Source organism: Myotis yumanensis, unplaced genomic scaffold, assembly GCF_028538775.1.
Source record: "Myotis yumanensis isolate MYYU_CA2020_CCGP unplaced genomic scaffold, mMyoYum1.0.hap1 SCAF_1, whole genome shotgun sequence".
Classification (NCBI taxonomy): domain Eukaryota; kingdom Metazoa; phylum Chordata; class Mammalia; order Chiroptera; family Vespertilionidae; genus Myotis; species Myotis yumanensis.
Window position 1 is genome coordinate 197,616,383 of NW_027223752.1, and position 144,179 is coordinate 197,760,561.

The window sequence follows — 144,179 nt, forward strand, 5'->3', positions numbered from 1 at the left end:
CACAGCGGGGCTTGATGGGAGACCTGAGGCTGCACCCCTTGCCTGGTGGGGATTGATGGGAGTAGGGCCAACTGGGTCTGGGTCTCATGTGATTTTGAGGTGCACACGAGTGGGAAGGGACTTGAATATGGATCCCATGGCATGCCCAAGACTCTGACAGGGGTAAGATTTTCTTATACATTTTACTAATTTTCTTTCATCTCTGACATGTCTATTATAGAGAAAGGGCAAATAGCAACATTAAAATATTTCCTCTAATTAATTCCCTTTTGATGTGCATGAATTTCATGCACTGGGCCACTAGTTAAACAGTAAAACTTAACATTTAATGAGTTCTTATTATGTGTCAGGAACAATTCTAATAACTTTACAAGTCTTATCCCAGTTAATCCTTATGTTCTATGAACTATACCACTATTATAGTTTGGATGAAGACATTGAGACATAGATTTTAACAACCTTGGCCAAGGATGCAAAATAACATTTATCCTACATCATTCTTCCTTTTAGTCCATCACAGAAGTCCATGATAAGGAAGGGACTTTGACCTGAAGTGTGAACAGTTCACATTTCTTTCTTTGTTGAGGTTGTTTTGTTTGTTTGCATATTCTGAAAAGAGTAAAACCCTTTATAGTATTGGTTAGTGCCTAACACTAGTACAAAGTTCACAATGGGAAATGATACCAGTAGACTTTCACAAAACCGTTTATATTTGTGGAGTATTTTATATATCTCGCTTGATCCTATATAAAAATGCGTTCTGAATCTTGACCTGGTGAATTTGGTTCCCACTGCCGGCCTGAGCCTGGGCCCTTGGCAGCTGCTGTGGCTTTGTCTGGAAGGGTGTTCGGAAGGTCGTCCGGAAGATGTCTGCCCTAATTAGCATATTACCCTTTTATTGGTAAAGATTTGGCTTTTGACAATGTCCTCAGTTGATGGCAGGTTCTGTAAATGATTTTTCTACAAAACCAATATCTAGATCCATTTATGTTTTTTACTGGGCTTTTTTGGGAATCTTATCTTTTTAGTTTATAGTTGCTCATTTTTTTTTCTGTAATCATTCTCAGCTACAAGACTTTCCATATGCCTCTCTAGAACTGCTCATATATTGCTGACTTTGTTACAATTTTTGGCTTACTCATTTTATCAAAAAGTGTTTAAGAAACAAAAACAAAAGCAACAACAACAAAAATACCCTTGAATTTGTGGCATGCTTTCTTTTTTAAAAAAGCTACTCTCCTGGGAAAGAAGATGACCTGAGCCCTCAGCATCCTCTGAAGAAAGTCTTGTGAAGGCTGAGATGGATATTTTTATTGTTGCCCATATTCAGCTGGGCTTTCATTCATTTTTCCCCCTTGATTTTATTTTCCCAACTCTCCTATTTCATGTGGCTATGTAATTTCTTTTACAAATGAGCCTGCTCAGACAGTTTCAAAATAATAGTTGACTTTTTACAGCACTAAGTTAGCCTCTTAGTAATTTGCTTCAACTAAAAATCTACATGCTTTTCTCATGGATTGATGAAACAGGTTGACAGGGTCCTTCCATCACTCTCTATAGTTTCTGGGGTGGGTATCAGGGTGGGAGGCAGTTCCCTTTATACTCGATCACAGCCATCTTAGCCCGATCCTGCTTATTCTGATTTGGGATCTGCAGCATTCTCGTGTAGCCCCCATTCTGACCTTGGTACCGAGGGACCAGCACTTGAAATAGCTTTGGGATCAAGTCCTTCTCTGTGAGCCAGAAGTCAGCCATGTGCAGGGCTCTTTCATTGGCGTCTGCCAGCTTCCCATAGTCGATGAGCTTCTCAGTATAACCCTTCAAGATATCTCGTCCATGCACGCTCAGGACGCCTTGATGTTTGGATCGCACCAGTCCTGTAAGCAAGTTCCACAACAGGTGGATGAGGGACTCGGGACCAAGGCGCAGGCGCAGGCGCAGGCGCAGAATACGTGGCCATGGGAGATGGTGGCAGGGACTGACAGCCGAATGTTCCCTGCTACTCCCCAAACACCTGGAGCTGGAACTGGAAACCCAGAATTTATTCTTGTATTATATTTATATTTATTATTACTATTATTAATCTACTTTTACCCACCCCTGTACAGGAAATACTAGTAGACAAAGCAAAACAGGACCAAGTTGGGAAGTGTGCTTTCTGTAAGCTTTCTCAGAAGGTAAGGTCACATAAAGATGGACTAATTGCCCAAGAATGGTCTTGGAAGGCACACTAGAGCAGTAGTGTAAAGCGTGGACATTGGAGTCATCAGACCTGTCCTGGAATCCCTGCCATTGCTCAGGTGTATAAACTTAGGCAAGTATCTTAACTCCCAAGTGTCCATGTCCTTGTCTGCAAAGTAGGAATGATAACAGTATCAAGGCTATGTAACGTAATGAATATAAAGCATTTAATACAGTGCCTAGCACATAGTAACCCTCCTCCCCCCTCACCCTACCCAGATGATCTGTTGTTACAAAAGCTAGGTCTTCATGAGAAGGGATAATTTGGGCAGGTAGAGAGTGTGGGAAAAGGCTGGCATTTCAGGTGAGGGGAATAATGAACTTGAACAAAGCAATGAACATGGTACATGTGAACTCACTGAGAGAAGTGCACATGAAGGACAGGACTGGGCATATGGGGTTGATCTGGAGGAGTGGTTCTCAGCTTTGGAGTCCTAAGAGAAGGAGTGGAATGTGTAGTTATCAGAAGGAATGTTCACATCTATTAGTGCTCCAAGCAATACTTTAAACTGAATATATATTACCTACCGCTTTTAAGTACATATAGTTGTAGTTGAAATTAATACAACACAATTTAATTTAATGAGCCATTAAATTAATAAATACTTGTCAATATATCAAATAATTCTGTTCTTCATGTCTCAACTTAAATCTCACATCCTCAGAGAGATACTTCCTCCTTTCACTACTTAACATAGTCCCCATGCCCACTTTACTCGCTAGTCCTTAATCTGCTTTAACTTGTTTCATAGCACCAAACACAACCTGGAGTTATGTTATCTATTTGTTTATTCTCTCTCCTCTCTTTGATTATAAACTATCGTGATGGAAAGGACTTTGTGGTATTCAACTACCATCACTCCAGCATCTAGACCAGTATCTCTACATGATGGGCCTTCAGTAAATATTTGCTTGAATAAGTAAACACATCTACAAAGTAGTAGTGTCATGTGCAAACAACAGGGCAAATGAATTGATTATGCTACATACAGCCATTTTCATTTTCCAATGAATAATTTAAATTATAATAGAATCAGAAGACCCTTCACATCCTCTTCATAGTCATCATTAGCTCTTTGTTGAAATGAGAATTTCTTATTAATAAAAGAGGTGCCACAGAAGAGTTGTCCAATTATGAGACACATAAGAGAAAAAAATGAGTCATTGTTCTAAAAGGTTGTAGCTTAAACCTCTGGGAGAACATTGCTGTTGAGATATAAGTACATGACATAGCTATTCATTTCAGTGCACAAATGATAAAGTCATTAATTAGAGCTTCCCTTAAACCCAGACAGGTTAAACCGCTAACATATTATCCAAAATTAGGTAATGTGTGTCATCACTTGGATACCTAGTCATCCAAGTGACAATACATTTTGAACTCCCACAACCTCAGCCACCATAAGACAAAGAACACGTGTCTTGAGATTGCCCAAAGGTGTAACAAGATTGCTTTAAAAAGCAGGATCTGGCAACAGCATGGATGGAACTGGAGAGCATTATGCTAAGCGAAAGATAAATATCACATAATTTCACTCATTTGTGGAACATAATGAACAACATAAACTGATGAACAAAAATAGATCCAGAGACAGAAAAGCATCAATCAGATGCTCAAACCTCAGAGGGAAGGTAGGGAAGGGTGGGGTTAATGGGGCGAGATCAACCAAAGGACTTGTATGCATACAAATAAGCCTAACCAATGGAAACAGACACCAGGGGGGGTGAGGGCATGATTGGGGGGGGGGGTAATGAGGGTATAAGGACACATATGTAATACCTTAATCAATAAAGGAAAAAAAAATTTAAAAAGAGACAAGTTCTGTGATTATATATTAAGCAAGCAGGTCATCAATGGGAAAACTGAACATTTGTTGAGAAACTTGATGTGATCCAAAGTACTTAATATATAGCATTATGTCGAGACATCTGAATTTTTAATATCAATGTCACATTATTTGATCCCCTGTCTTTATTTTTTATTTTAATTCTGACATTTGCAGACACATATCAATCAAATGATTACTAATTATAGGACAAAAGTTAATAGCTCCACTAAAGTATTTTATGTGTCTGAATTTCTGTCTCCCAAGAGTTGTCTTCACTTCATTTTCTTCCTATGAGAGAAATGGAAGTAGTGGTCATGCTGTGCCCTCTTCTTCTCTCAAGTCAAGCTGTTATTTTTTAAAACATAATACATTTGCTCTGGATATTTGTCCACAAATACTATGCATTAATATAAATCATGATAGTAAACAATTACACATGGGATAACCTGTTTATCCATGTACTCACCTATTACTACATCAGAATTATTTCTGATATGTCTGCACCTAAAAAAATCCTAAACCCCACCTCTTGCAAATCAAGCAAGATATTTTCAGAGCTAGTGACTTGAATAGTTGCATGTATAACTCCCTTCCACCCACCATATCACCTGTTCCCTAAGAAGCACAGGAGTTAGGCAGGAAATATGTCATGGTTCTCCTACTGGGACAACCTAATCTACATTCTTGGAGCCAGGAAATATGATTCTTCTGTTTATCTTTTGTCTCTCAATCAAGTAACTATAAGCAGGTCCACAGAGACTCTGTCTCTACAATTTAAAGCTGTTGCTGATCTTTTTAAATGAGGTGAATAGGTTTTGACTTTAGGAAGGGAGGCTAATGGTAGGGGATTTTAGGATCACCAACTATCTTAGTCTGGATTTTTGAGAAAACAGAGCCTGAAGCACAACCTCACTTTTGAGGGTATGCTATTCTGGAGAAGGAGTTAGGTCCAATAGAACAGGAAAGGATGGAGAGCAAAGGCAAGGGGTAGATTACAAAACTGGCTGGAGCTTTATATCAAGCTAGTGGGATATTTCCAGATGTCTGTATGAGGTATTGTGTTTCTGAATAGTCAGATCAAGAAGAGAAAGGAAGACTATCCTACCCTCTCCTATCTGTCAGTGAACAAAATTCAACCTATGGTGAATCAACAGTAACATGCTTTTAGGTTTTATCACCTGGTCTTTCTAGTAGCCCTGGTGATGACTAGATCCAAAGGCAGCAGTGACAGCATCCACAGCAGCAGCAGTCACACTGCTTGGGATGAGCTAGTGAACAGAAGCAAGTCAGTGATACTTCCCATTTGCGCACATATAGACTTCAGTATTACAGAACCAGCTGGGCAGGTTGGTGCACCTCTAGTGTGTCTCAGAGGCAAATGGAGAGCTCAGGTGGGGAGCAAGAGGGGCAGAATAAAGAGTGAGACAATATATTGTCAGGTCTTGCTTAAGGTCCCATAAGGGACTGGGAGCGGCCACCTCAGTGGGATGGGCTAGCCAAGCAGGTGGAGTACCATGAAAACATGGTCCCCACTGTGAAGATGTCAGCAAGCTTTCCTCCAATGAAGCCTGAAATTCCTACTCTATGGTCTATGCTTAAATGGTCGGTGCCAGAAAAATCTTCTGGAGGATTATCAGGAGCATCCTGCAGAAAATTACAGTCCAGAATCCAAGGGATGAACAACAACAAAAAAACTGGGACCAGTCATGAATCAGCAAAGCTGGAAGGGAGTGAGATCCTAATAGAATGCAATCATTGTTAAAGACGAACACCTATTTATGAAAATTCAGCTCGTAAAAGAAGTAGGGAAATAAGCCATTCTTAATTATTACCTGTTCAAACTAGGTTCACTAAAGATATCCAACCATTCTGCATTCACCAAAGTGAGGAAATCTTAACCAAAGCTAATAGTGCCTGCACCATAGGAATGTGAGACACTGTGAGGTAATGAAAAGAAAACTACTTGGAAATAAGAAAATCTGGATTCCAATTCAAATTCTGCTACTTATATTGTGATTGAGAAGTTTATTCAACCTACCTGATATCTCAGTTTTCTTTCCAGTTTAATGGGAATTATAGTGTACACTTTACAGCATTGTGAGGATTATAGGAAACAGCTGAAAATGCTCAGGACAGAAAATCAGCAATTCTTGGTTAAATTAGAAAATACTTCTGAACTATATTTTGTTATGCCTTTTTTTCTTCTCAAATATTTAATTTCACTTGAAAATATGTGTGCCATCTTTCTGCACAACTAGCACATAACACCATTGGTTGGATTCTAACCTAATTTTACTAGGCACTAACAATAACTTTAAAAGAAAATCCTCACTGAGACTGTTTTTATTGATTTTTGAGAGAGAGAGAGAGAGAGAGAGAGAGAAAGAGAGAGAGAGAGAGAGAGAGAGGAAGGGGAAGAGGGAGAGAAAGAGAGAGACAAACAGAGAGAGAGAAGAGAAACAGAGAAAGAGAGACAGAGACAGAGAGAAACATTGATCAGTTGACCACCTTACCACATGCCCTGAAGGGGATAGAACCAGCAACCTAGGTATGTGCCCTGCCTGGGAATCAAACCTGAAACCTTTGCGTGTATAGGATGACATTCCAATCAACAGCCACCTGGCCAGGGCTACTCTTGCATTTATTTATTTATTTATTTATTTATTTATTTATTATTTATTTATTTATTTTTACTCTTGCCATTTTTAGATAAGCAATCTTGGCATCCAGAATTTTAACTGCCATTGTTAAATGAGTTTATTTGTTTTAGATATTTATCAACAGCAATACCTGGAGGTGTGCTTTAACTACAGAATTTTAAAAGATGACAAAAACACTAAGTGAGACTATTTAAGAATATTATTATAATAAAATAATTTTTAAAATATACAGTGAATTATATGTAGTGTATTAAAAGTTACCTAGTACAAATAAGCAGTGGCCAGACCACATATAAAAATGGAACTTTGACCCATTACCTTTAGCGACCAGTCCAGAAAGGCTACTCTGTCTGCAACAATCAGTTCAAGAGGCCAAACAAAAAGCAATCGGCCCCAATTGACTATGACTTGATTAATAACTTGATTGATGACTGATACTTCTCTATTAGTTTCCCCTGATTCCAATTTAGGACCAGAGAAAGCTAAATATGCACCCTCCAAATCAAGTAGTATGCCATAGTTTTAGCTAGCCCTCCTACAGTTTTCCCATGTGGATAGCTTCCAATCAGGGCATACCTGAAGCCCCCCCTCCCTTTTTTTTACTATATAGCTTTCTCCCTGCTCTGCCAACCACCTTGCTAAAGCAAACTGTGAATAAATAGCCTTTACTTATTCTCATTTTGTTTGTGTTTATTTATTACTATAATACATATGGAAATTTTATAAATATCTTGTAGTTTAGTTCCAGCATTAAATTCCAGTGGTTTATTATTAAGGAATTGTGTAAACTTTGGTCACCAGATATAGCTAGTAAAACTGTCTCAAAAATTAGACTTTATGTATAATGTTTATGTCAAAGTCCTTATGAATAATTGATTAATTCATTATTTAAAAATATTTACAACTGTTGTACATACTAGAGATGCAACAATCCATTGCTATAAATGCTAAAAAGAAGCTATATGTAAATATTAAGAAAAGGAAATAAGCAGAGGTTGAGGATAGAGAGTGATGGGATCAGTACTTTAGACAACATGGTCAGAGAGGCCTCTTTGATGAGGTAACATCTGAGCAGAGATGTGAAAGAAATGAAGGAGCAAGACTTGAAAGTATCTGCAGAAAACTTTAAAGGAGAGAGCACAGAAGTTACAAAGACTGAGGACAACACTGCTGTAACTGAGAAGAGGTGAGGTTGGAAAGAGCAGAGAAGTAATAGGGCAAGGTTATATATGATCTTGTATGCCACAATAAGACTGAATTTTATTCTGTGTTGAAAGGCACTGAGGATTTTATCCAAGACAGCAACATTATCTGACTAATCTATACTAATAAAAGGATAATATGCTAATTAGACTGGGTTGACCAGACATCTGACTTCTTTCCAGACAAAGCCATGGTGGTGGGGGGCAGAGGCAGAGGTGGTTAGAGGCAATCAGGATGGCAGGGCACCAGTTAGGGCATGACCAGGCCGGCAAGCACAGGCAGTTAAGGGCAATCAGGCTGGTAGGCAGAGTGGTTAGGGGTGATCAAGCAGGCAGGCAGGCAGGCCAGCGGTTAGGAGCCAGAGGTCCTGGATTGCAAGAGGGATGTCCGCCTACCAATTTAGGCCCCATCCTGCAGGTATCAGGCCAAAATTGGCAGTTGGACATCCCCCAAGGGGTCCCAGATTGGAGAGGGTGCAGGCCCAGCTGAGGGAACCCCCCATCCCCATGCACAAATTCCATGCACCGGGCTTCTAGTATTTCAATAAGATCTCTCTGACTTGTATAAAGAATAGACTTGAATGGGGTCAATCACAGAAGCGGTGATGCCATTTAGGAGGCAATACAGTATTTCAAGTGCTTGTTGATCAGATCATTGATTAGGATGGTATTGGTGAAGATGACAATAAGTGGTCAGATCTGAATATGCATTTTAAAGATAGAAACTCTAGAATTTCCTAATGGAGTGAATGTAGAGGGGAGTCTAGGATTACTGCAGGATTTTCATCATGGCCAAATTGGTGAAAAATGGTGCCACTTACTGAGTTTGAAGAACAGAAAGAAGCAGTTACAAGGAGTAGGAAGAAAGAATTGTTAAGTTTGGCCTATCTTAAATACAAGTGAGTATGTTGGATAGAGAGTTAGATATGCATGTCTGGAGTTCAGAGAAGAGCTCAGGACTGGAAGTATAAGTTTAAGAATCATGAACATATAAGTAGTATATTTGAAAAAAGGAAGTGGGTGAGAGAGAATAAATGTGATAGAGAAGATATCCGAAGGCTGAGTCCTGATAATTTGCAAGTTTTAGTGCTTGGAAAGAGGTTGAGAATTCAGCAAACAGTTTCTGAGTTGTCCTGTAATGAGCAGTTTTTAGGGAGTCATGTAATTTTTTCTTGATTTTAGCTATTAGACACAGTACTGCCAGAGGCACACTAAGAGCATAGTGTATACTAGCCTGAACATATCTCCTTGGTTAATTTGCAATAAATTAAAGGCAAAAATGTAGCTACAAATTACTGTCTTGGGGGTATTTGCTCAATAATCTTCAAAACCTTTGATTAAATCTGTTTAGTCAAACACTAAAGGTACTGTGAATAATTTAATTTATAAAATAAAAATGTCTGTTCAATCCTTCAAAAGCTTAGTGCCTGGAAGTGTTTCTTGTAGCAGTCAGAACTGCATAAATAGTAATTCCATGCTGTAATGTTTCATTGGGAAGGTACTTAATAGTCACAAAGCAATTTTATGTAGCAAAGAGCACTCTAAAAATTATTACTTTAGGGGATATTTCCCATTCATTTTCTTTAGCAACATAAAGAAACATCAATGAGAAAAAAAGGTATTTCTTAAAATCAAGAACCCATATTCAATTCTTTCACCAATATTTTTCACTTCTGACTTACTCTGAGGCTTTAGTCAAAGTGCATAACCTTTGTATAGAGTGAGTATAATGTGTGCTGCCCTCAGAGCTCTCTGGAAGACAGCCAAGGATAATGATAATGGAGATTATAGGCGTGTTAGAAAATGCCTCTTTGACCAGCTGTTGTTTTTAGAATGGCCCTATGATTGGATAAAGAAAGATGGCATGTGACTAACTTCATATTAGCAAGAACACTTGTGAAACCACGTCCCGTGCCTGACACAAATGTAAAGGGTTAAGTCCCGGGAGAAGGAGGTTAACACTCATTGTCTTTCATATGTTTTTGGATCTCAGAAAAAAGAGTCCAAAATTTCATTCTAGGACCATTTCCAACGGCTGCCAGCTAAAGAGGTAGATGCTATCTAATGACAGAACCACTTCCAGACTATAAACTACAAGGTATGGAAAACAGTGGTTAAAGGGATTCATGCATATTTTAAAATCCTTTTGTTTTCTTTCTTATGCCCTTTTATAATTTCCTATGATGTGATTTTTTTAGTTTACTTCTTATGCTTAATGTTAAATCTGTCCTGTTCAAATTCTATTCTCTCTCCTGAATCTTCAGTGAATGATTAGGCATTTCAATTAATTGCTTAGAAATGTACTTCTAATCAATTTAAAAACATCTTGGGATGTTTGTAAAGACATTTGTTTAGTTTGAAAAATGTAACTCAGTTATTTTCAAAGTGTGTACTATAGTCTCCTATGGAGCCCTGAGTTGTCATGGGCTGCTGACATTCAAACTAAGGTCTCATTTGCAGTTTCACTGTGTTGATATGTGTACTGATGGAGCAAAAGCAATATGGTCAGAACTGCTGGCGCCTTAGTGTGAATCAAGACAGCGGCATCGAACTGTACTATAGTCATTATGTGTGTGCTTTCAAATACTCCAGAAAAAAAAAGAATTCCAGTTTCACTTAAGAATATTCTTGATGAAGCAGTAAAAAAAGTATTAATTAGATTAAATCTTGATTGTTAGGTACAGATCTTCTTAAATGTGCTAGCCAACAAAATGAAAAGAATGCACAAACACTGCTGCATGCTAAGTACAATGATTGCCTTGAGGAAAGTTCTCAGATATTTGAGTTGAAAGCTGTAATAGCTACTCCTTAACATATATCACCATTTTTACTTGACAGAGCAACTGATAGACCAATCATGATTATTTAGACTTGGTTCTTTGGCAGATAGTTGTGTTGTTTTTTTTTAAAATATATCTTTATTGATTTCAGAGAGGAAGGAAGAGGGGAGACAGATAGAAACATCAGTGATGAGAGAGAATCATTGATTGGCTGCCTCCTGCACACCCCATACGGAACTGAGCCCGAAACCCAGGCATGTGCCCTTGACTGGAATCGAACCCAGGACTCTTCAGTCCACAGGCTGACGCTCTATCCACTGAGCCAACCCAGCTAGGGCTGGCAGATAGTTTATTTAAAATTAATGAAATGAGCCTGTCACTTTAAGGAAAACAATAATTTATTGTTTGTGATAAAATTCAAACTCACAAGTGAAAATTACAATTTTGAAAACTTGCTTAATTTCCTGTAAATTTGTCAACTTTGCAATACTTAAAGACTTTTTATAATGAGATTGGTGTTGATACTATGGAATATTAAATTTTGATACTGTATAATGAAATGTGTAACTTAATTTTTACACTATCCTGTTATACATAATTATTAATAATGAACTACAACATTCTCTAATGACTGATTACTATAATCGTGTTGCATTCATTTCCCTTACGCACCTTATGCACAGGTGCACCATTTCTCTCCACTAATACTAGCAGTGAATATTTTAGCAGCCCATTGCCATGTCATTAGTCTTGGACTGACTCGTTTGGTGTGCACAACAGGAAATATTTCACTTTCAGAGAACAAGAAAAATAGATTCATTTGTGTTACGCTTATTAATTTGTGCAGTTATTCAGTGTCTGGTAAGTTAATGTTTAAGAAAAAAACATTACTTTTTATTAAAATGATCTATTATTTTACTTTAACGATTACTCATTTATTTCAGCCCTTTGTATTCAGCATGTCTATCAAAATAAACCTACGTTTCTATGAAAATTGAAGCTTTTATTTTTCTTGTGGCCCACATAAACGTAAACCTTGTTTATTTAGCCCGTGTTAAGCCTTTGAGTTTGACATGCTTGGTATAGAGTCAAAGGATATACCCAATTATTTGAAGAGGCTATCAAAATACTCCTTTTCAACTATATCTCTCTGTGAGACACAATTTTCCTAAAATATTTTCATTAAACAGCACAATGCAATATAGCGAGTTCCAAAAGCAGATAGGCATAAAATGAGTTTCATAATTTTTTAAAAATATAGTTCTTAAAAATAAAAATGTTATTTTAAGTGGTTTGTTACTGTTATTTTAAATAAATAAATATTAAAATGTTTATTTTAAATTTCTAATAAAATAAATATCAGTATATAACTTATATAAACCATAGCTGTTTAGGCTCCTCAACAATTTTTAAGGGTATGAAGTGGTCCTGAAACCAAAATGCCCCCTCTGATTTTTTTTATAAGGGAGAAATCAGTCATAACAGAACTATAAATTTATAAGGTGTTAATTTATTAGCCTTGAAACTGTATTTTAAAAATATATAAGCCCACAAAAGGTTATTTGTTTTTTTTATCATTCAGTTACTCAGCCCATCACATATTTAACGAAGTGCTAATGCATCTAATGACTGTGCAGATCAGAAGCTTAAAAAAGTATAATGTCAGTGCTTCAGATGTTTTTGTGTGTGTTTTAAAGCTTATCTCCTAACCCCAGGCATTTAACACAATTATTTCCACAATCATACTGAGGATCTCTAACAATATATATATTTTGATGATCAGAACTTTATTTTACCCTACTTCAAACAGTCTTAGGTTGGTCATAGTCGTGTTATTAAAATCCTGGAAGTATAATTATTTTAGAGGAGAAAAAGAAATGATGTACCTTAGAAATGATGTAGTTCAAGCTTTCTTTTGTCGGAGACAGAAATAGAAACCCAGAGAGGAGTAGATAACATACACAATTAGAATGTGACTAACTCTAGAATTAAATCTGGCTTCTTAGTCAAATACTCTTTTCAGTATACTGCTATTTATTCTCTACTGATCTCTACCTCTGATAATGTGAAATCTTTGTTTTTGAGTGCAAAATATTGAATTACAATGTTATAGCAATTCCATAGACCTAAGCCAGTGCTCTTTGTAACTTTCACCTAGTCCTTCACTCCACTAGGAGGGCTCGATTTTATTAAGTCAGTGTTTTGAGGTATTAAATTAGAGGCAAAAAGATTGAATACTGTGAATTAAATTTGGAACTTTAACTTAATATTCTAGTTAGTACTATCCTAGTTGCTGCTATCATATCTGTTTTATAAAAAATAATTTTTTATTGTGATTATTCAATAAGATTGCTAAACTGGAGCCTCTGGGTGATATAGATGTTAACATAAGAAACATTTAAGTCTGTGAAAAATTTTTGTGAGTTTATTTGAGCCAAAACTTTCGACAATTGCCAAGAAGCAAAATCTCAACAGATGTGTCTCTTTTGTAATATTTTATGCATATTTTTACAGTATTTTTCCTCTTTTTAAAATATATATAGCTTTCTCTACATGGTTTTAAAGCTGTCTCTAGTTATAATGTGCAATTTTTGCTCTTGTGAAACAAATAATTATATTATTTGCAGTTGGATAATACTAATAAAGTTTGGTATATTAATACTATTGTTTGGCATACTTACTTTTTGAAACAAGTCACTTTGAAATCTTTTTTTTTTTATTGCTTAAAGTATTACAAAGGGTATTACATATGTGTCCTTTTGAAATCTTTTATTAGTTTAGCAGTTTTCCCCTTAATTAGGTTGGATTTTCTATGTAAAAATAGTATTTTTACCTACCAGTCTTTCAAAAGTTAAATGTCCTCTTACAGTTTCCTGCCATATCAGGAGCATACAGAAAACTGTTAAATAATATTTAAATCTCTCATTTCAACAATGAGAAAAACCACAGCTCAGAGGAAATAACTTATATTAATACTAGCTAGTTTAAAAAATATACATATTAATCTGTAACCGATATCTTCTATCCCTATTTAAAGAAGATTACGGTCATCTTCTCATTTGATATAAAGTAACTGAATGATTATTAATGTAGAACAAGAATAAGTCATCCTTTTAAAACTTTAAGAGAATTTGATGAGATTTTATTTCTATATAATAAATTTCTGGAAATTATATAGTAATGATTAAATCTCTGTTTACAACTGATCTCTATCCTATACCAAAAAGTAGATAGGGGAGAATAACTTGTAATATTTGAGATGTATCATTAAACTGAAATTTCTCATCTTACTGCTAATTAGGCATCTAACTATAGCTTTCACGAGGAAATCCTGACCAGCCAACATTGCATCATGGCTGATATCATTCATGAATTATAGGAATAAAGAACTCCTCCAGTGAGAAGTACTTGAATTATGCATAGATAATGAGAGAGATAAACGCAAAATTAGTACACTCATTCTAGATAAACGAAACAAAACACGAGGTTTAAAAAGGGATGGAGATTGATAAACTTCAGTGTTAAGTAAATTTGGAATGGAATAAGAAATCAAGCTGTATTACAAAGCCACTCTTCTCAAACTGGCCTGGTACTGGCAAAAGAACAGACATATAGACCAATGGAATAGAATAGAGAACCCAGAAATTGACCCAAACCACTATGCTCAATTAATATTCGGCAAAGGAGGCACGAATATACAATGGAGTAAGACAGTCTCTTCAATAAATGGTGTTGGGAAAATTGGACAGATACATGCAAAAAACTGAAACTAGACCACCAACTTACACCATACACAAGAATAAGCTCAAAATGGATAAAGGACTTAAACATAAGATGGGAAACCATAAAAATATTAGAGGAATCTACAGGCAGCGAAATCTCAGACATATACCAAAGCAATTTCTTCACTGATACTGCTCCTAGGTCAATGGAAACTAAAGAGAAAATAAACAAATGGGACTATATCAAAATAAAAAGCTTTTGCACAGCAAAGGAAACCATCAACAAAACAACAAGAAAGCCCACTGCATGGGAGAACATATTTGCCAATCTTTTCACCAATAAGGGTTTAATCTCCAACATTTACAGGGAACTCATACAACTTAACAAAAGGAAGATAAACAATCCAATCAAAATATGGGCAATGAACCTAAATAGATATTTTTTGAAGGAGGACATAAAGAAGGCCAAGAGACATATGAAAACATGCTCAAAGTCACTAATCATCTGAGAGATGCAAATCAAAATGACCATGCGGTACCATCTCACACCTGTCAGAATGGCTATCATCAACAACTCAACAAACGACAAGTTTTGGCAAGGATGCCGAGAAAAAGGAACCCTCGTGCACTGCTGGTGGGAATGCAGACTGCTGCAGCCACTGTGGAGTTTCCTCAAAAAACTAAAATTGGAACTCCCATTTGACACAGTGATCCCACTTCTAGGAATATATCCCAGGAAATTAGAAACACCAATTAGAAAGGATATATGCACCCCTATGTTCATAGCAGCACAATTTACCATAGCTAAGATTTGGAAACCGCATAAGTACCCATCAGCAGATGAGTGGATTAAAAAACTGTGGTACATCTACACAATGGAATACTATGGTGCTGTAAAAAGGAAGGAACTCCTACCATTTGCAACAGCATGGTTGGACCTGGAGAACATTATGCTAAGCGAAATAAGTCAGTCAGAGAAAGATAAATATCATTTATGGACTATAATGAACAACATAAACTGATGAACAAAAACAGATCCAGAGACAGAGAAGCATTGATCAGACTGTCAAACCTCAGAGGGAAGGTAGGGGAGGGTGAAGGGAAGGGGGAGAGATCAACCAAAGGACTTGTATGCATGCATATAAGCATAACCAATGGACACAGACACCAGGGGGGTGAGGGCATGAGTGGGGAGGCAAGGGGAGATAAGGACACATATGTAATACCTTAATCAATAAAGAGAATAAAAAAAAGAGATTTGTCAGAATTCAATGAGAATAATAAGTACATTTTTAGATGAGGCATATGGTTGGGAGAGAAGAGAGATGGAGCTCAGATCAGGGCCAGACTTGAGAAGAGAAATTCCAAAAAGTAAATGTGGGGCGTCTTTGGGTGACACCTACCCCTCAGCCCGGGTATTGGCTTTGAGATACTTTTTCTATCTCTGTTGTCTATACCTACTAGTGGAAAGGCCAAAGAAAGTAAATCAGCTCCTCAATTTCTATTTCCCCCCTTCAATATCAGAAGACCAGTTTAGTTCCACTTTTTAAATTGTAGTTATTTCATAGGATCCCAGGGGAGCTACTTAATATATTTTAGAACAGTTTCTTGGTAGTTCTAATTTGAGTGGCTAAGGATCAAATTAGAGAGATATTTTTCAAAATTAGTGCCATTACCTCTTGGTATTAAAGATGGCTGTTATCCCTAGTATTCGCCAGGAAAAATGTAATGCCTGCAAGGATAACTTTAGAGCATAATCTAAGTAGGAGGGTGTAAGTGGGGCATTGATGGGAATAGTCCACCCTCAACAGGGAGGAATATTTTACCACTGATGTTGTTTAGAATTGCTGGTGCATGGTTACAATAATAACTACACTAACTTTAATTAGATTCCTTTTGCTTTTAAAATCTTTACAATGTGCCCCCCTTATTTCTTGCATGCAGAATAGACTACTTATACAACCCCTGATTCCAATCTTAGTATTCCATTGCTTTAGAATAGTAGTAGTGGTACCAAGTTATTACATATCAAAGTCTCTTTTGTCATTATCAATAAAGAGAATAAGCCAGTATGAATAAAATATAAGCCACTGCAAAACTTAGAACAGTCACAAATAAAGAAAGAAAAGTGTTTAGAGGAAATGGCTATCCTGATTTTTTTTCTTAAGTGTAATTCATTAGAAGGTTCCTTTTTCATAGCAACTAAAGCAGACAAAGAGTCCTGGAAAGCTAACAATATAATTGTTATGCATAGAAAAAAATTACTTCTAAAGTGAAAGTAAAAGGAGTGAAAAAATCATAGTTTTCACTTTTAGAAGTTACGTATAGGGTAAAAATGAATTATAGTTTAGAATCTAAAAAATATCAATCAATAAATGTTAATTAGCCAGCTATAGCAGACACTAAAAGACATTTCAGCAGCAAAAGATCCAGTTTTTTATTTTAAAATTTAAATAAAGTTGAAGAGATGAAACTAGAATATGTAAGGCAATAGCAATGAACGTAAAATTACATATCAGTAAGGGATAAATTATGTGTCATAGATTCTAAGTGTTAGAGAGGTCTATCAGAACAGAAGCTAGAGTTCTGGAGTGAATTGCCATTACTGCTATGCCACTGATGAGGATATGAGGATGATGTAATGTTTATTGAAATGTTTATTGAGTGATTACTCTTGTTAGATACTTTCCCAAGTCATCTACATTCATTTTTTTCCATTTGCTACTCACTACTACTATGAATGATAGATGTGATTTTCACCTTTTTTTTTTTTTTAAAAAAAAGAGATGAATAAATTGAGGTACAGAATTAAGTGACTTATTTAAAGTCACAAAGTTAGTGGCAGAGCAAAAACTTGAATCAAAGCAGTCAGTACCTAGCTACTGCATTTTAAACTGCTATCTTAAACAGTCAAGGGTTTCATTAAGGAAGTGGTAACTGAGTTGGGCTTTTACCAAGTGTCATATTTAAATGAGAGAATGGGGACAACAACCCAGTGGGAAGGAGGCTGTGATAATAGGATAGAATTTACAAAGGCAGAATGAATATTAGATGTTTTAGGGATGAGAGGCTGATTAGACTTAAAGTTCATGATGTGATGTATCATGGGAAATAAAGTTGGAATACATATTCTTAGAGTGTTTTGAATTTCATTGAACACATTTTTGATGAAGTATAAAATAGAAAGCCATTCAAAAATTTTTAAAAATAGTCACATAATGAAGGCCATGCTTTTGGGCTATTAGTCTTTAATGAAGATGATGATGAATTTGAAGAAAAAGAAAACAAGTCAGTGAGTTCAGATGAAAAGCTGTTATAATAGTCTAAGCTAGGTTAGGAAGAGAAAGGAATATATGAATCAAAAAGACAATATGAAGAAATAATTATTAAGGAATGAAATTGAGGACTGAGTCAAGGATACCTTTCAAATTTTGAGTGTAGGTGTTTGGGACATTGGGTGGTGCTACTGATAAAGGCAGAGAAGGTTGGAGGCACAAAGAGTTGTTGGTTGTGAGATACCTAGCTAGACTGTAAAATTCTTTGAGAGCAGGGTAGTGTCATATTTACCATTTTAGACTTAGCAATGTGATAGGCATAGTGACTGGCAAATAGATGGTCAATAAGACACTTTTAAAAATATATGATTGCATGTGGTCATGACACAAAATGTTAGTAGGCATCAATAGGACTACAACTTCAGTGAGGAGTAAAGTGACGATACAGATTTAGGAGTTGTCTGGATAGAAGAGAGCTCTATAAAGTCATGAGAATGGATTAATTCATGAAAGAAAAATTTGTTTTGGAAAAAAAAACCCCAGAGTGAACCTAGTATAGGAACCATTTATTTGAGGTCTTAAAGGACTTCCTTCAATTTAAAAATTATGAAAAAAGAAATAAAATATTATTTAGTGTTTGTGTCACAAAAAATCTTTTTGGATTACATCCTGCCCGAGGAGCTTTGGTAAGTTGATCAGTTTGGGCACATTTTTTTTTCTTTCAGTCAAAGCCAATGAGATATAGCTAATATACAATAATGTAAAGTGTGTTACTCAGATACAATATCATTTGATAAAGATGACAGTATCTTAATCCACTTGACTCTAAATGAGAATAACCTAATGATTTTTTGAAAGTGTACACTGAAAAATGTTAGATCATATTCATAGCGTGTGCTTTCTCATTTAGAAATGGTGTACACAAAAATGGTGGCAGTGGTTAATTCTGAGTGATATGGAGAGATAGAAGAGACTAGAAGAGTGGGTATTAATCTAAGTAGTAATTAAAATTTAATTATATTTTAAAAGGAGGCTGAATGTATTATAATATTTAAAGGTAGAGAAAGAAAAGTCTGTACTTTTTCTCATGCTCCTCTGAAAGAGGTAATGCTTCCCAATAGGTCAAACTTCTGTTTATTTATTACTTATACTCAATCCTTTCTATTTTGTGAAGAGAGTATAACTAAAACCAGATAATTTTATTCATAAATAATGCACCAAAACAAGTGAACATAAGTTGCAATGCAACTAGATAGGATGAAAGCAAACCAACAAATATCAGTGTCATTGTCTATTGAATTCTTAGTCTTTCCTTAGGGTATCTGGGATGCCATATGTAACATACAATCTGAGTTCCAAGACTGAATGAAGATTCCAATGTTAATCAAGGTATTAAACATTAGTAATGCTTCTTTATTAATATTCTTTACATTAAAAAATACATGTACAGTAAGTTCTAGTATTTTCCTACCATACCTCTGCTGATGACCTTGTGCCTCACCCCCTCATGGAGTGTAAGCCCTTCTCTTTGAAGACTATATCAAAATAGTCTAGATTCACTCTAAAGGTTAATAATAGAAGCTAAATTGGCAAAAATAAAAATTTGCTCTTGGGAGTGGTTCTTTAAAATTGTGGCAGCAGAAAATACCCTGGCTGGTATGGCTTAGTTGGTTGGTTTATTCCTGGTCAGGGCACACACCCAGGTTGCTGGTTTGATCCCTGGTAAGGGGCATGCAAGAGGAGCCAAACAATGTTACATTCTCACATCGATCTGTCTCTCTTCTCCCTTCCTCTCTCTCTCTCTAAAAATCAGTAAACTCTTCTTTGAAAACAATCCTTAAAAAAACACACACAACTCTAGGATCTATGAATTGAAATTTTTTTTAAAAAAATGCATGTATATTATTTGTTGATTACTTCAATTCCATAACTTAATGAGCACATGTAAATGACCTATGGAAATGAGTTAATCTTACAGGGAATGTCCCAGTTTTTGTTACTTTTATTTTCTGGGCAAATAATATCTGTTAATTCTTATAATATATTAGTGAAAGACCACCTAATTTGGTCTCCTTTTCTTTAGGCCAATGATACATCCATTTTAATCCACAGGACTCATTTTCTCCCTCAAGAGCTGCCACTTTTCTGTGTTATCACCCTTTTAGCAGTGCTCACATGAGTGAAGATGTGATCCGTCATTAAACCCTCTTAGGCTCTTTCTTCAATGGAAAAGATAGTACACTAATTGCCCGAGTAAGTGCAAAGCAGAACATAAGGTCAATCCTCAAAACTTAGGCTATTAGTAAGTATGAGATTAAATTATTTTTTTGCTGATGACTATTTAATTAAGTTCATAAACTTAATTAATTATTATCATCTGCAATTACAGGGAAATGTACACAATCCCTTTATAAACTCTGGTTATCTTTTTCTATTCCTTTCTTTTATTTTGGATGCTGAAGAAATGCAATCAATTTGGGAGCATCTTAACTTTCTCCTTAATGTCCTGGTATAATGTCATCTTATCGCTGACTTTTCCTCATTGACATTTTGCATCATCCACTCATTGTCTTTGACTGATAATCATTCACTCAACAATGCAGCAGTATGCCGAAACCGGTTTGGCTCAGTGGATAGAGCGTCGGCCTGCGGACTGAAAGGTCCCAGGTTCGATTCCAATGGTCAAGGGCATGTACCTGGGTTGCGGGCACATCCCCAGTAGGAGATGTGCAGGAGGCAGCTGATCGATGTTTCTCTCTCATCGATGTTTCTAACTCTCTCTCTCCCTTTCTCTCTGTAAAAAGTCAATAAAAAATATATTTAAAAAAAAACAAACAAACAATGCAGCAGTAGAAACCACTATGGTGCCTGCCCACATCCGACTGAGGATGCTGAGAACCAATGCAATAAAATTCACATGTAGTGATTTCATTACCATAGTACAAATTACTAATGCCTACTAACCCTCAGAATTAGCTGATCATTTTTCAGCCTTATAAAGAAGATTAATTTAAAAATCTTCATACGTTACATTAATTAGAACATAATACATCAATGTCTTTATCACAAGTAAAGCAAAGGACTAGAGACAATGAGTTGTGGAAAAGAGAGAGAAGAGTAAGAAAAATATCACCTTTGAAGTCTACTGAAAACAATTAGCAATACGGTGAATCCTGGAAGGAGGGAGGGAGTGAGAGTAGGGAGAGAATAAAATACCTAAATTTTTGAGGGCTTTACTATGGACCAGGAACTATTTTAAGTCTCATTTAAACTAGACACAAGTATTATCCTCATTTTACAGTGGGAGAAACTGAAATGTAAACAGTTAAGAACATTCTCAAGTTCACAGTTAACGATAACACCTGGAACTGAGCCCAGGAGCAGGTGTATTCCGCCATCCCACTCCACCACAGAGAATAAAAATAAGTTATCCCACATATTCACTGAAAGTAAAAGTAGGGGAGAAAGCTAAAAACAAACATAGAAATAGAACCTTTAAAACCAAATTGAAGATAATTTGAAAGAATGGCATAGCAGGAAAAGTTCCTGTGGGAGGCAGTTGAACATCTATTTTTGAGGTTTTTAAAAATAAAATAGTTTCTACTGTGATATTTTACTAGTTAAATATTACTGTACCTCTGGATGCCTCCACCCTAGTCTTCTGATGTAATATGAAAATGCTGACTTTCTCAACTAGGAGAAGAAATTGTACATACTATATCTCATTCCAGAAGCCTCAAATCTGGTTCTTGTTCTTACTTTGGACATGTTTAGCATAATTTTATTCACGTAAGTCACCTAGTATATTTTCTACTGTATTATTATTTACTAATATAAAGAACTGAGAATATTTTTATGAATTTTAACAAATAAAATGAGAATATTTGGTTATGAATGAGAAACATTTGAATGTAACTACTCAAACCATGTTAAAAGCATATTTGCACAATACTAATTTGAAGTTAGCACAAGTACTACTATATAAAAATCAAAATAATAATAGGTCATAATCATAAACTAATAACTTTTTCATACTTTTTTGTTAGATTTTTATAAGTTTTTACTCTTGAGAAAAATCAAACACCCAAAGAACAAAGTTGCTTTTGCTAAAGTAAGTTATAATTTTCAATTTAATTAAGTGATCTGTTAAGTTTTGTGAAATATTTATTCAGAAATTTATTTTTCGTCTCAAAATGTATGAACAACACAATGTGCGTTTATAGCTTTATTCCCCTTTAACATGTCCTGGCTCAGAGACTTTAAAAGTAGCTCTTAAAATGATCTATTCTGCATGGTTGGCTTGGCTCAGTGGTTGAGCATCGACCTATGAAGTAGGAGGTCACAGTTTGATTCCCGGTCAGGGCATATACCCAGGTTGGGGCTCCATTCTTAGGGCAGGCCATGCAGAAGGCAGCCGATCAATACTTCTCTCTCATCGCTGATGTTTCTATCTCTCTCCCCGTCTCCCTTCCTCTCTGAAGTCAATAAAAATATATTTTTAAAAAAATTATCTATCCTACAACTTTACTGATCTTCATTGTACGTTCGTGTATTGAGACTAAAAGTCTGTGGATGAATATAATTATCTAAAGTGAATATGTATAAATAATGGGATATTCACATACACTAAGACTACAATATTTATTATTGTGGGAAAGAAAAAAATATTTTTTTGCCTTTTTGGGGGTATATTACAATAAAATCTGTTTTATTTAGAGCTAAAATGGACAGTGCTAGAAAAAGCTTATATGTCCCTGCCATTCTACTTTGTGAGGAAAATAAGTCCCAAGGAGCTAAGCAGCTCTCCCATGGTCACACCATCAAGGTGGCAAAAACAAGCATCCTGGCCTGTAGCCCAGGTCTTTCCTGCACCACCATCACTTATGGTTCCCTCAAAGGAAAGAGACATACAATTTTAATGAAGAAGTGTCACCAATATACTCTAATATTTTGTTGTTGTTTTCTTGAAAACAAATTGGGGCCACACCTCAGTGCCGATCATACCTCCCCAACTGGAAGAGTGTGGCCTTCATGAATCACCCGCAGTTGCACCTTGTGGCCTTCACTGCTTGGAGCTTCTCTGTGGAACCGGCTGTCACAACATCGATCATGTTCTTATCAGATTCTGTCTTGGTCGCTGAACCTGTCAGACTCGTTTCTTTTCTTGTTACCAATGACTGTCATTATTTTCCAGGCTCCCAGCCCTGACCTGGCTGATATAGATCAGATGGTGTCTGGATAGAAGCTGCCCCAGTTCTGGGTCCATGATGTATGCGTAAGTACACATGAAGCTTGCTTTTCTCAGTCGGGTTATCAACAGGGAGAGAGGTTTCCACCTCCTGGGTCAGAAAGGACAGGTGATGGCTGGTGGAGAGAGCTTTAGAAATAAGAGTTTTTCTTGTGTTATTGTTTTTTTGTGTTAAAGTTTTATTCTGTTGTTTTTAAATGTAGGAGTTGTTCCTTTGTTTTTAAAAAACAAAGGAACCAATGTAGTCCTTTCTAAATAATAGAAATAGAAATATATGCAGTAATAAATTAACTATGTTATATTTAAACATTTAGAAGAAACTATGCTTCAAAGAGTAAAGTTTTTAATATAGTTCATGTAACTTAGTATGATCAAATAGCTTTGTATAAATTTTTGTCTTATGTTGCCTATAGAAGTATACTCTGGGAAAACTAAAAATAAATGTAAGAGGGGAGTCTATTAGGATTTTTATTTCTCTAACTAAACAACAGAAAGTATGGTAGCAACATATGAATGAAATGATGAAAATTAAAATATTGGTATTTAAAAATTATTGAGTTAACAAAATCTAGACTCTATCTGACATTTGTCATAATTGAACTCCAAAATAATTGATTAATTAATGAATTTAAGGCAAATAATTTGTATATGTTTATATTTAGGCAATTTCAGGCTATTGCTTTACAGATTGAATAACTGATATTTGATCAGAGTGATTTCATTTAAACTCCTGCTTAGTCTAACTTGACTTCTCACAGAGCTTCTTGATTTCTCTACCAACACCAGTTTCCTACATATTCTGCACTGACTGTGTCAAGTGTATTCATGATTTTGTGATAATTATAAGTGTTCAGTTATTTGATTTTCTCTTTAATGAAATATAATAATTTAGGCTTGTAGGCTCTGACATTATCTGATGACTGTTCTTGCTCTCTCAAATAACAGCATGAGTCATGCACATGGGGCCCCATAGACCCTTTCATGTTAGCATGACGTAGCATATTCTCTGAAGTTCTTATTAAAGACAAGGAAGTGTATTTCTTATTTACTAAGATAAGAACAGAGTAAGAAAAAATGTGCAGTGGAAAAAGCTTACGATTATGTTTAACAAATATTCCTACAAATATGAAAAGCTAATGATTTTAGTTTTAAAAAAGTAATGAGCAGAGAACTTGAAGTTCTGTTCTTACTTTTTCCAGAATTGTGTGTATGGCTTTTCTATTAACCTGGTTTTCCTCTTCCCAATTTATTATGTCATCTCTACTCACTCATTTTTCCACTCTGAAAAATGACATGAAATTTCCTTGCAGACATGAAATTTCTATATTGAGCCTTACCAGTTTTAATTCAGAGTTTATAGTTCTGAGGATTTTAAGTATTCTTTCTAATTGCATTCCAGGATGAGTATCATTTTTAACATCCATATTGTCAAAATCTATGGATTGTGCCATTGATATAAGACAAGATGATTACTAATGGAATTCATTAGTAAAGGTATTTTGCCCAAGATATAGGGTGTCAAAGAACAGATGAGCTAGATATGCAAAGCTTCTTAGCAGAAGTTACCTCTTTTTCATTGTGGCATAGTGGGAGGAGTAGTGGCATGAGATTTAGATGTATCTAGATTCAGTTTTGCACTTATTTGCCTGGACAAGTCATCTCTCAAGACTTCACTTTTTTAGTTATAAACTGTGGAGAAAGTTTACAGTAAAATAAATAGGGAGGAGGTTGTCACTATTAATGGGACTTGAAATCATTGTTGTGAATAAGAACAAAACTATTTTTGTTTTATTGGTTTATTACTTGTTTTATTTTGGTACTATTTAATTTAATTTGCGTGTTTTTTGTATTAAATAATGATGAACTACTATCCAATATTAATTTTATTATATTTTAATATATCCTAAGTAGTAAATTAGTAAGTCTAAGTATTATATTGTGAAACTGTTGTTTATGTGTGTGCCCCATACTGTGATGTAGAACATTTCTTATTGTGGGTCATGGTAAAAAATATGTTTAAAAACATTGCATTAGATAGCATTAAAGTTCTTTGGGATACTTAAGTTTTATGATTTCTAAAGAGTTAATAGCTAGTTAATAATGAGATCATTAACTTTCTTAAGGTACTAGAGAATCATTTAAATTACCCCAGAGTTTACTTTTTTTTTTTTTTTTTTACTAGTCCCCATATCTGGTACTCTCCACAGTGAGGTAGAGATTAGAGATATGGTTACCAGTAGTAGAGACCTCAGAGGCAAGTAGAGACCACATGATGGCACACTCTGATAAGTATAAAAATAAAGTAGTATAAACAAGATGCTAGATCAATGCCCACTCAATCTTATAAAAGCTTCTCTGAATATACAATGATTGAGTTTAGTCTCATAAAGCAAGTAGGAATTATTAGAAGATAGCCCTTGCAAAGGTCAAGAGACTTGAGATATATTTACAAATAGCTATTGGACATTATCAGATAAAAATGAAGTGAACAGTCAGACTACAAAAGGCTTTTTGTACCAGATTAAAGTCTCTGAACTACATTAGGAGAGTTGAGTGAAAATTAAACAAGAGGAAGGAATGATGAAATTTTCAATTTAGAACTGTTAGGGTAGAACGAAGCAGTTTGATGGTTCATTTGTCTTCTGGGTAGAGTTGCAGAGCTAAATAAAGGGAGTGGCAGGGAGACCACCTATGTACACTTTTCTTCTGTCTTCAAGAGTTGTCATATTCTTGAATTATATAATCACTATATGCCTCCAATTAATGTTCCTTCCCACCTTTGGTGAGACACTATAGTCTTCCTTCAAGATTCTAATCAAAGTTACTGTAAAATATTTCTCCTACCCTCACATCACGCATCTTAATTATTCCTGAAGCACAGCCTTCCTATCAAACTTGCATAAGACCCTGTTTATATTTCTGTTGGCACTTCTCTGTGTGATTATTTGTTTTCAATTATATCTCCTCAGTTAAGCAGAGAGCTTTTTGCATTCCCAGTGCCAAACACATTGCCTGGTCCATCATAGACTGTCAACATTCATGGGTTGACTTACAATAAAATACGCCTAGAGCCAAAGAACAGATGCTTAGAAAGAGGAAAGGTTAGGAATAAATGAAAATTTCAAACTTACCTTTTTTTTTACATACCTATTCAAAAAGGTGTATGCAATATTTGAGTTACAGTAATTCAGAAGGCAAATAAAAAGCTGAGCAGTGGAGAGAATTCATCTCAAGTAAACATATGTTGTTTACTTGAGCATTTATTACAGAAGAGATAAAAGCATCAGATAAATGCTTATAGACTAGATTTTAAAGTTTCATTAGCTCATTAATTCAACAAATGCTTATTACCAGTAGCACACAATACACACATAATATATGTATATACCTACATACATTATACATGCACAGGGTGCGTTATGTGTATATAGTACATGTGTACACATACACATATCACATACACATAAACAAATACACATACAGACACACATAAATAAAACATATTCTCTACTTTTATGGTTACAATCTAAAGGAGGAGACATAATAAACAACTAAACAAACAAATGGATGTGAATTATAAATATAACTATGAGGTAAGGATTTGTACTTTTCCCAAAAACATTTTTCTAATTCACTTCATTTATTTTATAATATCTGGATTTGATGATAATGCTGGTAGTGATAACTGATGTCTTTTATTTACAAGAAATTTTTAGTTTACATGATAACATGCTACAGTCTACTTTTGTTTATCTACATGATAAATTTGTGAAATATATTTTTGAAACATTAAGTACTGAAAAAGTTTTCTACTGTGCTTAATGAAGCTTTGTGAAGATCTAAATAGGACCTCTTAACACTATTCAACAAATGTAGGAAGACTGCATGGAAACCAGTATTTGACTAAGAAGATAAATCTGTGTTGCTTTAAGCAAGTATTTGTAGTAGTCTTTTTAAAAAGGATATTGTGTATTGGAGTACTGTGTACTGGTGAATGGATATTTAGGGACAAATAGCAAGAAAGTTTTCATACTCTTGAATCATATAATCACTACTAGAAGCCCAGTGAATGAAATTTATGCACTGGGCGGGGGGCAGGTGTCCCTCAGCCCAGCCTGCACCCTCTCCAATCTGGGATCCCTCTCACAATTCGGGACTGCTGGCTCCCAACCGCTCGCCTGCCTGCCAGCCTGGTCACCCCCTAACCATTCCCCTGCCATCCTGATCGATGCCTATCTGATCCCCTGCCAGCCTGATTGCCCCCAACTGCCCTCCCCTGTCAGCCATCTTGTGGTGGCCATCTTTGACCACATGGGGCAGACATCTTGTGCAAGGGTGTGATGGTCAATTTGCATATTACCTCTTTATTATATAGGATATGGCTTCCTTATTTATTATGAAGCATTTGAACCCTTAGCATTTTCTTTTTTTTTTTTAAATATATTTTATTGATTTTTTACAGAGAGGAAGGGAGAGAGACAGAGAGTTAGAAACATCGATGAGAGAGAAACATCGATCAGCTGTCTCCTGCACACCCCCCACCGGGGATGTGCCCGCAACCCAGGTACATGCCCTTGACCAGAATCGAACCTGGGACCTTTCAGTCCGCAGGCCGACGCTCTATCCACTGAGCCAAACCGGTTTCGGCCCTTAGCATTTTCAAGAACATTTATATTCAAACTACAGAAATTTATTACAGAAGAGATAAAAGCATCAGCTAAGTGCTTATAGACTAGACAAATTCAAAGGCAAACCAGAAATGTTTGCATTGGATTCTGTACATTATATTTTCTTCCAATAATGTGTATGAGTAAATTTTAACTCTTACTTGATTCTTTTCAGCTGCCAGTATTTATAGTATATTGACTTGTTTTTAAATAATTTTGCAAAGTTATTGTTTTTATAATTGCTTGCTTATTTCTGCTCAAAATTTGAAAGCAGGCTGCTTTGAGGCATGGGACAATTTATATATAACATTATCATTGGGAGAAGAGAGCAACCCATACATTGAGTATTTTATATAAAACAAAAATGAATTAATTTAAAACATAACTATAGAAAATATACAGTAGCATGATATACTAGTGGAGACCATATGAAATTGATGCTTATTGGGTTAAAAATAACTGAATATCAGAAATTTTATATGGTTCAAACTTATCAAGTCTCCTTCAGATCTTGTTTTATTTACTCTAGAATATAATATATGGAATGACTAATGCAACTTTAAAATTACAGAATTTAAAAAACTATCAAGGTAACATTTGAAAAATTTTTTGTACTATCTAAAATATACTGGCTTAAATACTAGAATGACAGCCAATCTTCAACACACATCCCAAAAGGTGAAATATAATAAAGCAAGTTGGCAAGAATTAACTCCTAAAAATAGAATAAAAAAGTCCAGTGCAAAACAGAGTATAGGGTGTGTGTAGACACTACCGAAAGAAAAAATGGGGGAAAAATCCAGTTAATTGTTTGATCTACAAGGTATCAAACAACTGCCTTAAGTATTTTATCTGCTCCCTTAGGCCCATTGAGAGATTCTTGTATAAACAGACAAATAAACTTGAACAGGCACAAGACCTAAAATGAATGAGGCCTTTGGTGTGATATTGTAGTGTCAAATTTTAAGAGAAGTGATACAAAGTAAGAATCTACAGTTTCATCTTGATAACATTTTATAAAAATAGATTAAAAATCAGGTCAGTACTGTTACTCCCGTCGTTCACATTGATATCATGATTTTGGTCATGCGTGTAGACCTGAACAAGTTGTAGAGACCTGTTAGAGACTGGATTTGACAATTAGCATGAACACTGCCTCGAAACTGCATCAATGGTATCATCTCAGCTCTCTGCTCTACTAAGTCTGTGAGGCATTTCCTGTCCCATTAATTTCCTACTACTTACCCTCCACTCCCACTTATCATTCATCCTTTCATAATCATCTTTCCCCTTGATGGTTACTAGTGACTGATTATGGCTTCATTTCCAATCTCAAACTTTGGTTGCTTTAGGTGGTACTGGCCACTACTTTGCTATTGATAAGGTAGAGGAAAGATCAATTCATTTTTTTCATTGCTTATACTAGTGTATCATGTCACTTTTAAGAATATATTAACTCATAGATATTATGATTGGGTACTTGGGATATTATCAGATAAGATGGTTGAGACAAGTACCTTTACTTTTTTACATTTTTAAAAAAATATATATGTTTTTATTTATTTCAGAGAAGAATGGAGAGAGATAGAAACATCAATAATGAGAGAGAATCATTGATCAGCTGCCTCCTGGGGATTGAGCCCGCATGTGCCCTTGACCATAATCGTACCTGTGACCCTTCAGTCCACAGGAAGACACTCTATCCATTGAGCCAAACCAGCTAGGGCCACCTTTTCACATTTTGTATGATATTTTTATTCACGACAAGTCAATGATAAGACAACTCAGCCTCTGAGGGGAAAAATTCCAAGAATGAGGAACTCTTAAACTTCTTTGTATGCAGCACTCTAACCTACTCATTACTTCTTTCACACAGGGCCTATCAGAAATGTGACAAAGATTCTGGGACATGTTAATTTTGCTTATTTAATATGCAGATTACATCAATTGTAAATGAGAATATTGTTAATCTCTTTCATCTAGGGCATTTATATCTTAATCATAGCTCCTCCCTTTTAACTGGATTGCAAAATACCACTCAAATATAAAACTTTAATATCAATCAATCATACAGGAAGCTAAGAGCAAAATATTGGCTGCTTATTGAAAGCAACGTTGTTTTAAAATACATATTTATGCATTTCACTATTTAGTTTGCCAGAAATTGTATAGTAATAGCACATTCCTTTTGGCATCTGTCATACATAGAGTGGGGCAAAAGTAGGTTTACAGTTTTGAGTATGTGAAACAGTTTATTCTTGTATTATTATTTATTAATTTGTATTATTTTTCCATACAAACAATTGTAAACCTACTTTTGCCCCACCTTGTATATATAAAATAGAGCTATTATTTATGGCAAATTCAAATTTATTGTAATTAATAGCACTTTGTATCACTATTTGGTCTTTAAATCGTAGACAAAATATTAAATATTTTTTTGTGGCTGTCATACTAAAAATGTTCAACAAAAATACAAAATATTTGTCAGGAGAATATGTGCTTAACAGTTTATGAATTCCTTTTTCAGGCACTAAGTCTATTTCAAATCTGCTTTTGCCCCCTAAGATATTCTCTCAAACTCAGTCTGGAGTAGCAAAATGGGTTTCTCAAGAAACATTTATGCTGTGCTGGATGAGATGGTTAAAATTATTTTAGTTGTCAGAAATGGACTTGAGTTAAAAAGAGAATTTAGTCAGAAGCCATTGGGCTATCTCATAACACTAAAAACAAACAAACAAAACAGAAAGAAAGAATTGACATAGGAGGCATGGATCCAGTCTGGATCCAGTCAGCTAGGTGTATTAAACAGAAAAGGAATAATTTACCATTTTTCTTTTTAATTTACCTTAAGCCAATATTTGAAAAGAGAATTCCTGGCTCATTTTTTTTGAGGAAAAAAGTAAATGTCCTGCCTGTTACCTAGTCTGAAGTACTAATACCTCGTGGAAAATCTCATTTTTTGATTTACTGTTAGATGGGATATGCTACTATTTGTCTATAAAATAATAACCTCAGATCAGAGATTCTTGATTTGATTCTGGAAAGGTATGTTTTTTAAAATTATTTTGCAAACATTGGTTTATGTCCTCTTTGTCTTGGGAAATGCTGGCAAGTTGTGAATCTTGGGTACATTGTGATTCACTTTTATAGTTGAAATTTTCCATGTCAACAAGGTTTTCTAACTGCTATGCAAGGACACTTTGGAAATATAAAAATAAGCAGAAGACAAACCTCTGCTCTTTGGGAGCTTACAATCTTGGAGAAGTAAACTTTTATCTTTAGGGGCATTCTGGCTCTCTGGGTAGTCAGCTAAACCTGAGGCTACAGTCACAGAGAATTAAACCGAGAGCCCAAATTTTCCCAGATGCCTTTACTGCTGGAGCCATATTAAATTTCTAAAGTGAGTTCCCCTACAGGTGCGCACATTTCATTTTGGTGATATCTTTCTCTTTTTTATTATTGCAAAACCTGTGCAAAATTTCAAGTTTCCTTGATTCACTACCATGTTAGGTGATGAATATGAAAAGACGTTTGGCTGTTCAGTCTGTGAACATGATCTGAATACTATGTACAGTAATTCTTTTCCCTTGAGAGAGTAACTTCTTTCCATTTGATACTCAAGAAAAATAAAGATTCCTAATCACAAACTTCTAGCCTTCATTTGGGAAAGTGATAGGTTTCCTTTACTCTCTAAAACAGACGTTTCAAAGGAATAGGCATTGAAAAGTTCTCATGCCATAGTACAAGATTTAAGTCATGTATATTTTCCTGAGTTTTCTCTCTGTCATAATTAAGTCTGTGGAAATGGAATGGCCTAAGCCTTGTTGAACTGTTCAGCTAGAGATAGTCTTACTATTGCCGAGATTCAAAGGTTCCTTTGGCCTCCAAAATTACATTTAAAATGAATGTTGTATTTGTTGTCTGTTGCTACTTGTCTCCCTTGGCATGTGTGCGTCACTACGTGTGTGGTTGTTTTTAGGAAAGTTGTTAACCTCAGTTAACCCGTGTAATTAAGAAAATATGATTAATCATCAGCATTCCCAGAAATGAAGGCTTTTTGGCAAGAGTAGAGAGAACTATGCCCAAACTGAATATCTAAAGTGTACCTGTCCTTCAAGTTGAATACAAATATGTTAAGACATGTGTAAGACATAAAAAGAATTCCCTTCAGGCCTACTTCCTGGAGAACACCCGATTAGCACATAAATATTTATGCTATACATAGAGCTCATTTACCTTAAGCGTGGTTATTTACTTTTCTTTAGTAACAAGGATAATCAAGTATTTAAATTCTCATCTTGATGAATTCACTTCACCCATTTCAAATGAATTGTACAGGGTTTCCTTGTAACATTTTAATGACTTTGAGAATAAGCACAGAAATATCCCCCATGAGGAAGTCATGTGAGAGTAAACAAAAATATTTGAATAATATTGGTCACAATTATTAAAAGATGTTTATAGAGTACTCACAACATAACTTTTCTTTTTTACTATAAACTCTTGGCCAACTCATCCTCCTTTTCTTTGTGTTGCTGAGTCAAAATAATGAATAACTTTATTAAACATAAACTCTTGACTTTCTGCTTCTAATTTTGAGAGGCATCACTGTTGACTGATTTTAAAACAAAGCCATAACCTTACATCCTGAGTGGAAGAAAAAGCAGACTTAAAGCCATAGCTTTACATTCTGAGTGAAAAAAAGTATTTCTTAGGGAGATGGGTTGTCATCATTTCTATTCACCTGCTATGTAATTCCTCTTAATATTATTCAATTCTTGGAAGATGTATAAGAAATGCTTTCTTAATATGTCCCTGACTGTATGGGGATTTTACTAACTGGTGGAAGGATCTGGAAATGTTCACCTGATTCTAATTTATATGACAACAGGTACGTAGGTTTGTTCATCAGGGAATATACAGTGCCTATAATGGTGCTGGGCACACAGTACATGCTCAATAAAACTTGCTGAATGAATTAAATGTGACAGAAGGGTTAGATTCATGTTGTATGATCCTAAAGAAATATAAGTAGTATAATGGATGTAAACTTTAGGAATGCATTCTTAAAAACTATTGACAGGTTATTACAAGATGAGAGAAGTTTCCTCAGGAATTTAGGAAGGGGAGGTTTTAAGAATAGGATGGCCAACATTATAGTAGTGACATAATGAATAGGATTTTACCATTGGTGATTGAAGGGCATTAATTATGTTTAACTAGGAATTCTGAGATTCAATATGGGTTTCTGGGAAAAATCAAGAAAGGAGTCTTCAAATTTCTATCTTCATGCTTACAAATACATTTGTATCTGCAACCAATCTCAGAGAGAAAAGTTTCCTTTGTCAAAGACTATCTTCTCTAGATTTCAGTCTTTCTTACCTATCTGAGGATCTGGGAGAGAGAGAGGGAATAAATGGCTTATGCCTATATCCACCATCTGCCTGCTAGTTCCTTACTCACAGGTTGAAGTGTGTCAGGAGTTTCCTATGTAGATAAGACTTTATGGAGGTGATAGTTGAAAGATGAAAACGTGCTCTTTGGGTACATGGCGGGTAAAGGCTGGAGGATGGAATGTGAGGGAGAGCAGTGGAGGCTGTATGGCAGGCCAGGCTGCTGAGGGCCACGCCGAGAATGATTTTGGGGGGAGAGGGGGAAAGAAGTATCTTGGGATTATGGTAAAATTCAGCGTTAATTCTTGCAAATGTGACTCAGAGGAGTGATTACACGCTGGCAGATTTCCACACACCCTCTCACCCCAGATCAGCTCTGATTAAATTGGTGCCATACGGTAAAGTTCCATATAAGCACTAATTTGAGGAAAGGGTCTCACCACCTCAAAATGTTTCTTTCCCTTGATCTGACTAAACACCTTAGAATCCTCCTTACTTCTTCTCTTTCTCACATCACATTCTGCAACCAATTCATCAGCAACATCTGTTAGTTCTGCTTTCAAAATATATTCTGAATTCAATTATATATCCTAATGTGGACTGTTACCTCCTAGTCCAAGCTACCATCTTATCTCACCTGTACTATTATCGTAATGGTCCCCTAATCAGTTTCCCTGCCTCTACTACCCTTCATGTTACCCTCACCCCTCACCACAGTGTATTCTCCACAGAGTGAGCTTTTTAATAGGACCATATCATTCCACTAATCAGAACTCTATAATGGTTCCCCTTTTCACAGAGAATAACATAAAAGCCCTGGCCAGTGTGACTCAGTGGTTTGAGTGTCGGCCCATGCACCAAAGGGTCACGGGTTTGATTCCTTGTCAAGGGCATGTACCTGGGTTCAGGTTTGATTCTGTCCACTGTCGGGACACATTTGTGAGGCAACCCATCGATGTGTCTCTCTCACATCGATGTTTCTCTCTCTCTCTCTCCCTCCTCCTTCTATCCCTTCCTCCCATTCTCACTAATAATCAATGGAAGAAATATCTTCCAGTGAGGATTAACAAAACAAACAAACAAAAAATAACATAAAAAGGTCCTTATTGTGACATGCTAGGTACTGTTCCCTTTGCTTGTAATTCTTTGCCCTCAGATATTTGCATGATTCCAGCTTTCACAGTGTTCACTTCTCTGCTTAGATTTCACCTTTGCAGAGAGGCCTCCCCTGATTACGTTAACCTGACTACACCCCCACTTGTTCTCTGCCCCCTTACTCGATACTTTAAATTTATGTATAGATTTAGTGCTCAGTGTTTTCTCAATCAGAAGATGTAATGTCAGAAAATATATAATCAGTCCTGCTACCTAAAATAGTGCTTGAAACAAGTAGATGTTCAATGAACATATATTAAATGAATAAAATTAAAGGTGTCATGCTTGGAAGTTATGGTAACAACATGACTTGAGGCAGAAGATTTTGAAGAGCCTGGTACATTGTGTGTGTGTGTTTTACTATTTTACATTTTACTAGTAGCCCTGTGCACAAATCTGTGCACCAGTAGCTCGCCAGTAGCTCGCTGCCACCCTCCTGTAGCTCTCCACCCTCTGCCCTGCCCTCCTGTAGCTCCCTCTGCCCCCCGCCCCCCCTCATAGCTTGCTGCTCTACCCCCTCCTGTAGCTCTCCGCTGCCCGCTTGTAGCTCGCTGCCCCAGCCTCCTGCTGATTCGTGATCTGGTCATTACAAGGTCGGTTGTTACGCTTCACAGCGTAACGACCATTTGCATATTACATCTTTATTATATAGGATAATTTATTTATTAAAAATGTTTTTCAATTAGAGTTTATATTCAATATTATTTTGTATTAGTTTCAGGTGTACAGCATAGTGGTTAGAAAATACTTTACGAAGTGTTCCCCCTGATATTTCCTTACCCAACTGGCACCATACATAGTTACAATGTTATTGACCATATTCCCTATGCTGTACTTTACAACCACATAGCTATTTTGTAACTATGAATCTGTGCTTTTGAATCCCTTCACCTTTTTCACCTAGTCCCCCAACCTCCTTCCCTCTGGCAACCATCAGTGTGTTCTTTGTATCTATGAATCTGTTTCTGTTTTGTCCTTTAGATTCCACATATAAGTGAAATCATATGGTATTTGTCTTTCTCTGACTGACTTACTTCACTTAGCATAATACCCACTAGGTCCAACCATGCTGTTGCAAATAGTAAGATTTAGTTCTTTCTTATGACTCAATGATATTCTATTGTTTATATGTACCACTGCTTTTCTATCCACTCATCTATTGATGGGAACTTGGGTTGCTCTCAGAACTTGTCTATTATAAATGACTAGAGGCCTGGTGAACGAAATTAGTGCAAGGTGGGAGGGGGAGGTCCCTCAGCCCGGCCTGCACCCTCTCACAATTTGGGACCCTTCAGAGGATGTCTGACTGCCGGGAACATCCCTCTCGCAATCCAGGACCGCTGGCTCCTAACCGCTCACCTGCCTGCCTGCCTGACCGACCCTAACCACTTGCCTGCCTGCCTGATCACCCCTAACCACTCTGCCTGCCTGCCTGATTGCCCCTAACCCCTCTGCCTGCCTGCCTGATCGCCCCTAACCACTCTGCCTGCCTGCCTGATTGCCCCTAACCCCTCTGCCTGCCTGCCTGATCGCCCCTAACCACTCTGCCTGCCTGCCTGATTGCCCCTAACCCCTCTGCCTGCCTGCCTGATCGCCCCTAACCACTCTGCCTGCCTGCCTGATCGCCCCTAACCACTCTGCCTGCCTGCCTGATCACCCCTAACCACTCTGCCTGCCTGCCTGATTGCCCCTAACCCCTCTGCCTGCCTGCCTGATCACCCCTAACCACTCTACCTGCCTGCCTGATCACCCCTAACCACTCTGCCTGCCTGATCGCCCCTAACCGCCTCTGCCTTGGCCCCCATCTCTGTGGCTTTTTCTGGAAGGATGTCTGGAATGATGTCCGGAAGGTCGTTTGGCTGTCTGGTCTAATTAGCATATTATGCTTTTATTATTATAGATGCTACAATGAACATAGGGGTGCATATATTCTTTTGAATTAGTATTTCCAACTTCTTTGGGTATCCACCCAGAAGTGGAATTTCTGGGTTGTAATGAAGTTCCATTTTTAATTTAGGGGGGAAACTCCATACTGTTTTCCCTAGTGGTTATACCAATCTGAGGGCATAACACCCTCTAGGTCCATCTATTCCCACCAATAGTGCATGAGAGTTATCTTTTCTCCACATCCTGGATAACACTTGATGTTTGTTGATTTAGTGAAGATAGCCATTCTGACAGATGTGAAGTGATATCTCATTGTGGTTTTAATTTACATTTCTCTAGTGATTAGTGATGTTGAACATCTTATCATAATCATGTGTTTATTGGCCATCTGTATGTGCTCTTTGGAGAAGTGTCTATTCAAGTCTTTTGCCTATTTTTTAATTGGATTGTGTTTTTGTTTTTTGGTGTTGAGTTGTATGAGTTCTTTACAAATTTTGGATATTATCTCTTTATCAGCTGTATCACTGGTGAATATGTTCACCCTTTCAGTGGACTGTCTTTTCATTTTGTTGGTGGTTTCCTTAGCTGTGCAAAACCTTTTTAGTTTGAGGTAGTCCCGTTTATTTCTTATTGTTTCCCTTGACCTGGGAGATATATAAGAAAAAAATATTGCTAAGAGAAATGTCTGAGATCTTACTATGTTTACTTCTAGGATTTTTATACTTTCAAGCTTTACATTAAAGTCTTTAATTTATTTTGTGTTTATTCTTGTGTATGGTGTGAGAAAGTGGTTGAATTTTATTATTTTTGCATGTATCTGTCCAATTTTTCTAGCACACTTATTGAATAGACTGTCTTTACCCTGTGTATGTTCTTGACTCTTTTGTAAAATATTAATTGACCTTATAGGTGTGAGTTTATTTCTAGGCTCTTTTTTCTGTTCCATTGATCTACATGTCTGTTCTTATGTCAATAACATGATATTTTGATTTCTATGGCCTTGTAGTATAGTTTGATATCAGGTAGCATGATTTCTTCAACTTTGTTCTTCTTTCTCAAGATTGCTGTGACTAATTGGGGTCTTTTGTGGTTCCATATAAATTTTTGGATTATTTGTTCAAGTTTATGAAATACATCATTGGCATTTTAATAGTAATTGCATTGAATCTAGATTGCTTTGGGCAGTATGGATATTTTAATGATGCAAATTCTTCCTATTCATGAACATAATACATGCTGCCACTTATTGTATCTTCTTCAATTTCTTTTTTTCAGTCTCTTATAATTTTCTAAGTATAGTCTTTTACAACCTTGGTTAAATTTATTCCTAGTTTTGTTTGTTTGTTTGTTTTTTATACCATTGTATGAGTCTGGTGCATTTTTAAGAAAATGGGGAAACTGTAAAAATATTACTCCTATTTGTAAGAATTAAATTAAATGACTAAATATTGTTGGTTGTGTAGCTGTTTTCAGAGGTGGAGCTTACCTTGCTGATATTATAGCGTGGGACGAGGTTGCTTCTGGATGCCTACAAGATGGCAATCATGATTTTAAAGGTCAGCTATAAAGAGAGATAGATCTTGTGCTGGATATAGAACTCATAGGTCTAAAAATATTTTTTGAAGGAATTTTTGGAAAACATGAAAATTTTATCACCTATATCCTGACATGTCCTATATGCCTTTTACTATTATGTTCCACTACTTAAATAGGATTTAATAGGAATAACACCCCCCATTATATAAAGAGCTATTACACATTCCATTAAAGGAGCAGAATGTTATGCAATTTCTGCCCACACTCTACAACTTTGCTCTTCTCCCTTGCCTGCCAAGCCAGTCATGTCTAGCTGATAGGGAAGCTAATTTTGATGACTAACTCATATTTTAAATTCCCCTAGTTTCTCACCACTTTGAAAGTTCTTTACTCTTTTGTGGTCACATGTGGTCATTTTTAGACTATGCCCTGAGATATCTTTTGGACAAAAACAAGGATATTTCTTGCCAGAGTCGTTTGATTTGTGTTCTTAGTTTTTAAAATTCTTATCAAGTCCTAAGCAAATTCACCCTATCATGAAAATACCAGTGTCATTACTACTTGGATAGCTGTATCATTTTAAATGTTGCAACAACACACTCAGTTCTGCTCTATTACTACTCATCATTTGCCAATGTTTCTGATTCATGTGTTCAAGAATTGCCAAAGTCTTCCCACAGAAATAGATCTCTCAGAAAGAATTGTACTGCTATCAGCTGAACTAAATTAGACTATGTAAACTACTAACATGGTTTCCAAAATTCTCTTAAACTCTTATTCTCATTTTCATCTAAAATATGTGAATTGTATTTTTTGTCAATTTTATAAATTTTTTTCTATTGAGTGCTACTGAAAAATGCTATTAACCAATACGTTTTATTTGACCTCCAAATAAACTCATGATCATATTGCTGTTATGATAATGAGAAGTTGTTGTGCTTATGAGCAACGAGCCATAGGTACAGGATGTACTTCGTCAGTATCACATGCTTGGGAACTCCCTTTATCCTTTGGGGGCTAGCTCAGCTGTCACATTGTCTAAAGTCTTTCCTGTAACCATTTCTGTTCCTTTTGCAAACAACTTTATTCCTCAGTCATCCATGTTTTCTTATGACAGTACTTGGTAAATCTATTATTTTCCCTATGACAGCATATTGATTTTATTATTTTATGCCTTTTTATTCTACCATAAGCCCCTTGAACATAAGCTCTATGTCGTTTTTTGTTTCTTTTTTAATTTTTATAACACTGTTTAGAATGCATTTGACACATACTAAAAGGTCTTTATATAGAATTGGACATGTAATAATCCTGCTGACTAGATCACACATCATGTGGCTCTGGGTATGTTCCAAGTTCAGTGCTACCTGAGCTTTGTCTAGAGGTGACACATTTACTTGAATAAATCAGTTGTCATACTGTTAATATGTAGTTTGGGGACCTTTTACCATGAACTCAGTAGTCACATAGTAAGATTGTGATAGAGAAAAATTACTGGAAAAACTTCTAATATTTTGGAGTTTAGAGAAAGTAGATGATACCCAAATTTACAGGGTTTAGATCAAGCTTTGCCTCTGCAACTGCAAATAAAATACTATAGTTTTAATAATATTTATTATTATATAGTTCTGTTATATATACACTAGAGGCCTGACTCATGAAATTCGTGCAAGAATAGGCCTTCCTTCCCCTGGCTGCTGGCACCAGCTTCCCTCTGGCATCCAGGATCGGGCTTTCCTCACAGCCCCAGCTTCGTCTGGAAGGTCGTCCGGAAGGACGTCTGGTCTAATTAGCATGTTATGCTTTTATTATTATAGATATACATATATATGCATATATAATATATATGAACAGCTTTGTTCTATGGATTCTCACATGAAGATTAACAACATAAAAGATATACCTAAATTGAGGCCTGAGGGACTGGGACATGTTTAAATGATATTATATTATATTATATTTTATATATGTTTATGTACTATATAAATATATTTTACTTTTACTCATTAAAAGGGTACAAACAGATTAACTTTTAAAATTCTGGAATAAGACTCATTTACACGTGAAAAAGCTATCTTCATTATCATGACTTTTTTGTAATTATTATTCTTTAATCTGGTAAAATTACTATGATTTTTTCCATGTATTTTTATATTTTATTGGATTCTTGAATAGGTTTGTCCCATGGTTCTTATATTAAGATTAATAATCTAAAACATATATATAGGTTGAGGTTTGAGAGACTGGGAAATGTCTAAATCATATAACAATCTCTCCATTGTGCCTAACATAAAAGACACTCCTACCATTTAATGCACAAATATATGATGAAGGTAGCCTACTTCTGCACACTTCTACTTAAACTACACTAGTTAGGACCCCAATTAATTTGTCATAAAAACCTCCATTCTAAGAAAAAGTTTATAAGACAAAGTAGAACAACAACTCTATTCCAATTGGCAATTGCTCAAATAAACTTAAAAGTTCAAGACTTAACTATTAGCTGTAGCTTCTCTCTAATAATAAGCAACTGTCATGTGTTCAATGATTAGCCATCTCTGATATGTTAATATACTAATATACTAATCATAGCTCATTACAACTGGTGATATAGTTATTGGGAGGGGCCAGGCTTTCTCGCCTGTTTATTTAGGTATCATTACAGTGCTTATCATCAAAGATGCCGCCTCTAAAAGATGAAATAACTCTCAGGCTTAATTGATAATCTACACAGGTGGCACTTTGGAGGGGCAATATTACAGGTTATGTTTGCTCTATTGAGCAGAATATTGGAGGCTGTGTAGAGAGAAAGATATAAGACTGAGATTTATTTTTATATAGTACATCTTTTTGGTCTTTGATAATGTAGTTAGTCTGCTATATTGAGCTGAGTTAAGCTGTAAGAATGAAATAGCAGCTTAGACCCAAGAAGAATGCAAGCAGGGGATACCTCTGTAGGAATATAAAAAGGATTTTTTTCTGCTAAAGAAACTGAAATGCTTCTCCTATTAAGTCATGAAATATTCTCTGGTTTACAGCTGCTTCTCCATACTTTTTTTAATGGCCAGTTCATCCAACAGGTCAAGTTATTTTTCAGTGCAAATACTTCACACACTTTCCTGACTTGCCATCATTCTCTGCATGGCAAATTTCTTCTTATCCTTCATGTCTCAGCAAAAATGATACTTTCACAGAGAGGACTTTCTCACTCACTCTTTCTAAGTAGTCTCCTCTCCCAACCCAATCCATACCTTCTTATTTTTGATCATGGACATCTGATTCATCTTCCTCCTAGCTCTTATCACCACTGTAAGAGTCTCTGTTTACTGGTTTTATCTGTCTCCCCTTATATACTGTAAGCACTATGAAAACAAAAACCATGTATTTGTGTTGTATTCACTATGTACTCCGTAACTACTAGTATCTAAAACATGGTAGGTGTTTATGAAATAAATGTTTGTTGAGTATTTAATATAATACTTATGTTTTAGAATTCTTCAGCTTTCGTATGCAAATTACTTTTCTAGATCAAGTATCTAAACTGCATTTCTTTTATTTATCATTCATTCATTTATTTGAAGAACAGCAGAATTCATGTAAGGAATTATTCTAGATATTAGGGTTATATAAAAAGAATAATCTGCTATTTTTCTCAGTGGTATATTTTGTGACAGTTCCTATTCCTATAGTTTTTCAGAAATTATGAATTATCTCTACATGATTTAAAAAATCCTCACAACAACCTTCAGAAGTGAGGGATATCATTACTTTAATTTAACACACAAGGGATTCTTAGGATCAGAGACATCAAGATAACAGGGTCAATATGTGACTAAACAAGGTTTGAACCCTTGAATTTATGATGCTGAATTTCATGCTTTTTCTAATACTCGTTTCATGTGTACTTCATTACTCTAACTATTGTTTCATTTATATTCAAAATACCAAAAGGTTTTAGTTCCTGTATTTTAATGAGTTTTTTTAGAATGACATGAACTTCTGACATTGACAGTTATTTTGTCATCACTACATTAATGTGATCTCCTAGCAATGCCATTTTTATTTGATGTCCACATCGAAACATTAAAAGATAAGGCATTATCCAAGAGGTTGTTAGAAAAAAAGTGTGGATCTTATTTGAAATATTCTGGGTTTGTTGCCTTCAGACTAAGGATTGTGCTTACATGCAATATTATTTTTTAAAAATATATTTTATTGATTTTTTCCAGAGAGGAAGGGAGAGGGATAGAGAGTTAGAAACATCAATGAGAGAGAAACATCGTTCAGCTGCCTCCTGCACACCCACTACTGGGGATGTGCCCGCAACCAAGGTACATGCCCTTGACCGAAATCTCCTCACGTGACACTCTATCCACTGAGCCAAACCAGTTAGGGCTACATGCAATATATATATATTTTTTTAATTAAATCTTTATTGTTCAGATTATTACATTTGTTCCTCTTTTTTCCCCCCATAACTCCCCTCCTTCCAGCTCCCACCCCACCCTCCACCCTCACTCCCCACCCACTGTGTTCATCCATAGGTGCATGATTTTTGTCCAGTCACTTCCCGCATCTCCCACACCCCTTTTCCCCCCAAGAATAGTCAGTCTATTCCCTTTCTATGTCCCTGATTCTATTATAATCACCAGTTCATTCTGTACATCAGGTTATTTATTCACTTGATTCTTAGATTCATTTGTTGATAGATGCATGTTTGTTGTTCATAATTTGTATCTTTACCTTTTTCTTCTTCTTCCTCTTCTTAAAGGATACCTTTCAGCATTTCATATAATACTGGTTTGGCGGTGATGAACTCCTTTAGCTTTTCCTTATCTGTGAAGCTCTTTATCTGACCTTCAATTCTGAATGATAGCTTTGCTGGATAAAGTAATCTTGGTTGTAGGTTCTTGGTATTCAGCACTTTGAATATTTCTTGCCATTCCCTTCTGGCCTGCAAAGTTTCTGTTGAGAAATCAGCTGACAGTCGTATGGGTATTCCCTTGTAGGTAATTGAGCCTCTTTCTCTTGCTGCTTTTAAGATTTTCTCTTTGTCTTTTGCTCTTGGCATTTTAATGATGATGTGTCTTGGTGTGGTCCTCTTTGGATTCCTTTTGTTTGGGGTTCTCTGCGCTTCTTGGACCTGTAAGTCCATTTCTTTCTCCAGATGGGGGAAGTTTTCTGCCATTATTTCTTGAAATAGGTTTTCAATATCTTGCTGTCTCTCATCTTCTGGCACTCCAATAATTCTGATATTAGACCGCTTAAAGCTGTCCCAGAGGCTCCTTACACTATCTTCACACTTTCGGATTCTTTTTTCATTTTGCTTTTCCAATTGGGTGTTTTTTGTCGAATCTTTTGTTTGATTATTGTGCTCCTCTGGTCTGCTATTGGGTATAATATTCTTTATTTCAGTCCGTGTATGCTTACTTTCTAATTTCTTTATCGTAGCATCGAGGGTCTCATTAGTTTTCGTGAGGTTCTGCACAAATTTATGGCAAGCCCTCAAAATTGCAATTCTTAGCTCCATATCCTCCATTTCTGTCATGTTTTTTTGTCTCCGCATCTTTTATGCTTTCTTGGTGCACCCCCTTGTGGTCTCTGTGCGCAGTCTTGTTCTAGCCAAGCCTTAATTGTTGTAGTTAACACTAGAGGGGTTTGACCACCAGGCCTACTGGCTATAGGAATCAGCTGTATGGAAAACGTCTGTCTTCTGGGGAGGCGCTAATCCAGCCTTTGCCTGAGGCGATCGGCAAATGGCTGTGCGCAGGGTTTGGGTGGGGCGGGATCAACAGGGCAGGCGGAGGGAGCAGTTATGGCCACGCTCAGTCCCGTTCCCAGAGGCTCTGCTTCTCAGAACCCCGGCAGCCGCTGCAAACTTCGGAGAGAAAGCTGCCCTCAGGTTCCAACTGATGCCGGATAATCCCGCTTCTCCCGTTTGAGTCTGGGTCCCTAGAGACTCGCCCGGATCTGGAGCCCAGAGTCTGAGACTCACTCCCGACAGAAAACGACAACCGCGCCCTCAGCCACCAGCCCGCTTTGCGCGCGCACCTCGGTACCTTTGTATTTTCCACACTGCGCCGCCTCTGAGCCTCGATTTGCTGTTCTCTTTCCTTCTAGTTGTAGAGTCTCTCTTCAGCCAGCCTTCCTGTGGTTCTGGGTGATGTCCGTTCAGTCTTTTAGTTGTACTTTTGAAATGGTTGTTTGCGGCAGCGGTCTCCGGTGTTTACCTACGCCGCCATCTTGGTCTCCCCCCGCAATATTATTAACTATATTCCCTATGTTGTACTTTACCTCCCTGTGACTATTTTGTAACTACCAATTTGTTGTGAATAATTCTATTTAAAGGCAAGACCCAAAATCAAACAAAATAGAGCAAAACAAAGCCATAGCTTCAGTGAAGGAAATAAACAGACTATCTTCTGATTATTATTTTTTTTTTCTTTTTTTTTTAAAATATATTTTATTGATTTTTTATAGAGAGGAGGGGAGAGAGATAGAGAGTTAGAAACATCGATGAGAGAGAAACATTGATCAGCTGCCTCCTGCACATCTCCTACTGGGGATGTGCCTGCAACCCAGGTACACGCCCTTGACCGGAATCGAACCTGGGACCTTTCAGTCCGCAGGCCGACGCTCTATCCACTGAGCCAAACCGGTTTCGGCTCTTCTGATTATTTATTTGTGTTATTTATTTGTACTATTTGAATCCTAACAAAGCCATAAAAGGTTTCTATTCCTCATTTTACAGAAGAGAGGAATTTTCAGAATTTGAACCAGTTGCATATTTAAAATATATATATTATTATAATCAAGTTATAAAAGTTTATTGCACACTTAGGACTGCCTTGAATTTTTATTTATTTAAGGTAAACTACACTTCCTTTGCAGTTGGCTGATATCTGCCAACTCTACTTTAAAACACTGAAATGAATACTTGGTAAAACTTATTTCAACTTCCACATGAAACAAAAGTCAACATTTCAGTATATCAAACTGAGAATAGCTGATCAGCAGATAAAACTCATTTTAAAATCAAATATGACCATGATAAAATCTTTTTTACTCTGATGCAGAGTTATCATGAGGTAATATATGATTATCACCCATATATTTGACAGAATTTTATTGTTGTCATTTTTTGCTTCTTGAAGGCTCACAGTAAAGCAATCAAATTAATAAAACTTAGGAAAAAAGAAGTGAGAATTTAAAATATTGGAGCAATCAAAATATTTACATACTAAATATATTTTGGAAATGGTAACATACACCACTTAGGTGAGAAGGAAGATATTGTACATGGGGACATAAGAAACTTTTTTATTTTTTCTGGGTGTGTGGTAGTAGCCTTAACAGTTACTTTATTATTAGAGTCATGCAAACAGGTGTCAGAGACACAACTAGAGTAGAGTCAAGGACAAAGGACATAAAATGGATACTTTGCATTTGGCTCAGACTCAAGGGTAAGGACACCACATTGCTCGTTAATAACAACATTGATGCCACATTGGAAACCTTTTGTTCATTGGATCCTCCTCATCTTGCTTAGAGGCACAATCATTTACCTGGACATTGGAACACTGGAGCCATTAACCCTTTTCTTATCATATAGCTAGTCAATCAGTCAACAAATCTCAAGAATTGGAACTAAATCTCTCTTCCCCACCCTACTGTCTCAGCCTTAGTTCAGGCCCTCACCATCTCTTTCCTGGACCTTCTAAATGACCTCTAAACCTGTCTTCCTATCTGCCCTTTGGCTCTAATTCCCATCCTCATTCATATCTCTGTGATCTTTCTAAATTCTCAGTCTGATTAAAACCTTTATTGACTCCCATCTCCTGCAGAATCAATTTCAAGCTCTTCATTCTAGGTTATGATATTGCCCAGGATCTGGTCCAGCCCACCTCTTTACCATATCCTCTTTCAAGCACAGCAGTGCTGGGAAAGACTTGCAATTGTGGACATACTTTAGGAGACCATAAAATATTTGAGGGCAAAAGACTTATTTTATGTATTTTTGTTTCTAGTGCCAAAACGTCAGATAGAATGCAGTGGAAATATATTCCCAGTTGAGCTTTAAGTAAAACTTACATTGTGAATGGGATGTTGGGGGAGGGTATACAAATTAAAACCTTGTGTTCTTTTCAATATCTAAGCATCCTATTGTTATTTAGCAGTATAAACTATTTCTGTAGAGTAATAAAGTAAGGGAACATAGAGTAAAGCCATAATGATTATTTTTTGTCTTACTGTTTATTCCTTTCCATTATCACAGACCAGCTCAATTTTCAAAAGCTGATAATTACCCTCCGGTTGAATTTCAAAGAAGACAGCAATTCTGGGACCCTATTCGCCTAGCTCTTTTCACATTGGTAATTGTAGCAATCATAGGAATTACGATTGGCATTGTTAGTCATTACGTTGTTGAGGGTAAGTATCCAGGTCACATTTCTATTGCCTAAGTGCTCCATGACTGAATATCTTAAAATTCTCTGCTGTATAAAAAATGTCATTTGCATGACATTAACATTTTAATTACTAATGTTTTACTGATGTTAAATTATAGTTTGCTCCAGTATTGAGTTCAGTCTTACATATTTCCAACCAGTGAAGCTTGCAATATAGATAGACACATGTCAAAGAAATACATATTTAAAAAGAGAAAGAATGAAAGATTATCCTCAGAATAAAGATAATTCGCATCATGTGCTGAGTTTAATATACTTTTCTCAAAATCAATACATTGAGTTGCCCCAAGAAGAGCTGATGATATGAGGAAAGTTACCTAAAAAATATTTGTAAAGGCTTAAAGATCAAACATTATTTTTGAAGGAAAAGGAGATTGTTTCATGGTTGGGGAAAGGAGAGAAAATTTAGGAATAATTTCACATTATGGGCAAAAATGGATAGTTAATAACACAGGTAAGCCAAATGACAATTGACTAAGTTTGATTTGATATGTGTATTAATAATCACATGTGACTGAGACTTTGTCTAAAATTTTACAGAAGTATATGACTTACAACAATAAAACCATACTTAAAAAACCTCCTAGAAAGAGACGAATATTACTCAACATGTCCAGTTTAATTTCTTACCCACTTTATTGGCGGATTGATAATATCCATTTCTTAGACCTCATAAAATAAAAGGAGAAACCAAGTTACCCCATCAATTGTGTCTTTGTTGTTAATATCTTCTTTGAGTTAAAATATAGTGAACTAGTTTTGTTTTTAATATGCCCTCCATCCCTAATATGGCAGGTCTTCAAAAAAGAAAAATTGAGGAGATAATAAAAATAATAACAAAAAAAGCATTTACAAAATATCAAAGAGGTTGTGGGAGGCTGAACAATGCCCCTCTCATAAGGCATCCATGTCTTAATCCTTACAACATGCAGATCTACCTTATATAGCAAAAGGGACTTTGCAGATATGATTACATTGAGGATTCTGAGAGAGAGCGGTTATTCCGGATTTTCCAGATGAGCCATAAATGTAACCAAAATATTTGATAAGAAAGAGTCAAGAAGGTCAAAGAAAGAAGAAGGCCATGTGACAAAAAAAAAAAAAAAAGCTGGGGGAGAAGGAGACGATATGATATGTGATCACAAGCCAAGGAATGAGGATAACCTCTAAAAGTGGACAAAAGGGGGGAAAAAAAGATTCTCCTCCCCTTAGAAGGTTCAGAAGGAACCAGCTCTGCCAGCATGTTGATCTTAGCCTTGTAAAACTCATTGCAGACTTTTGACTTCCAAAACTGTAAGAGAATAAATTTGTGTTCTTTTAAGCCACTGAATTTGTGCAAACTTGTTATAGCAGCAATACGAAACCATTACAGAGGTTAATACTTAAGATTTTGAGAAATCCATGACATGGACCTTCTATGAAGTTCATTGTGAGTTGCCTGATTATAGATAGAAATTTTGTAAAACAAAGAAGAAAGTCTATGATAAAGGATAAGCAAGTGGAAGGGGATAAAATAGAGGTATCTAAAATGACACACATATTTGAAAAGTAATTTACATGTTTTTATAGCTTAAAGAAATCAAAACGAAGTCAGTGAAGAAAACCATATTGCAGTAACCAAGAAAACACCAAGAAGAAAAAAAATATTAAAATAGTAATTTTAAAGAGTGGAAATAAGGAAGAACAGTAAAAAAAATAAAATATGTGAAATAATTGAAACAAAAGTAAGGATTTGGGCAGACTTAATGATAAAATTTACATCACCAGGATTGAAGTGTATTTGATGGAGTTATTTTTATCCTAAGGATCTCAGCTTTCACTGTATATAATTCTAACCAATTATTTACTCTCTGATATATAATAATTTTAAAAATAAAGATTATAAAATAATACAGTGACTTTTAGAATATGAATGGTCTGTCAATATCCACCAACCAGGGACCACCAGGAACACATCTGTAGTGGGTTTATTGCATGTTCAGGGAAGGAAAGCACAGGCCATGGAAACCATGGGACGGGTCAGTCAGACACTGTTAGGGATGATAAGATTTTGATTTGTAACTAATTTTAAGGGGGGTTCTCTAGATTGGATGCTGTCAGGATGTTGGATACCAAGGCTTAGGTGGTGGTAGTGGGCCAGCACCTGAAGGTCAGGGGCCATGTTTTCTCTCTCAAGTCCATAAATTCTTGGGTCTTACTTTAAAATATAGTTTCTGTATTACTAATTAAATACTAAGTGCCGGACAATTAATATCTCTAACTTTTTTGTTGCTCATCATAATGGCAGGGGACTGGAGACAAGAAACTGATGATACTTAAGCAGTGATTTTTGTTGTTTATTTTTACCTTTCAGATGATAAGTCATTTTATTACCTTGCCTCTTTTCAAGTCACAAACGTAAAATACAGAGAAAATTATGGAATAAAAACCTCAAAAGAGTTTACACAAAGGAGTCATCAGATTGAGAGAATGGTAAGCTAAATAGAAAAATTTTAAACTTTATAAATGTTTTTCTGTCTCACTCTGAATGTGGTTATTGTAGTAATTTTGCCTCTCCATGCTTCAATATCTTTTTCTGTGAAATGAGGATAATATAGTATCTAGGTTATATGGTTAAGAAGATTAAATAACTTAATGTATACAAAATATTTAAAATAATATTCCATACTATTACAGTTATGTAGTTAGAGAGGCAACAAATTAAGACCTAAGGAGATTGTTGGTTGAGACAGATGTTTTCCCAATTTTTAACTTGATTTTATTTCTTGATTCATTTTCCTTTATCATTTTTTTAACATGAGAATTAGGATGGTCATATTGGCCTTAGAATTTTGTTTATTTTGCTTTTAAATGTATGTAAAGTATCACATACAAGGATGTGTGTCTTTAATTCTTGATCTCAAAATTAATAACGCCCCTCAAATATTTTGCTTGTCTTTGAAAACATGCATTTATCAAGGCATTTATATTTTTTAAAAATATATAAGATAAGCTAAATTTTTACCTATCATAGTAGGAAGTCAAATAGAATAGTGTTCCACTTTTGCTCTCATGAAAAGCATGTCTGTGGAAACCACAGATTTGTTAGAAAATCAGTATTTTTGCCCTTTTAGCTTTTGAAACCTATTAGGGAAAAAGACGTAATGTGTCTATGATTGGCTATAGACACTATCTCTTAAAAATATATGTTTTTTATTGATTTTAGAGAGGAAAGGAGAGGGAGAGAGAGATAGAAATATTAATGATGAGAGAGAATCATCGATTGGCTGGGAATGGAACCATGACCTCCTGGTTCATAGGTGGACCTTCAACCATGGAGCCACGCCAGCCAGGCGACACTATCTATTTAATATATATATATGTATGTGTATATTGATTTTCAGAGAGGAAGGGAGAGGGAGAAAGAGAGATAGAAACATCAATGATGAGAGAGAATCATTGATTGGCTTCCTTCTGCACACTCCACACTGGGGATTGAGCCCACAACCAAGGCATGTGCCCTGACCCCTGGAATGGTCCCATTCCAATGAACCATGACCTCCAGGCTCATAGGTCGATGCTCAACCACTGAGCCAAGTCAGCTGGGCTAAACACTATCTCTTAATTAAAAGATGAGTATTTAGCCCTCCAATACTTCCACTGTTCTCATGTTTTTCTAAATTATTAGCAATGGTGGAAAGTGTTAGCATTTTATTCAGTTATCTTTAGATAGTTTGATTTTAAATGTTAAAAATCAGTAAGTAGTATTTTCCTTTCCGTAGCTATTTACTGTTTGCATGTAACATAATAGTGTTTTTTACAATTATGTTGCCACAATTCTCACTTTATTGGTTGGTGGGTTTACTCAGAATTATGTTTATACTATGTTAAACACAAATATCAAATCATTACAACATAATGATTTGATATTTGTGTTTATTGTGAAATGATTACCACCATAAGCCTGCTTAACTTCACACATAGTTATAATTTTTTTCTTTTAAATCATGATGAGTATTTTTACGATCTACTCTCTTGGCAACTTTCAAATTATAGAGAAGGTCCTTCAATAATGTTGGTTTATTATAAGGTTGATGAGATGCCACAGGAACTCAACTCTTATTTATATCAATTAGCCTATGGTAAAATTGATTTTCCTTAAAATTACAAGACCTATCAAAACTGTCAAGTGAAAACTTACTATACAATATAGTATTATTACCTATAGTCCCCATGCTATAAATTACATCCCCATAACTTATTTATTTTATAAATGGGAGTTTGTACCATTTGACAACTTTCACCCATTTTGCACCTCCTTTTCACCCCTGACCCCTTCCACTCCAGCCCCCAAAGTTATTTCTACATTCTCCTTGAGAACATCAGGTAGTTAGTGCATTCCTGGTATTATTAAGGCCAGTTCTCTAAAAACTTGTTTGTTTATATAAAATAAAAATAGAAGTTCTGATATTTTCCATACCCTCCATGAAACATTGGCTTCATTTTGGGAATCAATGCTCAGAATAATCCAAAAAGCTAATCTATAAATGATATGACAATTATTATCATTGGATAGAAGGATGACTTCCATTTACTGTGCAGAATATTCAATATGGAAAGACTACTAATGTTGGCTGTACACCTTTCTAACCTTATGTCTTAGAAATAGCTTCCCATGAGGTTGACCTAGGTTTAGGGTTCAATCCCATGTCAGGGCACATATGGGAGGCAATAGACGGATGTTTCGCTCTCACGTCAATGTCTCTCTCTCTCTCTCTCTCTCTCTCCCTCTCCCTCCCTCCTTCCCTCTCTCTCTTCCTCGTTCTAAACATATCCTCAGGTGGGGATTAAAAAAATAGCTTCCTAATTAGAACCTTTTTTTTGGTGCTCTGTATGTTCTAAAACTACAACAACTAAGCTCGAATCTTTAAACAGTTTTTCTCTTTCTATCTCCTTTTTTCCCTCTTTTTAAAGAAGTAATATAATATATAAACATCTCTGGAGATACATAATATTATCTCTAAAAACAGTTTTCCATTTAAGTTCATTACATTTTTTCCTGGTTACAAGCTAAAGATCTCATCTGGAAATTGAAAACGTGTGGTCACTGGCCTTCTAAACAATGGACACACTGAGACAGATGGATAGTAGAGCATTCTCTAGCTCCAGCTTATTATCCCTGTATAGGTGGGATCCCAAAAGCACAGTCTGTGATGAAGATTCTTGGTTATATGATTTATTAGCCAAAAGCTTTCAGAAAAATCTTGTAAGAGTGCGAGGGCAACAGAAAAGGACAAAGTCAGAAGCTAGACAAAGGTGCGGTTTGAGAAGTGCAGCCTCAGCCTGATTTCTGAGGAGATCTTGAGCCTAAATTACAGCACAGTGGTGGTTCTGCCCAGAGATAAGAGGGCTGGGCTGTTTGTGTTATGACAACAAGGGCTGCCCAGGGAAGTAAGCATAAGCTACCAGCCATCCCTGAGAAATGTGCTCAGGTCAGATAAGGGTAGGCTTCAGGAGAAATATAGGTGTGAGCTGTTATCAAGACTTATAGAAGCTGGGACACATCTGTCCAAAAGTTTGGGGAGGGGACAAATATCTGCCACAGTTCCTCTTTTGTAACAATTCATCACCATTTAAGTAATCTTATTCTTAAGGAATGTATTAAGAGGAAAACATTTTTGTTTATACTTGATCATAGACAGTAAAGCTTCCATTGACGTATGCCTCCAAGTCATCTGAGGCAGGATTCTTCCTTTGCTTCTCTTTCTTCTGGTGCCCCATAAATGACCTCATTGTTTCCCATGATAAATGGAACACTTTTGGTAGAAAATAACAGAAACCCAATTAAGGAGTCAAAGAAAAAAAGAATGAAAGAGAGAAGTAGGCAGGGAGGGAGAGAAGAGAGTGGAGGAGAGAGGAAAGGAAAGAGGGAGGGTGGAAGGAAGGGAAGGAAGAGGGAAGGAAGGAAGGAAGGAAGGAAGGAAGGAAGGAAGGAAGGAAGGAAGGAAGGAAGGGAGGGACTTCATATAAATAACTGAATTCCACCTGTTGGAATTCAGTTCTTTATATAAAGTCCCTTGTAAAAACAAAACAGAATAAAAACAAACCGAAAAGACGGGGCAGGGCAAATTTTTTAAAAAAGGAAAAAGGAACAGAAGATAAGGGCAGAGGACTTATTGCTTCTCCTTAGCTTTCTCCTTGGTCTCCTCCTCTCCGGACTCCTTGCTCTTTTCCACCAAAAGAGCTTCTAGGGAGGGAGGGAGGGAGGGAGGGAAGGCGGGAGGATGGAAGGAAGGGAAGGAGGAAGGAAGGAAGGAAGGAAGGAAGGAAGGAAGGAAGGAAGGAAGGAAGGAAGGAAGGAAGGAAGGAGCTGTTGGGAAAATCTAGAGATTCATTTGGTTTTGGACATGGCTGGATTCAGAGGCTCAAACAATGTCCTCAGGTTTAAAAATTTTTTAAAACAAAGTATTGTGCATCATAGCAGCATTACTTAGAATAGCTAAGATTTGGAAACAGCCCATGTACCCATCCGTAGATGAATGAATAAAAAAACTGTGAGACATTTAACACTATGTAATACTATGCAGCTGTAAAAACAAAGAGGGATCTCTTACCCTTTGAGACAGCATGGATGGACCTGGAAAATATTATGCTAAGTGAAATAAGCCAAACTGAGAAAGACAAATCACATGATCTCACTTATTTGTGGAATCTAATGAAAAAAATTAATTGACCAATAATCACACTGTTGTTTGATTAATCATGGTTGGAGAATTCATCAATTAATAGAAATGTTATTGTTCACTTACTTTGTGCAAGGCTATGAAGAATACTAAGGTCTGTATATTACAGTTCCTTCCAAATTGAAATTTATAATATGGTTTATGTATGGAAGTTTGTGTACGGAAATAATACAAACTAAAAGTTTAGGTAATATGAGAGCTAAAAAGATGATATGATGGTATGAGAGTTGCCACAGTGCAGAATATAATTGTCAAATATTTGACCCAAATGATCGGGATTTTAGTTCAGAGGAAGGAAAAATCCCTTTGAGCTGGCAGGAAGCTTTCGTGGAGAAGAAAGGGAAACAGAATGAATGTCCTTGGTGTGTTTGCCCTCTGGTGGTACATGTTTCCATGACAGTAACAGGAAATATTCAAAGTCTGCCTGACTTATTTTCATAGGTGGATCTGGAAAGGGATTCCCTAGCTGGCATCCAGTAACTAGTGATCGTCCATGAGGACTTAATCTGCATGCAGTTCCCAGCCAGAGGGGAAGCCGAAAGCTCAATCTTGCCGGAGACAGTAACTGAGTGTACTATTAGTCAGAGCCACACTATTGTTTCAAACATGTTGTACTGCTTTTTAATGCTAGAGTTCAAACCAAGGACTACAATTAGTATCTGATTTTAAGGAGAACTTTTCTATTCTACCATGAGCTCACACACTCTTGTTTTTAAATAGAATGACTTCAAATAAAATCATTTGTTCTTTATGATTTGGACCACAGAAAGGGAAAAATACAATTAATTTTTGTAATTTGGACTAAATGTAATATTAGTGAGTTCTTATAAGAAAAATGTAAGCATGAATTAAACATCTCCAGAAATTGCTCACAATAATAGGTATCTGGAGAGCAGCAGTTCCCTTAGCCTTGCTAATCTCAGAAGCAGAAAGGAGAAACCTCCCAAGAGGTTATCTTTTATAAGATTTAGAGTCAGGAAATAAAAAATGTATTGAGGTCTCCTTTAAAGGTTTGCTGCCCGGGCCTCTCTACCCCCACCTACCCTAACACCTGTTGTCAAGTATGTAAGTAACACAGGGTTGTTTATGTCACATAATGGACTTGAGAATACAAAAGCTAGAGCCAGATTTCCTGGGTTCATGCGCCAGAAGCACTACTTTTTGTTGTTGCTGTTCCTCATGCTTTCTAAGTTGGCAACCACTTTAGGAGGTAACTGCTATATATATAATCCCCTTCTTACAAGTTAGGAGACCTAGGCACAGAGACACTAAATGTTTCTAAAATAACCTTCCAGTAAGAGACAGCTTCAGAAATTGATACTGTGCCTAACTACTATGCTGTCACAACCTCAGACGTACTTGTTTTTCTATTACTCCACATACATGTGCTTTTCGTTTGTATATTTTTTCATTAATTTTTTAAATTTTTCAATTATAGTTGCCATTTAATATTATATTAAAGTATACAGCATAATGCAGAATCACTGCTTTCTATGCTATCTCGAACAAGTAATCTTAAGTGTTCTGAGCCTCAGTTTCTTCATCTATAAAATGGGACTGTTGAGGATAAATAAAATACTTTACTCATAAGGTGTGTGAGGTTTGAACAAAGGAAGCAGTCCCATGCCTACTATGTAGTATGAGGGTTAATACATGTAAGCTGTTCTTAATGGTCATACCAATATTGAAATGTATCAGAATCTATTCATTTTTAAATAGAGATTGACACCTTAAGGGACTGTGATATTGATAATATCACATTTTAGTTTGAAGAGATTCTTTTTTTTAAAAATTCTCACCTGAGGATTTTTTTTTCATTAATTTTTAGAGAGAGTGGAAGGCAGGGGGAGAGACAGGGAGAGACAAACATCAATATGAGAGAGACACATTGATTGGTTGCCCCCCTCACACACCCCGATGAGGTCCACCCAGGGATTGAGCCTGCAACTGAGTTATGTGCCCTTAACTGGAATCGAAACTGCTACCCTTCAGTTCATGGGCTGATGCTCTAACCACTGAGGAAACTGGTTGGGGCAGTTTGAAGAGATTCCTGGTAATTTTTTATACTCTGATATGAATCTTGATCATTTCCCAAAGTGCCATTATATACACAGTTCAAAATTTCAGAGGACCTTTATATAAAATGCTAAAGACATTAAAATCAGATTTTCTCCCTGTTCCTTGAGAAATGGAATAAAATGAGCTGACAGCAGTTAGTGAAATCATAAGTGATATAATTTATAACTGATTCAAAATCCTGAAATGACCATCCATGTGAAGGTCACCACTGGGGTCTCTTGGTTTCCACCTTATTTTAGATTCCCATGGATTTCTACTTACACTTGGCAACATGATTTGCTGATGAAACAAAACCATGCGTTATTATCTTCTTCCCTTTAGTGTTGATTCTTCATTCATTTACTCATGTACTCACTCATGGATTTATTCATCAGACATGCATTGCGTGTTTATTTTGGGCTAAGCAACGTGCCAAATGCTAGAGATACAAAAATGAATCAGACAAACTCCCAGCCGTCACACAGCTCACAGTCTCAAGTAGGAAAGACACACCTGCAAACCGGCATGATAATTGCTGTAATAGAATCATGTCAATTCTATTTGGCCCAAGCAAAGGAATGTTCACTTTGGTTCAGGAGGGCAAGTCAAAGAAAACTTAGTTGTCACTGGAGTTTCTAAAGAATTACAGAATTGTAATTGAATAAATTTTCCTGAGGAAAAAAAGTATATTGTAGGAAGACAGAAATGAATGTGTAGAGTCATAGAGGTATGAACCCATTTAGTGGGTATAGGAAAGAACAGGCCATTCAGTAGATAAGAGAACAGGTTTTGGAGATAGGGACCGGGCAGGGGCCAACGAAAGGACAGGATTATGGAGCTCACACGAAGGGAGACATTGGGCTTGAAGCAGGAGTGTAACAGGCTCAGATATGCACTTTAGAGGTATCCCCTTTGCTAGCATTGTAGGGGACAACTGAGGGGAGAGAGAATAGAGTAGAACCACATAAATGTGCCAGAGAGGGAACTTCTGCAAAGGCCCAAGTTTCCAGGGGGCTGATTTTAGACCATATCAGTAGGATTGAAGGAAAGGATGTAGAATCAATGTTTAGGAGGTAAAATCTACTGAGCATTGTTACTAGTTTAGAGGATTCAGGGAGAGGGAAAAACCTTATGGGGAAGAAGGTAATATTCCCTCTTCCCAGAGGATATAGTGATTAAGGGACAAGATTTACCATGGATGTGGGCCTATGTAAACATATGTGGACCTGTGATTTCTGACTCTCAGTTCAGTGTTTGTTTGTTTGTTTTTGTCTCAGGCTGTGCCTTAATAGTTTTTTTTGGGAATCAGAACCTTTTAGGAAATCAGTTCTCTGAACATCCCGAATATTTCAATGGTTCGGACCAGAAAAACTGAGTAATAAAATGCTGACAGTGTGGAGTGTGGTGAAACTTACTTCTAAACCTAGTACCAGTTGTGAAAGCCTGCCTGCCACAGAGATGACTAACAAGTGAGGGTGTCAGAGTCACACAATAGGTGTTGTTGCACATTACATCAAAGGCTGTAGCAATGAGATAATCATTTAAGAAATCAACAAATAATGGACCAGATGCCGTATTTGAGAACAACTAATGGTAGGATTTTTTAGAAGTGAAGATGCTACCTTAATGAATAACACAGGTTTTAATTCATCTGACAATAATTAAAATGAGCATTATCAATAGTTTACAATATGCCAGGTAAGGTGTAAAATGCATGATATACATTACTTCATTTAATCCTCAAAACTACTCTTTGAGGTAGACATTGTTATTATTCCATTCTACAGACACTTAGCAAAATTGAACAGTTTTGTTGAGGTTATTCAATTCTATAAGGATTAGAACCTGGTTAAGTCTTATCACTGTGAATAGCCTGTTCACATGTCTGAGAATAAACTGAAATCATTGTCATTCCCTCCAGTCTCTGGATAAGAAAGGGAATAACAGTTCTTAAGACTAATACATTATAAATTTTTTCTACTCAGATGTCTAGGATATTTCGACGTTCTTCTGGAGCAGGTCGGTTTATCAAATCTCATGTTATCAAAATAAGGTAGGTAAACTTGGTTTGCAACTTCAACCCAGTAATTAAGAAGCATTGAACAAACACGATTGCTCAACTCCCCTGAGCAATTCTTTGCAGGGATACAAAGATGTCATGAATCCTGAATAGCCCAGCTGATACTGCCCAGCTGCTTCCCAGTCACAGTAGAAAGATGTAGAGTGCCTTATGACAAGAGACAATGTCACTTATTGGATTAAAAATAAAGACACTCTCCAAGAGAAAAAAATACAGGAAGAGGGGGGATGGTACTGTCCACATACCCTGCTCCTTAAGCAAGGGATCAGTGGAACACAGTCCAGTTATTTTTGACTATCCTCATTTTAAGCCTACCCAACAATCAGCCTATGACTTTCTTTGCAATAAGGATTTTCTTTAATGCCATTGCATTTCCATTATTATTTTAAAAATGTTTTAATACTTTCATTTCTATACTCTGATGAAAGGCAATCATCAGTAATTGAACATACACTTGTTGCCAGAGACTAAAATAAATGACTAGAATGCATCCTGAATGTACTGCTCACATTATATCTGAAGGCTTGTCATTTATTAGAATAATATAGCTTTTCTATACATTCTGATTAAAATTATTAATTTTTCTATGGATATCAATTGATATATAAATATATGTATTTGTAATACTTAACATATCTGTTTTACTTCTTGATGGCAAAGTAACCACTATGGTTAACGAGCTCATGCCTTTTCTTTCCTTCTCCTCCTCTGTATATTTGTTCCTTCCTTTCCTCCGTCCTTCTCTCTTCTTTCTTTTCTTTTTTCTTTATTTATTTCCAATTAAATTCATTCTCAAAGGCAACAGAAGCTTTCTATACCTAACGAGTTAATATATTTGAAACTCCTATCAAAAGATTTCCTTTTATAACTGCTTTCTCTAATCATCTACTTATCAAACTTGTATTAACTGACCAACAACCCCCCCTTCCCCCAAATACCAATGGTTTAACACAATAAAGGTTTATTTCATTTCAGTGATTCAGTTCAAAGAGTCAGAAGCAGCAGCAGGGGATGTGGGTGTTGGAGGGGACGGTGGAATTGCCCCCTGGATCTTCTGGTTGGCAAATAAAGGAAGAGTGAAAGCATGGAAGAGTGTATGAGAGGTTTTCAGGGGCTGGGCCTGGAGGTGGGACACATCATTTCTGCCCACATTCCATTGTCTAGAATTTACTAGAGAGTTCCAATAAACTGCAAGGGAGGCTAGGAAATGAAATCCAGATCTGTGTTCAAGAGACAAGGCAGCTGGGTTTGGTGAGCATAGAGCATTCTCTTCTACACCACTACTGAAGAATAATGATGGTTACAATTTTGGCTCAAAATACCATAAAAAGCAAATCCTTTAAGTATATTTTAAGCATGATTTCATAAACATCTCCTTCTTCCACAAACCCTCCAGACTATGAGTTAAGTAAGGGGAGAGAACAATTTTTTTCCTGCTATGTATCTTACCCAGTATTTTTAAAAATAATGTAAAAATCTGATATACACATATCTATTCTGTTCTTTAAATTTATCGTGAATCTTAATACCTAAAAGTTATTAATGATTAGAAAGCTAGCTTTATTATTATCTCTGTTTATATGCTTTTCTGTTCTTTAGTCCAGATGAAAATGGTGTGAACATTCTTATGGTGCTCATGTTTCGATACCCATCTACTAGTAGTGCTGAGTACATCAGGAAAATAATTGAGAGGATTTTATATCAAACTCTGAAGACAAAAGAGATGCCTTTGACTATAAACAAACCATCACTTACACTCACATGTAAGTCATTTTACCATCTTTATGATTCCCTTCCCTTGCAATCCTCTCATAAGAATTTAGGTTAATGTATTCTCTCATTTAAAGAACTCACCACTGATATGTATATATATATATATATATATATATATATATATATATATATATAATCAGTGTGGAATAAAACAAAACAAAAATTTACTATGATGCAAAATTTAGTTTTATAAATATTTGTTTTTTTATTTGATTTTGGCCTCTGCTATAGTTTCTAATTTTTCCCCTTGTATTATCATGTTAGATCTTTTCAAAAGTATAAAAGAGTGGGTATTATTTTTATCATTTTAAAGCAATTGAGACTCAGGGAAGATGTAAGACATGGGACTAACTCCCAGAGGTCTTCAAAGGCTAATTCTTGGGGTTAGCTTCTATAGTATCAAAGCAATTGACATCTTTATGAAGGTTAACCCCTGTAGGAAGAATATTTGACATGAACTGTGAAAAGGTTCTTTTTAATGTTTCTATTGATTTTTAGAGAGAAAGGAAAGGCAAAGGATAGAGAGATAGAAGCATCCATGAGAGAGAAACAACATTCATCTGCTGCCACCCACATGCCCCCTACTGGGGATCAAGCTTGCATGTGCCCTGACGGGGAATCAAACCATTGAGGCTCGGCACTCAACCACTGACCAACACTGGCTGGGCTGAAGAGGTCCTTTACCTCACTTACAACTTTAAACAATGTTTAAAATTTATACCTTCATTAATGCCGTACTAAACAAACTTAGGAAAGTTGTAGTTCTTGTTTTCCCCCAAAAGTAGATGAAAATTAAGTTAAAAAAGGTTATGAAACTTAAATTAAAACTATATCAAAGTTAGTTGGAATCCTAGTTGAGAGGTATTTCTATTTTTTATGCCAATGCATCCTATCTACACTAATAAAAGACAAAGATGCTAATTGACCATACCTTCCCTATGCCCTAAGCCACACCCACCAGCCAATCAGAGCGACTATATGCAAATTAACCCAACCAAGATGGCAGCTGGCGGCCACAGAACTGGAGCAAGCAGGAGGCTTGGTTGCCCAGGCGATGGAGGAAGCCAAGCTTCCGGCCTGCCCTGAGCCGGCTGTGGCCTCGGCTCATGGCAACAAAGTTTCAATTATAGAAGACAAATAAATCCCAGATACCTGCTTCCAGCCAGCCTCCACTGGGAGCTTGGGTGGCTGGGGCCATGGCCAGCCTGCAGACAGCCACCAGCCCCTCACCCAGGATGGCCACACCCTCATAGGGTGGGAGTCCCCACTGGGGGGCTTAGCCAGCCTGAAAATGGCCCTCAGCCCCTCATCCAGACTGGCCAGGCACCCAAGCAGAACCCCCCACCCTGAAGGGGCTGTGGCCAGCCTGCAAACAGCCATCAGTCCCTCACCCAGACTGGCCAGGCACCCCAGCAGAACCCCCCACCATGAAAGGGCTGTGGCCAGCCTGAAAACAGCCCTCAGCCCCTCACCCAGGATGGCCAGGCACAGCAGTGGGGACCCCCACACTGAAGGGGCTGTTGCCAGCCTGCAAACAGCCATCAGCTCCTCACCCAGGCTGGCCAGGCACTCCTATATAATAAAAGGGTAATATGCAAATTGACCCTAACAGCAGAATGACTGGTAATGACTGGTCACTATGACACACACTGACCACCAGGGGGCAGATGCTCAATGCAGGAGCTTCCTCCTGGTGGTCAGTGCACTCCCACAGGGGGAGCTCTGCTCAGCCATAAGCCAGGCTGATGGCTACCAGTACAGCGGTGGTGGTGGGAGCCTCTCCTGCCTCCTCAGCAGCGCTAAGAGTGTCCGACTGCAGCTTAGGCTTGCTCCCTGCTGGCAAGTGGACATCCCCGGGCTGCCAGAGGGATGTCTGACTGCCAGCTTAGGCCCAATCCCCCAGGGAGCAGGCCTAAGCCAGCAGGTGGTCAACCCCTGAGGGGTCCCAGACTGTGAGAAGGCACAGGCCGGGCTGAGGAACACCCCCCCCCCCGCCAGTGCACAAATTTTTGTGCACCGGGCCTCTAGTATATAATAAAACCTTAATATGCAAATCGACCGAACAGCGGAACGAATGGTTGGTATGATGTGCACTGACCACCAGGGGCCAGATTCTCAACTCAGGATCTGTACCCCTGGTGGTCTGTGTGCTTCCACAGGGGGAGCACCGCTCAGCCAGAAGCCAGGCTCATGGCTGGTGAGCTCAGTGGCGGTGGTGGGAGCCTCTCCTGCCCCTGCTGCTGGTGGGTAGTAAGGAGCGAAGGGTCCTGCACTGCAAGAGCCTTGGACTGCGAGAGGGATGTCTGACTTCTGGCTTAGCCTCGATCCCCAGGGGTAGCAGGCCTAAGCCAGTAGGCGGACATCCCCTGAAGGGTCCTGGACTGCGAGAGGATGCATGCTGAGTAGAGGGACCCTCCCCCAGTGCATGATTTTCATGCACTGGGTCTCTAGTAATTAGATAAAATAATGTGTTTCAAATAAGATTATAAGTATCAATGTCAGGGACTTTGTTATTTTATTTTCTTACTAGAGGCCTGGGGCACAAAATTCACGCATGTGTAGGATCCCTAGGCCTGGCCAGTGATCAGGGCTGATCAGGGCCTTCCGGCTGCCAGCCAGGGCCTTCCTTCTTTCTGCACTACCCCATGGTGGTCAGCGCATGTCATAGTGAGTGATTGAACTCCCAGTCTCCCAGTCGAACTCCTGAGGGGACACTTTGCATATTAGCCTTTTAAATATATAGATCCTTCCCCCAAACTCTAGCATATGTCTCACATAATAGTTATCCCAGCTCTGTTCATTGCATCTCCTTAAGTATTTCCATGTTCAGTTACTTCTGATTTAATACCAAAAAATAAGGCTTGCCCTTTGAACCTGAAAGTATTTCCCCTCCTAGTAGCCATGAATTTAAGAAACAGATAGTCTAAAATTAAATTTTTATGTTGCTAGAAATTGGGAAACTCCTTTAAATACATTTTGAGATGGAATCCCCACACACATTCATGACAACTTTTTCAAGAAGTAATTAGAGCCCTAGCCAGTTTGGCTCAGTGGATAGAGCTTCAGACTGCAGACTGAGGGTCCCAGGTTTGATTCCAGTCAAGGGCGTATGACTGGATTGTAGGCTCAATCCCTAGTAGTGGGTGTGCAGGAGGCAGCCGATCAATGATTCTCTCTCATCATTGATTTTCTCTCTCTCTCTCTCTCTCTCTCTCTCTCTCTCTCCCTCCATACCTCCCTGAAATAAATAAAAAATATATTTTAAAAAAGAAGTAATTAGAAATAATGAATAGTATGGCATCCACCTTTATTATCAATCAATTTTATACAAAATAAAACATGGTATTTTCCAGGACACTCTAAATGGCAATCTGAAACTAAATCTAAATTTCTGATAATATAATCACCTTTAATGCATGATCATAGGGTTAGCAAAATATCTATCATAGAAGAGATGTTAAACTGTAGGGTTTTTCATTTTACAATTTTAAATTTTTTTTCAGATTTCTTGGTCATGTACACTGAATTTTCATTACACAGGTTGCTTTAATATCAAAATAACTATTCTATGACCATACTCAATAACCAAAATTCTATTGCATACATTTTTTCTCCCATATTCATATCTATTGTTAAATAGAGAGAAGTGAAATTTCCAAGAAACCTCTAGTAGGATTTGGGACTCAGATCCTTCTTTTGAGAAAGTCACCATTCCTGAGCAACTTATCAGTTACTTCTCTATTTTTTCTTTAACAAATAGCCAAAACAAACCAAACATCTAAACACCAAAAATTTAATGACTGTACTTAAATTAACACTAAGATACTTTTTAAAGAAAAAAGATATTCCAGAGGGAGGCATGAAGTGTGGGAGAGATGGTGGGATCCATGAACTGGCTATATATGAGAGAGCTTCATGCCTCTAGTGCCTGCCACTGAGTTACAACTTTCCACCATATTCACCATGAGGGAGAATCCTCAGTTAGAGAAAGCCATCTATCTATATTAAGGAAATTCCTACCCTTTGTAGACCAGGCCCTGAAAATTGGACTGTGAGGGATCTTCGATGCCTCTGGCTACCTGAGCTGCCTTTTCAACACAACCGCCAGGCCTACTGGGACACATAGGCTAGTGCACCTGATATAGTGCACAGCAATTGTGATAGGAATTGGGATTGTTTCCTAGAGTTATACTGGAGCTCCTAAAGAAAGCAATCGGGGGCACTGAGCTTTACCATTCTTCCCTAATTTTCTAACTTTACTTTCTTATTTCTCAGCAAAAATCAAAACCAAAATACTCTTTTTCAAAAAATTCAAATTATACATTTTGGATTAAATCAGAATAGAGGGATATTTATAACTTGGTTATAAAAAATCTCATGCCCTCTTGAAATAGACATGTTTTGGATAATAAGCATTTCTTATAGTGCCCATTTGAATAAAATTACATGACAATAGGAGCATATTCTCCTACCAACTAATTCATGCTTTGTGTATTTCAGCTATTGACAGCAAGAAGATGAGGAATCTTCTCAATAGCCGTAAGCTCCAAACCCCACAATTAACTGTCTCTTTCATAGTAAAGATAATGAATAAAAGCCATAAAAAGTTAGTAAAATTTGGTAAGGTTGTTGTTTTTTTTTCCCATTGAGGTATAATTAACATAACATCATATTAGTTTCAGGTGGACAATGTAATGATTTGATATTCATATATATTGCAAAATAATCATTACAATAATAGCAAGCATTTTGTTCATTTTATGTTTTTATAAACTGAACACTTAGCTTTTTATTATTGTTTATTATTCTTAAGATATTTAAGTTTATAAATTTACATCAAATACAATTTTAAATGTGACTTACAGAATATAATTTTTAAAATTACATGGTATTTTTATATTATAACATATGTAACTATAATTCTAACATTCTATTTTAATATTTTATTTAAATGATTATTTTTTAAAATACTATCCCAGTTCAGAGAGTGCTTTAAAGTTGTAATTAGTTAGGCTTCTTCCTGTTAAAAGTTCTCTGTTTTCTTGTATTTTTGTTGAAATATCTGCTATGGACATTTTTTTTGCCTCCCCCCCCCATCAAATACGTCCATTAAAAATGTTGTAAGGACACTAAAAAATGATGAACATTCCCTATATAACTTGCAACATTTAACATATTTCCAAATATTATCAATATTCATATATTTGTTCTCATTCATGTTTTCTGGCTTTTGGTAAATATTTTTCTTCTATTGTGTTTTGTCTTTTTCTCTAAACACATGTTGATGTCTTCTAGCTAGCCTTTATGTTTTTTAAATCCATATATTAACCTTTATTTCTTAGATATCAAACTCAAGGATAAAGCAAGAACTATGCATAATGAAAAAATTATAGGCTAAATTTCTCTCATCAACTTCAATTGACTTTCCAGTCTTTGATGAGTAACTTTCAATTTTGCTTATCACTAAATCTTTAAATATTCAATCAATATCATTTTTTTAAACATTATATTCCATTTTATATGTATGGTTAAAATTAATTACCAATCCCTGAAGTTGCCTATTATATTTTACTATTTCCCATTCTTAGTTACCTTTTTGCCTGCTAAACTGTATTTCAAGTCATTTTAAGCAAGAAAATTATACAAATGGTATATTTTCTGAGTACTTGCATATGTAAGAATTTCTTTCCATTTCCTTTATCTCTATGTTTTATAAGAAAATTGGGTCATAAACTTTCCCAAATAATTTAATACAGAATATTCTGTTCCTTCTAGTGTTTTTGCTATAGAATAGAAATCTAAGATGGGTGTGATTTTTGTTATGAAGGTTTTTTGTTTCTGGATGAATGTAGGAAATCCTTATCATATAAGATCTAGTTGTGGTTGTATTTTTCACTGAATTTTGAGTAGGACACAAAGAGTGTTTTCAATATGCACACTACTTTTTTCTTGTTCTGGAAAAACAAGATAATAAGTTACCTTATCATGATAATTTATTATTGACGAGAGGCCCAGTGCATGAGATTCATGCACTGTGGGGTGGGGGGGAAGCGAGGGAGGGGCGGGATCCCTCAGCTTGGCTGGGCTCTCAAAGTCCGGAACCCTCGCTCCTTACCATCTGCCTGCAGCGGAGGCGGGGAGGCTCCCGCTACCACTGCTGCGCTTGCCAGCCATGAGCCCAGCTTCAGAGAGGAAGGGAAAGTGAGAGAGAGATAGAAATATCAGTTATGAGAGAGAATCATTGCTTCTCTATGTCTTGCATGCCCCACACTGGGTATCGAGCCCGCAACCCAGGCAGGCATGTGCCCTGATCAGGAATCAAACATGGACCTCCTGGTTCATAGGTCGATGCTCAACCACTGAGCCATTCCAGCTGGGTGCATTCTTTTTTTAAACTATGTTTTTTATTGATTTTGGAGGTAGGAAATGAGAGGGATAAAGAGAGAAATATCAATGATAAGGGAGGATCATCTATCAGCTGCCTTCCGCACACATCCTACTGGGGGTCATGCCCACAACCTGGGTATGTACCCTGACCAGGAATCAAACTGTGACCTCCTAGTTCATGGGTCAATGCTCAACCACTGAGCTACACCAGCAGGCAAAACTTGCATTCTTAATACAAATAGAAATAATAGAAAAGTACATTAAGAATTACACTAATATACTTTTGAATCTTAAGGTTGGTTTGAAGTCTAATCCAGTGGTCGGCAAACTCATTAGTCAACAGAGCCAAATAGCAACAGTACAATGATTGAAATTTCTTTTGAGAGCAAAATTTTTTAAACTTAAACTATATAGGTAGGTACATTGTTATTAACTTAAGTAGGGTACTCCTAAGCTGGCCTTTGCTAAAAACGTCCTCAATCTGAGGGGTCAACCTCAGCGAATGTACCCCCACTTCTTCTAACGCCACTTCTTCAAAATAGACTCGCCCAGGCCGAAAACTGACTCCTGCACATGGGCCATGAAGTTTTAATCGCACTGTCTGTGTGCGCCCGCACATGGTATTTTGTGGAAGAGCCACACTCAAGGGGCCAAAGAGCCGAATGTTGCTCACGAGCCATGGTTTGCCGACCACTGGTCTAATCAATTAAGGGTTTGTTATCAAAGAATCAAAAAAATTTTTCAAGAAAAATAACTAGAACCAAAGATGAGAGCATAAATAAACAAAGTAAAGTCTAAAAAAAATAAAAAATGATGAATGAAACCAAGAGCTTGTTCTTTGCAATGATTGACAAGATTGACAAACCTTTAGCCAGATTCATCAAGAGAAAAAGAGAAAGAACCCAAATAAATAAAAAAAATGAAAGAGGAAAAGTAACAACTAGCATCAAAGAGATACAACAGATTGTAAGAAAATATTGTGAAGAACTATATGGCAACAAATTGGACAATCTGGATAAAATAGATATATTCTTAGAAACATACAATCTTCCAAAACTGAATCAGGAAGAATCAGAAATTCTGTATAGACCAATTACATCTAGTGAAATTGAAACAGTAATTAGAAGAAACATACTACTAACAAACAAAAGCTCTGAACCAGACAGTTTCACAGATGAATTTTACCAAACATTCAAAGAAGAACTAATACCTATCCTTCTCAAACTATTTCAAAAAATTTCAGAGGAGGGAAGACTTCCAAGCTCATTTTACAAAGCCAGCATATTTGAAATTATTCTAATTTCAAAATCAGATAAATACACTATAAAAAAGAAAATTATAGGCCAATATCCTTGATGAACACAGATGCTAAAATCCTCAACAAAATATTATCAAACTGATATATAGCAATACATGTAAAAGATCATACATCATGATCAAGTGAGAATGAAAGGTTGGTACAATATCTTCAAATAAAAAACATGATACACCACATAAACAAAATGAAGGATTAAAAAACTCATGATCATTTCAATGGATGCAGAAAACATTTATGATAAAAACTCTCAGCAAAGAGGGAATAGAGGGACTATACCTCCACATAATAAAGGCCAAATATGACAAACCCATAGCCAACATCATATTCAATGGGCAAAACTTACAAGTATTTTCCTTAAGATTGGGAACAAGACAGGGATGTTTGCTTTCACCATCTTATTCAACATAGCACTGGAAGTCCAAGCCACAGCATCAAATTCAAAAGTTTTTGCACAGCAAAGAAAACTATCAACAAAATGAAAAGACAACACACTCAATGGGAGAACACGTTTGTCAAAGATACATCTGATAAGGGATTACTATCCAAAATTTATAAAGAACTTATAAAACTCAATAGACACACACACAGTCCAGTTGAAAAATGGACATAGCACCTGAATAGACACTTTTCCAATGAGGACATACAGATAGCCAACAGACATATTAAAAGATGCTTAATGTCACTAGTCATTAGAGAAATGAAAATTAAAACCACAATGAGATATCATGTCATACCTGTCAGAATGGCTGTCATAAATAAATCAACAAACAACAAGTGTTGGTGAGGGTGTAGAGAAAAGGGAACTCTCGTGCACTTTGGTGGAAATGCAGATTGGTGCAGCCACTGTGGCAAACAGTATGGAGTTACATCAAAAAAATAAAAAATGGAGCTGCCTTATGACCCACCAATTCCACTTCTGGGAATATATCTGAAGAAACCCAAACACTAATTTGAAGGAATATATGCACCCCTATATTCTCTGCAGTGCTATTTACAATATGCAAGATTTGGAAGCAACCCAAGTGTCCATCAGTAGATGATAGATAAAAATGCTATGGTACATTTACACCATGGTATACTATGCAGCTATGAAAAAACAAGGAAATGTTAATCTTTCTAACAGCTTGATTGGAGAGCATGATGCTAAGTAAAATCAGCCAGTCAGAGAAAGCAAAAACCAAATGAGTTTGCTCATATTTAGAATCTAATGAACAAAAAAACTAACAAATCAAAGAGAAATAGACCCACAAATAGAAAAAAGACTGACAGCTGTTAGGGGGGGAGAGGTTACGGGGTTGGGTGAAAAAGATGAAGGGATTAAGCAAAAAAAAAAAAAAATACACAAACTCATAGGCACAGACAAGAGCATGGTGATTACCAGAGGGGAGAGGGATTGGAGGGAGATAGAAGAGGATAAAGGGGAGTAAGTGGTGATGAAAGAAGGAACTTGACTTGATGTGGCAAACACATACTACAATATATAGATGGTGTATTGTAGAATTGTACACCTGAAAGCTATATAATTTTATTAACCAATGTCTCCCCAATAAATTCAATTAAAAAGAGGAAAGAAAAAGGACAAGAACCATATTATTTCACTCATATGTGGAGTGTAATAAAACAGAAAGCCACAAATTAACAACCTAAACAAACAAATTCATAGACACAGACAATAGAAAGGCAGTTATCAGGAAAAGGTGGTGGGGGTGGGTGAACAGGATAAAGAGGGTCATATTTATGACAACAGAAGGAGACTAGACTTTGGGTGGTGAGCACACAATGCAATATCCAGATGCATTTTAGAATTGTACACTTGAAACTTATATGATGTTATTAACCGATGTTACCCTAATAAACTTAATTTAAAAAGTAGCCTTTCAATTTTTAGAAAACGACAAAAAGGCATTATTGTTTAAATTCTGGGTTTTGAAAAGACAACTTATAGATTCATGTTAAGATAAAATCATGACTTATATTATTGGCCTCTCAGGAGTAAAAATACAAACTATACTGTGGATCCTCCTTGATTTTATATCTAATAATCACTTATCAGTTGGATGAATTCCAGCAATTTATATGCTTTCTCAAGGCTGAGTTTTCTCATCAGAAAAGTGTTTTTGTTGTAAATGTATCTAAAACACCTAGGTGAGGATCTATACATTCTTTTTTTACTTTTTTATTGAATTTAGTACAGTGGTTCTCAACCTTCTGGCCTTTTAAATACAGTTCCTCATGTTGTGACCCAATCATAAAATTATTTTCGTTGCTACTTCATAACTGTAATGTTGCTACTGTTATGAATCATAATGTAAATATCTGATATGCAGGATGGTCTTAGGCGACCCCTGTGAAAGGGTCATTCAACTGCTAAAGGGGTCGCGACCCACAGGTTGAGAACCGCTGGGTTAATAAAATTACTTATATTGTATTTTTGATGCTCAATAAATTATCTACCTATTTATTTATCTATACTAGTATATGCTTTACATAGAGAGACAGAAGTTGACCCTGGATTGGATGCCTTGAAATATTAGTAAATATTTCTTTTGAACCTCAGTAAGATCAGTAGAACCCCTACCAAGAACCTCAGAGACTGAGTGCTAGGAATGGGTTAGAGTGGCAGGTGCAATGGCTTGTCTAAGCATCAGCACCCAATGCAAGTCAGGATATGTCTCCCACCCCTCCCCCCCACCCCCTCCCGCTTTCATGAAAACTAGCTAATGTATATTTCTGTGACAGGCTGTGGAATAAGGATGACATCTTCAAACATGCCATTACCAGCATACACTTCTACAGAAAGGATTGTCCAAGGAAGGGAAACAGCTATGGAAGGGGAATGGCCGTGGCAGGCCAGCCTCCAGCTCAAAGGGGCAGGCCATCAGTGTGGAGCCAGCCTCATCAGTAACACGTGGCTGCTCACAGCTGCTCACTGCTTCCGCAAGTAAGTTCCCAGGACTGTTGTGAGTCTCCTTTACTTAGTTACCAGATGTCATCAATGGATTCAGTACTTGGGAAGAGTCTAATCTCACCAGTTTATCTTCTGCTCCATTATGGATGGACCCTCCTCTGTCCCCTAAAATGCATGATGCTTGCTCTATGCCTTGATTATGTTCATCTCTCCCTGCTCTAAATAATTATGCTGTTTGGTTTATATCACTCTTGTGGTTCTCACCATGTATTTTCCTGTATTATCGTGACATTAGTATTATCTTTTCTACTATATCATAAATTATTTTAGTGTAAAGATCGGTTATTATACATGTAACTAGAGGCCCGATGCACAAAAATTTGTGCACTTGGGCGGGGGTGGGGGGGTCCTTCAGCCCGGCCTGTGCCCTCTCGCAGTCTGGGACCCCTCGGGGAATGACCACTTGCTGGCTTAGGCCTGCTCCCAGGGGGATTGGGCCTAAGCTGGCAGTCAGACATACCTCTGGCAGCCCGGGAGACCTCTGGAGATTTCTACTTGCCAGCGGGGAGTAGGCCTAAGCTGCAGTCGGATATCCTTAGTGCTGCTGAGGAAGCGGGAGAGGCTCCCACCACCACCGCTGTACTGGCAGCCGTCAGCCTGGCTTGTGGTTGAGCAGAGTTCCCTCTGTGGGAGCGCACCGACCACCATGGGGAAGCTCCTGCATTGAGCGTCTGCCTCCTGGTGGTCAGTGTGTGTCATAGTGACCAGTCATTCCCAGTCATTCTACTGTTAGGGTCAATTTGCATATTACCCTTTTATTATATAAGATAGAGGCCTGGTACATGGGTGGGGGCCAGCTGGTTTGCCCTGAAGGGTGTCCCGGATCAGGGTGGGGGTCCTGCTGGGGTGCCTAGCCAGTCTGAGTGAGGGGCTGATGGGTGTTTGCAGGCTGGCCAAGCCCCCCAGTGGGAACCCTGACCCCATTAGGGTGTGGCCAGCCTAGCTGAGGGGCTGATGGCTGTTTGCAGGCTGGCCACAGCCCCCAGCCATCAAAGCTCCCAGTGGAGGCTGGCTGGAAGCAGGTATCTGGGATTTATTTATCTTCTATAATTGAAACTTTGTTGCCTTGAGTGGAGGCCACAGCTGGCCAGGGCAGGTGGGAAGCTTGGCTTCCTCCATCGCCGGGGCAACCAAGCCTCCTGCTTGCTCCAGCTCTGTGGCTACCGGCCACCATGTTGGTTGGGTTAATTTGCATATAGTCGCTCTGATTGGCTGTTGGGCGTGGCTTGGGCGTAGCGGAGGTGTGGTCAATTTACATGTTTCTCTTTTTTTTAGATTAGATAAAATTAAGCTTTTTCATATAAGCAAAGAGAAAATTCAGCCACTTCTGTGTGTTTTTTTTTTCCAATTAATCCTTCTATCCCACTCTCACTTTATAAATAAGACAAAAATGAAAGGTGTCACTCTTGAAGCTTCCCTTCCAACTGCATCACCTAAGAACTCCTGTGAGTTGTGTGGACCACAGGTGTATGGATGATGGGAGAGTCCTACCACCCTGTCTCTCTGCCTTCCCAGTATGGAAGACTGGTCATATAGGGCCCAACAGGAGCAGTCTGCTTGACCTTTCACAGCTGTAGCTCTTAAAGCTCAGCTATATCAGTTCATGTAACAGATATCCACAGGCCCACTATTGCCCCAGGTGACCAAGGACACACCTTCTTTCCTCCCTGAATTTTCACCAACAGGGAACAGAAAGTTTTTCCTTTTAAACTCTCAAAAAATAAGAGCTCTGAATGAAGCTCTGGCCAGTGGCACTATTCACACATCCTTTCAAGAAAACTATCTTTGGTGAATCTAGGAGGCTTTTGACCATCCTTCAAAGTACCTACACCTTTTTTTAAAAATGGGGTAGATATGTAATAGGAATGACCTAATGAACTTAAGGTGAATGTCTGTCACTATCTCATGAGAGAAGAGAAAAGGGACTCATTTATATTTACAAAATAACTAGCATCATGTCTTAGGTGAACTTGAGTGTCACTCATTTTTTAAGGCTCTCTGATTTTTTGTTCACATAGTGCTCCAATCTTTATACTTATTTTGAGGAATATAATTTATTTTTGTTTATAATTGATCTCTATAATTTATGTAAATTGAAAATAAATCCAGATGTCAATTTATTGATTTTTAATGAAGAATATAAGCTATTGTGTTTCAGCAGGTCCAGTGTAATTGCTGTATGCTAAAAGACCCAACTGGGAATTGGCCATTAAGTTTGGTAAAATAGAAATAACTAGTGAGCACTGGATTCAGTGAGTTTAGATGCCACTTTCAAGAAATTTTTAAATAAATGGAAACAGAAATTTGACAAGTGACAATAGGTATAGATTCATAGGAAGGATTTCCTAAAATACGAATGATGGTGTTTTATTCTGGTAATAATCTAAAAGAGTTAGGAAATGTAATGATCCTGAAAATGGTTCAATTTGGGGAGTGATAATAATTTCATGTAATTGCACAATGACATATACTGTTGTGAAGGAAAAACACAGGGTTCCTCATCCCAAGTGTTTTTAAATTTTATGTTTTTCCCCCTATAGAGACAGTGTATTATTTAAAAATCATATTTAAGACAAATGTCAGTACTTTGATGCCTATAAAAAAGAAACTCAGTCTTTTTGAAATAGTGTGGGTAGGGGAAAAGGTTTTGATAGGATGGCATGAGACTTGGACTCTCTCTCTCTCTCTCTCTCTCTGGCACTAAGCAGCTGGCTGTGTCCCTCCCCGGCTAAGCCAGTTAACTTGAGTCTCAGTGTCCTTATCCACAGCGTGTTGAACAGGGCCTATTACAAGAGTCTTCTTTTCTGGTTGACAGGGCATGAAGAGATGGGTACTTTTTTTTTTAATCTACTCAATTAGTTTACAAGCTCCTTGAGACTGAAATCACGTATGTCTTGTATCTCCCAGAATTCTACTTTTTAAATAATTCTTCATCCCTAAGATTTCGGCTTTGAATAAACACTTCCTTTAAAGTATAAATAAGTAAACCAGCTGAGAGAGGAGCCCTCTGCGTCTCCCAGTCCCCACCCTTGGGCTCTGCCTGCTTATCCCTGGGGCAGTGCCTCGTACTTTGAAAACCACTAATCTTTCAGGTTTTCATTACACTGACACATTTATGATTCACCAACACAGTAATCCCACATGAACAAGGAAATCCCCTTTTGAATTCTCCTCTGTGTAATTTCCTTCTACATAATTTTCCTCTACAAAGAGAATTTCAAATTTCTATATATTTCTAGTCATTCTTGATGGGGATAATTAGCAAAAGAGGGAACTGAGTTTTGGGGAAGAATGGGAGGTTAAAGAGATGGCAGTACTACATAGAAGTTGCTTGTGATGTAACTTTGGGGGAGAGAAAAGCATCTATGTGAAGAGAGAACCTCAAAAGTAGTAAGAGGGACTGGCCAGGCCAGATCAGAGGGTGGTGAGAGCTCTCACAACATGACGTTGAGTCAGGGCTGCTTAGTCCTTAAATATCCAGACAGGGTCTGGGCGTAGGTGGAAAAACAATCCTGGATACATGCAAGAGTTTGTATACACAAGAGACAAATTACACTTTGTTTCAAGGATAACAGCAAGACCCAGTAAACAAGAGCAGAATGTGAGTCATAAGAATGGATGGGGTGTCTGAGACAGAGGGAAGACGCCTCTGAGCACGTATAATATCCAAAATAAATCAAAATTAATATGCATACATTTCATTGAAATTACAGAAGACTGAGAACCTAATGAATTTTTAATAAACAAAAAAAATGTAAAGATTGGAAATTAATTCTATGGTACCTATTACTATTAATGAAGCATGGATATTCCATTTAGTTGCTGTGCTCTTTTAATTTTAGAGGATGTAAAACATTTTAAGGGCTTTCATACTCTCACTTACACCATCAGCTTGTTTACCCTCCTTTTTCAATAAGGCTTTCAATTGCAAATTCTCTTACTTTAGGGATTTTTCAGGAGCATAATCCCAATAGTTGGGAAGAAATACAGTCTCAATCTTTTAAAAAATATATATATAATATTAAGTGTCATAAATTTTGTCCTTCAATGTTTTACAGAAATAAAGACCCACGTCAATGGATTGCTACTTTTGGTACAACTATTAATCCACCAGCAGTGGAACGAAATGTGGGGAAAATCATCCTTCATGAAAATTACCGTAGGGAAACAAATGAAAATGACATTGCCCTGGCTCAGCTTACCACCCGAGTTGAGTTTTCAAATGTAGTCCAGAGAGTTTGCCTCCCAGATTCATCTATAAAGTTGCCACCTAAAACAAGTGTTTTTGTCACAGGGTTTGGATCCATTGTAGACGACGGTGAGTAGTTCAAAATAATTTACCCGTACAAGTATGTCTTAAACTCTAAACAAGATGGCTTAGGGAATCCTCTTTAGATTTTTCCTAAAAATAATGCTGATGCTTCTAATGTACATGATCCCAAGGAGATCAGGGCGACTGTGGGTTAAAAAGCAAAAGGAATCAGGTTCCTATCCTTGAGTTCACAATTAATTGAAGCAGTGGTAAGAAAGGGGAGAAGCTAATATGGAAGGAAAGAACAGTGTTTTAGGTGCTATGAAATGAGACAAACTTGGGAGTAAATGATTCTAAATTGTATATTTCACATATGTAAGCACTGCTGGTTAGCATATACTTCACACCACAATCTTATGATACTTTGTCTTATTTTTCTTTTTTTTTTGGTCTAAATTCTTCCTTGTGCTAATGAGGATTTATGGTATTAATAAATATGAAAGTGTTTTGTGAATTTTCATTTTGGTTAATTAATAGAATCTGCATTTTTTTTCCTGTGTCCCACTTCTTAGGAGGTTTAAAAAATATAAATTCTAAAATTTTATAAACTGGAGATCAGAACTAGGTACTAGTTCATTCCACTTTAAAGAGAGAGAGTAATTATGCCAGGCTAGCGTGGCTAGGTGATTTAGTGTTGACCTATGAACTAGGAGGCCGCAGTTCAATTCCCGGTCAGGTTCAGGGCACATGTACAGGGTTGCAGGTTGAATCACTGGTTGGAGGGCATGTGGGAAGCAGCCAATCAATGATTCTCTCTCATCATTGATGTTTCTATCTCTCTCTCCCTCTCCCTTCCTCTCTGAAATCAATAAAAATATATTTTAAAAATATAGATTAATTAAATATTTTAAAGTGGGAAATAAGAAATGTTTAAGGTTATATCAAGGATATCCTGAAGAAACTAGGAGACAAACGTGAATATATCTCAACTGGGCTTTTATTTGTTTATTTTTTTGACAGAAGTTGATTATGCGTAAGATTTCCCAAATGCAGTACGAACCTCCAACTTGACTTTGTGAAAGGTTATTCTCCTCTTGCTAGCTCAGGGCTACTCACCCACAGCTTCACTCAGGAGTCCTGAGCTATTTCCTTTCCCTTCCTGTGCTCAATTGTGCAGTATTCTCTCCTGCTACCTCCTGGCCCTGCTGTGCTGGCATCTGATTGCTAGCATGTACCGGACATCTGTTCTGTTTCCCACCCTTCAGGATGCCCCTAAATAACACACTATGGCAGAGAGTAGGGCAAAGGGCTCTGTACAGCTCATATCCTGGTCTCCACTTGAAAGCTTTTGGAAAATCCGTCAACTTCCATGAGTCTTAAATTCTTTATATTGAAAAGTGTTTCATTTGGACAAGATCAGTGTGATGGACCCTCTCCTCATGAAAATATATATATATATATATATACACACACACACACACATATATATATAATTGCATATAGTTGTAAGGGTGCCAATAGCTTATGCACTGTTAGGATATAATATTGGATTGCATATGTTTATGGTTCTTTGAATGTAGACATTTATAAAACAAAATAAAATTAGTCAACAATTAATGTTAATAAAATAATATTGTGCTTTTGCTCCTAGGAAAATACAATTTATATGTCTTCCATGTCTTTCAGCCGTGGGCAAACTATGGCCCGCGGGCCGGATCCGGCCCATTTGAAATGAATAAAACTAAAAAAAAAAAAAGACCGTACCCTTTTATGTAATGATGTTTACTTTGAATTTATATTAGTTCACACAAACACTCCATCCATGCTTTTGTTCCGGCCCTCCGGTCCAGTTTAAGAACCCATTGTGGCCCTCGAGTCAAAAAGTTTGCCCACCCCTGTCTTAGATACAACTGTATTTAAGAGCGTGTTTTTTTGTTTGTTTATTTGTTTGTGCAATAGGACCTACACAAAATAAACTTCGGCAAGCCAGGGTGGAAACCATAAGCAGTGATGTGTGTAACAGAAAGGATGTGTATGATGGTCTGATCACTTCAGGAATGTTATGTGCTGGATTCATGGAAGGAAAAGTAGACGCATGTAAGGTAAGTACAAAGTCAGGTCAAAACATTGAAAGAAAATTTTCTATTAGCTATTTCTAAATTTGGCATATATTTCACTTGAGATTTAAAAAAAAAAGCATTTATTTCACTAAGGACTCAGTTTATTTAATAATCATAATAACAAACATTATGATATTGAATGTTTACTGTGTGCCAACCAAAATACTTAGCACTTTTTATACATTATTTTATTTAATATAAAATTTAACCAGTGCTATAATTATATTATAAACTAGAGGCTTGGTGCACAAAATTCCTGCAGGGGGAGGGGAGCCCCTCAGCCCAGCCTGCACCCTCTTGCAATCCAGGACTGCTGACTCCTAACCGCTTGCCTGCCTACCTACCTGATTGCCCCTAACCACTCTGCCTGCCTGCCTGATCGTCCCTAACTGCTCACCAGCCTGACTGCCTGATCACCCCTAACCACTCCGCCTGTCTGCCTGATTGCCCCTAACCTCCTCTGCCTCGGCCCCTGCCACGGAGGCTTCATCTGGAAGGACGTCTGGAAGGTCGTTCAGCTGTCTGGTCTAATTAGCATATTATGCTTTTATTATTATAGATTAGGAAATTGAAGTTTGTTGCTTCTATTTCTGGTTCACACAATTTTTTCTGGTTATGTTCTTAAACAAAATTAAAAACAAAAAGACACAGAAACTTCTCCTCTGAAGACCACGTTATTCAGCTCTGTCATCATCTCTCATCTATCTTGTTTCATCCCCCACCTCTGAGTCTTCTTTGTCTCATTCTTTAATGATTTTGACTCCTGAAACAGGTTTCCTGTCCACCCCAAGCCTTGCAGTATTAACACTGATCCATTTGAATGCTGGACTCTTAGTTCCTAGATCTCCTAATTTCCAGTGAGCTTCACCCTTTTCCAGCCACATCTTGAATCTTGTCACCAAAAACTGTTCCATCTACATAAAAACAAATTCTCAAAATCTTCCTATTTAGCACCTCTCCCCAATCCCTTCTGCCTGTTTTTCAACTATTCCTGTCCCCTTGGCCACAACTCTCTGTGTTACACCCCAACCTACCAACCCTTATCTGCAAACACACACAACCTACACATATGTTCTTTGTGTACCTTCTCTGTTTTATATTTATCTTTAGCTTCTATCATCATTCAATACACAATATATTATATTTAGCTGGTTTATTATCTGTCTCTTCCACTAAACTAGAATATAAGCTCCATGAAGGCACAGAATTTCGGGGGGGGGGGGGGGTGCTATTTTTTTAAAAAAATATTTTTTTATTGATTTCAGAAAGAAAGAAAGAGGGAGAGCTATATAGAAACATCAATGATGAGAGAGAATCATTGATTGGCTGGCTCCTGCATGCCCCACATTGGGGATCGAGCCTGCAACCTGGGCATGTGCCCTGACCGAGAATCAAACTGTGACTGCCTGGTTCATAGGTCAACGCTCAATCCCTGAGCCAAGCTGGCCAGGATAGGGAGTCTATGTTGTTTACTGCTCTATTATCAACACCTAAAACAGTGCCTGGCATAAATATGTGTTAGTTGAGCAAAATATTTCATTTCTTCAACTTTATAGAGACCTATAGACCATTGCTTCTCTATCTCATAGTCAATAAATTCTTTAATTTCTTTCATCATCCATTTGTCCAGCTTAGACTTTATTTTCTCTCATTTTTATTTTTATTGTTTTATTTTATATGTATCATTTTTTTAAAGCAATTTTGCTAATACCCCAAGCTCACTCATTGCTCTGTTTCCAGTGTTTCTGTCTGACAAAGTCCCAAACCTGGAAGAACTCAACTATTCAATCTCTTTCTCTTTGCCTTAAAGTGGGAGGTCAAATGTTCCTGGAAAAAATATAACAACACATTAGTTCCACTAAAGGTTCTAGATTTAAAAAAAACAAAACAAAAAAACTTACAATTTTACTGTTTATTCCTTTTTCCAAATCTCCTTTCTCTGAATTCTCTCAACAGTTTCCACATTTTTCAGCTTCTGTTTTTATTTTCTACTAGAGGCCCAGTGCACGAATTCGTGCTCGGGTGGGGTCCCTCGGCCTGGCTGGTGATTGGGGGCCGAGTGGGGTGGGCCATCTGGGGGGAAGGACCGCAGGAGGTTGGCCGACCATGGGAGGTTGGCTGTGGGAGTGCACTGTCCATCAGGGGACAGCTCCTGCATTGAGCATCTTCCCCCTGGTGGTTAGTGCGAATCATAGCTACTAGCCAGTCGAAATGGTCGCTTAGGCTTTTATCTATCTATCTATCTATCTATCTATCTCTATATCTATAGATATAGATATAGATATCTATCTATCTATCTATCTATCTCTATCTCTATATCTATATAGAGATAGAGATAGATAGATAGATAGATAGATAGATAGATAGATAGATAGATATACACAAGAGGCCTGGTGCACAAATTTGTGCACCAGTGGGGTCCCTCGACCTGGCCTGCAGGAAGGGGTTGAAACCGACTCTCCAACATCCCCCAAGGGGTCGAGAATTGCGAGAGCGCACAGGCAAGGCTGAGGGACCCCACTGGTGCACAATCAGGGCCAAAGAGGGATGTGCGAGGTTGGTCAGCTGGGGAAGGACTGTGGGAGGGCTCCAGGGTGTGTCCGGCTCATCTCGCTCAGTCCAAATTGGCCAGACCCCAGCAGCAAGCTAACCTACTGGTTGGAGTGTCTGCCTCCTGGTGGTCAGTGCACGTCATAGCGACTGGTTGACTAGTCGACTGTCTACCCCCGGTGGTCAGTGTATGTCATAGTGAGCGGTTGAGTGGCCTTAGCATATCATTAGCATATTATGCTTTGATTGGTTGAACAGCCGACCGGACAACTGGACACTTAACATATTAGGCTTTTATTATATAGGACTAGGGGCCTAGTGCACGAATTCGTGCACCTTGAAAAGAACTGTGGGCCACTAGGCTGCGGTGGGCACAGGGGCGGGTCTTGGCCCATCCTCTGCGTCCCCGTCTGGCCCCTCCTGCCATGGTCCCCTGGCTCCTGTCTGTCTGCAGCCCTGCTCCCGCCGCCACTGCTCCCATGTGCTGACAGCACCAGCCCCATTTGCACCTGCTGAGGGTGCAGAGTGATTGGGGCCAGTGCTGGGCGCTGGCAGCAGGTGCGAGCAGGGCCAGTGCTGGCAGCAGGTGCGAGCACTTGGTGGGACTGCGGCACACGAGAGCAAAGAATTTTCAGTAACTTCCAGAGGCTCACCCTGATGACAGCAACTGGCGCCCTGCCTTGGTCTGGTGCCCCCACTCACCTGCTCCACCATCCCACCATGGCTGATGCCCGCCATGTTCTACACGTGCCCCCTGGTGGTCAGCACACATCATAGCGACCGGTTGTTCGGTTGTTCTGCCGTTTGGTCTATTTGCATATTAGGGTTTTATATATATAGATAGATCCCTTTATTCTGAACTGATGATTTTGTTTCCCAATTTTCAAAGAAAATAATAATCCTAAGAGGGGACTTTTTCCATCTTCCTGGCACCAGACATACAGACCTACCTTCATCTGGACCCATTTTATCCACCTTCAGTTTAGGCCACAACAGAGGAGCTACCTCTTCTCTAAGGCTGATTACTTCTCTGCTCAGACTTCTCTTCTTATTGGCATTTTGAAAAAGTTTTCAGTAGCTATTATGTCCTCTCACTCCTTTCATAGTCCACATTTCTTTTGTAACCAGATCCTTCCCCATTCAGTTCTCTCAAGTTAGGAAAAAAACAAACAACTCTTTCTTGGCCCATAATGTACCCTGTCTTCCCTTTACCATCAAATATTTGGGAAACTGTCTATATGCATTGTCTAATTTCTCAAACCATTTCTATATGGTTTCTGTTCTATCACTTCATGAAAAAATAGCTCTTCTTGAGATTTTAAATGATGCACCAAACACCTCCAACAAATGATTTTTAGTCTTTTTTTCTCTTAAACCTCTCAACAGCATTTAACAATGCTAACAAATCCCTCTTTCCTGACATATTGTCTTCCTTTGACTTGTAATGATTTTAATCCTACATCTCTGTCTGCTCCTTCTCTGTATCTTTTTCAGGATCATTCTCTTAATCCCAGACATTAATTGGTCTATTTTATACCTGTTCCTCTTTTTACCCTATACTTTCTCTGTGGAAGATCTATTTATCTTTCCACCATAGCTTCATTATCATCTTTTTACTTTTAGGTTCCCAACTTTCCCTTTGATCTCCAGACTTATATATTTCCTCAACCTCCACTTTTATCCCCAGACTTACACAAGGGTGGGCAAAAAAGTAGGTTTATAGTTATGAGTACATGAAAGAGTTTATTCTTGTATTATTATTTATTATATTATTTATTTCTATTATTTGTCTTCTTATTCTTATTGTTATTATTCATATCCTTACTTATTATTTATCTTTTAGGTAATGATGGCTGGTAATTTAACCAATGACCAATGAAAGTGGATACTTAAATAATACCTACTTTTGCCCAACCCTGTAGATTCTACTCCACATAGATATTTCAAAGGCATCTCATTTAAAATGTTGCACCTGATTCTGCTCTTATTCCCCTCTCCATCTGATCTTTTCCTATGATTTGTACTTCTATGAATGGCATTCCCTTTCATTCTGTTAAACAAGCCATTCCAACTTTCCTTATCCTTTATCTATGCACAAATACTAACCTTTTATTAAATATTTTATGCACATGCTTACTAAACCATGCATAAAATATCTAATCAAACTAGCAAAAAAAAAAAAATCCAAGGATGCTGAATCAGAAATAATGTATCCACTCCATATGAATGTTAGTCTTTCTAGAAAACAATGTACTTGAAATTTTAGCATTTTCTTTGTACCAATTTCTTTTTTTTTCTGTGTGGAAAAGAGATGATTGCAATGACCTTCCTACTCAATTAGAGTTAACAATTTTAAATATGTTTTTGTTTTTCTCCAGGGTGATTCTGGTGGACCTCTCGTTTATGATAATCATGACATCTGGTACCTTATTGGTATAGTAAGTTGGGGACAATCATGTGCTCTTCCCAAAAAACCTGGGGTCTACACAAAAGTGACTCAGTATCGAAACTGGATTGCCTCAAAGACTGGTATCTAGTGTGAATTGTCCGTGAATTATATCCATGGCACACCAAACTGAAACTCCTGCATATTGTATATTATTTATATTCATGTGGTTTGGATCAGTGCTTTTGCTGGAGGTCTCAGACCAATCCTTTGTGATTGAACTCTCTACTCTAAGGGAAGAAGACACAGCAAATGACAGGTAGCACTGACTCCTTGCTCACAAGGGAAACTGTGTTACTTATTAACAAGATGAATACTTTTAAATGGTTTTCCTCAATGGAAGATGAGGACCATCATTTTCCACTGGATATGAAGAGCTGCCAGGGCTGCCAAAATCTTACTTCATATAATACCTGGAGCAGGTGGGATTCTTCTAGCAAAACAAGTCAAACAACAGTCTTCCCTGAGGATTCAGGGCTTCAATATTCTGGCACTGATGACTGGACACTCAATGGCTGGAATGGAGAAGCGGGATTTGCAATATAACTTGAACTCTATCCTGGGTTTATAAATTATAATAGAGAATTATTATTAACCACAAGAGTTGTCATTTTAAAAATGTTAAAAGGTATCTGAACTTGCTGTTAACATTATTTTAAACACAAGAGCACTAGCTTCAGGATGCATATTGTATGGTTAACAAGCAATTCTGATTTATTTTTTAACAGCATCATCAGTTACTATTAGGCCAGAAAGGAGAATAAAATAGACTCTTGGGAACATTTCCCCATCAATACAGGAAGACAAAAAGAATTGATGCAACCTAGGCTAGCAGAGTTGTTTTCAAATTATTTGTAACAGGACAAACACTCCAGATTTTTTATGGAATGAACTATCCACTTATTTATTTAGAAGTATCTACATCACTGTATTGTAACTGGTGCCCTTGTATGTCTTCAGCCATCTGACAGGTCATATGTCTATCAGAATGTCAGGTTGAGAGAGCTTACTTGTGCAAAGCACTTAGGGCAGTGCCTGGTGTATATCATGCACTATAAAAATGTTTGCTATAATGGAAAGGAATGCTTCTGTGAGTTTTAAGATAAATTAACCTAAGTTGTCAAATGAGTGAATGACTTTGAGGCTTAAATCAGCCCAACATCTAATGGGGGAGAGCACAGTCTTTGGAATTAAGCTGCCTGAGCTTGAATATTGTCTGTGCCTCATATGAGCTATTTGTCATTATACAGGTTTCTTAATGTCACTGTGCATTAGTGCTCTCACCTTTATGGTGGGAGTAAAAATGGTGCCTACTCATATGATTGTTATGAGAACTAAATGAACTAATATGAGTAAAGAAAGCTCTTGGAACAGTATCTGCACACAGTAGGCCAATAATATGGACTCTAATGAATTAGTGTGCTTTGGACTCAATAAAATAATGTACTTTTAAAAAACTGTCCCTTGCTTCTTTAAAGTCATGTAATCAATTTCAGAATACTTTAAATTACATTGTAAAAAATTAGGTGATGCTAGATTTTCAAAACCACTCTTTATGTCTAATATATTTTGCGCGATGTCTACAAGCAGACATCGTTCAAAATATAGGAGGCATAGCCACCTGGCTTCAGGGTTGTGACTACAGTGATGCAGCTGTATTCATTTTCAGGCCTTGCTGCAAGAACTCAAGTACTAGATGTGCTGCTCTGATTTATCAGGGGAAAATTTAGCCTCTCTGTTTCTTTAGTGACTGAACGTTTTGTTAATTTATGTGTATGTGTTTATATGTAATATATGTAATCAAGATGTATCTAACTGAAAAAATCTCCTAGTTATTTACACCTCAATATTAAGATATATCATGAACAGAAAAGGATCATGCACACACACTTTCCTTTTAAAAAGAAACTGACACCAAATTTCTGAGTTGATGACTACTAATACCTAAATATCAATAGAAAAAGCAAAGTGAAAACTTAAATCTTTACACTTCTTCCTATATGCAGAGAAACACCCAAAGCTTCCTGGAGAATACTTAGCATATTCAAGATGTGCTTGATTGACGATAGACCTTTTTTATGTTAACGTTAAAAACAGCCTTTGGTAAAAACAGAAAAACAAATCTGTTTACAAAAAAAATATTTTCTACTATGTAAGTTCTATTACAATGGATATGTGCTTTTGTGTAACTATATTTATATTTCAGAAGACTGTGATAACTTTTTGCATATGTGTCTGTGAAACTATATATACTGATTTAAATAATTCTATATTCAATTCAATTAAATGACATTTTGACACAAATGAGAGGAGTAAATCCAAAAGTCCATAAACAAATTTAAGAAATGGAAAAGTGGATTTTAAAACAGAATTTATATGTACTATTTCTAATTTGATTAAGTCTGACCTATTGTATGGTGTTATAGTAATTACGCAATAATAGCTTTTCCTCAGGTTTTCCATCTACCGAATGGGACATACATTGAGCTAGCTACCTCTTGGCATTATTGTGAGGCTTTCCTGTTGGATAATAAAGTTGAAAAGTCAAAGAATGTTTTAAACTTGCTCAAAAAAGTACAAAATATATTATTGTAAACATATCAGTACAGATGTGGCTGCAAATGCTTTAAGATTGTAAAGAAGCTTTTTTTTTTATTACAGTGTTAGCATTTTTATTTATCAATACTCTTGCTTTGTGAGTTTTGCAAATATATTGTGGTTAAAAACAAAAAAACCTGGGCTTTGCCTCTTATGCTGTAAATGCTCTAATAATATTCACATATTTTAATAGAAAAAAGCTTTTAATTTGTCTGAATCCTTGTTTTAAAAGACAGGTCAAATTCATTAGGCAGATAGTAAACACTACAGCACATAATCTCTGTGGGATCTTGATGGAAATTTGGGTGCCATGAGAAAGAACTAAAGGTTCGTTTTTAATGCTAGATAGAACAAGATTGAACCAAAATTTTTACAAATGCTTAATCATATTGTCTCAGTGAAATCTTTATGATTCAACAATAAGAACAAAAACATATTAACAGGAATCTATCCTTTTGAGAATAAAGTTGTTGCTTTGTTAGCATATTTATTTGACAGAGAGGAAATGTGTGGGAGGCATTCCTTCATGCAACCATGGAAATGGAAAAGAAACTTGCTACAAGTTATTGAAACTAAAGTTAGAATTATAGCTGTTAAAACCTGGAAGGACTTGCCCTAGCTGGTTTGGCTCAGTGGATAGAGCATCAGCCTGCAAACTGAAGGGTCCCAGGTTTGATTCCGGTCAAGGGCACATGCCCGGGTTGTGGGCTTGATCCCCAGAGGGGAACTTGCAGGAGGCAGCCAATCCATGATTCTCTCTCATCGTAGATGTTTTTCTCTCTCTCTCTCCCTCTTCCTTCCTCTCTGAGATCAATGAAAATATATTTTTAAAAAAAGAACAAAATAATGACAAAGTATTTATTAAATAATAATAATAATAAATAAAAACCTGGAAGGACTTAAGAGATTATCTACAGCAACGGTTACACCACTTTTTTGACTGATGTGAAATCAAAGCCAAGAGAATTTTTCCAAGTTATACAGTAGGTCATAGCCAGCGTAGAAACTTAACCGAGGAGACCCTTCTGTCCAGTGTAGCTATCTCTCCATCACTCTAATCCAAATTATTCAGGTTCATTAGCCAGGAACACTGCAATTCTACAAGTCACTGGAATTAAATGTTTGTTACTAAACCAAGGTTTCTTCTTGCAAAAATATGAAGTAAGATGGTATTCAGCAAAGCATATCAATGGACAAAACCAGTTTTACAATTTAGACAATGATACAACACTGTAGCCAACTATCCCTAAGGAAATGAAGGATGATTTGAATGTAGAAAAGCTGCAGAGCCAGTTAAATTTGCAAGGCAGAATGCTCCATGCTTTTGTAAATGCTTACAAAGAAACTACTTTTACAGGTTTTAATATTTTCCTTGCCCAAAAGTTTTAACTATTACTAATAAGAAATGAGAGAAATGCAATCACATCACACAATTTAAAAGATAAATATTCCTTCGCTCTAAATTGTTCTCAGTCTGCCAAATGAAAAATTTATCAACCTCATGATGTTGTAAGGCTTTTCTGCTAATTAATAAAGAACAAAAGCCAGAGAAGGTTTCAAACTGGTTTGAAAGAGTAAAATATATTACTGTAAACTCAGCTGATGCTGCACATGCACTAGGATTGTCATTAAGTTTTCATAGTGATGGTTATTGTCATTTATCTGTAGTATTGCTTCGTGCATTTTGCAAATACTACTGTTTTGTTGAAATTATATTTAGCATTTTCTCAAAAGAAATAATATTTAATATAGCTTGTGTGGTCAATATTAATTTATTTAAAAAGAAAAATGCCAGGCAAATTAGTTTGGTTCATTTGATAGCTTTAAGAATAAATATAATTCAAATTCATTTTATTTCAAGCATATTTTACTATAGCATCTGGGAAAACTCTGTAATCAATCTACTAGGAATGTTTTTATAGCTATTCTGTAGCTGACAGTGGGAAATATCAAAAGCAGTCCAAACTCATCATTTAACATATATTTTAAAGACTCTGCTTAGTAATATTTTAATTTATATTCTGAATTATTAAAGGTTTTAAACTTAAGTCACAGAGCTATGCAATAGTGAGTATGCTACCCAGATAGCATGGATTTCCTGTGAATTTTTATAGATTTTGTTTCCCAGTCAGATTTTGTGTCACAACTTTTATTTTAAAAAATGTAGTCTTGTAGATAAAAAGATTATCCTGTAGGTCTTCCTTCTCTCTACTTCTAAACTCTAAAAGATGTTTGGATGACCACCTTTTAAATATTTTCAGGAAGAGAAAATTCATAAATGCCTAAGATTGCCTTCCAAATAGTTTTAATAACTGCCCTTTGTCTGTATTCAAAACAAGTACCTTTTCTTATTATCAAGCTTGTTTCTTCCTGTTTAGATCTAGGTGGAAATTATAGAATTTGGGGTGAGCCACTCCGGCCGAGCAGGGGGATAATTTTTTAAATCCACTTGTGTTTGTCCTATAAGTGACAATCTTTAGGGATGAAGATTAGGAAGTTGAATGAACCGTCTGAGTTGCACCATGAACAAGAGTGGAGAGGAGAAATAAATAGAGTCTAAAAGTAAAAAAGAAGTCATTGGAAAGACAAATATTAAGCCACAGGTACTTGACAAAAGTTTCATAAAATATAGATGAACCACAGAATAAAAATAATTGTTTTAAGTAAAGGAAATGGATGATTGATTTTTCTCCATTAAAAACAAACAAACAACAACAGGAACATCATAATTAATACTTTTTTAGAAGGAGAGGGCACACAATTGTATCAACACAATTATTTTATCTTCCAATCCTTGTATATACTCATGCATATATTTTATAAAGTTGACATAATTACATATATAAAATTATGTATTTCTTTATCTGAGATTACCTTAGATTTTTTTAGTAACTATGTGTTTTATATAACCATAATTTTTAATGACTACCTTTGACTTGATACGTCAAATAGTTATGCTACATAGACTGTGACCAGAACACTAGGCTAACCTGATATCAACTAAATTTTATACCAGGCTCATAAGCCATAAGGTATGGCATCGTCCCTTCCATGCTCCATGAACCCTCTAGAACAGGGGTCCTCAAACTACAGCCCACGGGCCACATGCAAATACAAATATTGTATTTGTTCCCATTTTGTTTTTTTTACCTCAAAATAAGATATGTGCAGTGTGCATAGGAATTTGTTCATAGTTTTTTTTTAAACTATAGTCCAGCCCTCCAGCGGTCTGAGGGACAGTGAACTGGCCCCCTGTTTAAAAAGTTTGAGGACCCCTGCTCTAGAAACTCACCTAATGAAAAGCCCCTGTTATCACCTATATTTTCCTGAACTTTACTTCTTTCCCACAGTGACTATACTTCCCCCCTCATACTGCTTTTTGTCTTCCCTATTGGTTTAACATCTCTCTACGACCTCTTTCTCAGCTGGTTCCACTGAACCCTCCTTGCTTCTTTTAATTAAAATGTTCCTATGTCCCCAATCTCTTCGCAGAATGCTTCCTCCCCATCTTACTAAAGTCTGGATATCCTGATCTAAAGCACACCTTCATTGTAGCCCTCTCAAGTGATTGCTCTTTCTCCCGGATTCTAATATTGAGTCAGAATTCTTCTAACTCTTAAATAAAAGCTTCCAAATATGTGTGTAGTCTCCCAACAATTACTGTTGCACACTAGTATAAAATATATACTGTTTTAGTACAAAGGCTCATGCCTGTAGCTATACCACACATTGCCCCTCTTAATTACTGTCAATCTCTTGATCACTCCCCACATTTATTGAGGTACTAGTCACTTGCTCAAAATAGACCTCTCTACCTAACTTTATCTTCATTGTGGTCAATTTCAACATCTAAGTGGATGAATCACACCTAGCTTCAATTCTTTGAACTCATAAATCACAATGACTTAAACTTCTATTCCACTCCCAACATCTCCAGTCTGGACTGTTGAAAGAATCTCAAAATGATCTTCCTTCTATAATCTTGAGGCCCACTGTCCATTCTCCTGAACTTGTTTCAAATAACTCTAATTTATCCACCTCTTACAGAAGAGATACTTAATCTAGAGTTCAACAGGAAAAAAATTCATCTTTATTTTCACTAACTTCTGAAAGAAATATACTATTTTATTACAGTATAAAATAGGCAGAAAAAATCCAGTAACATAAGCTGTATTACTGATTTTGTGATCAAGAGAAGTCATAGATATTTTTATTTTATTGAAAAGTTATATGTCTCAAAATATATTTATACTCACAACAACTTTGAAATTATGTTATTAGGTTCATTGCTATATGATGTTATCTAATGTTAATAGAGAATCATACTTATTTCTAAACCACAAATTTAAAAAAATATTTTATACCTATATTGTGATATGTTGATTTCTGTATATTTCTACATATTCTATTTTATGAATTAAAAAACATCATTATAGAAGGCTCCTGTAGTCTTCACCAGATAGCCACAGATGGCCATGATCATGACACATAGGCACACACACATATACAAATCAAGAGTCTTTGACCTTTAGGGTTAAGACAAAAACCTGTTTTCTTGATGCACAAACATTTCATGATTATCCTCTCCCTATTTCCATTTTAACCTCCTGCCTTGGGTTCTTCCATTTTGCCATTATTCAGTTTAGTTTTTAAAGAAGTATATCTAGCACTCTAAACACACTGTGAAGTCACATGCACAAAAGGATCCTGTTGTGTAGAAGCTCTTCTCTCCTTATCACTTCAGCAAGTCAGCTTTTTTTAAAAAAAGGTATATTTTTTATTGGTTTCAGAGAGGAGGGGTGGGAGGGGAAGAGAGAGAGAGAGAGAGAGAGAGAGAGAGAATCAATGATGAAAGAGAATCATTAATTGGCTGCCTCCTGCATGCCCCACACTGGGTTTTGAGCCCACAACCTGGGCATGTGCCCTGACTGGGAATCTAATTTTGACCTCCTGGTTCATAGGTTGACGCTCAACCACCGAGCCACTCTGGCTGGGTGCAAATTTGGTTTTTGAAACTGTTGTACCAACTGACCCTATCCCCAGAGTATGTAAATGTTGAATTTTACTAAAATCTACTAACATTTTTAAACATATAGTTTTAAAATCGGAAGCAATACTTTATTTTAGTATTGTAGCAATCAGAACTCTAAAATTCTAAATGTCTACCTTTATCTCACTGTGAATACATTGAGATATCATACTCATTATTATGTTACATTACATGGCAAAAGAAATTTTGTAGATCTGATTAAGATTATTCATTAACTTTGAGTTAATAAAAAATATTCTGCAGAAGGGTCTAATCTAATTCTTTAGATGTTGAGTCTTTTAGAAGTAGAGCATTTTCTGTTTCTGGCAGCAGAAAAGTCAGAGATTCTAAGAGTGAGAGGATGTACTCTTATTGGCTTGAAAATGAAGGGAACCATGTGTCAAGGAATGCAGGTAGCCTTTGGAAGCCAAGGTCAGCTCAGGCTGACAGCAACAAAGAAACAGGAACCTTAGCCTTTTTGCAATAGCCTGAATGAGTTGGGAAGTGATTCCTCACCACAGCCTCCAGATAGGAACCCAGATGAGTCCACACCTTGCTCTTAGCTTTTGAGACACTGAACAGAGAACAAAGTTTTCTGACCTACAAAGTAAAAACAGATAATAAACGGCTGTTGTTTTAGTGGCTAAGTTTGTCATAATTTGTTACACATGAAAAGATAATTGACAAAGGCATACATTTTTACTTATTAGCCAATTTGAACATTTTTCATATGTTCATTTATTCATTGTAATTATATGTTTCTGTTTTGGCAAAAACAAACCTTTTTTTTTTTTTACAAAACAAAAGAGGGACTGAATCTGAATATGAATGTTGATGGTCAAATCGACTGAAAGAAAGTCAAGTGTTGAATGCAAAGTGTTCTCAGAGGTTCTGGTGTGTGCATTTAGTAAAAGACATCACAGCTTCTGGCCATCACAGTTTCACTATCTAACATGAGAAATGGGTCTACAAACCTAAAAGTAAGCAAAGCTAAAACTAATTCCTGCTTGAAGGGAAAGCATGGGTTGTTTAGATAGTGTGAAAGCTGAGAAATTAAAGGGAAACATCCTGGAGGAAATATCTTTAGAATCTATGTACCCTGTGTAGACAGAGTCTGATTGAATGACTTGAATCTTACAGTGAGGTGAACTTGGAATTTGAGAACTGCACTATAAAGAAGGGAAATGATATTTTAGGCATGCGGGCAAAGACACAATGGGAAGAAAAGGACTGGATTGACAGAAAACTCAAGCTCAGAGAAGGTAGACATGACTACAAAGGAGAACACATGGAGAGGAGACAATCAGCAGTAAAGCCCTTTACAATGGCAGCTGGCACAAATATATTTTAATTTTCCCTCCTTCAAGCCAGATTCCCCTTTAGAGTAGATGCAAATGAATTACTGAGCCAGACATGATGAGTACATGTATCATTGCACTAAGAAAGGCAAGTCGAGGGTGTCAAATGCTCTAGAAAAGTCCTAATGTTGCCTCTGAAAGAGATGAATGGCAGAGCCTGAAGACCAGGCTTGTCCTGACTCAGACAAAGAGTGCCACCTCTGGAAAGCCAAGCACAAAACCATGCAGAGTATTCAAGGGTGTTGCTTAGGTTTTGAATATGGTACTGTTTCTCCACTCAATTAGCCAGAACCAGGAAATTTTTCCTACAATAAAGACAAGCGATTCTTCACCTCAAACCATAGTATTGGTTAAAGTTTACCCATCCCAACTTGTCAAACTTGTTTATTTTAAATCCTTAAGCATTCTTTCTTTAGTCAGCATACAGGTCTGAAAGAATGCCAGGATGCTATTCATTTGACGAGAAATCACAAAGCAGCTCGGAGGTGGAGGAGTGTGCATTCTCAACAGTGTATGATGTATCAGTAAGTTTAACTTTATTTCATGTTTAAAAAGATTCATTTCAGATCGTGGTTTCCAATTCAGGCAATTATTCTGAATTGGAAATTTAAAGGTGTGTTTTTTTTTCTTTCCCTACGGTTGTTGGAGAAAATAATAATAGTAATGCTAATACTATTTATTTTAGGAAACCATGCTAACAATTTAATATTTAGGATTTAAAAGGTTTAATGGGTTGGATTTTAATTGCAAAGTTTAATGTAAAAATAAGATCATCACAGAGAGGGAGGAAAAACAGAGAGCCTAAGGTACAATATTATAAATTTGTAGCAGTGGAAGGATAGGGCATGGAAGAAAGTGTCTTCTCACTCTCAGTTCAGAGTTTAGAATATATAATAGTATTTTTAATCTTCCCAAATTATGCATTTAATTGATACACTGAAAATAGAAGAAATACACAAATTGTGTAAGAAGTATTGTATTTTAACCCCTATTCTGAAATTAATAAATGCAAGTAAAATTCCAAAAAAATAAATACAAAATATAATGTCCTTTGAGAGATTCCTTTTCTCTTAAAATAAAATTTTAAAAAACAATAGAACAATTGCTACATCAGAATGCAAAAGTGAGAAGCAAATAACTAATCATAAAAATTTTGTATTTTAGTAGACTTGGATGTCTATAGAAATGAAAGTGACATAAAGGTAGAGAAATAGAAAAACAGCCTGAAATAAAAATCTGGGGAAAACAAAAGACCTACATCTGGGAATAGTCCAAGAAACCATTTAGGTCTCTTCATTCCCATTACTTTCTATTTTCAAGATTTTCAAAATTGTCCTCTCCAGGTCTGAAATCCATAAAAAGTCTACAGTTCCATTCCATATCAAGATAAATCAGTATGACTACTTTATAATATTTTGCTCTGGTTTTCCATGGCTTTGTAGCTTAGAGGGATAGTAAGGGGTGAGAGTGGAGGGATGGGTGGGGAGATGCTGTTGAAAAACAATCCCTACTTTTCCTATTGATAATTGATGTCTGAGGTAATTAAGTCAGAGGGTTTTCTCTATTTGAAACACACAAATGAAACTTTATTAGTTTTTGTCACCTGGAGGTAATGTGAAGAAAATATATTTTATTCTTTGTTGTACATGACAGTATCTAGTAGAATGCTTGGCAAAAGCATATTAGTTGAACCATTTAATTGTTCTTCAAATGTATTTGGTACCAACTAATTTCCAGCTAACAACTCATCCATTTGATTTAACTGTATTTCATGTCATCTTTAAAGCCTTTTTTTTTACACTGAAGTAGTTTGTTTACTTTTCTAGTAAGCCACTCTGTATTTAGATATCATAATATAAACAGGTATAACATTAAGTCCTTGTTTTCTTTCCAAAAAATGATTGCTTGGAGATTGCTTGGATTATTTCATTCCTTCAATGAGATTCTGAATAATTTTAAATTTCTCTTTACTTCACACAAAAATATTAGTCTTTTTTTATTGAGATATAATTGATGCATATATTACATTAGTTTCAGATGTACAGCATAATGCTTCAGTATTTGTATATATTGTGAAATGATCACCACAGAAAGTCTATTTAACATCTGTCACCAAACTTAGTAACAAATTCTTTTTCTTGTGATAGGAACTACTCTCTTAGCAATTTTCAAATGTACAATACATTTAGTAACTATAGTCACCATGCTGTACATTATATATCCATGACATTTATTTTATAACTAGGGGCTCAGTGCACGAATTCGTGCCCCTTGAAAGGAACTGTGGGCCACGAGGCTGTGGTGGGCACAGGGGAAAGGTTTCGGCCCATCCTCCGCACCCCCACCCGGCCCCTCTCATTGTGGCCCCCGGTCCCCTCTCTGCTGGCAGCCCTGCTCCCACCACCTCCACTCCCATGCGCTGATGGCACCGGCCCCACTTGCACCCACTGATAGCATGGAGCCATTGAGACCGGCGCCAGCAGCGGGTGCAAGTGGGGCCAGTGCCACCAGCAGGTGTGAACAGTAGCTGCTACCCCAATTGCACCTCAGGAGCATGGGGAGGTAGAAAAGCCCTCAGAGGCAATCAGGACCAGAGCCAGGTGCTGACAGTGGGTGCGAGTGGTGGCCAGTGTTGGCAGCGGGTGCGAGAGGCGACTGCTGGCCCTGATTGCCCCTCAGGAGCAGGGGAAGGTGGAGAAGCCCTGAGGGGCACAGCCACCGCTCACACTCGCTGATGGCACTGAGTGATCAGGGCCGGTGCCAGGCGCCGACAGCAGGTGCAAGCGGCGGCACCGGCACTGGCAGTGTGTGTGAGTGGCAGCACCAGCAGCAGGTGTGAGCGCTGGGTGGGACCACAGTGCCTGAGAACAAAGAATTTTCAGTAACCACCAGAGGCTTGCCCCGATGACAGTGAACAATGCCCCACCTTGGTCTGAAGCCCCCACTCACCTGCTCTACCATCCTGCTGCAGCCAATGCCCACATGTTCTGTGCTCTGCCCCCTGCTGCCAACGCCCGCCATGTTCCACATGCGCCCCCTTGTGGTCAGTGCACATCATAGGGGCTGGTTGTTCGGTTATTCCACCGTTTGGTCTATTTGCATATTAGGGCTTTATATATATAGACTAGACTAGAGGCCCAGCATGGGTAGGGTCCCTCAGCCTAGACTCCTGCAATCAGGGCCGTCTTCTGCCCGTTCGCCAGTCCCCAGGACGAAAGCTGCCTCTGCTGCCCGGCTGTCAGGCCGTTGGGATTATCAGCTCATCCCTGGCTGCTCGCTACTCGGCTGCTCCGCTGCTGGGCTGCTCGGGAGCTCAGGCCTGCAGGAAAGCATGCGCCGGCGGCTTTACCTCCATGCGTGTGCACCGGGCTGCCGCTGATGGAACGTGCTGTCCGCTCAGGGCTGCTCACGCAGGTGCTGCTGCCACTGCCACTGGTGCTGGGGTTTGAGGCTCTGACGGAAGCTGCGGGGTGTGCCCATGACCTACCCACCCTGGCATGAGCGGCCCCAAGCGGGCAGCACGTTCCATCAGCAGCCGGCCGGCTCACAGGCATGGAGGTGAAGTTAGCGGCACCTGCTTTCCTGTGGGCCTGAGCCCCTGAGCAGCTGGGGATGAGCTGGTGATCCCAACGGCCTAACAGCCAGCCCAGTCCTCCCGCCACCCACCCCAATTCTTCTGTTCACCATTGCTGATCCATCTGAGCCTGCGGGCAGGGGGCAGGGATCGAAGTCAATGCAGTTCATGGTGACCAGTCATTTGGTCATCCTGGTTGTCACGGACACTGGCTTTTTATATATATAGATTGGAAGTTTGTACCTTTTGACCACCTTCATTCTTTTTGCCCAACTACCCACCCCAGCTCTGGCACCACCTAGAGTCTTTTTCATATAGTAACAGCCATTAGTGAATTTTAAGCTATTTCCCACATTGTTAAAACAAGTTTGAGATGTATAACAAAAGGACTATGTCAAGTGAAAAAATAAAGAAAAAATAAAATAAATATTCAATTATAATAAAATAAATCGTTAGGGTCTAATGATTTTTTATTTGTAAATCAAACTTGTCATTTAAATGACAGGCCATACTCATTTTCTGTAATAGAGCCTTGGGCTCTAGGAGTTCAGCACTGACAATGTAGGACTAGATACAAAAAAATACAGATGGCCCTTAAAAAGAGTATCTCTGAAATAGCATAATTCCAAGTTTAAAAATGCAATGTAAGCTTTATCAGAACATATACATACGTATTATGCATATATGCAAATATACATATATACATATACACATTCATATTCTATCATATATTTTTTTAAAATAAGATTAGCAAGATACAGACATATCTGTTTTATATATGGCTAAGTATTTTTACAGGAAAATGTTATGATAGATTATCTTTAATTTAAAACTGTTCTTTTCTATTTTTCAATCTTAATAAATTTGTAAACAACACATTAATAATGAACACCCTTCTGGCTAATTTTTAGCACACATTCACAATTTTAAAATTCTTTCTTTAGGATAAATTGTTTTCTATACTTTCACACTTTCTGGAATACCATCTCACGATTAACAAAATACTCTATATCCTAAAGTTCTTCTTTTTCTTGAATATTCCCTATATACCTAGAAAATTAAAATACAGGTATTTTTTTTCTCACAACATAGCATCTTTACAGCCCTATTATTGAAGATTTAGTCTTTGCCCTTTCACTCCCTAATGCCACTTCAGACCATTACTCTCTATACCTTTGTAAATTGCTTTGTTCTTTTGAGGCTTGAACAATTCTGCTCTCCACCCTCTTTTCTTCCTCATCTCTGTCCTATGGACCCATGATTATGCCATGATTTATTAAAGACTGACACTGCTTCCCTATCTCCTTCTGTAATCCAAGTCCTAGGTTTACCCCATGTAGTATCAGTGCCCAGGTGGTTGATCTTCAATATCCTACTCATCTATTTCCTTGATCTTCTCATCTCTATAATTCTCTCCAAATATTACTTTCATGTCCACACCTTAGACTTTGTCATACTTGAAATTACTCTCTCTGAATCATAACTTTAGACAACTAACACTATTCTAAACTTCCTTCTCACAGACTGAGTTGCTTTTAATGCATAATTTAAAAAAAAACATTAGCTCCACTCTATGAATTCTTCATATCCATCAGTTGTCATCCCCATCAAACACACACACACACACACACACACACACACACACACACACACTCACTCAGCTTTGTTTCTTTTATGATCCTTAATTTCAACATTTTTTTTGAATTTTGTCTTAAACTCCACTAAATTTTCTTATCCCTTATTTCTTTCATCATTCATACCTGAATAAATTCTAAAGAGAATACAGCTGTCTGAACAATGACCACCCTCTGCCCAGACCACTGAAGAATGCTACAGAAAATCTCTCAAATGTGCTGGAAGTGCCAGTTCATTTGAACTCTCAACTCTTACCACTATTCCTACTATATCATCTTAGTTAATATTCCAATTTTTCACAATGATTATTTTCAACTTCTCTAGCCTCCTCAAAGTTCCAAGTTCTCACCATATGTCCTTTCTTGGTTTCAACTACTTCAAAGAGATCAAATGATTGATCGATTGATCAATTAGATAACAATTCATTCAACTTCTTGACAATGAACCAGCAAACCTACCTATATCCATTCATGCTCTTTGGAGGATTCCTACAGTTTATCCAAGTTTTCCAATCTCTTATGTTGAACTATATGAAAATGGTTCAACTTTTGACCATGTCAATGTCAATTTCATACCTGCAAATGTCAATTTCATACCTGCAAACATAATAGTTTAGAATCCACAAACTTTCAAATATGCTCTCAACGCAATTCTCCTCTCAACCCCAGGACCTCTACTGGCTAGTCTACACTATTATAAATATACTCAAAATTGTTCCATTCACAAGAAAATAAAACCCTCCATTAACTACATATTCCTTGATGACTTGTCTCTCTCTTTCTATCCATAGTCAAACTTATGAAAAAAAATGTTGATATCCACAGTCCCATCTCCTCATTTACAATTTTCCCCCAAATCCACGGACATTTGGTTTATAATTCCACTACTCTGTTTCTTTTCCTCTTATGGTCACCGATGATTCACTATTGCTAATCCAATGGATATTCTACATTTTTATTATATTTGATTTCTCAATAGCATATATCAATTCCTCCTTGAATATCCTTTATCCATTGTTATCATATCACAGTTACTTCCTTCTTATTTCCTCCTTATTTTCTTAATGAGGTTTCCAGGATTCCTCATTCTTTGTCCACATCCTAAATCTTAGTTTTCTTTAGAGTTCTTCTCTGGGTTTTTCCCTCTTCCTATTACTTCAATAAAAAATTCTCGAGTATCTATCATATTCCAGGTGCTAAAAATACAATGATGCATTTCACACAGAACTTAGCATTTTTAAATGAAAAAGTAAAATTGTTATATTATAATGAATGCATATGTAATGGCTTTGTATTTATGCTGATAAATTAACTTTTCCTTTTCATATTTGTAAATATATAACTTACATTTTGCCCCTTGACTTTTGCTTTTGAAAACTAGATAAACAGATTTTATGCTGACTTAGTTTTATCTCTTTCTTTTATTTAAGTAGTCCAATTTAGTGTTTCCCTTGATGATTTCTGCCTTTATATGTCATTTTTAGGAAATAGATATCTCATTCATAAATATAATAGCAAAGAGTAAATATAACCCACGATCATGTGTAACTGATTTTTCTAATCTCTTAGCTCCAAGAATTTTACAAGCGAAGACAATAAAACAGTGAAAAGTATATGATTTATTTAAATAAGGCAGTTTTTTAAATATATTTTTTTATTGATTAAGATATTACATATGTGTCCTTATACCCACGTTACCCCCCTACCCCCACCGCTCATGCCCTCACCCCCCCCCCCACCCCGTTGTCCGTGTCCATTGGTTAGACCTATGTGCTTGCATGTAAGTCCTTTGGTTGATCTTTCCCCCTACCCCCACCCTCCCCTACCTTCCCTCCAAGGCCCGACAGTCCAATCAATGCCTCTCTGTCTCTGGATCAGTCCTTCTTCATCAGTTTATGATGTTCATTATATTCCACAAATGAGTGAGATCATGTGGTATTTATCCTTCTCTGACTGGCTTATTTCACTTAGCATAATGCTCTCTAGTTCCATCCATGGTGTGGCAAATGGTAAAAGTTCCTTTTTCTTCTTCCTCTTCTTAAAGAATACCTTTCAGCATTTCATATAATGCTGGTTTGGTGGTGATGAACTCCTTTAGCTTTTTCTTATCTGTGAAGCTCTTTATCTGACCTTCAATTCTGAATGATAGCTTTGCTGGATAAAGTAATCTTGGTCGTAGATTCTTGCTATTCATCACTTTGAATATTTCTTGCCACTCTCTTCTGGCCTGCATGGTTTCTGTTGAGAAATCAGCTGACAGTCGTATGGGTACTCCCTTATAGGTAACTGACTGTCTTTCTCTTGCTGCTTTTAAGATTCTCTCTTTGTCTTTTGCTCTTGGCATTTTAATTATGATGTGTCTTGGTGTAGTCCTCTTTGGATTCCTTTTGTTTGGGGTTCTCTGTGCTTCCTGGACTTGTAAGTCTATTTCTTTCACCAGGTAGGGGAAGTTTTCTGTCATTATTTCTTCAAATAGATTTTCAATATCTTGCCCTCTCTCTTCTTCTGGTACCCCTATAATTCTGATGTTGGTACGTTTGAAGTTGTCCCAGAGACTCCTTACACTATCATTGTATTTTTGGATTCTTTTTTCATTTTGCTTTTCTGGTTGGATGTTTTTTGCTTCTTCATATTTCAAATCTTTGACTTGATTCTTGCGATCCTCTGGTCTGCTGCTGGGAGTCTGTATAATATTCTTTATTTCAGTCAGTGTATGCTTAATTTCTAGATGGTCCTTTATCACAACATCAAGGGTCTCACTAGATTTCTTGAGGATCTCACTACATTTATTGGCGGTTTCTAGAAAATTCTTGAAAAATCTTAGAAACGTGGTTTTGAACTCTATATCCAGTCGTTTGCTATCCTCCATTTCTGTCATTTGTGACCTGTTTCTTTGTCTTCGCATTTTGTCTGCTTCCCTGTGTTGGTAGAGTAGTTTTGTGTGCTAGGTGTCCTACAGGGCCCAGTGGCTCAGCCTCCCCAGTTTACCTGAGGTGGACACTCTTGGTGCACCCCCTTGTGGGCTTTGTGCACAGTCTTGTTGTAGTTATGCCTTGATTGTTTTAGGTGTCACTGGGAGAAATTGACCTCCAGGCCAATTGGCAGTGAGAATCAGCTGTGTCTGCAGTGGGAGAACTTCTGTGCTGAAGACACCCTTCTGGGGCAAGACTTGCTTCAGTGGGGCTTTGGTGCTCACTGAGTCTGCCCCCTGAGTGTGTTCCTTATGAATCTGAGGAGTTGTAATCTGGGTGGTCCCACTCTGACCACTGGGTACACTGGCTCTTGGATCTAAGGAGGTGCTAATTAAGCCTCTTCCTGAGGTTACCCAGCAGGAGCTATGAAGAGATATGCAGATTCCCCTTCCTTTTTTGGGGGTTTGGGGGTGCCCAGATGAGGCCCAGCTGTGAAGCAATGCAAGCTGCTGTGGGGCCTTGGGCCTTCTCTTGGAAGTTCTGGGTCTGTCTGGACCACCTGCAATTTGTTAGGTAGTTGTCAGGTTGCAAAGGACCCGGGCATTCATATGCAAAGGGCTTTGTAGCAGCCTGGATGGGGCGGGGTCTCGGAATCAACAGGGCAGATCAAGCAGCTATGGCTGATTCTCAGCCCTGCCCCACGGGGCCGCGTGTCTCAGTGTCCCTGTAATTGCTGCCAGCACCTCTGAGGGAAAGCCGCCCTCAAGTTCCGAGTTCTGCCTGCTGCCAGACCGTCCAGTTTCTCCCTGTATGAGCCCTGGGACCCCAGAGATTTCCCAGAACCAGAGTTCAGAGCAGTTGGGAGCTTGTGACTCCCTCCCGATTCAAAAAGACAGCTGTGTCCTCAGGTGCCCGCCCCTTTCCAGGCACGCTGGAGCCTGTACCTCTGCACTTTACTTTCTTAGCTCCTCTGAGTCTGTGTGCTCTTCTCTTTCCTTCTAGTTGTAGAATTTCCACTCAGCCAGCCTTCCTGTGGTTCTGGATGATGACCGTTCTGTCTTTTAGTTGTATTTTTGAAGTTGTTGTCGGAGGCAGCAATTTCCGGTGTTTTCCTATGCTGCCATCTTGGTTTCTCCTCTAAGGTAGTTTTTTTTTATAAGGAGAGTTCTCCTCATCATGTGGAACGTAAGTAGTGCACTTAATGTTTTTAGTTTTTTGACTGGTATTGACCTAGCACTGCCGGGGGTCTTAATCCAGCATCTAGAAGGGGTTCAGGAATCTAAAGAAGGTACTGTGTGTAAATTATTAAAGAGTCCAGAGACGAAACATAATTTTGGAAGGCTTTTGGGGGGCCAGAGGAGCTTGGCTAAAGAAACCAAGTTCTCTTGAATCTTTGGACCCCTTGCCTTTTATTAACATAAATTGTCCTAAAGCAAGGTAGATTTACATATCAAAGGGCAAGGTTTAGTATATAGAATCAATTGTCAGATTGGGGGAAATTGCCTATGGCTGTTCAGGCGTTTAGCCAGCAGGAGGCAATAACATGTAGATTGAAATGCCCTCAGCTGTCTGGCAGCAAGCAATCATTTATGCATCCTTTTCAGGTTTGGGGAAATGCCCTTAGCCATTTCCAACAGGAAGTAACATATGTGATTCAGCCCTTGCTGAGTCCCCAAGTTCCATCAACCTTTTGATGAAACTTTTTCATTTATGACATGCTGGAATTAGCTTCCGGCATAGTATAATACTTAAATGTCCCCGTAGGATTAAGTAATGTGTAATAATTATCTTATCTTATAGACTTATAAAAGAGTAGTTTGTAGCCTAAAATTACAATTGGCCTATCCATCTATAATAAATCTTGTTTCACAAAATTCACAGCTCAGACTATATTATATTTCACAGTTTATCAGTAATCTAAACATAACTTCCTTCTATATTTTCTTGGTATTGACATATTACTGAGTTAGAATGCAATCATGATCCTTAGGTTTGGTGAATGAACTAGAAAGAGAATTTCAGGTTCATACACAGGGGACATAGTGAGTGAATACTGAGAATATTTCTTATGCCAACCACCTGTCTAAATAACAATGAGATGAGCTCCAAGTTATTTAATTTCAACAACATCAAAAGAGGTACTAATTACTACCAACAAAAAGACTTGTAACTGGGCACATGGTAGAGGAATAAAGGAAGCAAGATCACTGGTAAGGGGATGAAAAAGAACAATGAGCAGTAACAAATATAATTCAATTTAAATTGAATTAAGGTTAAGCACAGGTGTAATCAATGCACTGTAGCACCATTACCTAAAACAGTGGTTCTCAACCTTGGCTGCACATTAGAATCACTTGGGAATCTTTTTAAAATCCTGATTTCTAGGCCTCATCCTCCGGAAATTCTGTTTCTTTGTTACTAATGTTGTGGCCCCACTCCATAACAAAGAAACAGAATTTCCGGAGGATGAGGCCCAGAAATCAGGATTTTAAAAAGATTCCCAGGTGATTCTAATGTGCAGCCAAGGTTGGGAACCACTGACCTAAAAGGCCAGTACTTGTGCTGCTGGTGATATATGGGATAACTTTAGGTAGGATTTATTTTAATGTTTATACAAGAAAATAAAGCTACTATATCAAACTCAGTATTTGGTGAATGTTCTTGCTTAGGGATTAGCTATATTAAAAGTGATTCTATTTTACAAATTTAAGGAAATTGATTTAGAGGTATTAGTGCTTATCACAAAATTATGACGATTGCAACTGAAATTTGAAAAACACTATAACAACTCATTGAAAGAACAATTAATTTTAAGCAGGATAGAAAATGAACATTTTAAATAGAGCATTTGGATGAGACCTTATAATATAGTATAACTAGAAATTCATGCACTGGGGGTGGGGTTCCCTCAGCCCAGCCTGCCCCTCTCACACTCCAGGAACCCTCAGTGAATGTCCTACTGACGGCCACAGTCTGGCAGCAGAGGCTCGGAGCAGGTGTCCAGTGTGTGTGTGTGTGTGTGTGTGTGTGTGTGTGTCTATGTGTCTGCTGGGGCCTGCCCCAGCTGCACCACGTAGGCTCAGAGCAGTTTCCGCGTGTGTGTGTGTGTGTGTGTGTGTGTCCCCATTGGGGGCCTGCCCCTAGCTGCATTGGAGGCTCAGAGCAGTTGCCCTGTGTGTGTGTGTGTGTGTGTGTGTGTGTGTCTGCTGGGGTCCTGCCCTCAGCCACATCTTGGAGGCTTGGAGCAGGTGCCCCTCTGTGTTGCTCTCTCAGGCTCCTGGCCTCTACTGTCTGTTGTTCTCTCCCTTGAGCTGTGGTCAGGGTGGGGTGCTGCCTGCAGGCTGCGCTTTCCAGCTCACAGATCGCCATGGCAACCAGGGAGCAGGCCCTCCTGGGTGCTGCCTGCAGGTGGCACTTTCCTGCTCAGGGATCGGGGAGCAGGCCCTGCTGGGGGCTGCCTGTGGGCCGCACTTTCCTGCTCTCAGATTGCCATGGCAACGGGAGCAGGCCCTGCTGAGTGCTGCCTGCGGGCTGCACTTTCTTGCTTAGGGATCGCCACAGCAACTGGGAGCAGGCCCTGCTGGGGGCTGCCTGTGGGCTGCACTTTTCTGCTCTCCAATCACCAGGGCGACCCAGGGGCAGACCCTCCTGGGTGCTGCCTGTGGGCTGTGCTTTCCTGCTCGCAGATCGCCATGGGGTCCTGGCTGGTGGAGGGGCTTAGGCAGCACACAGGGGTCCTGGCTGGAGGCGGGCTTAGGCAGCACGATCCAGCCACCTAAACCCCGCCGCCCAGTGCCGCACATGGGGCCCGGATGGCAGCTCACGCTGGTTCACCCTGTCTGCAGTATGCAAATTAGCCGCCATCTTGGTTAGTGGTTAATTTGCATATCGCTCTGATTGGCTGATGGGCGTAACGAAGGTACGGTCAATTAGCATCTTTGTCTTTTATTAGATAGGATGAATCCCTACTATACATTTTTAGTAGTAGGAAAGTAGGGGTGGGCAATTCTAGACTTGGATTATTAGACTAACAAAACAGAATGCCTTCTTAGTTAATGTAATAGGTGTTTTGTTTTGTTTTTGACCAGGTTGACATTCTCAAGAAAAACACAAAATTACAAGTCATTATTTAGAAAACAAATGCTTATTTATGGGTTTATAAAGAGGGTAATATATATGCTTCAGTAGGTATAAAATATATTACAAACAAGGCAGGGTGAAATATTATGAATAATTTTATTTTTAAATTTTATTGTTGTTATTGTTTTTTACAATTACAACAATTAAATATTGTTTTGATAGTAACTATATGTATTTGCCAATCCTTTCAAATTTATACAAATGAAATCTTCTAGAATTATTTTTTTAAATCTTTATTGTTGAAAATATTACATAGGTCCCCCTTTTATAATTCTTGCAATTCAAGCTCAAATAGTGACTCTCTGGCAAAATACGCAAGCCCTCTCTAAAAACATTTTATTTTATGAAAAATTAATAAATTCAAATTTAAATTAGTTCAATAATTTTGTTACAAAATAAAGAGCAGTTTAGAACAAACACTGTGAAAGAAGCACTGGGTTTGAGATTAGAACAAACTAACTTTGAATCAATATTCCTCCAGTTAATAGGTATGTGTCATTAGCTGATTTTTACCTCTGTACTGAGATAAACACCATGAAAACTACAAAAGATTCCAAATGTAAAAGGTAATCATTGCTAGTGGGCTCAATGGAGAAGAGAGTTTAGTATATTAAAGTAGGATTTGGTCATGACCCTTGTGCCAGAGGCACTTGTGTAACAAATGACCAGTTGATTTTCTAGGGGTTCATTATATTTCTTTGATTTGAGTCCCTAGTCAGATTCTTAAAAACAGACCCAATAGAATGGTTTATTGTGTCCTATTTATAAGTGAACTAACTCTCCTCACTAAAGTGTTTTAAGTCTCTCCAAGAGGAATAATCATTTTCTGGCCACCACCTTTTTTTGGGGGTGCCCTGTCCAGACAGCTGGTGATCTCACCATTTTAAGACTCATACACCAGGTGACCCAGGCATGCCTCTCCCATATGGTCTGCTGGGAAGCTCCGCTGTACGGCTTTGGCTTCCAAAGTTACTCTGCAAAGTACTAGAAGCTCTTAATTGCTGCCATGTACTGCTCTGATGAGTCTTGGGGTTCTTCCAGACCTCTGGATCTTGTTTAGGAGTAAAATTATTTTTTAGTGCAATTTTTCTCAGCAAAATTTATCTCCCTGTTTCCAAGCTTCTATTTTTCTACCATATTTCATTGGTCATTGTTGTGCTATAATTTTGGATTAGATCCTATGTTCTACAGAGGAAATGTTCACAAATAGAAAAGAGGGAACTTAGGTGGGCTCAAGTAATTGGCACTTTTAAGTTCTTAAGGTAATCATTTTAGTCTTAGTTGAAAAATGGACATATTTACCATATGAACCTTACAGAAATGTTGAGTGTTGTAGGGTATGCTAAAACTCTTTAAGAACTATAAAGTGCTATCTAAATAAAAAATATTACCATCATTATTACTATTGTTAGGATGACCTATGTTTTACCCTTATACCCTTACACCCCACCCTTTGCTCTCCAAACCTGTTTGGAATAAGGTGCGGCAAGTTTGAGTAAAGTACCACTCCCTATTTTTAGGGGCCCTAAGATTCCCCAAAAGCACTCTCATGAGGCTATGATTATACTGTGCAAATTTATCAAACACAGACATAAAGAACTCTCAACAATTAAGATAGCTCATCAGATATGTATAAATGCCACATATATTCAACTGAGGTCATAGAGTTACTCTCTGGCAGGTATTTTGCCACTGAAATGTGAGGGTGAGTAATAGAAAACTAGGAACAAGAAAACTGCCTGGACAGAGATCCCTTGGTTCCCATGTAGACAGGAATCTCCAAAATGAGTGTGACCTCTACACAGTGATGGAACAGCCTTGGTCAGAGCAGTTATTAATTGTACAGACTTTTCAAACCATATAATTTTGTTCAGTAGGGTCAGTCAGTCACAGCCACTCTTTAATCAAGCCTGATTACAATCACTAACATTGAATGAGCACTTACTATCTCTTTCAGTTCTCATAATGTCCTTGTGGGAATCATCTGCATTTTACAGAGTAATAAAATCAGCTCTAGTAAATGAGGCAAGGTCACAAGATAGTGAGTACAGAGGCATTACATCTAAAAAGAACCCAGTCACTTTTCACCACACACGCAACCTCTCTTTAGAGAGCTGGTGAGGCTTCTGTGACCAAAGCAAACTCTTAAGAAAAAAGTAATGTGAGTGAAATACTGCTTATTTTCTGTTCAAGACTATGTGAGTTTGCAGGATTGGCTAGAAGAAGTGGAATATCACAAATATGCACAACTAGTCGATTACTGCATTGTCTTTATATACTTTCCTAAGAGCCTTACCCATAATAGTGTACAATACACACATTAGATGCAACCCAATAATAAAAAATAGGCAACTCTCAGGTTCTTTCTTGTTCATGAGAAAGCAACATAGAGAACTTTCTTAATATTTGATAGACCACATACAGACCGGATTATATGGATGAGTGATATACTGAAAAACCCATCTGGGCAATTAAGAGAAAGTGGCAATTTTCCTTTTAATTATTGAAATAATTATCTAAATTTTTTACTTCCTATTTACAAAGTGAGTCTAAAAATTGTAGGAGGATAAGACAAGAACCCAGTGTTTTCAGTCCCTATCTCATAACCCCTTCACTTAAATTTTATTGTCTTTGCAGAAAAACAGTTGTCAGGTCAATGAATTAACAAGAATGTATTGCCCACTTTGGGCCAAGCAGTCTTTTAAGTATTACTGTTGTAACAAGAAGAAAGGCAGAGAACATGGCACAGAAATAAGCCATAAAAAAAGGCAGATGGGGTGGCAGATGAGTTAGTGGGAGCTTGTAAATGCTCTCTTCTGATCATTTCTATCTTCTCAGTAAAATGGAATCAAGGTCATTAGCCGAGGGTGAGGTTGAAAGAGGAGTTATTGGAGACTTGAGAAGAGAAGGTATAAAATAATTGTTTATTTCTCACACAGGAGAGAGAGTAATAATTAGTATGATGACCAGAAAGCACTAAGGGCCAATGTACGATTAGTGGTCCTGCATTTAAAGTGAGATTCATCAGCATAGTTGATCATTTTTTCCCAGCCACAGTTGTATAATCACAAAGTATCTTGAAAGTTGTATTTGGAGTTTTATTACATGACTAGAGGCCCGGTGCACAAAAATTTGTGCACTGGGGGGGTGGGGGGGGGAAGGGGGGTCCCTCAGCCTGGCCTGTGCCCTCTCGCAGTCTGGGACCCCTTGGGAGATAATGACCTGCTGGCTTAGGCCTGCTCCCGGGTGGCAGAGGGCAGGCCCAATCCCTAGGTGCAGCGCCTGGTCGGGCTCAGAGCAGGGCCGATTGGGGAGTTGGGGCGCCGCCCCGTCATGCACAGAGCAGGGCGGATGGGGAGGTTGCGATGCCACCCCTAGTCACGTTCAGGGTAGGGCCGATTGGGGGATTGGGGCACCGCCCCGTCACACTCAAGGCAGGGTCGATGGGGAGGTTGTGGCGCCACACCCTGCCACGCAAAGAGCAGGGCCGATCAGGGGGTTGGGGCGCTGCCCCCTGTCACACACAGAGCAGGGCCCATCAGGGGCTTGGGGAGCTCCCCCCTGTCACGCACAGAGAAGGGCCAATCAGGGGGTTGAGGAGCTCCCCCCTGTTACGCACAGAGCAGGGCCAATAGGGGAGTTGGGGCGCCACACCCTGTCACACACAGAGCAGGGCCGATCAGGAGGTTGGGGCGCCGCCACTGTCACACTCAGGGCAGGGCCGATGGGGAGGTATGGCTCTACCCCATCTCACATAGAGCAGGGCCCGTGGGGGGGGGGGGGGTTGGGGCGCTGCCCCCTGTCACACACAGAGCCACAGGGCAATCAAGGGGTTGGGGCGCCGCCCTCTATCACCCACAGAGCAGGGCTGATCAGGGTTGGGGCGCTGCCCCCTGTCACACACAGAGCTGCAGGGCAATCAGGGGGTTGGGGCGCTGCCCCCTGTCACACACAGAGCTGCAGGGCAATCAGGGGGTTGGGCGCTGCCGCCTGTCACACACAGAGCCGCAGGGCAATCAGGGGTTTGGGGCGCTGCCCCCTGTCACACACAGACCTGCAGAGCGATCAGGGGGTTTGGGCGCTGCCCCCTGTCACACTGATCCTGGTGCCGGGAAGCCTCGCGGCTCCGCTGATCCCGCCCGGCAGGGTCACAGATCCGGGTCCCAGACCACAGACAGCTTTGCCTGCTGCCGCCTGCCTTCAGTATGCAAATTAGCCGCCTTCTTGTTGCTTCAGGGTGGGGGTCCCCACTGGGGTGCCTGGCCAGTCTGGGTGAGGGGCTGAGGGCCGTTTTCAGGCTGGCGGGCGACTGGAGCTCCAAACCTCTCCTTTTTTTCTTTTTTTTTTATTCTGGCATTTATTTACCTTCTATGGCTGTCACTGGAGCTGAGAGCCGGCTTTCTTTCTGAGGCTCCGCTGAAAGCAGGTTTCTGGCCTTTGTTTTCTGTATTCGAAACAATGTTGTGACTCCAGCTCTGAGATCCCGGCTGACTGACAGGAGCTTTCTGGGGTTTTGTTTATCTTCTGTAAATGTTACTATGTTTCCAACTGAAGCTCAGAGGCCAGCGGGGACGTTGGAGTTCTCTGTCACTGAAGGAAGCAAGCCTCCCTGTTCACATCAGCTGCCTGGCTGCCGGCCGCCATCTTGGCTGACAGTTACTTTGTATATACTCACTGATTAGCCAATGGGAAGGGTAGCGGTCGTACGCTAATTACCATGTTTCTCTTTTATTAGTGTAGATTATGACTGAGAGAGGATTATAGGAATGAAGATATGTGCCAGGGGATGAGTATAATGAGGGACCATGGGATTTATCCTGGGTAAGTGAGCACTGCCAGCATGAGAATGATGGGAGACAGTGAAACATATATAAATGCCAGTGGGATTCAAGTCAGGGTACAAAGGCAGTGAGCTGGAAAGATGAGTGGTGGTAGTTGAAGAGTTGGATGATTAAAATTTAGGTTATGGAGAAATTGAAGCTGTTGAGAATAACAGTATAGAGAACATGAGTATGAGAGTAGGCAGCTGAAGTAGAGAGAAGAACAAGGTCATTGGTACAAATAATGAAGACAGAAATAGAATGTAAACAATACAACAAAATAGACAGCAACAAAGCAGTCTAGGAAACTTCAAGGTAGCTGCTAAGGGGAGTGAGGGGGGCAGGAACAGTTGTGAGAGGAACTGGCCCTTAAGCATTAGAGCATCACAGTGAAAGATTTCCAGAAAAAGAAATGCCAGCAGCTGGGGAAAGGAAGTTAGAAATACAGAGGAAGGGGGACATTTTAGACAGAGGATATTGTAAGCAGAACAGTGGTGGGTGAATGTAAGGAACAGAAGAACACGTGTGCGGGCAAGTACTATACATTAAGCCAAAGGTAGGTTAAACATAGCCAATGAAAGGCCCTTATTTTAAAAATGGAAAATATATCATGCCCTCTCATATTTAAAATTGCCCATTGGTTTCCTATACCCTTAGAATTAATAACACCTTTCCATGGCCTTCAGGGGCCCCATGATTTGGTCCTTGCCTGTCTCTCTGGTTTAACCTTCTCTAGTCTTTGTTGGATCCACCGGGATCAAGTAACACTGGCCTCATTTCTTTCAGGAACTCAACAAGCTACTCCTTTTCCAGCTCCAGGAACTTGCTGCCACCTGGTTGTCCATTCCCAGTTCTTCTAAAAGTTATTTCCTCATAATTCGCCTCTAAGATCAAATGGCCTCTCTTCAGGGATGACTTCCTGCTACCCAGTTAAGGACCCTACCACAGGCCTCTAGTCACTTTTTATTCAGTAATGTATTTTATTTCCATGAGTGAAATTTCCATGGCTTGTTTATTTTCAGTTTCCTTTCACTAAACTACTTACCACAGTTTTTTCAGCAACTGAATCAGTTTTTAGCACATAAAACTGATCTTGGTAAATATTTCTTGAATAAATGAATACTAAGCTAAAGAGTTTATAGCCTCCGTAATAAGAACTATATGAAGGTTTTTGAGCTAGAGATTCACATTATCAGAACTATATATTTGTTTTAACGAGGGGTGGTAAACACACAATACAACATACAAGTGAGGCATTATAGAATTGTACACCTGAAACCTATGTAATTTAATTAACCAACTAGAGGACCAGTGCACAACATTCGTACACTGGAGGGGTGATCCCCTCTCGCAGCCTGAGACCCCTCAAGGGATGTCCACCTGCCAACTTAGGGCCGCTCCCTGCCCTAAGCTGGCAGGTGGACAACCTGGAGGGTCCTTAGTGCTGCCGCAGAGGTGGGAGAGGATCCTGCCACCAATGCTGCGCTCGCCAGCTGTGAGCCCTGCTTCTGGCTGAGCAGCGCTCCCCCTGTGTGAGCACAATGACCACAAGGGGGCAGCTCCTACATTGAGCGTCTGCACCCTGGTGGTCAGTGTGTGTCATAGTGACTGGTTATACTGCCGTTTGGTCTATTTGCATATTAGCCTTTTATTATATAGGATTATTATATAGGATGTCCACCCCAATAAATTCAATAAAAATATTTTTTAACAAAATGTATATTTGGAAGATAATTCTGGCAACAACAGTATAGAATGTATTTAAGGGGAAATTATCTGGAGATAAAGGATCTATTAAGGGCTATAGTGATTGTCCAGATAAAACACATTGAATGCCTGAGGTAGGTAGCATGGTGTTAGGAAAATGTACAAAGTGGGAAAATATGGAAGAAAATTCAAAGTTAAGCCTATTAGGTGAGGGAGTTGTAGAGAGGGAGCTATCATATGATTTGAAGGTTCAGAGAGAGTAACTGAAAAATTATAAATAATGTTATTAATTCTTATTTTGGTTTTTCAAAATGTGATTAAAAATAAATAAAATATAGGGAGACAGGAATAAGATATGAACAGACTAAGGTAGAAAGAGAGTGTTGTGATAAGAATGAGGCAGAAGAACCAACTAGAAGGAAGAAAAAAGAGAAACCCACTATGAGACAGTAAAGAAAAAAAAAAGATTAGTGAAGATATTGAGAAATTATAACATTTTTACATTGTTGATGTGAATATAAAATAGTATAGACACTTTAGAAAAGTTTAACAATTTCTCTAAATGTTAAACATAGATTTATCCTCTGACCCAGAAATCCAACTCTCAGACATACATGCCAAAGAAATGAAAACACATGTCCATACAAAACTTAAACATAAATATTTACAGCAGCATTTATAATAGCCAAAAAGTAGTAACAATCCAAATATCCATCAGCTGATTAATATATAAACTAGAGGCCCGGTGCACAAAAATTTGTGCACTCAGGGGGGAAGGGGGAGGTCCCTCAGCCCGGCCTGTGCCCTTTGGCAGTCTGGGACCCCTCAGGAGATAATGACCTGCTGGCTTAGGCCTGCTCCTGGGTGGCAGAGGGCAGGCCCAATCCCTAGGTGCAGCCCCTGGTCGTGCTCAGAGCAGGGCTGATTGGGGGGTTGGGGTACCGCCCCCTATCACACTCAAGGCAGGGTCGATGGGGAGGTTGCAGGGCCACCCCCTGTGACCCACAGAGCAGGGCCAATCAGGGGGTTGGGGCGCTGCCCCGTCACACACAGAGCAGGACCCATCAGGGGGGTTGGGGCTCCATACCCTGCAGGGCCAATCAAGGGGTTGGGGCGCTGCCCCCTGTCACGCACAGAGCAGGGCCAATCAGGGGGTTGGGGAGTTCCCCCCTGTCATGCACAGAGCAGGGCCGATCAGGGGGTTGGGGAGTTCCCCCCTGTCACTCACAGAGTAGGGCCGATAGGGCAGTTAGGGCACCGCCCCCTGTCACACAGCAGGGCTGATCAGGGGTTTGGGGCGCCGCCACTCTCACACTCAGGGCAGGGCTGATGGGGAGGTTATAGCTCTACCCTGTCACACACAGAGCAGGGCCCGTGGGGACGGAGGGGGGGGGGGGGTTGGGGCGCCGCACCCTGTCACACACAGAGCAGGGCCTATCAGGGGGTTGAGGAGCTCCCCCCTATCAGGCACAGAGCAGGGCCGATCAGGGGGTTGGGGCACCTTCCCCTGTCACACACAGAGCCGCAGGGCAATCAGGGGGTTTGGGCACTGCCCCCTCTCATGCTGATCCCGGTGCCGGGAGGCATATTACCCTTTTACTATATAGGATAGAGGCCTGGTGCATGAGTGGGGCCGGCTGGTTTGCCCTGAAGGGTGTCCTGGATCAGGGTGGGGGTCCCCACTGGGCTGCCTGGCCAGCCTGGGTGAGGGGCTGAGGGCTGTTTTCAGGTTGGTGGGTGACGGAAGCTCCCAACCGCTCCTTTTTTTCTTTTTTCTTTTTTCTTTTTTTTATTCTGGGCCAGCTTTAGCTCTGAGGCTCCAGCTCTTAGGCCTCCGCTGCTGAAAGTAGGTATCTGGTTTGTTTCGGTTGGAAACAATGTATAACTCCAGCTCTGACTCCAGCTCTGAGATCCCAGCTCCCTGAAAGCTGGTTTCTGGGGTTTTTTTTAGCTGCTATGTTTGTTACAATGTTCAAACTGCAGGCTCAGAGGCCTGCAAGGCAGGCGGGGAATGTTGGTTTCCTCCGTCACTGAAGGAAGCAAGCTCATGTTAGTTTCAAGCTGCCTGGCTGCCGGCCGCCATCTTAGCTGTCAGTTAATTTGCATATCTCCCTGATTAGCCAATGGGAAGGGTAGCGGTCATACGCCAATTACCATGTTTCTCTTTTATTAGTGTAGATAAAATATAGTATATCCATAAAATAGAATATTATTTGGCAATAAAAGACATGCAGTCTTTTTTAAAATTTTTTTATTGCTTAAAGTATTACAAAGAGTATTATATATGTCTCCTTTTTTTTTCTCCCCTTGACCCTCCCCTAGCCTCCCATGCCCCCCAATGTCTTGTGTCCATTGGTTAAGCTCGTATGCATGCATACAAGTCCTTTGGTTGATCTCTTACCCCACCCCTACCTCCCAACCCTCCCCAGCCTTCCTGCTGTAGTTTGACAGTCTATTCGATGTTACTCTGCCTCTGTATCTATTTTTGCTCATCAGTTTATAATGGTCTTAATTATCCATAAATGAGTGAGATCATGTGGTATTTTTCTTTCATTGACTGGCTTATTTCACTTAGCATAATGCTCTCCAGTTCCATCCATGCTGTTGCAAATGGTAAGAATTCCTTCTTTTTTACAGCAGCATAGTATTCCATCATGTAGATGTACCATAGTTTTCTAATCCATTCATCTGCTGATGGGCACTTAGGCTGTTTCCAGATCTTAGCTATGGTGAATTGTGCTGCTATGAACATAGGGGTGCATATATCCTTTCTGATTGGTGTTTCTGATTTCTTGGGATATATTCCTAGCAGTGGGATCACAGGGTCAAATGGGAGTTCCAATTTTAACTTTTTGAGGGAACTCCATGCTGTCTTCCATAGTGGGTGCACCAGTCTGCATTCCCACCAGCAGTGCACGAGTGTTCCTTTTTCTCCACATCGTCTCCAGCACTTGTCGTTTGTTGATTTGTTGATGATGGCCATTATGACAGGTATGAGATGGTACCTCATTGTTGTTTTGATTTGTATTTCTCAGATGATTAGTGACTTTGAGCATGTTTTCATATGTCTCTTGGCTTTCTGAATATCCTCTTTTGAAAAGTGTCTATTTAGGTCCTTTGCCCATTTTTTTGATTGGATTGTTTATCTTCTTTTTGTTAAGTTGTATGAGTTCCCTATAAATGTTGGAGATTAAACCCTTATTGGTGATAACATTGGCAAATATGTTCTCCCATGTAGTGGGCTTTCTTGTTGTTTTGTTGATGGTTTCTTTTGCTGTGCAGATGCTTTTTATTTTGATGTAGTCCCATTTGTTTATTTTCCCTTTAGTTTCCAATGCCCTAGGAGCTGTATCAGTGAAGAAATTGCTTCGGCATATGTCTGAGATTTTGTTAACTTTGGATTCCTCTAGTTAGTATTTTTATGGTTTCCTGTCTTACATTTAAGTCCTTTATCCATTTTGAGTTTATTTTTGTGTATGGTGTAAGTTGGTGGTCTAGTTTCAATTTTTTTTGCATGTATCTGTCCAATTTTCCCAACACCATTTATTGAAGAGACTGTCTTGACTCCATTGTATGTTCTTGCCTCCTTTGTCAAATATTAATTGAGCATATTGGTTTGGGTCGATTTCTGGGCTCTCTATACTATTCCATTGATCTATATGTCTGTTCTGTGCCAGTACCAGGCAGTTTTGAGAACAGTGGCTTTGAAATACAGCTTGATATCTGGTATTGAGATCCCACCTACTTTGTTCTTCTTTCTCAGGATTGCTGCAGTTATTCGGGGTCTTTTTTATTCCAGATGAATTTTTGGAGAGTTCGTTCTAGATCTGTGAAATAAGGCATGCAGTCTTAACTCCTATGATATCACATTGATGGATTTTGAAGATAGTATATTAAGTGAAAGAAGACAGGTAAAAAAAGTCACACATTAAATGGCTCTATTCATAAGAAATGTCTCTAATACACAAATCCATAGCAACATAAAGTAGATTAGCAGTTGCTTAGGTTTGGGGGCAATAGAGAGTGACTATTAATGGGTATGGGCTTTCTATTTGGGAAATAAAATGTTTGAAAATTGGTTTTGGTGATGGTTCTACAACATTGAACATATTGAGTCATTGAATAGTATACTTCAAGTGAGTGAAATATATGGTATGTTAATTATATATCAATATAGACATTAAAGAAAGAAAAAAAGATAGAAAAGTAAGGCAGGAAAAAAGGCAGAAAGGATACATCAAACGACTCTGGATGCTCAAAAGTGAGTTTCAATTAAAAGTAAAAGCTCCTGACGGCTATTGTTCACTGAAGCTCTCCAAGTCATCCAACTATCATTATCTTTCTCTTTGGCATTCGTGTGACATCTCCAGCAGAATTAAATAGTTCTTTCAGGCTCAAGAAAGGCCTGATTTAATTTTCTTTTCACATTTCAAATTTTATTTTTTTATATTAAAATGATTTCCAACTGTCACATACAAGTGACAGTAGGACTTGCTCATTAGAACAGATTTGTAGCTAATACATTTTTGCATGTATTAACATTCAAAACAAGGCCCCCTTTCTTCTAAAGGTCAAAATTTGTTGTTAAATCACAGTAGGAAGCAAGATGATTAAGGATAAGTGATGATTAATTAAAAACATTAGTAAGAAAGCAGGAAAATGTACCAATAAAACTGAAGCAATATTGGCCAAAGTGGGTAGGAAGTACTGCTTGGGACACTCGCCTTATCTTCAATAGCTCAGGTCAATTTTTTTTTGTCCTCATGTGTTTTAATTACCTCAATACTCTAAAATTTCCTTCAAGGAACAGCTTCTCATGGAACCTCACCATGTAAATTGGTATTAATGAACAGAGATGTGAAGAGTAGCACTCCTGAACTTGATTATTTCCTTTTGAACTCTTTCACAACTAAAACACCAGTTATTTTAATTATGACATCAATCAACTTTTCATTTATGAAACATGCCTTTCTCATTTGCATAATGTGGGGTTAAAGAAACAAGACACCCAGCTTGTCAGAACATGAAATATAAAAGGAAGCACGAATGTTAATTTAATCTTATGCACAACTTTTAGTATTCCTACTCACATCATAGATTTTATAAAAGTCTCATCCTATCTGGTGGTACAATTAAAGTGATCATTGTCATCATTGTTAAGCCACCACTATTATGAATGATAACACCCCCACCTCCTGATATTTTCATAACTACTTTTTTCCAGAGTTCTCTGTCTTCTCCAGGCAATAGATTAAAACCCCAGCTACATGATCCACCCATCTTGTCTTGTCTTAAATTTTCTCATACCCATTGTTGTTGTCCAGTAACTCTTTCCCAAGGATGCTCCAAAATGTGCTCACCACAAGATGGCTACCTCTGAACCTTGTGATTGATTACTCTTGAAGGCTCTAGAGGTCCTTTCCCTAAGCTTTAAATCTCTTATCAGCTGGAAACCCCCTTGGAGATCATCAGGGCTTTGCTAGGCTCCCAAATTGCTTCCTAATCTGTGCATAGTTTGTACACAGCCACTCAGATTCTAAGGTCCTAAGCACAAGTTCCCTCCTCTTTCTTTCCAGAGCAGCACATCTACCATCCAGCACACACTTTCCACCAACTCACCCTACCCCAGTATGCATTCCTTGGTTATAATTTCTCTGCTGCTTTTGATAATAAAAATAATAAAATAAACAAAACTCCTAAGTCCTCACCATGTTTTAGTTATGGTTCTAAGTGCTCTTACTTATATTAACTCAATTGTCTCTGCAGAAGGTGCAATCCCCATAAGGTGGGTAATTTTAGCTCCATTTTCTGGATAAGGAAGCTAAGGCATAGAGGTTGAATGACTGCCAATGTCCCACAGTAGGGGAGCTGGGATAGGCACTCATTTCAGCTGGCTGCAGAACTCACACTCTTAACCACTATGCTGAACAACCCCTTTCATGTGGCCACTGCTGTGGCAAAAAGAAATCCTTTTATTCCTCATCCTTGACTCATTGAGTGACAACATTTGATAATATAAATAATTTTAAAAGCACCCGGAAAAAAAAAAAACAGATGTCAGGAGAGCTATCTAAGAGAATAGGCCCTGAAGATGTACCTTGGTAAAGCTACATTGAAAAGAGCCAGGCCCTAACTGGTTTGGCTCAGTGGATAGAGCACTGGCCTGCAGGCTGAAAGGTCCCAGGTTCAATTCCAGTCAAGGGCATGTTCCTTGGTTGCGGGCACATACCCAGTAGGAGGTGTGCAGGAGGCAGCTGATCGATGTTTCCCTCTCATCAATATTTCTAACTCTCTATCCCTCTCTCTACCTCTCTGTAAAAAATCAATAAAATATATTAAAAAAAAAAAAAAGAAAAGAAAAGAGCCACAGGAGTTGATTCCATTCTATTGAGGTCAAGAAGTACCTCCCCAGGAGACAGTCTGGGTAATGAGCCACTCATTATTTACATAAAGGTAGGGAAGAGATTAAATAGAAGACACTTTTCAAAATGCTTCTCTTCTTTGTGAAAAATTTTCTAGACTGACCTGCTGAGTGGGTAGCTTTCATCACTGCTCATCTTTTCTTTGGCAGGAATACTTCAAAGATGAGGTCACATATTTTTCTTTTGATTGAATGTCAAAAGTTTCTCTAAGGCTGTATTTTCCTGTATTACAATGAACCTGTTTAGTCATCTTGCTGGGATAGGCTGACCAAATTAAAAGTTTTGAATTAGAATGGTTAGGGGGAGAAAGAGGCCAAGAAAGAAAGAAGACTTGTCCTTTAGCAATTTGTAATTATAAAACTTGTATTGTATTCCAAGTAACTGCTTAATCTTTCCCCTCCTGCTATGTTTGAAAAACTCATCTCTAGCAAAACTCTGATAAAAATAGTTTTTGTGTTGTAAATAATTTAGGGTTACCTACCACCTGAAGATACATTCTCTTATTTAGTGGACAAACATTTACCTAATATGTATGAAGTGCAAGCTCTACTAATACAGAATAACCCCTGAAATCACTCATTGAAACTAGTCAATGTGTAAGTTAAAATTATATTAGTACTAAAAACTAGGGAGAAAATCAAATCTTATTTTAGTTTTTTTAAAACATCCAAGAATACATATTATAAGTCATGGCTGCCTGGTTAAGGAAATTAATGCAAATTTTTACTTATTATTCATATGTGGACCCCCAAAAAGAAAGATTCATTTAATGTAAACCTCAAAATGGAATTTATCTGCTGAGATGGATTCCCCTTAGTCAACCAAGGGTCCAAATTTTATAAATAACTAGAGGTCCAGTGCACAAAATTCATGCTGGCGGGGGGGTGTGTCCCTCAGCCCAGCCTGCACCCTCTCCAATCTGGGACCCCTCGGGGGATGTCCGACTGCCCATTTTAAACTGGCAGTTGAACATCTCTATCACAATCTGGGACAGCTGGCTCCCAACCTCTTGCCTGCCTGCCTGCCTGATTGTTTCTAACTGCTTCTGCCTGCCAGCCTGATCACCCCCTAACCACTCCCCTGCCAGCCTGATTGATGCCTAACTGCCCTCCCCTACAGGCCTGGTTCCCCCTTACTGTCCTCCCTTGCCCACCTGGTTGCCCCTAACTGCCTTCCCCTGCAAGCCATCTTATGGTAGCCATCTTGTGCCCACATGGGGGCAGCCATCTTGTATGAGGGTGTGATGGTCAATTTGCATATTACCTCTATATTATATAGGATAAAAGCCCAGCAGCCATTTGTTGGCAGGGGCTCCTTATGTACTGCAAAAATGGGGAAGGACCTCAGATTGAACTCTCAGCTTCCTACACTGTGCCCCACATGAGTCAACAAATGAGTCACATGAGTCAACCAATGCAGGGGAAGTCCTGGTTTTGTCTTTCTACAAATTGAGACCTACCCAATCCAATCAGAATTGCACAATTTGGTACTTCATTTACATAAAAAAGACCTAATTGGGAATCTGGGTAGGAACTTTCACTATAAATGGCCAGTGACTTCCACTCTGTCTCAGGGGAACACAATTTAAGTTACTACCTGAATCTGCGTCTCCTAGGCTGCAGCTCCATTTGCTCAAATAAATGTTCTTTATTTTTTATTACAGTCTAAAATTAATTTTGTTTTACACATACCTAAGTCTGTAATTCAGTCACAATGTTTCTGGTGTTAGAAATGGAACAGTTCAGTGGGAAACTATATGTTTCTGAAGATGAGAACTTTGTTGCAAAACAAGCTCCTCCTTTAGGGATGGTTTTTCCTATCTGACCCAGAGAGAAGACAGTGAAAAAATGGGTCCAGCATTTTCAAGCTTTAAAAAATTATCACTATTTGCAGCCATTATCTCCTCCAAAGAGAAATAATTAGTTTTTCTTCAAGATTCTCTTAGAAATTCTCTGTGACTTTGGTAGCAATTTGTGTGCATTGTGCTCCTTCTCCTCTATAAGACTACACCTTGAGAGGAGGATATATTTAAGATGCTTTTTACATTCCCCGACTTTGTACAGGGTAATGATCAATAAATTTCTACTAAGTTAACTAATGGAAACATGCATTAAGCTTACCCCTATTCTTGTTCATAAACTCTATTTTCTCAAGTATGTCCTTGAGAAGTCCTTCTCCTTGCTTCATGTTTCTTTGCCTTTTTTTTATGTTGCTCCCTCTGCCTGTGGTACATGTCATCTTTGCCAATTTCTATTTCTCAGCTTTCATGGCCAACTTCAAAGGACAACTTCTTTAAGACAAAACTAACTCATTTACCTCTCATAGCAAAATCAACCCACTTACCTCTCTTGGGCATAATTCCATTATGACATTTGTCATTTGTATTATAGTCATTACTTAATGTGTCTCTAAATAATACATTCTTGTAGATGGGAGACTATGTCTTATTCAATTTTTAATCTTGAGCAAAAAGTGTTTGGCAAAGAGAAGAAATCAGCAAATGTCAACTGAATGAGTTTATAATTGACCATGATCCTCTATTAGTAAAGGTGATAAGCCCTAACCGGTTTGGCTCAGTGGATAGAGTGTCAGCCTGCAGACTGAATGGCTTTGGGTTTGATTCTGGACAAGGGCATGTACCTTGGTTGCGGGCTCAATCCCCAGTAGGGGGCGTGCAGGAGGCAGCTGATCGATGTTTCTCTCTCGTAGATCTTTCTAACTCTCTATCCCTCTCCCTTCCTCTCTGTAAAAATCAATAAAATATATTTAAAAAATAAAAAATAAAGGTGATAAATATGTTCATTAGATTTTGACTGTGCCCCAGTGGGATCCTAGCTTTTCTAATGATACTTCAGACATCTGCAGATTGCTGCAAGTACTCTTGTCTTGCCATCAACCAAAGAGTAGCAGACCAGAATAATGTTAGATCCTTCCAGAAATATAGCAGAACTCAGAATTAATGCTACCTGAGGTGCTTATCAGAGCTTAGGTTGTAAGTTCTAGAGTGGCAAAACTGCTTCTAGCTTCTTTGCCCAGATGCAAAGATACAAGAGCATCCCTACTCCTTTGAGATCATTGATGCCAAAGGCACACCTCAGTTATATTTTCAATTACTTAACTAGGGACTATATTTTCTACTTTAATATCACCATTTATCAATCCCAGAGAAGGCAATTCCTTTTTCTTCTTTTCCATGTGTACTTGTAAGATAAAAAGAAGCAGTATCTATAATTATCAGAACAATATTCCTATCCAGTTCTCTAATGGGTTAGATCTTCCTGTATAATCCCTGATGGTCCTCTTCTAGCCTGCCTCAATTCTGTAAGTGTTCAGGTTTAGTCTTTAGGTGTGGGCTCTGAGCCTGGGATGGGGGAAGAGCTTTGTCACATTTTCCTGTTTCCGCAAAGGTTTGCCAAATGTCAGTCATTTGCATATCACTTTCATACTTTTTCTCATATTTGCATGCTACTGGTACATTATTATTGTCTCAATAATAATTGTCTTTAAATTGATTCATTATTTACTCAAATAAATATGGCCTTATTCTACACAATTCTATCTAATAAAGAGGGAATGTGCAAATTGACTGTCATGCTGTCACAAAGATGGCTGCACCCACAGTGGAGGCCGAGTTCCCATCGTAACGAGCTTTAAGGAGTGATCAGCAGGGACCTAAGGCTGCGTGGCACTGGGCCAGGGCAGGAGACCTCAGGCCACGTCCCCCGCCCCAGTGCCAGGCTGGGGAACCTGAGGCCATGCCTCTCGCCCCGGTGCCAGGCTGGGGGACCTCAGGCTGTGCCCCCTGCCTGGCAGGGCTTGACGGGGAACCTCAGGCCTCATCCCCACCCAGTATGGGGCCAGGGGACCTGAGGCTATGCCCTCTGCCTGGCAGAGTTTGACAACGGTGGGGCTGGCTGGGATAGGCTCTCACCCAATGAGGGTGGGGCCAGCTGGGTCTGGGTCTTGCGCAATTTTGAGGTGCCTCGGGTGGGTGTGGACTTAACTCTGGGTCCTGCGTCGTGCCCCAGACACTGACAGGAGGAAGATTTTCATATACATTTTACTAATTTTCTTTCATCTCTGATACTTCTATTATAGAGAAAGGGCAATAGCAATCCTATATATTAAAAGAGAAACATGCAAATTAGCTGTCCCTCCACTATGTTGAAGCCACGCCCACAAGTCACACCCACAACCCACACCCACCAACCAATTTGAGTGACTATGCAAATTATCTGACAAAGATGGAGGTTAATTTGCATAAGCAGGTGTCATGTGCCCCAGGAGGTGATGGCAGTAGTGGCCGCAGGCTCCCAAGACTTTTTTCAGCCCCAGGAGGCAAAGCCATAGCCACGCCCATGGGCTCCCAGGACTTTCATTAACTGTCACTCCGCAACAAAGATGGCAACACCTATAGTGGCCGGGGCAGGATGCTGGCGGCATTGCCCTGGCAACACGAGCCCAGCATCTGGCCCGGCTGCATGGAGGGAGGGGTGGGGAGGAGCCTCTGGCCAGAATCTGCTTCAAAGAATGCCCAGAGTCTGCGCCCCTGCCAGGCAGTGGGAGGGGAGGGCAGGGGCCTCGGGCTGGAGTCTGTGCCAAAGGAGGGGAGGGGAGGGGCCTCAGGCCAGAATCCGCGACGAGGAACACTGGGCTCACAGAGTCTGCCTCCAGGGATGCCCAGCATCCATGCTCCGACTGGGGGAAGGAAGGGGAGGGCAGGGTCCTTGGGCCAGAGTCCATGGCGAGGGATGCCGGTTCACTGTGACACCAGCCCAGAGTCTGCACCAAAGGAGGGGAGGGGAGGGGCCTGGGGCTGGAGTCCCTGGTGAGGAATGCTGGGCTTGCAGCGACATGTTCAACTTTAGAAGTCATTTACTAACTATCAGTAAGTAAATAACTTCTAAAGCTGAACATGTGTGCTTCGCCGGGTGAAGAGAGGGGAGGGAAGGGGCCTTGGTCTGAGTCTGTGCCCCGGCTGGGTGGAGGGAGGAAAGGAGAGGGACCTCAGACTGGAGTCTGCACCCCAGACGCACGGAGGGAAGGGAGGGCAGGGGCCTCGGGCCAGAGTCCGCATTGAGGGATGCTGGCATCGTTGCAGGCCGGGCTGAGGGACCCCCCACCCCCATGCACGAATTTCATGCATCAGGCTACTAGTATTAAAATATTTCCTCTAATTAATCCCGTTTAATGTGCACAAATTTTGTGCACCGGGCCACTAGTATTATCTATAAAAAATCACAGGTTTGAATCTTATAATCCTACTAGAGGCCTGGTGCATGGATTTGTGCACTGGTGAGGGCCGTGGCCTGTGGGGATTGGCCTGCTGTGGGAGTGCCACTTATCCTGGTCAGCCAAGTGGCTGTGGACCTGCCCTCTGAGTGGATGCTCCCACTGTGGGAGCACACTGACCACCAGGGGGAAGCTCCTGCTTTGAGTGTCTGCCCCCTGGTGGTCAGTGCACATCATAGTGACTGGTCAACTGGTTGTTCTAGTCGTTCTACCATTCGTTCACTGGGCTTTTATATATATATAGATGAAATAGATATTCATTATATACCCCCAGTGGTTCTCATGCCATGAAGTTTCTGGGTCCAAAGTTCTGATCTATCAGTATTTGTTTGTTTGTTCATTATATAAATGATTTCTTTTTGTGTTGTTTATTATTTATTCCTTATTGTTCTTTTTCTATTTTCTTCTACATGTCCTGTTTTAGATGTTCTTTGTATGCATTACAGATTACTTCTTTTATAAATGGAGATTATAGGTTTATGTACAGATGTGTGCAAAGAGTCCTAACAGACCAAGTCTGGATTCTAGGTCCTTCAGGTTTCAGTAGTCACTCAAAGCCTCTGTCAGTTCATGCTAGAATGAGAGGAGTGGCCCATTTGCCCTCACTCTTTGAGGATCATTGAGAGATGAAGCACACGAACCCAACATATAGTATTAGTTCATTTACAAAGAAAAACTATTTCAGAACATCTAGGTAATAAACTGGGGAATATATGAAAAAGTAGTCACTGTAGTGTAATTCTGACTTTTTAAAATCAAGATATAAAGTCAATCATCAATGAGTTTTTATTGACAGTATTTTTTATCGAAAAACATATTCAAATGTTACCAAATGTAATATGAGCTAACCATAAATTCTAGAGTAAAAAAAAAAACCATTCTAAACAAATGGAAGAATGTACCATGTTCATGGATTAGTAGAATCAGCATCATTAAAATTTCCATACTACCCAAAGCAATTTATAGATTTAATGTAATCCCCATTAAAGTACCAAGAGCATATTTCAAAGACCTAGAACAAACTCTCCAAAAATTCATCTGGAATAAAAAAAAAAAAAGCCACAGCAATTCTGAGAAAGAAGACCAAAGTTGGAAGTATCACAATACCAGATATAAAGCTATATTACAAAGCCACGGTTCTCAAAACTGCCTGGTATTGGTACAAGAACAGACATATAGAGCAATGAAACAGAACAGAGAACCCAGAAATAGACCCAAGGCACTATGTCCAATCAATATTGGACAAAGGAGGCAAGAGCATACAATGGAATCAAGACAGTCCCTTTAATAAATGGTGCAGGGAAATTTGGTCAGATATGTGCAAAAAAATGAAACTAGATCACCAACTTACACCAAACACAAAAACAAACTTTAAATGGTTAAAGGACTTAAATGTAAGATGGGAAACCATAAAAACCTTAGAAGACTCCATAGGTAGCAAAATATCAGACAAATATTGAAGCAATATCTTTACCGATACAGCTCCTAGGGCAATGGAAACTAAGGAGAAAATAAACAAATGGGACTACATTAAAATAAAAAGCTTCTGCCCAACAAAAGAAACCATCAACAAAACAACAAGAAAGCCCACTGCATGGGAGAACATATTTGCCAATGCTATTCCAGATAAGGGTTTAATCTCCAAAATTTGCAGGGAACTCATGCAACTTAACAAAAGAAGATAAACAATCCAATAAAAAAAATGGGCAGAGGACTAAGTAGACACTTTTTGAAAGAGGACATACAAACGGCCAAGAGACATATGAAAACATGCTCAAAGTCACTAATCATCCGAGAGATGCAAATCAAAACAACAGTAAGGTACCATCTCACACCTGTCAGAATGGCTATCATCATCAAATCAACAAACGACAAGTGCTGGCGATGATGTGGAGAAAAAGAAACCCTCGTGCACTGCTGGTGGGAATGCAGACTGGTTCAGCCACTGTGAAAAACAGTATGGAGTTTCCTCAAAAAGTTAAAAATGGAACTGCCATTTGACCCAGTTATCCCACTTCTAGGAATATATCCCAAGAAACCAGAAACCCCAATCAGAAAGGTTATATGCACCCCTATGTTCAAAGCGGCACAATTTACCATAGCTAAGATTTAGAAACAGCCTAAGTGCCCATCAGCAGATGAATGGATTAGAAAACTGTGGTACATCTACACAATGGAATACTACACTGCTATAAAAAAGAAAGAACTTTTACCATCTGCAACAGTATGGATGGAACTGGAGAGCATTATGCTAAGCAAAATAAGCCAGTTGGAGAAAGATAAATATCACATGATCTCACTCATATGTGGGATATAATGATTAACATAAACTGATGAACCAAAATGGATCCAGAGACAAGGTGGCAGACTGTCCAACCTTGGGGAGAAGGCAGGGGAGGAAGGGGTTAGAGATCAACCAAAGGACTTGTATGCATGCATATTAGCATAACCAATGGACACAGACACTGGGGTGGTGGGGGCTTGCCCTTGGGGACGGGGGTTAATTGGGGAAAAGGGAGACATGTAATAGTTTAAACAATTAAAAAATAAAGTAATTACTCATCAAAATTTTTTTTAAGTAAAAAAAAACAAAAAACACACATTCTATGCCAAAAGTATGTGAAATTGAGATTCCAGTCTTTAAGTTCTGTTTGTTTTTAATATACAACTCTCTCTCTCAAAAGGCCACCAATACGAGGCAGAAGAACAAATTCCTTGAAACCATGGATGATTGCCCTTTTTGTTGCAGCTGTTGTGTTGGTTCTAGCAATAATCATCGGTCTCCTTGTTTATTTTTTGGCATTTGGTAAGAACCTATCTCATCGCTTTTTTTTTATTTTAAATATCCACTCACTTATTTCAAAACTTTAATAATTTTTAATATTCTAAAATACAATTTTCATTGCAACAATGATTTGCTTAAATGTGAACATACTTTGCATAATGTAATGTTTATTTGCATAAATTTATCTACATTTTGGAAATTATAATCTTTTATGTGTAAAAATGCTTCTAGCATTAAAATTTGACTTGGTTCACGTAATACTTTTTCTTGACCAATGCCATAGATTTATATCCTATGTTATTGTATGATTTTATATTCTAAATATGATTTATTGAGAATAAAAAATTATTTTAGTAGCAATTCTAAATTCAAGGTCAACTTGTGTCAGGACACAACTGAAAATTACATGACTAAGAGATTGTGCAATCTTCAAAAAGGAAGAGAGAAGTGTTGGCCACAGCTACTGAATTAATTCTCAGGAGTTCATCAATTATGGGATGTTTTTGCATGCCATTCCCTCTATTTCCATTATTTATGTAGCTCATATGAACTAAAGAGAAACCATGCATATTTGTTCTCCCTTCCAGATCAGAAAAAGGTGCATTATTTCCATACCTCCTTACAGATCCCCAGTATTGAATATAATCCGGATTTTTCAGTAGAGCACTCAAAAATTAGGACTGACCTGGAACAAAAAATCAATGATGAGGTAAGTCTAAGTTTTGCTGGCATCATTTCTACCTGACAATACTGTTAGGGAGAAAGAGGTTAAAATAAAATAAGAGGTGAGTTGAGAATACACCTAATTACATCTATGTTAGGTTTGCCAGATAAAATACAGAATGCCCCGCTGAATTTTAATTTCACATCTTCCTGAAAATATACTCCATTCAATATTTTCAACACCCTTATACTAAAAAGCATTTATTGTTTATCTAAAATTAAAGTTTAACTCTATTTTTATTTGCTACTCCTGGCAACTCTAACCAACATTGTCTCAGGTACACTGGAGAAAGGATAATTGCACCAAAGACTGAACAACATATGCTAAACAAAAAGAAAAAAAAAATAGCTTAAGTACAAAAAAATAGCATATTTGGAAATATAACTCAATCATTCAGGCACGAACAACTTTACCATATATCATTAAATATACACCTACAGTGTATATGATCCTAATACATTTCCCTAATAATTAGGCAATTATATTGAACATTTGTTCCTAAAAAATAGAGCATAGAAACACATAGACATCCACTGAAGACTTCAAATGTATACACAGCTTCTACTGAGCCAAGCATTGGCCAAAGATAAAAGATCATTCTTGCCAGGTTCAGAAATATTTCTTTAGCCATTTCCCAACCAAAATCTGAAAATGATGAATGAATTGAAATATGCAACTAAGTGGCATTGGCAGGGTACTGAATATTTTATTACAGGAATATATATATTGAATTGGAGACAGTCTAAGCTTTGAAGTCAGAACATCTATGTTCAATTGGCTTCTCAACTTTGGGAAGCTACTTGACCCCTCAAGGTTTCCACTTTCAAAATAATGATAATCACACCCACCTCTGAATTATTCTGAGAATCAGTTTATGTTGCGAATAAAAGTATGAAAAACAATGTCTGAATGGAGGTTAGTATCTGTTTCTTGTGTTCTCATGGAACTTTTCACACACCTCTGCTAGAGCACTTACTGCCTTGTGACATTATTATTATTTTATATGTTTAGGTTTCTCTGGATTTGTGAAGGGCTAAATCGACTTATTCTTATAATTCTGGTGCCTGTCACAGTGTCTGCCACATGGTAGGATCATAAAAATACTCATCAAACAAATGACTAGGGAATAAAGAATTTACTAGTAGTGGCCCTGTCCTCTAGAATACAAATAGTGACTACATAGGAGAAGGATCATAATTGAGAAGTACAGTACAGAAGTACAGTAATTTAGACCAGGAGTTGGCAATTTTTTTTTTTTAAAGCCAGATAAGTGCCCATCAGCAGATGAGTGGATTAAAAAACTGTGGTACAGCCCTAGCTGGTTTGCTCACTGGATAGAGTGTCGGCCTGGGGACTGAAGGGTCCCAGGTTCGATTCCGGTCATGGGCATGTACCTTGGTTGCAGGCACATCCCCAGTAGGGGGTGTGCAGGAGGCAGCTGGTCGATGCTTCTCTCTCATCGATGTTTCTAACTCTCTATCCTTCTCCCTGCCTCTCTGTAAAAAATCAATAAAATATATATTTAAAAAAACAAAAAAACAAAAAACAAACAAACTGTGGTACATCTACACAATGGAATACTATGCTGCGGTAAAAAAGAAGGAAATCTTGCCATTTGCAACAGCATAGATGGAACTGGAGAGCGTTATGCTAAGTGAAATAAGCCAATCAGAGAAAGATAAATACCACATGATCTCACTCATCTATGGAACATAGAGAACAACATAGACTGATGAACAGGGATAGACCCAAAGACAGAGAAACAGTGATCAGACTATCAATCCCAGAGGGAAAGTAGTGGAGGGTGGGGGTAAGGGGATGAGATCAACCAAAGGACTTGTATGCATGCATATAAGCCAAACCAATGGACATGGACAACAGGGGGATGAGAGTATGAGTGTGTGTGGGGGGCGGAGGTTGGGGGTTAATGGGGGGGGGGATGAGGACACATTTGTAATACCTTAACCAATAAAGAAATTAAAAAAAAAAAGCCAGATAGTAAATTTTCAGCTTTGCAGGCCATACAGTCCTTCTGAAGCAATTCAGATCTGTCTTTGTAGTGCTACTGCACCAGAGACAATATGTCAGCCAAGCAGTGTGGCTGCAGCCCAGGAAAACTTGATTCTGGATGCTGAAAGTTAAATCTTGTAAAAATTTTTAGCGGGCACAAAACATTACTCTTTTTATGATTTTTTTTCAACTATTAAAATAATATGAAGACCACTCTTAGATGATGGGCCCACAAAAACGAGTGGCTGGCTGATTTTTCCTATAGGCTATAACTTGCTGATCCCTGATTTAGACTGTGAGTTTCAGTTCTAGCAAACATTATCCCAGAAGAAATGACTAAAATCAGTACCTAAAATGAAATTTAGAGATGTCTTTTAGAGTTCAATAATCTAGACTGTTTATAATCTAGACTGCTTATATTGCCATGGCAATAACATGGTTCAAAAAACTGTGATTTAAAGGAAGCAACAACAAAATAATGAAATAGAAAAGAGAATGGAAATAGGCAGAGAACTTATAGTAAAATTTATAAAAATCTATGCAGAAATCTGGAAGTACATATGCCCAAAATGAAAATTACAGGTTCTCTGCAGTGATTCAGAAGTCATTTTAATGCTTTTCATTATGCTTTGCTGTTTTGCTAGCTTTTTATAACTTTTTACAATGAATATGTATTAGGTTTTGTCATATAAATGTACGTGTGTATATAAAACTATATTCTTAGAAAAAAAAATTTTCTATCATTGTTAAAGGAAAACACCTGGTCATTGTTTTTCTTAATAACTTGAATTTTCTTTTTTTAATAACTTGATTTTTCAATAACTGTATGCTTACCATTCTATCTAATAGGATATGATATGGTGCCTCACCAGAGGAAATGTCATAAATCAGATGAGTGAAAAGCACTTGTTCAGCACATGTCTAGTTTCACATTTTGACAGCTCTTTTTTCTTCTGATTTGAGGAAATAATTATTGAGACTCAGGTTCACTTAAGATTTGGTACATGATCTGTCATTTTTTCTGAAAAGCCAGATTGATGAGTCAATGTTAATGAATAGGTTAGTGCAACCACAGATTCTGTAACAATCTGTGGTTTTAGTACGAAATAATTTCTTCTAGGAATTAATATTACACAGAAATTATCCCACAAAAGTCTAAAATGACACACAAATAGCATAGTCTTATTCTGTTATTATTTCATGATTTTTCTTGCTGAGTATATTCATTTTAAAGAAGTACCCAACAGGGAGGAGCAAGATGGCGGCGATATAGGCAGACGCGTCCCAGGTCTTGTCCCGGAGCAGACGGAGTAAGCAGCTGAAACTAATAACACCCACCCCGAATTGGCAAATTTACTCAGCTGGTGAGACGGCTTGCAGCCTGGAAGGGCAGACCTCCCCTGGAAAGGTTAAAAACCAGGGATCTGGGCAGGAAAGTTTGCCAGACCTGAGCCCAGAGGGTCGGAGGGAGACCGCATGGCAGACAGCCGAGTCTCTTGGGACAGACACAGACCCTGACCAGGGTAAGGAGTTCCGCGGGTTTGCTGGCGCCAGGAGATTTGAGATTTGGATTTTGTGATTGCGGAGAACTGAGACTAAAGGGGGCATCCTGAGGAACTGATCAGACCGTGCAGTGCCCATAAGAGAGGAGCGTTTCCCAGACCATGCAGTGCTGGTAAGAGGAGCGTTTCCCAGACCGGTAAGAGGAGCGTTTCCGCGGCCGGCCGGCGTTTGTCTGTTTCTTTGTTTTCACTGAACCCTGCTCATAGGACAGTTCGGATACAGACACTCACCTGTGCTGAAGAGAGGGTGAAGGTGCAGACGAGGGGAATCTGGGGAGAGGCTGAGGAAAGAGGGGGAGCCGGAGGAGGTGGCAGCGAATTGAGTGCTGAGACCCCCCTGGGCCCAGGACTGGGGCAGCCATTCCTCCAGAGGGTGGAATTCCTCCCCCCAGCCCCCCAGGCAAGGAGCACAGCCACACCCAGATTCCACCCTGTATGAGATAAAGGACTAAAACAAGCTGATTAGTCCCTGGGAGTTACCAGGGTCTGGCCTATAGAGGGATTTTCAGTCCCACCAACAACACAGAGCAGGGTAAGGATTAAAAAAGGATAGAGAAGCTGTATAGCCTCAGAGGCCAACCCAAAAACACTGCCACCCAGAGGTTGAGCCACAAACTGACTCTTAGGGGAATACAAATTAAGGCAGACTGGATCACAAATACGGCCTGCTTTAAAATCAGGACTGTGATTTACAACACGGAGGAACAGTGTAATGCAGGCAACACTCTCCTAAATACCTGGCAGGACCAAGGCGAATCAGGCTGAAGAGTAGAAGAACCGAAAGACCATCACTACTGCAAATTTTTTCTTTTTCTTTTTCTTTTTAATTTTTTCACCTTTTTACTAAGAAACCAATTTTTTTTTCTCTTTTTCTTCTTTTTCCATCACCTGATTTTACCCTTTCAATTACCACATTTTTATTTTTAACCAGTATTATTACTCCTACCATTTTACCATTTTTTAAAGTGCCATTTTATTTTCTCTTTATTTTCTTTTGGGATTAGTGTTCTCCATTCTATTTTCATCGTTCCTTTAGCATTAATTTTCCCTATCTCAATTCCACCTCTTTGCTAAAACCCTCTTCCTTACTTTTCCCCTTTTGGTGTCCTGTTTCTCTTACCCTATTCCTGCTCCAGACCTTCCCAATTCCCTCTTTTTACCCCCTGTCTAATTCCACCCTACTTATATATCCTATTTCCAATCTACTGCTCTAAATCCTTATACACCTATTCTTTATCCTTCTTCACTTTCCAACCATTTTTTTTTTTTCTCTCTTATCTTTCTATTGTTTTCTTGATTGTTGAATATATTGGGCTTTTTTTTTTTTTTTTTTTTTTTTTTTTTTTTTTTAAATTTGTTTGTTTGTTTTGTTTTGTGTTTTTTCTTCTTTTTTAGGACTGGTTGTGAGGTTGTTTTTCTTTTTCTTTTTCTTTTTCTTTTTTTTTTCTCTGCTGGTTTTTCCCTTCCCTCCCCCACCCCACCCCAGCTATTTTTGTGCTTCTGTTTTCCCTTACCCCTCTGGATATTATTGGTGGTTTGTAGTTTGCATTCATCTCCAGGGATCTGTTGCTGGAATTTGTTGAGATTAGTGGCAGTTCTATTGGAGTTTGCTCCTCATAAGGGGAGTCTCTTCCCCACTTCTACTTCATTCTCTTTTTTCGCTCTCTTTTTTCCCCCCTCTTTTTTCCCAATTCTATTTTTGCACTCCTTTTTTGTTTGTTTTTTTCTTATTTTTCTTTTCTGTTCTCTCTTTTATCTTCTTCTCTTCTTTCTCCCTTATCCCCTAATTCTCTTAATTCGGTTGGTCACCTTTATTTGGAGTTATTAATATTGTGAACATACTTGTGTTCAGTGCCTGGTACGTTGTGCCTTGCTCTGTTGTATTTTGTGCCTTTAAATCAACGCAGCAGATCCAAGCAACAGCAGCCCCCTGATCACCGCAGCCTCCTGATCACCACAGCCTCCTGATCACCACACCCTCTGTCTGTGGAACAGCAACTGTACGTGAAGCCTCCCCCCACCAGCCAGAAGAGCCAACACAGCTGTGAACAACACCCACCAGAGGAGCTGCTGCCAACTGGAAAGCAGCTGCTACCGCAACCGTCTGAGCAGCAACCACAACCCAAGGAGCCCCTGCCACCCAGGGAGCAGCCACTGAACACCTCAACATCTACATATGTCAGCGAGATCAAACATGGGTAGGCAAAGAAACCCCCAAAGGAAAGAAAAGGAGGACTCGCCAGAAAAGCAGCTAAGTGAGACAGAGATATGCAACATGACGGAAAAAGAATTCAGAATAAGGTTCCTAGAGTACATGCACCACATGTTCAAGAAGCAAGAAGAAACAGATGAAAAACTCAACTACTTATGCAAGAAGCTAGAAGAAACAGATGAAAAAATCAACAACTTAAGTAAGTCCCAAGAAGAAATGAAGAGTGACATAGCTTCAATAAAAAACTCCATTGAAAGTATCAACAGTAGACTGGGAGAAGCGGAGGACCGAATTAGTGAATTAGAAGACAAGGAAGCAAAACACACTCAAACTGTACGGCAAATGGAGAAAAAAATTAAAAGACAGGAGGAGAGCCTAAGGGAGCTTTGGGACAACATGAAACGAAACAACATACGAATAATAGGGGTGCCAGAACAACAGAAAGATGAACATGGATTAGAAAACCTATTCGAAGAAATAATATCAGAAAACTTCCCTGAGGTGGGGAAGAAAAAAGTCACACAAGCCCAGAGAGTCCCAAACAAGGTGAACCCGAAAAGACCCACACCAAGACACATCATAATTACCATGGCAAATGTTCAGGATAAAGAGAGAATCTTACAGGCTGCAAGAGAGAGACGGAAAGTAACATACAAGGGATCTCCCATTAGATTATCAAATGATTTCTCAACAGAAACACATCAGGCCAGAAAAGAATGGACGGAAATCTACAAAGTGATGCAAAGCAAAGGACTGAATCCAAGAATACTCTATCCAGCAAGGCTATCATTCAAAATTGAAGGGGAAATAAGAAGCTTCACAGACAAAAAAGGGCTAAGGGAGTTTATCACCACCAAGCCAGCCATGCAAGAAATGCTAAAGGGACTGGTGTAAAAAGAAGAAATATCAAGCTCAGAAAGAAAACAGCCACACACACACACACAAAAAGAAATGGCTACAAACAAATACCTTTCAATAATAACTTTAAATGTAAATGGACTAAATGCTCCAACCAAAAGACATCGAGTGGCTGAATGGATAAAAAAACATGACCCATACATCTGCTGTCTACAAGAGACCCACCTCATTAGAAGGGACTCACACAGACTGAAAGTGAAGGGATGGAAAAATATCTTTCACGCAAATGGAAAGGAAAAGAAAGCTGGGGTAGCAATACTTATATCTGACAAAGTACATCTCAAAGTGAAGGCCATAACCAGAGATAAGGAAGGCCACTTCATAATACTAAAGGGATCAATACAACAAGAAGATATAACCCTGGTAAACATATATGCACCCAATGCAGGAGCACCCACATACATAAGAAAACTTCTGGAAGATATCAGGGGAGAGATCGACAACAATACAATCATAGTAGGGGACTTTAATACACCACTGACATCACTGGATAAATCCGCTAGACAAAAACTCAGCAAAGAAACAGCAATCCTAAATGACTCACTAGATCAGATGGACTTAATTGACATCTTCAGAACACTTCACCCCACAGCTGCGGAATATACATTCCTCTCAGGTGCTCATGGGACATATTCAAAAATAGACCACATATTGGGTCACAAGCAAAGTCTCCACAAATTCAAGAAGATTGAAATCATAAAAAGCTTCTTCACAGACCACGATGGCATAATGTTAGAAATAAACTACAATAAAAACAACCCAAAATACTCAAACACTTGGAAGCTGAATAGCATGTTATTAAATATTGATTGGGTTACCGATGACATCAAAGAAGAAATTAAAAACATCCTGGACACTAATGACAATGAAAACACAACAATCCAAAACCTCTGGGACACAATGAAAGCAGTCCTGAGAGGGAAGTTTATAGCTCTACAGGCCTATCTCAAAAAACAAGAAAAAATGGTAGTCAATCATCTAACTCTACAACTCAAAGAATTAGAAAGAGAGCAACAAGAAAACCCCAGAGTGAGCAGAAGGAAGGAGATAATAAAGATTAGAGCAGAAATCAATGAAATAGAGACCAAAAAAACAATACAGAAAATCAATGAAACCAAGAGCTGGTTCTTTGAAAGGATAAACAAGATTGACAAACCCCTAGCCAGGCTCACCAAGAAGCAAAGAGAGAGGTCCCAAATAAACCAAATCAGAAATGATAGAGGCGAAATAACAACAGACCCCACAGAAATACAAATGATTGTTAAACAATACTACGAGCAACTCTACTCCAACAAACTGGACAACCTGGAGGAAATGGACAAATTCCTAGAAAAATACAACATTCCAAAACTCAATCAGGAAGAATCTAAAAACCTCAATAGGCCAATAACTATGGAAGAAATTGAAGCAGTCATCAGAAAGCTTCCAGCAAACAAAAGCCCAGGGCCAGACGGCTTCACAGGGGAGTTCTACCAAACATTCAAGGAAGAACTAAAACCTACCCTCCTCAGACTACTACAAAAAATTCAAGAGGAAGGAACGCTTCCAAGCTCATTCTATGAAGCCAGCATCACCCTAATACCAAAACCAGGTAAAGACATCACAATGAAAGAGAATTACAGGCCAATATCCCTCATGAACATAGATGCCAAAATCCTCAACAAAATCTTAGCAAATCGGATCCAGCAGTACATCAGAAGGATCATACACCATGACCAAGTAGGATTCATCCCAGAGATGCAAGGATGGTACAACATCCGTAAATCAATAAATGTGATACATCACATAAACAAATTGAAAGAAAAAAACCACATGGTCATATCAATTGATGCAGAAAAAGCATTCGACAAAATCCAACACCCATTTTTGATAAAAACTCTCAGAAAGGTGGGAATAGAAGGATCATACCTCAACATAATAAAAGCCATATATGACAGGCCCACTGCCAACATCATACTCAATGGACAAAAACTAACACCATTTCCCCTAAGAACAGGAACAAGACAGGGATGCCCACTCTCACCACTCCTGTTCAACATAGTACTGGAAGTATTAGCCATTGCAATTAGGCAAGAAGAAGGAATAAAAGGCATCCAAATTGGAAAAGAGGAAGTAAAACTGTCCTTATTTGCAGATGACATGATATTATACATACAAAACCCTAGAGACTCCATCAAAAAGCTACTAGACTTAATACATGAATTTGGCAATGTAGCAGGATACAAAATTAACCCCAAGAAATCTGAGGCATTTCTATACACCAACAGTGAACTTTCAGAAAGGGAGATCAGAAAAACAATCCCATTTACCATCGCACCAAAAAAATTAAGATACCTAGGAATAAACTTAACTAAAGAGGTTAAAGACCTCTACTCAGAAAACTACAGGACGTTGAAAAAAGAGATAGAGGAAGACATAAACAGATGGAAGAACATACCATGTTCTTGGATTGGTAGAATCAACATCATTAAAATGTCCATACTACCCAAAGCAATCTATACATTCAACGCACTTCCCATTAAAATACCAATGGCCTTCTTCAAAGATCTAGAACGAACTCTCCAAAAATTCATCTGGAATAAAAAAAGACCCCGAATAGCTGCAACGATCCTGAGAAAGAACAAAGTAGGTGGGATCTCAATGCCAGATATCAAGCTGTATTACAAAGCCACTGTTCTCAAAACTGCCTGGTACTGGCACAAGAACAGACATATAGATCAGTGGAATAGAATAGAGAGTCCAGAAATTAGCCCGAACCAATATGCTCAATTAATTTTTGACAAAGGAGGCATGAACATACAATGGAGCCAAGATAGTCTCTTCAATAAATGGTGTTGGGAAAATTGGACAGACATATGCAAGAAAATGAAACTAGACCACCAACTTACACCATACACAAGAATAAACTCAAAATGGATAAAGGACTTAAATGTACGACAGGAAACCATAAAAATTCTAGAAGAATACAAAGGCAACAAAATCTCAGACATATGCCAAAACAATTTCTTCACTGATACAGCTCCTAGGGCAGTTGAAACTAAAGAGAAACTGAACAAATGGGACTACATCAAAATAAAAAGCTTCTGCACAGCAAAAGAAACCATCAACAAAACAACAAGAAAACCCACCTCGTGGGAAAACATATTTGCCAACGTCATATCGGATAAGGGCTTAATCTCCAAAATTTATAGGGAACTCATACAACTTAACAAAAAGAAGATAAACAATCCAATCAAAAAATGGGCAAAGGATCTAAATAGACACCTTTCAAAAGAGGACATTCAGAAAGCCAAGAGACATATGAAAACATGCTCAAAGTCACTAATCATCCGAGAGATGCAAATCAAAACAACAATGAGGTACCATCTCACACCTGTCAGAATGGCCATCATCAACAAATCAACAAACGACAAGTGCTGGAGAGGATGTGGAGAAAAAGGAACACTTGTGCACTGCTGGTGGGAATGCAGACTGGTGCAGCCACTATGGAAGGCAGTATGGAGGTTCCTCAAAAAATTGGAAATGGAACTCCCATTTGACCCTGTGATCCCACTACTAGGAATATATCCCAAGAAACCAGAAACACCTATCAGAAAGGATATATGCACCCAGATGTTCATAGCAGCACAATTCACCATAGCTAAGATCTGGAAACAGCCTAAGTGCCCATCAGTAGATGAATGGATTAGAAAACTGTGGTACATCTACACGATGGAATACTATGCTGCTGTTAAAAAGAAGGAACTCCTACCATTTGCAACATCATGGATGGAACTGGAGAGCATTATGCTAAGTGAAACAAGCCAGTCAATGAAGGAAAAATACCACATGATCTCACTCATTCATGGATAATAAAGACCATTACAAACTTTTGAACAATAATAGATACAGAGGCAGAGCTGCCTCAAACTGATTGTCAAACTGCAGTGGGAAGGCCAGAGAGAGTTGGGGGGCAGGAGGGAGGGGAGTAAGAGATCAACCGAAGGACTTGTATGCATGCATATAAGCATAACTAATGGACATAAGACACTGGGGGGTAAGGGAGGGTAGTGGTTTGTCAAGGGCGGGGGGGGGGGGAAAAGGATACTTATGTAATACCCTTTGTAATACTTTAAGAGGAAAATAAAAAAAAAAAAAAAAAAAAAAAAAAAAAAAAAAAAAAAAAGAAGTACCCAACAATACATATTCTTTTCCTCTCCCCCATTTATCACAGAATCAAAATATGGCCTAAAAAGTTTCAGAAAAGCCTAAAAGACTGATTCTTTAATCACCTCCATGAGGAAGATAACTGAACTTGAATGACGGAGGATTTTAAATCCTTATGTAGCCAGTTTTCAAAGAACCTCCGTCTTTGTACCTCCAACTCTGTGCATATTTTATATTGGCTGTTGAAACAGCTAGCTTCATTCAACTCTATATCAGCCATCTTTAACCGTGTGACAATTTGTTTAAATATCAACATCTAATTACTAGGAAGATCTTTCTGATAACAGGATTATGCCCCAGTGAGCTTTCTGGGTGGGGATAGGTATAAAGCAACACAGAATTAAATGCTATTTGAATCACTGCAGGTTTTATACAAACTTTTTTGTGTTATATTGAAATGTGTGAAATTCATATTTAACAAAGTTCTATGCTGTGTGTTTTTTTTTCTTTTCTCAGATTGATAAGATATTTCAAAATTCCAGTTTAAATCATCATTACATCGAGTCTCATGTTGTCAACTTTAGGTAATCATAACTAATCAATTTGTATAATGAAAGGGCAATTTTGTTTTATTTAGTTATTCTTCATTTATTTGCTTTGTTGACAGGATATGAAAATTTTAGATAGCTCAGCTGACATGGCTCAGTGGTTGAGTGTTGACCTATGAACCAGGAAGTCACGGTTTGATTCCCTGTCAGGGCACAGGCCTGGGTTTCAGGCTTGATCCCCAGTAGTGGATGAGCAGGAGGCAGCCAATCAATGATTCTCTCCCATCATTGATGTTTCTATCTCTCTCCCTCTCCCTTCCTCTCCGAAATTAATAAAAATATATACTTAAAAAATTTTAGATATAGCAAGAGCAAAAACAATTTCATATTACTATGTTTAATTGTTATTCCTCTTCTACAGAGTACCTAAAGGGGACACTTTCTTGACTTGGGTAGAGATTAAATACATTCTTCTGGTTGTTCTTTTAAAGACTTGCATTTCTGCCCAGGCCAAATGGCTCAGTTGGTTGAGCACAGTCCTGTGCACCGAAGGGTCACTGGTTTGATTCCCCATACCCAGATTTTGGGTTTCATCCCCCCATTAGGGTGTGTACAGAGGCAACCAATGGATGTTTCTCTCTCACATCAGTGTTTTTCTCTTTCTCCCTCTGTACCTTCCTCTCTCTTAAAAAAAAAATCAATAAAAACATATTTTGGACAGAAAAAAGATTGTGGGTCTGATTCTGGTAGGGCACATACCTAGGTTGTGAGTTCAACCCCCAGTTGGGGCACGCGCAGGAGGCAACCTATTGATGTTTCTCTTTACATTGATATTTCTCTCTCACACACACACTCTTCCTCACTCTCTCTATAAAAACCAATGAAAACATATCTGCGCATGAGGATTAAAAAAAAAAAAAAGACTTGCCCTTCAGTTAAAGATTCTCACAATCATTAAATACTTTTACTTAATTTTTTTTAAATATATTTTTATTGATTTCAGAGAAGAAGGGAAAGGGAGAGAGAGAGAGAGAGAGAGAAACATCAATGATGAGAGAGAATCATTGATTGGCTGGCTCCGGCACACCCCACGTTGGGGATTGATCCTGCAACCTGGGCGTATGCCCTGACCGGAAATCGAACATGTGACCTTATTCCTGGGTCCACGCTCAACTGCTGAGTCACACCTGGTTGAGCTTAATTTTTAAATTTTACTTAAATTTTAAGCATAAACAGATATGAATTTTTAAAAATTAAGAAAAAATATATGTAGACAGAGTTGATGGATTTAACAAGTACTTTTGATTTATTTTTCCAGAAAAAAAATTCCAAAACTCTAGAATTTTACTCTCCCCTCCTTAAATATGAAACACTTTTATGAACAGGGAATAATTTATGTATTAACACCTACATGATAAAAGAAAGGGAAAAATCTATGATAATAAAATATTTATGTTGTATTTTTGAAGATATAACTAATACTTAAATAATAAGGTATAAAATAATAATTATGGCTATGACTTCACTTATTTATTCTGGTGTTTTTGTTTTCCAGGTCAAGTGATGATGGATTGAAAACAGATGTATTGCTTAAATTTCACTTTCTTCCTAACAATGCAGAAACAGTAAAAAGTCAAGCTGCTAACATTTTGCATCAGAAGTTAAAATTAAATGAAAGCTTCTTGAAGATAGATACTTCATTGCCTTATCTTAAAGGTAAGAAATACCATTTTTCTCTCCTTGCTATAGTTCACAATTTTACTATCTTCTCATCTACAGAGAAAGGATCTTTATTTCCCCATAAAATGAAAATGCTTTTCATTTTTAAGTCTCTCATTTACTTGATAATAAGCAAAAACCTAATCAACACCAAAATATTCCTTTGATTAATATGGAAATAATTAAGACAGAATAATTATATAATAATTATATAATAACACAAATATAATAGCAATCCTCCTTTTTTGAAAGAGAGATATTAGTATAATTGTTTGAATTAAACATGGATATGATTTAAAAAAAAACAAAAACAACCTATACTCTGCTACTGTGCCATGAGAAGACTACCTTGTGTTACTTCTTTATAGCCACACCCAAACCCTCTGCCCATCTCTAGCCCCTGGCAACCCTAATCCATTCTCCATCTATCTATGCTAATAAAAGGGTAATATGCAAATGAGACCAGATAGACCAGACATCTTTTGGTCGTCCGGTCCTCCTTCCGGACAAAGCCATGGTGGCAGGGGTTGAGGCAGAGGTGGTTAGGGGTGATCAAGCTGGCAGGCAGAGGCAGTTAGAGGCGATCAGGCAGGCAGGCTGGTGAGTGATTAGGAGCCAGCAGTTCCAGATTGGAGAGGGTGCAGGCCGGGCTGAGGGATTCCCACCCCCCATGCATGAATTTCATACACCGGGCCTCTAGTGTAATTATATTATTTCATGAATGTTACATAAATGGAATCATACACTTTATATCCTTTTGAGATTGTTATTATTGGCAAAACCTAATTCTAAGGGACTTACTCTAATAAACTCCCTACCCATAGTAATCTGCAGATGAATTTTATGTTCTCGGTTAGAGTCTGACCTACATTAAAGACTCCTTAATTTGCAGGTTTACTGAAATTTCACACAGCTTTCATTGTAGCAAAATATGGGTCTAGATTGCTCCTTATGCTATCTGGCATAAGGAGAAATTCATGTAATTGCGGGGAACAACTGAGCATGCTTTGTTTTCTATTTTACTTCATGATAAAAATGACTAACATATTTGAGGATTTGTTAGGATATTGGTGGATTTTGATTCCACAGGGAGCATCTGTGGACCAACCCTCAATGCCAGCTGTCTAAGATTCTTGAACGGCTTTACAGTAACACTACTGTGTGAATGAGGATGGAGGAGAACAGTGTCCAAACATATTAGTATATATGTAAAATTGTTCTTAGGTTCTCTTCAGTTTCACTTATATTTTAATAAATTGGCATGGCATTAATCCGCCTTCATGGCAAACAATAGCATCCTCTCTGCCAATGTTTTTATAACAATTAACCAGTATTTTCCTAGAGTCCACATATAGTAGGCATGAAGAGTTTAATTTATATCTAAGCTTCCCCTTTTCGTAGGATTTTATTCTATTGCCTTTAAGTATTTCCTAACTAATTCAGTTTCTTCCAAATGGAAATATTCATGTCATGCAGGTACAGTGTTGTAAATGATAATTGTTCCATTGCTGAGCAATCATCTTGCATTTTTTCCAGATATAAATAAAATACAAGCAGAGCACATTCTGAACAGCGGTAAGTTCAAAAATATCACTGAGATGTTTTATAGATCAAATAATAAAACTTAAGAACACTTTTAAGAGTTTCTTGCCCTAGCCAGTTTGGCTCAGTGGATAGAGCATTGGCCTGCGGACTAAAGGGTCCCGGGTTTGATTCCAGTGAAAGACACATGTCCCAGTTGTGGGCTCGATCCCAGTAGGGGGCGTGCAGGAGGCAGCCGATCAAATGATTCTCATAATTGATGTTTCAATCTCTCTCAACCTTTCCCTTCCTCTGAAATCAATTAAAAAGAGAGAGAGAGAGAGAGAGAGAGAGGAGTTTCTCTATTCCCATGTTTACTATTTCCAAAAGTATATGATATCTCTAAATGGATACATGATTTAACTCTCCTCAAGGGAAAATAATTATTAGTAATAATTGGGAATTCATGTCACATGGGCTCTTTGGAAATAACTTGCTCTTCTTTATAGAAGGATTCACTGATGACTTCTTTTAAAGAGTTCCCTTTCATTTTATCTTATTTATTTTTATTTGGTTCACTTTGTTAAAGTAGAAAATTTGTTTAGAAGTAAATGACACCCACTAACTTTAATATGTAAACTTAGATATTTATATTAAGTTATGTAATGGTTTTAATATTAGACAAGTATTTAAATAAAATAGTACAAATAGTATTTTTTCTGCAATAATTAGTGTACATTTCACAATCAAAACCATCAAATATCATGGGGGTAAATGCTGCACCTAAGAACATGATCCCAAAATATAAGAAAAAAATTAAGTGAAATTGCTTTAAATACATCAGGGAGGGTATTAAATATTTTATGTTTTAAGTTAACCATTTTAGTATACATTATTATTCTATAATGTAATTTTGATTAAATTTTAAGGCCAGGCAAACCTATGAATGTTCCCATATTTTACTATGTGCCAAATATACGTATACACATTGATCACTCTAGAAATAATCACCTATTCTCTTATGACAGGTTGTGGTTTAGGGAGGGAGTCTCCATCCATGGAAAAAATTGCTAATGGTTATATTGCAAAGAAAGCTGATTGGCCATGGCAAGCCAGCCTGCAAATGGATGGCACCCACTATTGTGGGGCCTCTTTGATCAGTGAGGAGTGGCTCCTGACTGCAGCGCATTGCTTTGACACGTAAGTCCTCAGTCTGTACCAACAGGGTCACCAATTTCACTTCTTTTTCTCACCTTCACTTGCTATAATTCGTATCCCTTTTTCATCAATCATCTTAGGCCTCCCAATAGTATTCGTGATTTTTCTGGTAGGCTTAGAAAAAGTGACAATTACTGAACAGTACAAAAAATTAGAGTATCTTCAGCTTTAACTGAATATATATTCCCCAGCAATCTCAATTTTAACTAAGAACAAGCCAACACTGTCAAAATTTAAACACACTCGCCGGTTTTTCTGAGATACATTGTGGATTTTTTTAAAACTCTGCTAATAATATCTGAACCCACAAACTTACATCTGATTATCCTATGAACTTACATCTGATTTTCCCACATGGATCTTTGGTGCTCTACTTTTATTATTTATATACTCATTGAAGATTTAACATATGGGACACTTGGAGAAAATAATGGTATATAGTAGCTCTAGTGAAATTCACATAAAATGTGAAAATATTCTGGATAAAATTTAACCTAAAAGAAAGGATGAGAAAACACTGAATCAATTGTGGCTCTAATCTCTCTCTCTCTCTCTCTCTCTCTCTCTCTCTCTCTCTCTCTCTCTCCTCTCCTCCCCTCCCCTCCCCTCCCTTTCTCTCTCTATAACTATACATACATACATTTAAATAACTATGCATGGACATAGTGATATGTATATATATGTATACAATACCTCTAATTTTTATTCAAGTATATTTTCTTCAAAAAATAGCAATAATTCATTGGTTTCTTTTAAAAAAAATACAAACTCCCCCTGGAAGAGTATACTTTAAGCTACAAGAGAATGGGGGGATTTGTCATCAGCTAAATCAATACAAAGCAGCCCTAGGGGAGAAGCCTTAAATGAGAAGGTGGGAGGATCCCCATCTACTATCACCTTAAACAATTTGCCCTTCTCCCACCCTATGCCCCCTGCTCATCCAGAGTCTTGGGTAACTTTAGATCAGAAATGAACCAACAATAATCCTTTTAATCTGTGATCAGTTACAAAAACCCCAAACTCTGGACGGCTAGTTTTGGAACCACTCTAAGCCCTCCGCTAATGAGAAGAAGGGTGCAGTCAATTGTCCTTCATGAGAACTATGCTGCCCATAAGCACGAAGACGACATCGCGGTGGTGAAGCTCTCCGCTCCCGTCCTGTTTTCCGAAGATGTGCACAGAGTCTGTCTCCCGGATGCTGCATTTCAAGTCTTGCCTAAGAGTAAAGTGTTTGTCACCGGATGGGGAGCACTGAAAGTAAACGGTGAGTATCTCAGTAAAAAAACAAAAACCTCCATCTGAGTGGAGATATGAAATAAGATACCAAGTCAAAATACAGAAAATAAGAGATTAAACCATTATGTCCCTTGAAAAATATGGTGGAAACAACAAACAAAAACCAGATATTGTGACTTATGAAAACTTTGGCTATTACTATTACACGGTATTTATGTTTATTATATTCTTTGGGGGTTTCTCTAAAAACTAGTTATAACTTTTTAAACATAATTAAAGCATATTTTTTCATATGATTTTTTTTTCTTTCATTGCTCTTCAGATGTAAAGATTCTGTTATGGCTACATAATTCCTAAAGTATGTTATTTGTGAGCAGTAGTAATGTATCATAAACAGAAATAGTCTTAAGAGAGCAATTTGAATGACATTCCTGATGCTGAATATTAAATGGGGCCTTCTGATCCATGTATCTATAAAACAGTTTTTTGAGTTTGAGAGTTTATGAAGTTGACAAGTATGATATTTTACTATACTTAATAATATATAATAAACTGCTGATAGACATTTAAATAATGATGTAAGTTTCCCGTTCTCTTAAGCTGCACTCTTTACATATGGTTTAATCTGTCCTTGACTTTCTGATTCTCGTTCCAGGTTCTTATTATGAAGTTGTAGTCTTATTATGTTCTTGCTCAAAGTACAGCTTTTATCTACCGAGTCTTCATCAGTTGATTTTTATAGATATCTGCTCTCTTTCAATATGCACTCTAAACTTCTCACATGGGGTCCAGGTTGATAAACTGTTTTTATAACCTGAGAGTCTTTTTCCTCGTTACTAAGGGATTGGCCTTATTATATGGGCTATGGTGATAAGTATAAATGAGAATTAAATGATTTGGAATTAGGCAAACTGCTTACTGATTGGAGCAGAAATATATAGCATCGACCACTAGAGCAGGACCATGACGCCTCCTCTAGAACCTAATTAAACTTAACATCCCCCTTTCCAGAGTTGTAGTTTCAGAGTGATTTGTGAGTTTATCATGAATCATTCAATGCCCAAAAGTGTGCAGAATACTGTGTATTGACCTATCTATTGTTATAAGTTGCATCCTTTAAAAAAAATCTTTATTGTTGAAAATATTACACAGGCCTTTTTTATGAAGCAAAAATATTTTATCTATTTAGTATTGAAGTTAATTCCTGATAGTAAAGACTTTCTCTATATTGCTTTTTCTAAAGGATTCTCAATTACCAATATGAGTGTGTTATTTGAAGAGTGATAATCCAGACTTCCTATAAATTAGGTAAACTGTGACAGGTTTTCCCAGGTAGTGATAAATACCCTGACTTTTTATCTCCATTTAGCTAAGTGATCATTGCAAGACTCAGAGCCAAGTGATCTTTGGTTTATTCATCTAAAAAAAATCCATATTTATCTTTGGTAATTGTGACAAGTATGAAGTAAGACAGTGGAAATAAGCATGCCAAGGATGATAGTTAACACATAGAAAACAAAAGAGCATCCAGGAAATATAACTTGACTCTGAAGCACTGTCATCAAGCCCAGAGCCCAACTTCTAGACCAGTGGTTCTCAACCTTCCTAATGCCGCGACCCTTTAATACAGTTCCTCATATTGTGGTGACCCCCAACCATAAAATTATTTTTGTTGCTACTTCATAACTGTAATTTTGCTATTTTTATGAATCATAATGTAAATATATGATATGCAGGATGTATTTTCATTGTTACAAATTGAACATAATTAAAGTATAGTGATTAATCACAAAAACAATATGTAATTATATACTGTGAAATATTTATTTCTAGTTACAAATAAATGAAATTTTGTCTTGAAGCATGGTGTAGCATGGGTAACAGTCTTAATATAACAACAGTAAACTACATTGCTACATTTTGCAACAGTATGTGTAAAAACCAACATCAGTCAGTGCGAACGTTGAGATTGCTTCTTTCTCACCAGATCAGAAATTCTCAGAGCAGTCTTTGCAAGAGCACAATGAAGATCATCTTCCACAACAAGTCTACTTCTGTATTTAGACTTGATAACCAACAAGCTGGAAAACCCTGTTTCACAAAGATATGTTGTTGGATATGGAAGAAGGTGCAACACAGTCTCAGATAGAACAGGATATGACTGCAAACACTTGATCCAGAATTTTGTAACTGGCATTGTAGAGAAATCAGTTCTCGCTGCATCGTTGTTAATAAGTCCAATGAACTCCTCTTGTGCTGTCTCAGGAACATCTTCAACTTTGTGAATGGGCTCTGGCAAGTGCAAATGGGGTATCAGGTAGATTTGGGAAGTACAATGAAATTTCGTCTGCAAGCATGTGCAAGTGTTCTTTCACAGAAATTATTATCGTAATCCTTTTGTCTGGTTCAATGTCATGTTCCTCAAAGAAAGCAGATAAGGTAGGCAACATGTAAATTTTATTTTCATCCAATTTTTTTTGCCAAAGCTGAAGTTTCATTTGGAATGATAGGATCTTTTCAGACAAATCAAGGCATGTTGCATTTGGTCCTTGCAGTGATAAATTTAACTCATTCAAGATGGGAAAGATGTCAACCAAGTAAGCTATTTTCTGCAGTTCACTTTTTTCACCGAAAAGTGCTTTGAACTGCGTTCTTGCTTTCTGATTAAAAAACGTTTTGAGTTCATCACGAAGCTCAAGAACACGTTTTAAAAATTTTCCTCTAGACAACCATCTCACTTCTGTGTGAAATAGTAGAGCATTGTTCGACGCATCCAACTTGTTGCACAGTTGCGAAAACAGTCGACTGTTTAAAGTGCTCGCCTTTACAAAATTGACACAACTTATGACACTTTTAATTACTTCTTGTAACTCTTGTGGCAGCGTCTTCGTTGCTAATGTTTGCCAATGAATCATAGAGTGAGTTCCAATGACTTTTGGTGACTCATTCAGTACCAAACGTTGAAATCCATATCGACATCCTAGCATAGCTGGAGCACCATCTGTACAAACACCACAAACCTTTTCCCAAAAGATCTTATGCTCTTTCAGAAATGAACCAACTGTGTCAAATACATCACGTGCAGTCGTTGTTGTTTCAAGAGGTTTGCAAAAAAGAAACTCATCCTTAAAGTCACCATCATTAATATACCTCATGTAAACCAGTAACTGTGAACAGTTTGCAACATCTGTAGATTCATCAAGCTGGATACTAAATATTGGAAGTGGAGCAGATTTAACTTCCTGGATTACCTGATCAAGAATATCAGCAGACATGTCATCCATTTTTCTGAAGACAGTGTCATTAGATAAGGAAATTGCACTCAATTTCGTAGCAAATTCGTCTCCGATCATA

The 144,179-nt window shown here is 38.1% G+C and overlaps 2 protein-coding genes across 2 annotated transcripts in view; both read left to right on the plus strand.

The window, feature by feature from the left end:
• Nucleotides 1–7,818: 7,818 nt before the first annotated feature.
• Nucleotides 7,819–80,831, plus strand: LOC138994649 (transmembrane protease serine 11F-like). The gene is made up of 10 exons (XM_070394698.1): nucleotides 7,819–7,916; nucleotides 45,874–46,028; nucleotides 48,420–48,538; nucleotides 56,832–56,899; nucleotides 58,526–58,689; nucleotides 63,200–63,238; nucleotides 69,144–69,345; nucleotides 73,431–73,690; nucleotides 75,584–75,726; nucleotides 80,673–80,831. The coding sequence occupies exons 1-10, from the start codon at nucleotides 7,819–7,821 to the stop codon at nucleotides 80,829–80,831; spliced, it is 1,407 nt and encodes a 468-aa protein (XP_070250799.1).
• A 37,708-nt stretch (nucleotides 80,832–118,539) lies between these two features.
• Nucleotides 118,540–144,179, plus strand: part of LOC138994715 (transmembrane protease serine 11G-like) — a 29,979-nt gene continuing 4,339 nt past the window's right edge. The window contains exons 1-8 of the mRNA XM_070394828.1: nucleotides 118,540–118,574; nucleotides 122,911–123,032; nucleotides 123,599–123,720; nucleotides 135,100–135,167; nucleotides 136,687–136,847; nucleotides 138,387–138,425; nucleotides 139,400–139,571; nucleotides 140,594–140,853. Coding sequence (XP_070250929.1) covers nucleotides 118,540–118,574; nucleotides 122,911–123,032; nucleotides 123,599–123,720; nucleotides 135,100–135,167; nucleotides 136,687–136,847; nucleotides 138,387–138,425; nucleotides 139,400–139,571; nucleotides 140,594–140,853 — 979 coding nt within the window. The remainder of the gene's footprint in view (nucleotides 118,575–122,910; nucleotides 123,033–123,598; nucleotides 123,721–135,099; nucleotides 135,168–136,686; nucleotides 136,848–138,386; nucleotides 138,426–139,399; nucleotides 139,572–140,593; nucleotides 140,854–144,179) is intronic.

What these genes read in the sequence shown, in the direction of transcription:
- LOC138994649 (XM_070394698.1), top strand. Translation starts at nt 7,819, where the DNA reads ATGAAGGAGCAAGACTTGAAAGTATCTGCAGAAAACTTTAAAGGAGAG. An exon ending in ACCATCACTTACACTCACAT is followed by an intron (nt 58,690 to 63,199) that starts GTAAGTCATTTT and finishes TGTGTATTTCAG; the next exon opens with CTATTGACAGCAAGAAGATG. An exon ending in TGGATCCATTGTAGACGACG is followed by an intron (nt 73,691 to 75,583) that starts GTGAGTAGTTCA and finishes TTTGTGCAATAG; the next exon opens with GACCTACACAAAATAAACTT.